Here is a 124,140-nt window from a genome sequence, read left to right on the forward strand (position 1 = left end):
TACGACTGCGGTGCAGTGTGCATTTCTTTTCCTTTTCAATATTGAACCTCCAACGAGGAAAATCATTTGTCGTTGGAATCGCCAATTTGAGTAAGCAGGCTGTCTATGTAAAGACATCATCTTCGGGTGTGGAACGAATTCTGCTACCGTCTAGATGTTACCCGTCTTGCCGAAGGAGAGCACATTGAACATTTGTATTTATTACGAGTATAGTAAAATGTAATTTGAAACTTCAGAACCACCTCTTTCAAATGTTATGTAGATCATTCACATACTCTACATAGTTCAAGATATATAGTAGTAGGAAATTGAGTTTATTTTTTGAATCACATTGTACTGTATCAGGAAATACAAGTAGGACAATATTTTTAAGTGTAACTTTATAATTTAAGTAAGGTGTCCCCAAACTTTTTCGTTTCACGACACTCTTGGTCTTTCAAGTCAGAATGTACGCCTATCGAACACTTTAAACGCTCTGTTTGTGTGGTCAGGTTGATTGCCTTAAGTAAGAAAATAAACATATAAGTATGTATAATTCAGAAAACTTTTACGTGTAAAAAGTACTAAATAAGTACATAGTTGGAACAATAATATCATTGATTCAATTTCAGTGAAAATGTTGGAACATTTAGCGGCGCCCCTGTTCGACAACCACTGCGCCCACTTTGGGAAACGCCGATTTAAGTAATGGAAATAAATTTCACTTCATCGCCAGAATGTTTGTGTTTGTCTGTGGGGAGAGGAGGGGTGGGTTTGGATGTACGTGTGTCATTGCAGACTCCATATATACGTTTCATGTAGGAATTTTGACATGGATTGCTGTCGATTAGAGCATTGGATTTACCAGTACATTATATATACACACACTGCCTTCCAAAAGTTAAGCACGCAATGCAAATTTTCGAAAGCGTATTTGAATTTGAGTGGCTGAAAATCACTGCGGATGTAGATGTCAGTTTTTATGTGTAGCTTCCTCTTTGTAAGTAGAGAGTGAATCATCTGTACCTTACCTAGGTGCTTAATCTGTGCTCTTGAAATAGCATAAAAGCGAGGATTTCGTGCAAGAATCATCACACTTTCGTTGAAGACGCCAGCATTCTGAAGGGTTTGAGGTGCATTTAAAAGCTGATACGAAGTGTTTATAACTTTTGTAGGATTGTTTTTGATAATATTCGTGTTTCCATGGCTGATAGAAGGCGATGACATATATTGAGCGCTGGGGTGCTGTCGGACGCATTGAAGCAGGACAATCAATCAAAGATGTCGCTATTTTCTTTGGCGTTGGTCATTCGGTAATTTCTCCATTATGGAAACAATTCTAAACAAGTCAAACAGTTGTCCGGAGACCTGTGCCCGGTTGTCCAAGGGTTACCGAAACCTCTGATGATCGATATATTGCTATAGTAGCCAAGTAGTGTAATTGGCTATATTATAAACCCGAGAAAGGATGAGCCCCTCTCAGGCAGATTTGGCTACACTTAAAACAGGCTCAACATGCCCATATGAGCTTTTTGCTCAAGTGTGGAACCCCGTCTAATCCAAGATTTTTGTGAAAATGCCCTCGGGAAGTTCCCGTGAAATGATGAGCCCTCTCAGATTGATTTGCCTACACTTATAAAAGGCACTTCTGTGAGATTGTTGTCCATAAATTTGTTAAAAATATGCCCCTCTAGATATTTTTTTTGCCCACACCTAAAACTAGGCCAAACGTATTAACACACACACACACACACACACACCCACCCATATTCACACATATTTATTTCCGGTTTAAGTTCAATTGGATACCAGGTTCAATTTGTTTATCTATTATTAAAACAATGTATTGTGCAGAGCTCTTCTAGAATTGTTCTGTGACTCTCTCATTTCTTACATCATAAACATATGATTTTTCCCCTATGAGAATAACACTACATATGGTGTCATCAGGTAATACCTCATGGAATTCACAGATAATTTTAATATTTGTCCTGTCATTAACCACAACTTGTTTCCTTTTTGAAGTGTTGATTACAAACATGGGTCTCTGTGCTTTGAATTCATCTGGTGTGTAATACATGTCAGTATTGCCAGTAGTGACCCTTTTGTATGCTGTAAATGCTTCATATAATTTAAGGAAATCATCCTTGGAAATGTCTAAATTATAATTTTCTCTAGGGAATACCTCATTTCTGCCATTTTTAAGATATATGTTCTTGATGTTGCAGTTATCAAATCTACTTGAATTTTTTTCCTGATTATTGTGTCTTCCAGTCTGAAACAGAACCACCACAAAATCCGGCATGTCGTATTGTATACTGGAGAATGAATTTGTAGCATCAAACTCATAATAAGTACCAGTTGCGGGCTTCTGTACACATTGATATGTATAAAATTGTAAAGGAATCTGTGGATTTTTTATTATATCTGCTTTGTATTTAAGAGCATAACTGGCCTCATATTCAACAACTGGGATTCTTAGCTCCATAGTCTGAATAATGCATTTGCCTTCATCAGGTAGGGTATTGGGCAGAGCTTCCCCTGTAGAGTTTAATGTGCTGTACCTCATCAAAGCATTATTATCATTGGCAGCTCTTCTAAATGTGATTCTTAAACCACCCTTCCACATAATATCTTTGTAATCTGAGAAGAATCCTGGCAACAGGTGCATGGGGAACAGCACTGTGTGATTTTTAGATAATATTTTCTCACCAGCCTCAAATCCACCTATTTTGTAGTAAGAAGCCTCGGTTTTGGATAATTTTAGTGTGGCCAAAGCTGTGGAGGTAATGCCGGGATAATCCACTCTGTTTATAACAACACCATGCTTTCTGATCTCAATTTCAGAGAACAGATGCGGCACAAAATTATCTACCAATCTTATATTTGAATTTGCCGGATAATCTGTTCCATCGAGCTTTACAACATCAAATTTGATGTATAGATCTGCTCTGTGGGGGTGTATAAAGCCATCCCCTACATCAAGATCAACCTCAATTTCTGTGTTGGGTTGATTTAAATTTGCAAAGGTCCTCCTGTTTGGAGGGAATGATTGTAGCTCATAACTCTCAATATTTTCCATTTTTTTTGTATGTATTTTTATTTAAATATTAATCTCTATGATTGCAGTTGTTGTGGCTCCAGCAAAATCAACTAATTCTTCTTTTTCATTAGTGACCATCAATTCAATATTATCTATTCTGTTATGGCACACAGGAAAATATAATGTTGGGGATGGAGTGTAGATGATGGGCTCCATAAATTCAGAATTAGGCTTAAATGTTGCAATGATGCCAGTTTGTTTGTGAGTGCCTATGCCATTTGATTTGGTAATCATACCCTCAGCCACATTACAGTGAATATTCAGAGTCTCTATGGCTAAGAATTTAGGTATATTAATAGCAGTGTGTTTGATGGCTGGTTCAAGATTTGTGTTGTTCTCAAAGCCTAACAGCTCTCCTATAGTACCCAGATCCACTGTTTCTGTAGCAGATACAATCTCTACTCTGTGAGTGACAGAATTTTGACTTAACACTACACCTCTGGGTAATTGAGCATTTAGAGTGGATAGATTATACTGCCCTGGAGTGATGACAATTTTTTGATCCCCTACTGCAATTGTATTGTTGTGGTGTGTAATATTAGGGATCAAGTACATGCCATAAAATGCTCTGAGAGCTATTGTTTTGGGATACACTATGTCATCATGTAATTTGAGTTTCAATATTGAATTTTGGCTGGTGAGATGGAATACCCCCATGATACCACAGGGCCTTTTGAAAATTTTCAATTGATGGTTTATTTATTTGAGACATATATCTAAGAACAGATAAACACAAATGTCCGCAATTAACATCTTTGAAATTTTGAACGCGGGCATTATTGTAATAAATATTAGCTGAATTTAGATATTTTATTAAATTTTCAGGTGGAACACCTCCAAATGAATCAAACACAAATGCCTCATTTTTTAAATATTTAAGATAACAGATCCAGTGAGTGCCCTGATTTTTGTACTTATCCAAATTAACAATGCCACACTCTTTGTTGAGTGGTTGTTCTGGTAAAGAATCAGACATGTACACTCCTCTAAAATTTTTGATGCCCAGTGGCTTGATTAAAGCTTCAATATCTTGGTTTGTAAGCGGCTCTTGTTTTTTTTAAACTTATTCATGGCTCTCTTAACACCTTTGCCTTGTTTCTCCATGGCCAGGTTATGGCGCTTCTGCTCATCTAATTCTGCCTTATTTTTTTTGGCATCTATTACTGTTTTTGCTATGGCAGCTGATCCCCCAGCCAAGCTCCCAACAGCCCCGAGAGCAGCTAAGATGGCAGGGATGGTAAATATAAATCCCCCCACATGTGATTTTTTTCTTGATTGCTGTAATTTTTTTAATTGGGGGGTACTAAGCAACAATTTCATACCATGTCCCTTTGCAATACAAGAATTTTTTTTCTTGCGCTGCTTTTTGGTCAAAAGGCTATCAATAGGCCCAAGAGATTTGAGACCTGTATAAGGTATTTGATACATAACACCCTTGGCCTTCATTGTAGGTTTATTATATACATATTCACAACCCCCACCCCAGTTTTTGTTTGGTGTTCATAGCTATGGTGGTTCCCAATGCTGCTATTTTTTCACTTAAAGAAGCATCTTTGCTTACAAATCTACCAAATGCAGCCTCTTCTAATTTCTTGTCTGCAACATGTCTCTTGTCAAGATCAGAATGTGTGTTGTATGCTATGTCATGGTCTCTACAAGCAGCATCTAGGGGATTAACACCAGGATCACCTCTGTTTAATCTATGATCCAGTTTTGTGCCTGGACCACAATACTGATAGCCTGGAATATGTAGTTCAAATGGCAGCTTGTTTATAATGTCATTAACCAGGCCCCGACCCTCAGAAATATTTCAAAATTTAGGTGGTAGAGTATTAATAATTTTTATAAGATATCCAATCCCCTTAGTGTCATTCACTATAAAATTAGACAATTTTGTGCTTATCATGTCCATAATTCCAACCTTTTCATTGTAAAAATTGTGGTTCCCAGCATTTTCCTCCCCAGCTATCACCAATAACCTATCTACAAGTTTCCTGACATCATCAACCCACACAAATTCTTTAGGCAGGGTGTTGTATTGTTTGATTCCACTACCAGTCTTGATCTGTGACCATATGGGCTTGATTAAATTATTGTATTTTGCCCCACTGCTAGACTTGACTCTTTTTTGTGTGGGATCATTGTTCTGGTATAGAGCATCTGATTTTATTAATATTTCTTTGTAATATTCATAATCTTGATCTGTATAGCTGCCAGGCCTCTTCCTAGTCATCAGTTCCCACAACCCAGGTGTGCCGGGATATTTAACAAAACCACCTCTTTGTCCAAGATGAGATTCTGAATAAACAATTATATCATCTCCCATAAATGTTACTCTGAAATTGCCAATTCTATGTATGATGCTACCATCACGCTCTGTGTCAGCATATAAGCCAAAGACCTCATCTTTGTTGTCTTTAGGTGTGCTTAAATATTTTTGAGCAAGAAGACCCAATTCAATAGGATCCTGAGTAGCTTCAATTCTTCGAGGAGCAATAGGACTAGGTGTATGAATACTGGAAAGTGGGGTGATTGGATAATCTAATATGTTCCTTGCAGCTACAGGTACAAGCTCTGTGATCAAATTTTGATTTTGCTCTGTAACAGTTTTGATATTTTTACCTAATTCACTAATAGCATCAATGAAAGGCTGTTCTGTTTGTTTGTGTTGTTCATAAATTCCTCGGTTCTGTGATTTCCATCCCTTAAATCTTTTTACAAGATAATCTCTTAATTTAAGATCATCAATGATTGGCCTTTTCATGGTTATTTATATATGTTTCAATGTCTAGAAAATTGTTAATTTTATTTCTGTATTTGCCACTATTGGGTTTTCTTGTCATATCAATTGTGACAAATCCATAACTGTTTTGATTCCAGCACCTACTGCAAAACTTGGAAAAATCATTGTAGCTCAAGTCCCCACCTACATATTCATCATGTATGTGTTTGAGGTTGGTATGATCTTGATGAAACACACATATAAAATTGCTGTTGTCTCGGATCAGCTGCTTCGGTATTTTTGAAAAAGTCTGTGCCAGGTAGAAGCAATCAATGTTTTTGTGTCGGCCCTGTGTAAAGAAATTTCTAACCTTGTTTTGATTATCCAATATAATGTCATCAAACACAACAACAGAATTATCGAGACATTCATGGAGTGGCTTAACATCTGGTTCAAAAGTGGCAATATCCAATCCATCATATAGCTTCATCAGCTGCTGATATTTTAATTGTTCCAAGCTCTTAGAGAAGACATACAAGTGCCTGTTTTTCCAGTCTAACCAGTTGGGTGCCAATAAAAAATTATCAACCATTAGTGTAGTTTTACCACAAGCGGATGGCCCAACAATAAGACACCTAATATTATCAGGCAGCAAGTTGCCATTTATCTTATTCTGTTGTTCAGGTTCTGGCAGCCTTTTTATAACATCCCAGGTGCTCATATTATTATTTTGTTTGCATCGATCCAGCTGTGTTCCGGAAGTCCTAGCCATTTGACAAGTAACTTGTTGCCTTTTCTGCGGATGATTTTTTCTATGAGATATGTGTCAGGCTGTTTAGTTTTGTTGAGTTCTTCTTCATAAAACCTGCCTTTGAGAATTTCTCCTCGATGATCCTTTATTATATATGTGTTAAGGGTCCCGGGTTTAACTTGAACCACTGTAAATAATTCAGTGCTCCAGTTTCTTGTAAAGCCTCTTTTGAATAAGTGCTTATATTTGCTGATTCTTACTTGATCACCCACCCTGTATTTGGCCTTTCTTGTTGTTGGCTGGTATCTAGGATAATAAACAGTCCTGATCAATTTTTGCTCATCAGATGAAGTTACTTCAGAGGGTTTCATGTTGATTGTGGAATGGACCGAGTTGTTATATTTATGTAGAAGTTCTGGAAGAATATTAATCCATTTATAATTACCTTGGAGGGTAAATTGTTTATACATAAGATTTTTTAGGGTTCTGTTGAATCTCTCTACAATTGAGGCCTTGAGATCACTGTAACTCGAATAATGTTGTATTGCCTGGCTTTTAATAAATTGTTGAAACACTGAATTATAAAATTCTTTGCCATTATCTGTTTGCAAATAGCGCGGTGATCTTCCACTCTGATTGATGATTGTTCTGATGGCTTCTGTAACACATGTTCCAGTCTTGGATTTGAGTGGCACAGCCCAGGCAAATTTTGAAAATGTATCTATTACAGTGAGTAGATACTTGTAGCCCTTGTTGATTTTGTCTAAGTTTTTCAACTGTCCACTTGCCATTTCAATCAAGTCGCTCTGCCATAAATCATCTATGCCCTTTGTGACTACTGGGAGTCTCTTAAAATTATGTCTGGCCTGTCTGTGTAATTCATCAACAATAATTTTTCTAGACATAATATGTAAACAAGAATATTGCAACTATGGGGTGTTCAGCAGCTGATACTGCAGGATTTTCTTAATATAATTTGTCTCCTATTTGTATTTTAAATTCCAGAGAGCCATCATCTTCAACATATGCTGTTTCTAATGTATTGGGATCTGTAAAATCCTCCAATTCTACACTAGTGATTTTTGCTTTGTTATCAGCATTTGTTATTGATAAGGTGGGGTAGTGGTGTGCCTGTGGTTGAAGCCAATATTTGATCTTGATTGGTCTCAATGTGCCCCCAACAAAAAACTGGTAATAAAATTGTGCAGGGGACAGCATATATATTTTGCCACCTGGTGTAAATGGTGAATCATATTCTTTGTTGGGGATGCTGTACAATTCAAGAATTACTGAATGTTTTGGATTCTCGATTATGCCTGTTATTTCCTTTTCTGCTGTGAGCAATCTGCTTGTTACAGATTCAAGGTGCTCATTGATGGTCCTAACAACATCATCATGGCCTGGCTTGATTTTTATGTCCACAATAAGTTTCTTGTATTGTTGCACAATCTCTTGAAGCTGGGTGGCAAAAACAGACAGAGCATTTGCTTGATTGGATTCCATGGTTCCTAGCTGTTGCTTGATAGTAGCTACAATTTGTTGCAAATTTTCAACAACTGCCAATTTTGAATTTTGAGCAGTAAGATCATGGACCTGTCTTCTGATATCCTCAAACAGGGCATGCAGTTCATTAATATGTTGATTGGTTGGTAGAGTGGCCACTGTCTGAGTGAGATGTTTGATCTCTGCTTGGATATTCTTGATATCTTCTGATTTCAATATCCTATTCACTGCCCTCTTAATATTTTTAAGTTCCTGTGATGTGGGAAGATTTGATACTGTATTTTGCAAAAATTCAAGTGCCAATTTTACATTGTTTAATTCAGAAGCATCAGCCACATTTTGCATAGCATTTTGGAGCAGGGCTATATCTGCCTGAGTGGGTGTGGATTGTTGTAAAATTTCAAGTTTTGTTTGGATATCATCGATCAAGTGATGAAAATGAGATAGTTCAGATTCAGTGTTGAGGTTTTCAAGCTTTGTGATTTGGTGCTGGACACTAACAAGAGTATCTACAATACCGGGCAGGCGAGATTCTAGAGTTTCTTGTACATTTGCCAAATCACTTTGCACTGCTGCTATTGTACCTTCAAGATGGGTTATGGTACTTTGAATTTTTCCAAAATCTTCATATGTTTCAAGTTGCAGCTTAATATTTGCTACACTCCGAGTTATTGCACTCAAAGCATCAGAAGATGGCAAATTGTTCATAAAATTTTCAAGTGTCTCAATTTTTTCTTTAACCTTGGCTATGGCATTGTGCAGAGGATCCAGATTAGGTATTTGGAGTGATTGAATCTGTTCTTTTAGAGTGGAAATCACTAGATCAAAATCTTCTTGTGATTTTATGCTTTTAACAATTGTTTGGAGCTGTGCCTGGACATTATTTATCTGCTCTTCCAATTGCTGTTTCGATTGCTCAGAGTTGGTGGCCTGGGTCTTAAATTTGGCTTGAAGAGCTGCTACAGCTTCTTCTAAACTTTGAAAATTAACTAATGTTGCCAGATCAGTATATTTCTTGAAGCAGCACTTTGAGTTCAGAATCAATTTTAAGAAGAGGGTCCATGCATTGTGATTGTAAATTTGTAATTTCTAATTGAAGACTGGCATTGAGTGTGGTTTGTAAAGCTTGTAAATCACTTCTTAATTTCTTGACTCTGACATCAAGCATCAGAATCTCATCACTGTGATCTTCATGCCTTGTATGGCCAAATATATCATTAGGCATTTTTGTTTTAGTGGTTATTTATTATAGAGTATCTGATTCTTAATTCTATAAAAAAGGGTATAAGCTTGTCATATGATCCAGGGACCTCAATATATAAGCAGTCACCAGCAGAAACAGTATATACAGTGCCAGAAATCATGTTTGAGTGCTTAATTCTATAAATATTTCCCCCTATTGAAATCTTGACATTGCCCTCAGGGGTTGTAATAAATTGCAATTGCCCACCTACAGGTAATTGGTAATGATTTAAATTATTGTTAAATATGTACAATGTTTTGCCCGTTTCATCATCAACATCTGTAAGTATGCTGTTCAGATGAATAATTAAGAAACCACTCAGTTTAGATATCATATCAGAAGAGGGTTGTGGTGTCGGCAGGTCCATAATACCTTGTTTTTTGAACCCAAATAAGTTCATAGGCATGTTTATTTATTTCAAATCATGCTCTGTAATTGGGCATTGATTGCCATTTTTCAAATCACAATGCCCCCATGGTAGAGTATGTATGCTACATGATAAAATGCATCTCTTATCATCATGTGGGTCCAGAGCCACTTTTCTTACAATATTGCTAGTCAATAAGTGATCCACACTCTGAATTCTGGATTCTGATGTTTTGATTGTGCTACATGATTTGAGACAATTTTTATAATCTTCAAATTGGAGCTCTTTTTCAACAGTTACTCTGCCAATGCCCTTGGCTTTCTTGGCAACAGCACCACTACATGTTTCAAAACTGTACATCTTGGCTCTTAACCCAGCAAATGCCACAATAACATCACCAAGTGTCTCATCTTTTAACTTGCCAGGCACCTTTTTGTTGTGGTGTTGAATCTCTGTATGTTCACTGGTATCAAAATATTCAAACAATTCAGGCTGTGCCATATCTTGATAAACATCTTCTGTTTGAATATCAAGAACAAAACTATCCGTGTCCATGTACATCAGTTTTACACAATCACCATAAAAAGGTTTCAACACATCATAATACAATTTTAACATGTGTAATTTGGCCAATTCCAATATCACAGCCCCTACATAAATAGGTTTATCAAACTTAATTTTTGTTTTTTTCATGTTGAAAAGTGCCATATTTTCATCATAAATTCTTCTATAATTGAAATTAGGCTTTGCAACCAATTTTTTGCTCAGGCTGGGGTCAGTAATTATTTTAACATCGGTATGTTTTCTGACATTTTCAATAGTTTTGCCATATACAGAATTGACCATCAATTTAAACAAGGCCTTATCAAATTGGCTCATTGCAGATGTTCGAAGCTCTGTATTTGTATCAATATATGGCTTCAACCATTTTTAATGGCTTAACCTCAAAACTTTTCCAACTTTGGTCACTTGAACACCATGATGCATCAGGAACTGGAGGTTCTTGTAATATATAACATAACCCTGTTTTGGCTCCAGTGTCATCATGAGCTTCTTCTGTTTAGAGCCAGGTGAGCACTGAACCTCGGGAATTGGGGGCAGATCAGAAAATTTGTTGTGTAAATTATCTGGAATTGTCAGATCAACCTCTAAGAAGAGGCCATAGTCACTGTCATCAAAATCCTTAAGATTCTCAATATTAAAATCTTCAACCCATTCAAGCCCTGAATATGGCAGTTTATCCATCATGGCATAACCATACAGGCTGTTTGCATCTACATACAGTATATAATTTGATGGCAGTGCTGGATCATAATCAGAAATATATTTGTTATTTGCTCTGGCATATCTCTGAGAACATTGCACCATGCCTCCTCTTATACATTGTTCCATAAACAGATACATATCTTGATCCTGGATCAGATCCAATTGCATTTTAGTGTTTAAAAACATTGCAGACCATGCTAGGCCCGGAGCACTGTAAAAATACATTGGATCCAGCTTATAATTTTGCATGGAAGATTTTCTGAATGCCTGCAATATATCAGCTAAGAGGGTCACATCAAGTTTTAAATATGCCCTGTGATAATCACCAAATGTCTTGCATTTTAAATTGTTCCACATCAATTGGGCATGGTGATAATCATCATCAGTGATTCCAGATGCTCTGATTTTGCTGTAAAACTCTTGTTGTGGTGGCAGAGAACACTCATCAAATTTAGAAAAATCTGTAACATAATCATATGGATATACACCCTTCCGCCTAATTAATTTCAGGTCCTGATTTGGAAACAAAGCACATGTGATTTTGAATTGATCATCAGATAATTGAGTGGCCAGTGTAGCCAGGCTAGCTGATAAAATTCTGTATGAATCAAGAAATCTTATGTGAATAGGAACACCATTAACTTTAATTATTTTGCTAATAGATATATATTTTTCATCATTTTCAGCTAAAATATTTAAATTATGCTTCTCAAACCGCTCGTACCTGATCAAATGATGAAAATCATAATTGGATGCTCCATGGCAAAATATGGGGACAAATTTTGGTCTCTGGATCTTAATATTACAGCTATTACACAGGGCCATTAAGAATTTACCATCTGTATGAGAATGGTGTTTCACCTTGATATTTATATCTGAAAATTCAGAATCACATACCGGGCATTTTTCTGCATTGTTGAAATCTTCAATCTGTTTCTCTGTTAAAGGCAACATGGGTTTTGATTTTAATAAAATATTAGATGCTATGTCATGGCACTCATTTTCTATTCTAAGTGCAAATTCTTTGATGGCATCTGCTCCCATGTATAAATTTTCTTTACTAACAACACCATCCTGTACAACCACATAATAAAAGCTGGAAGGTTCATGTAGCTGGTATGGTGTAATTGAAGATTCTTCAGGATCTGGATTGCAGAATGCAAGAGGTTTGAGGTTTGATTCAAAATCACAGACAATATATGCTGGGTGTTCCAACAAGGCTTCAAACTTTTTGAATTTTGCTTTTTCACTTGGATAAGGCATCACCATATGAACAGGTTTATAATTGCCACAGTATTTCAGATGCTCAATTAACTTGTTTTTAGCAATTTCTGCATTCACTTCCCGAACCCCATTCACCATTTTTCTACCATCAAATACACTTAAACATCTTCTGCACAACTTGAATACTGTATTGGATTTGTCTAGTTGTGTTCTCACTAAAGCTTCAAGATTATGTATCAGAGTGTAATGATATGTGCCATCCCCTTCAATTAAGAGCAGATCAATCGGAACAGCAGATTCCTCATCAAGTGTACTGATTCTGAGAGGATCTATCAAGCAATTGTCACGGCCACTAGAACAAGTAAATACATTAATAGATAATTGTTTGCCATTGATGTGCCTGGCCTTTTTTTCAAATTTATCAATATTCTGAACAGGCATTGGATATTCTAAACCCTCCATTGCCTCATCGAAATTGTGTTCATGTTGCTTATAATAAGTTATTCTCTCAGGATTCCTTGAAACTGGAAACAAAGCAGCTAAAATACACCACAAAAAGCATTTCTCATCATTATTTTCAATATTGACCACGGCTCTTTTGTTTTTAATATTGGTAGGTAATGGCACATAAGTGGAACCTTGTAATGGGTTGAATTCAGAAATATTAACATATAACTTGTGTGGAGATCCGCATAGGCTCCATCCAGACTCTTTTGCTGCAAATTCAGAGTGTTTAATATTTAATTGATCTATCAAACTGCTTATTATTTTGTCTGAATTTGCATTTGAATATACCGGTATAGTTTCTGTTATGTGGGGCTGTGTAAATTTTGTGCCATTTGGCTTCTTATATTGTGAAAACAATTTGAGGGACAGCTTATAAGAGCCATTTTGTGCATTTAGAATTGCCTGCACATGAGGATTTACACTGTTCAAAAAATTCTTAATACCACATTTTTGCTTTGATACAAACCGGTAATCCCTTAATTGGCCTTTAAAACTGCTATGGATGGGTTCAGAGCGTGGCTGCTTTGCCGGTGAAGCATTAACAGGTGTTTCATGCTTCCTTTTCAGACCAGATGTAAATGGTTGAGGGGGCAATGTTGATAACTGTGCAGAGCAAGTACCTTTATGTTTATATGTGAAGTATTGCATGCTATATTCTCTATGGCATTTAGGGCATATTTTTATGGGAGTTCTGCATTTGTCTGGATTACAATTCCTTTGATGCCTGGCCCAATTGGGGCTGGATATATTCTTTTTGCATTGATTACAATATTTTTGATTTGGCATTTTTGTTGTTGTTTATTATATACAATTTCCTGGGGTCCAAATCAAAATTCTATGCTTAATAAAAAATATCAGTTGGGTTCAGCAGTGTGATTTGTATATTTTGTGTGTGTGTGTATGTGTGTATGTGTGTGAATATTTTTGGCTTTGGTATTGATATAAAATTTCTTGGGGTCCAAATCAAAACTCTATACTTAATAAACCTATGACAGGTTGTCAAAAATTCTGTATATTAAATCAAATAGATTTGTAATTCAATTTATACAAATCTGCAATATTTTTGTGTTTAAAAAATATGAGCAGCACTGCAACAACACATCTGTACTCTTCAACAACTTTTTCAATACTGGCTGATATGCAATGCAAAATCTCTTTATATACCCTAAGCACGGACCGCATTGAAAACATCTGAAACAATAAGCCAATCAGAATTTAACACGTCATTACTTTATGTCATAACCAACCAATCAGAAAACAACACGTGTCTAATGCATAATATTGGGTAATAATTTGTTGCAAAAACATGATGCAATATAAATAAACCAGAAATAGGCCACAAGTGGACCGGAAGTGGACCGGAAGTAGGCAAACCGGAAGTGGACCGGAAGTGGACAGGAAGTGAACAGGAAGTGGACCGGAAGTGAACCGGAAGTGGACCGGAAGTGGTCCGGAAGTGGACCGGAAGTGAACCGGAAGTGGACAAAAAGTAAATATGTGTGGGTGTTGGTGGGTGTGTGTGTGTGTGTGTGTGTGTGTGTGTGTGTGTGTGTGTTAATACGTTTGGCCTAATTTTAAGTGTAGCCAAAAAAAAAAATATCAAGAGGGGCATATTTTTAACAAATTTATGGACAACAATCTCACAGAAGTGCCTTTTATAAGTGTAGGCAAATCAATCTGAGAGGGCTCATCATTTCACGGGAACTTCCCGAGGGCATTTTCACAAAAATCTTGGATTAGACGGGGTTCCACACTTGAGCAAAAAGCTCATATGGGCATGTTGAGCCTGTTTTAAGTGTAGCCAAATCTGCCTGAGAGGGGCTCATCCTTTCTCGGGTTTCTAATATAGCCAATTACACTACTCGGAATCGACGAGCAACCTCCACAACTGTTACATCCATGGTTTACAGCGGCACTTGGTAAGACAATATATGCCAGTACTGTACGCCGAAGGCTCCATATGAAGGGATTGTACGCCCGAGTACCATGTGTTTGTGTTGCATAACCGTCCAAGCCAGAAGGGCAAGATTAAAGCGATGTCGTCAACATGTCAATCGGACTGTCTCAAATTGGTGTAACAACCTGTTCACGGACGAGTCCAGATTAGGGATGGCCAAACGGATTTGGATCCGAAAATTCCGGAATCGGATCCGGATCCAGATCCGAGAGTTTCGTATCTCAATCCCATTATAATATTACCACACCTTAAAAGGTATTATGATCTTCGATTACAAATAATTTTTCCATTAGTTAGTCCTAGAAGATTTTTTTTCAAGTGTTGTTCCTAAAACACTTTGCTACGCATCGGCTAACATACTCATGCACAAAAATAATCTTACTTGTTTAACATAAAATGCCCGAGGTAATTTTGTAAATGCCATTGAAACGAATATGTATTCATCCGAATGTGTCGGAAATGGAAACACACATAAATGTGAGACATTCCATTCCAGGATGAAACCTTTAACACATTTAACAAGACAGAAATGTTATACAAAAATTATACAAATGTTCTACAGTTAGTTTTAAAAATTAAAATAAAACATTATAATATATGTAGTGTTAAATAATTACAAAGTGTAAGACTAACAAGGGAGGTTATCTAAGTGTCCCCCTCCGATTTCCATGAAACTTGGCAGGTGTATATAGGTAGAGCGGCCCAAAGGAAGAAATACGTGTTTCTTTTGTTTCGGCTAAAAAACTGTTCTAGGGGGCAACCCCCACCTCAAATGTGAAGATGAGGACAAATTGAAGTGGGCATTTGAACCCTGTGTCCCCCTCCGATTTCCATGACACTTTTCAGGTGTATAGAGGGGCCCGAAGGAAGAAATATGTATTTCTTTGTTTCGGCTAAAAAATTGTTTTAGTGAGCAAAACCCGCCTCAAATGTCAAGATGAGAACAAATTGACATGGGGATCTGACCCCTGTGTCCCCCTCCGATTTCCATGAAATTTGGCAGGTGTATAGAGGGGTCTATGCCCCCCGTTTCTTCCTATGCCATATTTACGTGGTTTCGGGGTCAGATCCCCACTTCAATTTCTTCTCATCTTGATATTTGAGGGGGGTGACCCCTAAAACAGATTTTTAACTGAAACAAAAGAACACGTATTTCATCCTTTGGGCCCCTCTATACACATGCCAAGTTTCATCGAAATCGGAGGAGGACACGGAGGAGGATAACCTCCCTTGTTAGTAATTTAGCTGCGTTTTTTGCAATATCTTGGCGATTGTTGCCATTTTATTATGGTTCGGTAAGTGCGACGTAGTAAATTGTTCACCTTGAATGTTAGTTGTACAGAAAAAAATCGACAGTATTTCACTGTTAGGTTTTGACGTGACAGGATCAGGCCTAATTTCGTCTTAATCCGGCCCTGGTCGTAGGTTCGATTCTTTTCAATCAGCAAAATAAATTTCACCTGAAGATGAGAGAAAGGTGCTTTCTCGAAACGTAGTATTAGATTAAGTATAGTTTAAAACACTAGGCAATGGATAATGTCCATTTAATTTTACATGCTAGCACTGGCGTACGCAGAGGGGGGACTGAAGGGGCTACAGCCCCCCACGAAATTTTGAAACATCTACATTTTCAAATAGATACTCGGGGAAAAGGAAATTGTAAATAAAATCGCCCATAAACATGACCCGAGTTTAGATTTTTGAGAGTGGAACGTTCTAAATATTTGGAGTATCTTATCATGTATGCCGTCAACTAGAAAGCAGCGAGGTTCGCCAACTTTTGAAAAACATTGGGTTCTTATTAGTTCAATAAATCTAAAAAATATCCCTTCCATGTATGATGATATTAATGCACACCATACTCGATAATTGAAATCTGTAATTTACTGATTTCAATACGCAACTATATAAGAATAACAAATAACACGACAAGTGTGCTATGTCCCCACGGAACCCTATAAGTTGGCGCCACTGAAAAGCACTATACAATTCCAGCCCCTCCCGAAAAAAAAAAAACCCTGCGTACTCCAGCGCATGCTATAGCTCTTTTCAGTTCTTACGGCGGGCGCTCTAGAAGCTGGTAGGGGAAGTGGGGAGAGGCGAAGCGACCAATCCAGCACGATAAGAAACGTAGCGGCCAGTAGAACGAGTTTCACGTAGTACTTTTTCCGGCCGCGCCGTGTCTCTCGGCGCCACTGCTGTTGTCTGGTTGGTCTGTTGCGTAATTCCCGCACCCCACTTCTTCCGCCAGCTTCTAGAGCGTCCGCCGTAAGAACTGAAAAGAGCTATTGTACTTTTCTATGTTTAAATGGGAGCAGAAGTTGGTTGTAACAAAACTCAAAGCGACTGCCACAAGATGAAGTTTATTTTCAAAATTAGCTTCCAGGCATGCACAACTGATGCATTTTAATTCACATGAAACACAAGAAGTATCATTATACCAGTGGCATATACTCATTACTTTTGTTGTTTTATTAATCCACGCGTTCTACCACCTCTAAATCATACTGGAAACAATACACCTGTTCACCGTACTCGTAAAAAATTCCTTTCAAACTATACGGTTTACCAACATATTGGTCAAAACCCTGTTGCATTTTCTCCAGAGAAAATCCAGATCCTTCACCTGTGCATTTCTTACCCTGCAAAAAAGAGGACAAGAAAATGTCAGTAGCCTGTTATTGTGACTCTGAAATTATGGTTTTAATGTTAAACCCGTCGAAAGTAGATTTTAATTGTTTTCAAGTTGCGAATATATTCAGTGTCGTTAAAGGTACAGGAATACATAAATTCTAATAGGTTCCGACCGCGACCCTTTTTCTCGCACAATTAAAATTCGATCCAAGTTACGTATTGTTCCATTGGAAAAATGTTCCTTGACCGCATTTTAAATTCATCTGGAAAAAAGATCCATGGACCGTATGTAAATTTACCGCAGAGAAGGTTCCTGAAATTGATACGGAACTAAAAGTTTCCGGGACCGAATTGAAATGCTTTAAACAAACATAAAAAGGTTCTTCATGGTGCAAGAACCCATTTACACTTGTTGATTTTCTCTCCCGGAAGGGAATTACATTTATTTGGAATTTCTGGATATTTAACCCCCAACCCTGGGATTGTTGAAGATCCAGGAAACGGACCGGAACCTTTTTCTCTTGCAATTTAAATTCGGTCCAAGTTCCGTATTGTTTGATTTCAATACGGAACTTGGACGTTACGTATTTAAACTGATCCGGAAAGAAATGTTCCTGGGCCGTATTCAAATTCATCCGGGAAAAAAGTTTCCTGGACCGAATTGAAATACTTTACAGATAAAAAGATTCTCTATAGTCCAGAACTCATTTACGCTTACTGATTTTCTATCCTGGACCGGAATTGACTTATAATTCCTTGACCTTTAACAACCTTGAATATATTGAAGGGATGCGGAATTCCCCACCCAAGGGTGCCGATCTCCGTGGTGGAGTGGCTAACACAGCGCAACGACGCCAAAGCCTTGGGCTCGAATCCCTTCCTGGGGATGGGTGTAGTGCAGGTGCGTTAGGCTGATGCATGGAAATTGCGTTCAACCAAGTAGGCGCTGTACACAAGAATAGAGATGCAGATTGAACAAATGCCTGTCTGCTGGTTTAATCATACGTTTCATTCCGCTCTTTCCAGATTTCACCAGCGTGCATCAGACTGGTGCATCAAAAATGACGTCTTATTCGGTGAAGAAAAAGCTTCATACTGAAACAAATGAAAGTTAGCTTCGGAATGCGCACGCATATCCACGTTTATCAGGAAAAATTCACCATCAGTGACTAAATCACAGAAGATATTTCTATTTTCACATAACGACATCTCATTTTGCATGTGGAGTACGAATTTAAGTGGTATTCTTTTGTAAATATATCGAAACCACCACCAATTATTACATGTAATTATATTTTCAAAACAATTTCAAACATTATTGTATTTATTGTTATCTGGCGTCCCTTTTCTGCCACATTTGGCTAATCGCAACGATGATGATCAGTGATGAAATGGTGTAATTGAAGGGACCTCACAAAGAACATCACGCCCAGGCCGGGATTCGAACCTGAGGCCTGATTCGATTATTCAATGAATGCAAACTCTTTGTTCAACCAGTGGGAGACATTTGAATTCGTTAAATCCTTCTCTCATATACGGCTATGGTGGTGCCATATGGCAGCCATATTTTTTTAAAAGAAATTTTAGAAAACAAATGGAAACAGATATTATAATTAGATAACATAACATAATTTCAAAACTGGATCTTCTATATGGTAGCGAATGTTGGAATATTCGCCAACATGATAAAGCAACTTGTTCTGAGCATGTCAGATAGCCGTTTGCCTCGAAAAATTATTAAATTACAGGTCAAAAAGAAATATAAAGTTTGACCATATCACCGATCAAATCATCAATTTTTTGTAGTCTTAGAACGGGCTTTGGTTACCCAGACCTGCAAGAGGAAGAAGAAGAAAAGAAAGAAGAAGAACAAGAGGAGGAGGACAAGTGGGTCCCCTGTAACTACTTACTTGATGATTTACTTTTGTTAGAACAGCTCATGAAAGAACTCAAACGTACCGGTTGTATTGGGCATTTCATATCATTCGGCAGTTCCTTTTCACCGTCATATTTCTTGAATATCTCTTCCAGTTCACCGCACATCTCATCTTTGGTTCCTTGCATAATTTTGTTATCCTCGTTGTCCCTTTCGAAAACGTCGTATTCAATCTGATAAGGAAAGAGAACAAGATGGCATTACATTTCAAAGCGTTAATGATAGTACATGTGTTTGCAATGTGATAGCTTATTCATAAGAAGTTGACATTTAAAGCTGTTAGGGAGAGAGTAGAGTTGAAAATCTATTTATTTATTTATTTATTCAAAGTTTCAGATACAGCACTTTTAAGGCCATTTTGCACTGAAAAATCTAACAAATAACAAGAACAAGTCAAGATGGTTTACGGTAAAAACAAGAAAAGCTAAATATAAACATAAGGCATAAACAAGGAAGCAAACAAAAGATTTACATATTCATTTTAGGGAAGATCGGAAAATGCTTTCAGGGGCAAAAATGTCTATGTTTGTGGGTAGTTTATTGTAGAACTGGGGCAGCCTGTGGAATAGAGCGCGCTGTATAAGGGAAAGCCTAGCTGTGGAGGTGTGGAACAATTCAGTGTTTCGGGTCGATCGAGAGGGAACTCTGAAGTTGAATTCTGTAAGAAGAAATTCAGATCTTAATTTCCCATTGATGATTTTATAGAAAAATTTCATATCGGCCATATCGCGTCGGGTCTGCAGTAACTGAATGTTCAAAGTAGTCAGGATGTCAGGTTTCTGAAGATGCCGCAAAGAAGGAATTCTATGACGAACAATGGCGGTAAAGAAGCTGAGGACGGAATCCATGCTAGAAAGATTTGTATTGGAAGCCATGGTCCAGACTGGAGAACAGTATTCGAGAATCGGAGAAATGAATGACTTGAAAAACAGGCTAAGAGAAGTTGGAGTATCAATTTCTGTGAATCTGTAGAGGAGGCCTAAGAGGCGCATTGCACTTTTAGTTGTAGCTGCGATGCGTTCCTTGAAGTTCAGTTTTTCATCTATGATAACACCTAGATCTTTTTGGGTCGCAACTGTAGTAATATAATTGTTTTCAAGAACATAATGAGAATGTATTTTATTCTTTTTTAAAGAGACTGTGAGGGAGGAACATTTCTGTGGGTTAAGTTGTAGATTCCACTGCTTACACCATGTGACAAGTTCGGAAAGAGCATTCTGGAGAATCACAGCATCTTGCGTGGTTGAGATTTCTTTGAAAAGTTTACAGTCGTCAGCAAACATGAGTATATTGACAGGAAGTGAGGAAAGTCTTTGAGGGAGATCGTCCATGTATAGGATGAACAAGAGAGGGCCCAAGACGCTCCCTTGTGGTACCCCAGACAAGACAGGAAGAAAATCAGAAGAGGCGCCTGAAAGGGTGACACGCTGTGTCCGTTAGTGTAGATAATCCTGGATTAAGGAGAGAAATTTGCCATGCATGTTAAATCTAGTTTGTAATTTGTGAATAAGAAGAGCATGGTTTATTTTGTCAAAGGCTTTTGAAATATCCAAGTATATCACATCTAGCTGGGAATTTTTGGAAATAGCCCTAGTGGCATGTGAAAGGAGAACTGAAAGATTAGTCAAACAAGAGCTACCTGGAAGAAACCCGTGTTGGGCAGTACTGATATGCGGAGATGTAAATCTGAATAATCTGTCCTTAATTATTTTTTCACATATTATAGACAGAGGTGACAGGAGTGATATTGGTCTGTATGATGTAGCACTATTTTTGTCTCCAGATTTGTGAATGGGTACAACGTTGGCTTTCTTGAACATCTGAGGAAACACGCCTTCAGAGAAGCACCTATTTAGCAAGAGAGAGAGAGGATGAGCCAAGAAGTCGGCAGTGTTACGGAGGAAAATTGTGGGAATTTCATCTGGTCCTAAAGAGCGGTGTATGGGTAATGAGGCAAGGAGAGATTTAACTTCTTGAGAAGAGGTTTTGATAGTGGAGAGAGAGTGTGAACAGACCGACTGCACGTCGGGGAGTGGGTTGGTTGAAGCATGCGAGGTGAAGTTATCGGGAAAGAAACTGTTGAATAAGTGCACTCTTTTATCTCCACAGGCTGATTTGTACTTGATTTCCATGGGGACGCGTGGTTTCTGATTTCTTGAATTTAACAAAGTAAAGAATTTCTTTGGATTGGTAAGGGACTGTGCTGTTACGTTGTTCTACATAGTCCTTATATTTTTTAAAGTAAATATTTGGAGTGACGTCTAATACTAGAGAAGGTTTGGTGTGTATGCACATTGGGGCTTTGTTTCCACAGATTCCAGGCTTCTTTTTTGTTTTTTAACACCAGGAGAACTTCATTGTCAAACCACACCGGATATTTTGTCGATTTCGGTTTCCTGGCCGGCACGAAGTCATCAATCACGGCGTGCAGTACGTCCACAAACATCTCCACTGATTTGTTTACGTCATCATCCTGCACCAGACACCAGGGGTAGAAATGAAGAGCTCGGTGAATGTCCTCCCAGGGTGCATTCCGCCACAGGCGATAAGGCTGCTTTTGCGGTCGAGACTTTCTCTTCTCCACGGGGGGCAGGTACACAAGGACATCTAGCGAGTCGTGGTCCGATGGTAAAATGTTTCTTTCCGGGGTTATTTCTGGATCAGGCAAGGTTGCCAGGACGTAATCTAAGTTGCTATCACCGCGTGTCTTATGCATGTTGAATTGCTTCAGACCAATACCATTCACGAATGTGTCCATGAACCATTGATCAGCCGGGCAGTTTGGAGTACCAGCCGTGGGGGTGTTCCAATCGATGGAAAGGTTAAAATCACCAAAAAGCATTACGTCACCAAACATTAAGGCTGCCAAGACGGAATCCCTGCAGGCTTCCAGAATTTGCACGGGAGAGTTTCTGTTCGGTCGATAATACGAACCAATTAAAACTTTTCTACCTTTCTCAATGTTAAGTTCAACCCACACGATTTCACAGTCACGGTTCAGATCCTTTCGAATCTTGCTTTTCCACTTCACATTCACGCACCCCTTCCTCTTCCAACTGACCGATCATTTCGAAAAATATTGAAATGACTCACAAAAGGCAATTCATTGTCTGGAACAGTGTCGTTCAGCCAGGTCTCGGTAAACACCAAGCAATCGTAGTTCAAGAGCTCCGTGAGGTGAGTAGTACAGTTGGTGAGTTTATTTTTTATGCTTTGAGCATTTTGGTAATAAACTGAGAGGGAGTTAGAGTTCCGTTGGAGGGGCCTGGGGTTCAGATGAACGTCACCACACAGGAGCGCGAGGCACAGGAAGTGACGGTAGCTGGCGAGGGTTGTTGACTTACCTCGAGGTTGCGGGTCTCGTTGTACCGGCGGCCGAGACATGGCTGCGGAGAGCTCGGGAACAATTTGAATAGCAGGAACAAAGTAACTTCTATAACCAAGTATCCAGTTCGTGATTACAGGATCCCTAGCCCACATTGACGAGCCTGGGTGTAACTTCACAGTCTCATGACGTTGGAAGTCTCATGACGTTGAAAAACACAAATGGCACAAAACACTACAAGAACACAGGCTGAACTTGAGAAGCGAAGAAACGTACTCCGTCTACCATCCGCCATCTTGACTCATAAAATAATCTATTTCGAGGGGACTCTAATGAATATATATATATATATATATATATATATATATATATATATATATACCGCGTGAGGCACCTAAAAGTACCACCTGAAATAACGAAGAAACCAGAAACAGTAGCGATGTGAGGTTTGCGGGAAACAATAATATCAAATGGGGTTCGTAAATCGGAGGTATGGGGTGGGTCGAAAAATATCGACAAATGGGACATCTGGAGCAAAGTCATATTTTTTTTAATGGAACGATATACAATAACATGCATAATATAAAAGAGCACACGCAGAGAAACACAACGCCGTTGGTCTCATGCATCTACTGCACATAGGAACGAAGATATGGCCATGTGAAAATATGTAAACAAACTAACAAGTGGCCCACTTGACCGTCAGTACCACGGCATGTACAAGTATGGGATGTCGGAAGCCATTGGACAAGATGAAGACAGAACGTGTTAAAGGAAGAAAAAATACAGTAGACATCGTCAGCACCATGTATTTGACAGTGTTACAGCATAATGAAAATGACCATGACAGTATGTCGAAGAACCACTGCGTAAGAAGCGAAAACCTGTCAAAGTGTGTGTTCAAAGTGGTGGCCGTCAGCGGCGATACAGGCAACGAGGTGCCCACGCAAAGATCGTTGCACAGAATGTAGCATCTCGTAGGGAATGTCCCTACAGGCCGCAGTCATGCGGTGTTGCATACCCTCTGGAGTTGTTGGCACATCCCGGTAGACAATGTCCTTCAGCTTTCCCCACAGGAAAAAGTCTAACGGTGTCAAATCTGGGGAACGAGCCGGCCATTTGACAGGCCCTCCACGTCCAATCCAACGATTTGGAAATGTATTTTCCACACATGCTGTAGCGCGTCTTGCACTGTGAGCTGGGCACCCGTCATGTTGGTACCACATGTCCCTCCTTGTCTGAAGTGGTATGTCCTCCAATAGTACAGGCAGTTCATGTTGTAAAAACTGTATGTATCGGTCAGTATTCAGTGTCCCTTGTATAAAAAAAGGGCCAATGAGATGTTCACCGACTATACCACACCACACATTCACACTCCATGGGCGCTGGCGTTCCACTTGGCGAAGCCAATGTGGATTTGTCACCGACCAATAGTGCATGTTCCTTAGGTTGACATTTCCATGATTGGTAAAAGTTGCCTCATCAGTGAAGAGGATACGTGACAAATCGGGTGTGTCGTGTCGTAACAACCATGTACAAAACCAAACACGGTCCACAAAATCATTCACGTGAAGTTCATGATGGAGGGAGATATGATATGGGTGAAACTTGTGTGTGTGCAGAATGCGCAATACACTTCGCTGACTCATCCCAGCATCCCTGGCAATTTCACGGGAGCTAACGTGCGGATTCACAGCAACAGCGGCGAGAACATTTGTTGCACCTGCCTCACCTGTAGTTGGCTTGTTCCGCACACGTGCTCGTGGTGTTACACTTCCGGTGTCTCTTAATTTAATAAATAACTTACCAAACAGACGTCGAGATGGCTGTCGTCTGTCCAGATATCTATCTGCGTACACACGGTAGGCTTCTGAGGCATTCTTTCGGCATTCCCCATAAATCAGGATCATGTCCGCTTTTTCTATGTTTGTGAACACCATAATCTTCGCTCTTACCACTACGACTGCTTGCTATGAACTAACACGATCTCGTGGACCTGCTATCAAAACTTGCTCTGCCTAAAGGCAATTTTGTCAGGCACCTGAGAAGTCTTACATGCCGTGGTACTGACGATCAAGTGGGCCACTTGTTAGTTTGTTTACATATTTTTACATGGCCATATCTTCGTTCCTATGTGCAGTAGATGCATGAGACCAACGGCGTTGTGTTTCTCTGCGTGTGCTCTTTTATATTATGCATGTTATTGTATATCGTTCCATTAAAAAAAATATGACTTTGCTCCAGATGCCCTATTTGTCGATATTTTTCGACCCACCCAATACCTACGATTTACGAACCCCATTTGATATTATTGTTTCCCGCAAACCTCACATCGCTACTGTTTCTGGTTTCTTCGTTATTTCAGGTGGTACTTTTAGGTGCCTGACGTACAATAATTGTTTCTTGTTTTTTATTAATATTAGTAATTTTTGTAATTGTTATAATTAACAGAACCTATATTACCAACAACAGAAGCAGTGATTCCATAACACAATGGTTTTGAATGTTCGTGATAAAAGAAAGTGTGGGGCCTCTCTACGCGCCCGTCGTTGGGCTTGGCAGTGGTGTTGGTAGTGTCAGGGGGACACCAATCATGCTGCGTGACGCCCCGCTTCCTAGCGCTTCACGGGCCACCTGGCTGAGCCATCGGAGGTTGAAAAAAATAGCCCTCGTGTGTGTGTGTGTGAGTGTGTGTGTGTATGTAACCATGATATATATACACAATCCTCTGGACGTCCATGTGTGTGTGTGTGTGTGTGTGTGTGTGTGTGTGTGTGTGTGTGTGTGTGTGTATACACACACACACACACACACACACACACACATGGACGTCCAGAGGATTTTTTCCAGGGAGGAGCAACGATGGTATTTTTTTCCAGGGGGACAACATGGCATATTTTCCCCAATAATAGTGTTCATCCCTCAAAAAAACATTGCTTAAATTTGAATTTATCATGTTCGTGCAATAATTAACACACCTTTTTGTGTCTGAAATTAAATTATATGTGTGAAATATGTAATTTTTGGTTGACTTTCGTTTTCCAGGGGGCGCCACGGCCCCCCTTGCCCCCCTTCCGGACGCCCATGTAACACATACACACACACACACGAGGGCTATTTTTTCAACCTCCGATGGCTCAGCCAGGTGCCCCGTGAAGCGCTAGGAAGCGGGACGTCACGCAGCATGATTGGTGTCCCCCTGACACTACCAACACCACTGCCAAGCCCAACGACGGGCGCGTAGAGAGGCCCCACACTTTCTTTTATCACGAAAATTCAAAACCATTGTGTTATGGAATCACTGCTTCTGTTGTTGGTAATATAGGTTCTGTTAATTATAACAATTACAAAAATTACTAATATTAATAAAAAACAAGAAACAATTATTGTACAGTATACGTGTCATACACATATTTTATCATTCGCTATACCTCAAGAAAACCATATTAATTTTTTATCAATCTTTTTTCGGTTGTGTGTGTCCAGTTATATAGCAATCATAATAATTACAAAGGGTAACATCATACCAAACCAATTGTACACTGTCAATGACATTAGTGTCATGTCGGAACACACATCCAGAGGGGAAGCTGGCAGCCCCATTCGTGAATTGTGACTACTATGTACGTTACGTTTAGAATTTTACGAACGAAATAATACAGGAAGAAAGTTTGAGAGCACTATAGGGAACACATGTAATTTAATTTTGAATTTGTATAAAGAATCTGACAGTTGAAACATTGAAAAACATGATACCCCCCCCCCCCCAACCTTTGGGTAAGTTAGAATAACTTGAAAAATTAACATTTGTAAGCCCATAGTGTAATATTACTCATGAATGACATATTGAGACTCAATAGACAGGTGACTCAGGAAGGCTATGCCATTGGCTGGGCTTCTGCGCTGGGCGAGCGAGAAGTTTAGCTTGCAGATCCTTACCGACTGAGAGAGACTTTGGACGGACTGGACACAGGCTGGACAGGCTGAGTATACTGCATTACCGTCTATCACCCTTTTGGGGCCTGCATGGCCGGGTGTAATTTACCTAAAGTTAAGGGAGTTATTTTGAGTTCTTAAAAGAGCAAGAAAAGGAATTTGTTTTTGTTTTAATTTTTTAGGTGGATTGCTCCGGGTCATGTTGGCTGTGGGGGTTTTGGGCGGGACTGCGGTTGGCTCTGACTCGTGTAGCCGTTACTTACTGACTGGTGACAATCAAATGGGACGAACTGTACTAGTTTAACGGGGATATAATCCATAAAAATTTCTGTTGAGTTAACTAAATTTGGAAAGCATAAGTAATAATATTATTTGTAATAAAGATTATGTGTTAAAGAATATTAAGTTTAAATTGAATAATTTAAGTACCTAATATATGATCATTACGTTCCACTGCGCCGATTAGACAATCCTCGTCTCACTTCTTTAGTATTAAAGGGGAAACAAGAGACGTAGAGGATTATAACTAAACTACACGTTTCAAAAAATTCAGACAGTAATAGTTATGTTGAGTTTTGTTTAATTTCAATTCATGCACAGATAGGCCATTCTGTCTGGATTCGGAACTTTGAAGTATGGATTAGGTGGGTATTTTCCCATCACTGTCTCTGCATGAAGCTGCATTGGGGTTCACAAGACCTCCAGTGAATGGATATCTGGAGCAACTCTGGGAAATAACTAAAGGCGGCCAGAGCATGGCGCTAATCACACCACCCCTACAAGTGCTTATGAGAGTTTTAATGTGTGTGACCATACCTCCACATTCCCTCATGTGCCTTAACGGCTAGTTTCAATGTGCAGTGCATTTCCATTTTACTTACAAGTACTAAAGCACTAAAATACTCGCTCTACATATAAAGGACAATAGGTGTTGTGTACATTTTTGTTTATCATTATGCACTTAAAGATGCAAAGATAATAATAATAGTAATAAATTTCTTTATTAAGCGGCCGAGGTTCAGTCTATAGGCTGCTCTGCCACCTAACCCTTGTCAATGTAATGTTACATATACAGGGTGGCTCAAAAAGTCTCATGTTCTGTTTATGAACTTCCTTATGAACATAAACATTAGCCTTGTCACTGTGAAGGACTTTTGATTCAATGGAAGCGTCATACTGTAAATTGTTCGCGACAACCATTCATAATGCGCAGCTCTTCGTGGATGTATCCGATTAAAATCTTGTGCAATGGTATGCGAACTTCTCTCCCTAGACATCACTTTGATCTCGATGCATTACCGATGCGCTAAACAAATTTTAAGGCATTTGTCTAACACCTCGAAAAGGAGCAAATTGGTACAAGAATTCAGTCATAACATTTTACTGGTTAAAGATACGTCTAAAAAACCTTCACCAATGCATTTCTTGTGAACTTCTAACCTGATCTGATATATCATATCACCCCCTTCCCATTTAATATTCTGAAGTTGAATTCAAGATGTCGGACATCAAGATGGCCGCCGACCACGGGGGTGGCATCAATGTGGTTCCCCTTTGGCCTGATAGCGATTGGTCATCACCATTTCCATTTTGCGCGCTGTAGTGGCCTTGTACCGGGGGTGTTAAGTGACTTTTTGAGCCACGCTGTATAATAAACTGCCTGTGGAGCAGTGCGTTAACTAAAATAATACACATATACTTGTAAGAGAGACACAAAATTAAATGAATACACAAAGTGATTAACTACAAATACAAAAGACAAAATAATAAGTAATAACAAAAGACAAGAGTAATACATAATATTAAAAATACAATTTCATGTAGTAACTTGATACCTTCAATATGTGCCGCGACTCTGCAATTGTTCCATTAACAGCATATCTTTTACTTTACCTCTGAAATTTACGGGGTTGTTTATGCATGCAATGCATTCCATGCTTTGGGAGCCGAAAAGGAGAAAGATGATTTGTAGGACGTGGTAGAATGACATACAAAGATAATGAAAAACTTACTGTGAATTCAAAAATATTCTATACAAACAGTATAAACGAAGGTTGTTGTTGGCATCATCCAGAATTATTTATCCCTGAGCTCAAAATCAAATTAATTATATCTTCTGCACTGCCTATCATCATTGTTTTAATAGTTATTTTGTGGAATTTAAGAGAGAGAATAATTTAGTGGGCATCGGAAAAAAAAATACTCATACCTTAACTTAATGAGATTTTTTACTATACGAAGACATGATTTTGAAAAATGAAACTTGCACATACATTGTTTTTTCATTTGTTCCGTATTTCTCTCTATCCATTAGAAAAATTCTTAATTGAGAATGATTTGGGGGGGGCGGTAGTACTAACCGCGTGGAGTTACTTTGGGGAATGGAGGAGCAGAAAGTCGACGCTTGTGCACTGAAGTACAAAATAAACTGTTAACTTACATTCAGATTGCCGTCTGGTTGGCCAGTTACATTTTTAAAATCGAAGCATCCTTTCATGAAAACATTGCAAGCATCCATTTCAAATGTGATCTCTGACGTAGCTGCTCTCAATTCTTCATCGTCTATTTCACAGTCCATGAAATTGCTGATATCAATTTTATATCCACCACACTGAAATTATAAATATGCATATAAAATACAAATGTGCAACCACATGAAAATGAACAAGTGTGTTGGACCTCTTAGTAGCAACTTTTAAGATATATATTTGAAATTGTCCACTGAGAAAATAAATATTTCCTTGGGTCACAGGTTTTCCCGTTGAATTTTGTTATATTTGAATATATTGTGCAACCACAGCTGTGAAGATTATTTTAATATTAATAATTCAGAGTAACACAAACTAACCCAATCGAGCCGTTTGTCTGGCTGTTAGAGACAACAATTGAGTTTTAAGTAACGTGTCGAGATCGGAGAAACTAGACATTCCGAGAAAAAATCTAAAGTGAAAATTTTAGCAAATATTAATGTAAAGAGAGCTAAGCCAAGCTACGTACTTATTTTAAAAAATTAAAGCCAGGTGGTAATATCAGAATTCAAGGTAAGGGTGTTTTTGAGGTGAATTTTAATTTTTCACTTCATTCAACGATGCATAACATAATATTAGAACTATTTTGCTACAAACTATATATTTTTTTCATTTTTAAGAGGTGGATACAATGCAATATCTTACTTTCAAGATGTACACTGGGATTCATGAGTATTACCGTGCAAATTGTCCATCACCATGTTCGTGCACTTTATAGAATTAAATGAAAACTCAAAACAAGCTGTTGACAACTTCTGCACCAGCATACATAAGAATCCATCTCTTAAAATCACACAGGATGTAAGAGAAAATTTAATGAAAATAGTCATGGACTATTTGACGAGCAATACTAGTGGATCCCACTGCGCAATTTTGCTATTACTGCAAGAGACTATCAGCAATAATTATGTATTAAAAATACGTGACAGAAGTTCACTTCCTTGTTTTATATCCTACCGTTTCCTAAGTCTGTCCTGTAATTCTGCCATTTTGCTATAAACGTTAACACTTTCATGAATCTTTGCCATTTCCAACAACAAATCGTCCATCGAGAATGTAAATGTTCAATCTCCAAATTGTAAGCAAATCAAGATATTTTGGCTGTCTTCTATTTAGGATGCAATTATTTCATCTCTGCAATTGTGATGCCTGCATACTACGAATATTGATATATTGAGTGTCTTCTTGGTCCATGTGCAGAATTTGGAAGCAGCCGCAAGTGTGCAAACTCCAACATCCAATGAGACCTTTTGACAATTTCCTCAACCAACCAACCACAATGGTAGCAGTCTTCGGTTCGTACTTTTGTTGTTAACAGACAAAAATTTTGAATAAAGCGGAATCAGAGTAGTTGATTGTTTTCCCAAAAATATGAATTATTTATTTTACTTTGCTACCGAATGACAAATTTATAATGAAATTGTTTCATCTCCATCTCTTTTCCAGAATGTAGTGTTATATCTGGTAGATAGAACTGTGGCATTCTGAAATCAAAACTAGTGTTGAGTGCAATTGTTCTATATGAAATGTCAATAATTAATTACAGCAGAAGTACCTAACGAAACAACTACTGCTTTTTATAGAGGATTCAACATATCAACCCTTTGCAATGATACAAACTTTCAGCACATTGGTGACAAAGGTTCAAAAAATATATCCTATCAAACTTTAAAATGCTCTTCTGAAAAAATGAAAAATTGAACATAGTTCATTTACATACTCAGTGGATGAAATGGTACACGTTATTAATACATAACTATAGTTATTTCTTATTCTAATATGAATAAAGAAGGTATTCTAAGTAAAGTTTTAGTAATTGAATAATCATTAGTTACCAATGTTAGGCAATATATTCATTGGGACTGAGCCGATGTCGATGTATCGGTATCAGAAAGTATCCGTTGTAATTTATTTGCCGATACCAGTCGATATTTCTCCAGCAATTTGCTCTTTCGAGGGTAAGCAAAATTGTTGCGCAACACATTCGCGAAGTGTAATTATCTTCGAAATTATGCAAAATTCAAACTTTTCTATTTTTATTTTGCACCAATTTTACATAACATGTATTTGAATCTTTTGGTGCAATTCTTGAATACTTTAAAGCAAATTTCTTAGTAAATCTTACACGCTAATATTGATCAATACAGGGTGTCCGGGCTATGGGTATACAAAAATAATTGCTTATAATGCAAAACGTGCTCTTTCTATTGTCTCGTAGTGACGCTAGTAGTATGATTTGTACTACAACCAGTGCACTTATAGCGTAGAAAAGAAGAGGTCATTTGATTAAACAGCCTGATTTGCCCACACTTAAAATTATGCCAAGATGCCCTTATTCCCCAATTCTTCAAGTGTGATATGCTCTTAATTCTAAGAATTTTGAATCCTAGTGTAGAAAAGAAGAGTTCATATGCCCCGATTTGCCCACACTTAAAATTATGTCAAGAGGGGGCATATAGCCCAATCGGCCATGTGTGTACATATTTAAATCTAAAGAATTTTGAATTCTAGTGTAGAAAAGAAGAACTCCCCTCAGACAGATTTGCCCATGTGTGTAAAAGCTACATCTCTTAGTTTGTTGTCTATAAACTTGTCAAAAATATGCCCCCCCTTGATATTGTTTTGGCTACACTTAAAAACTAAGGCAAAAAGCTTATATTTTTATCCTCTACAACTTACAGATCAATACAATAGGACAAGGTCAGGCTGCAAATTGTTTCATGTTTTTTCTAATCTTTGATCAGTTTCATGTCTCGGCCAGCAATAAATTATGCACGCCTGGGAGATTTAATATGCTTGCATGCATGAGATAAAATCTACACTGTGCTCTTTCAGGGAAAATTCCCCATACATTCCATCATGTTATTGACTCCAAGGGAAATTCTTAGTAAAAAGAACATTGGCCTCTTGCATGTTGTCATATAAGCCTGAATTGGATTCAGGTTTTGCCTCGTTCTGATAATATATACACGAGTGGGACTTACAGATTATTCATTGCACATTTCAAAGTCCAACTTTGAATTGTATTTAGCTGATATATAGCTCTCCTGGGTTCTGATGCTCAATAGAATATGGACATAGTCCCATGCCTTATATGCTTTATAATCAAAGGCTTCTGGGTTTAAGACCTCTCTATGGAGAAGTGCTAGTCTTGGTGCCTTGTAATCAAGAGGCCCCCAGGTCTGAAACCTGGTAGTGTGTGTGGGCCTCCCCTGATGGCAAAGTGTTGGTATTATTGCCTTGTAATCAAGAGGCTCTGGGTTTGAGTCCTGATAAAATATGTAAGATTGAAATACATGTGGCAAAATAATATCTCCACACATGAGATTTTGAGAATATTCACTGCTAGCTGATATACAGCTGAGGTTTGAAACCTGGTAAAGTGTGTTGTACAACAGCATAAAAGAGCAAAACTATTTTATATTGGGGATCACCAGAGCCTAGTTATTGCTGTTGTTTGGGTATAAAAGCACCAGCTCAGCCACTAGCTGCTGTTATAATTGTTTTGGCATATTGTCCATATATAAACAAACAACAAAAATGCCAAATCAAAAATATTGCAATCAATGCAAAAAAAAAATATATCTAGTTCTAATTGGTCTAGACACCGGCATATTTGTGACCCTAAGAAATGCAGAAAGGCCACAAAAATGTGTCCAAGATGCCATAAAATATTAAGCAAGGCTTATTACAAATGGTATAAGTGTATTTGTTATGAACAGTCATCAACATTGCCCCCACAACCATCTGCATCTGGTCTGAAAAGGAAGCATGAAACACCTGTTAATGCTGGACCGGCAAAGCAGCCACGCTATGAACCCATCCATAGCAGTTTTAATGGCCAACTTAGGGATCACCGGTTTGTATCAGAGCCAAGATGTGACATTAAGAATTTTTTGAACAGTATAAATCCTGATGTGCAGGCAATTCTAAATGCACAAAATGGCTCTTATAAGCTGTCCCTCAAATTGTTTACACAATATAAGAAGCCAAATGGCACAAAATTTACACAGCCCCACATAACAGAAACTGTACCGGTATATTCAAATGCAAATTCAGACAAAATAATAAGCAGTTTGATAGATCAATTGAATATTAAACACTCTGAATTTGCAGCAAAAGAGTCTGGATGGAGCCTATGCGGATCTCCACACAAGTTATATGTTAATATTTCTGAATTCAGCCCATTACAAGGATCTACATATTTGCCATTACCTGCCAATATTAAAAACAAACAAGCCGTGGTTAATATAAAAAATAAAGATGGGAAATGCTTTTTGTGGTGTATTTTAGCTGCTTTGTATCCAGTTTCAAGGAGTCCTGAGAGAATAACTTATTATAAACAACATGAACATGATTTTGATGAGGCAATGGAGGGTGTAGAATATCCAATGTCTGTTCAGAATATTGATAAATTTGAAAAAACGGCCCGGGATATTAATGGTAAACAATTATCTATTAATGTATTTATTTGTTCTACTGGCCGTGGCAATTGCTTGATAGCACCTCTCAGAATCAGTACATTTGATGATGATTCTGCTGTTCCGATTGATCTGCTCTTAATTGAAGGGGATGATACACGCCATTATACTCTGATACAAAATCTTGAAGCTTTAGTCAGAACACAACTAGGCAAATCCAATACAATATTCAAGTTGTGCAGAAGATGTTTAATTGTATTTGATGGTAGAAAAATGGTGAATGGTGTTTGTGAAAAGAATGCAGAAATTGCTAAAAACAAGTTAATTGAGCATCTGAAATACTGTGGCAACCATAAACCTGTTCATATGGTGATGCCTAATCCAAGTGAAAATGCCAAATTCAAAAAATTTGAAGCCTTGTTGGAACACCCAGCATATATATAGTCTGTGATTTTGAATCAAATCTCAAACCTCTTGCATTCTGTATCCCAGATCCTGATGAACCTTCAATTACATCATACCAGTTACATGAACCTTCTAGTTTTTATTATGTTGTTGTACAGGATGGTGTTGTTAATAAAGAATATTTATACATGGGAGCAGATGCCATCAAAGAATTTGCACATGGAATAGAAAATGAGTGACATGACATAGCATCTAATATTTTATTAAAATCAAAACCCATGTTGCCTTTAACAGAGAAACAGATTGAAGATTTCAAAAATGCAGAAAAATGCCCGGTATGTGCTTCTGAATTTTCAGATACAAATATCAAGGTACATCACCATTATCATACAGATGGTAAATTCTTAATGGCCCTGTGTAATAGCTGTAATATTAAGGTCCAGAGACCAAAATTTATCCCTATATTTTGCCATGGTGCATCCAATTATGATTTTCATCATTTGATCAGGTACGAGGGGTTTGACAAGCAGAATTTAAATATTTTAGCTGAAAATAATGAGAAATATATTGCCATTAGCAAAATAATTAAAGTTAATGGTGTTCCTATTCACTTAAGATTTCTTGATTCATACAGAATTCTGTCTGCTAGCCTGGCTATACTGGCCACTCAATTATCTGATGATCAATTCAAAATCACATGTGATTTGTTTCCAAATCAGGAGCTGAAATTAATTAGGCGGAAGGGTGTATATCCATATGATTATGTTACAGATTTTTCTAAATTTGATGAGTGTTCTCTGCCACCACAACAAGAGTTTTACAGCAAAATCAGAGCATCTGGAATTACTGATGATGATTATCACCATGCCCAGTTGATGTGGAACAATTTAAAATGCCAGACATTTGGTGATTATCACAAGGCATATTTAAAACTTGATGTGACCCTCTTAGCTGATATACTTCAGGCATTTAGAAAATCTTCCATGCAAAATTATAAGCTTGATCCAATGTATTTTTACAGTGCTCCGGGCCTAGCATGGTCTGCAATGTTTTTAAACACTAAGATGCAATTGGATCTGATCCAGGATCAAGATATGTATCTGTTTATGGAACAATGTATAAGAGGAGGCATGATGCAATTTTCTCAGAGATATGCCAGAGCAAATAACAAATATATTGCTGATTATGATCCAGCACTGCCATCAAATTATATACTGTATGTAGATGCCAATAGCCTCTATGGTTATGCTATGATGAAAAAACTGCCATATGTAGGGCTTGAGTGGGTTGAAGATTTCAATATTGAAGATCTTAAGGATTTTGATGACAGTAACTATGGCCTGTTCTTAGAGGTTGATCTGACAATTCCTGATGATTTACACAACACATTTTCTGATCTGCCCCCAATTCCTGAGGTTAAGTGTTCACCTGGCTCTAAACAGAAGAAATTGAGGATGACTCTAGAGCCGAAACAAGATTATGTCATATATTACAAAAACCTCCAGTTCCTGATGAATCATGGTGTCCAAGTGACCAAAGTTGGAAAAGTTTTGAGGTTCAGGCACTCAAGATGGTTGAAACCATATATTGATACAAACACAGAGCTTCGAACATCTGCAATGAGCCAATTTGATAAGACCTTGTTTAAATTGATGGTCAATTCAGTGTATGGCAAAACAATTGAAAATGTCAGAAAACATATTGATGTTAAAATAATTACTGACCCCAGCCGGAGCAAAAAATTGGTTGCAAAGCCTAATTTCAATTATAGAAGAATTTATGATGAAAATATGGCACTTTTCAACATGAAAAAAACAAAAATTAAGTTTGATAAACCTATTTATGTAGGGGCTGTGATATTGGAATTGGCCAAATTACACATGTTAAAATTGTATTATGATGTGTTGAAACCTTTTTATGGTGATTGTGTAAAACTGATGTACATGGACACGGATAGTTTTGTTCTTGATATTCAAACAGAAGATGTTTATCAAGATATGGCACAGCCTGAATTGTTTGAATATTTTGATACCAGTGAACATACAGAGATTCAACACCACAACAAAAAGGTGCCTGGCAAGTTAAAAGATGAGACACTTGGTGATGTTATTGTGGCATTTGCTGGGTTAAGAGCCAAGATGTACAGTTTTGAAACATGTAGTGGTGCTGTTGCCAAAAAAGCCAAGGGCATTGGCAGAGTAACTGTTGAAAAAGAGCTCCAATTTGAAGATTATAAAAATTGTCTCAAATCATGTAGCACAATCAAAACATCAGAATCCAGAATTCAGAGTGTGGATCACTTATTGACTAGCAATATTGTAAGAAAAGTGGCTCTGGACCCACATGATGGTAAGAGATGCATTTTATCATGTAGCATACATACTCTACCATGGGGGCATTGTGATTTGAAAAATGGCAATCAATGCCCAATTACAGAGCATGATTTGAAATAAATAAACATGCCTATGAACTTATTTGGGTTCAAAAAACAAGGTATTATGGACCTGCCGACACCACAACCCTCTTCTGATATGATATCTAAACTGAGTGGTTTCTTAATTATTCATCTGAACAGCATACTTACAGATGTTGATGATGAAACGGGCAAAACATTGTACATATTTAACAATAATTTAAATCATTACCAATTACCTGTAGGTGGGCAATTGCAATTTATTACAACCCCTGAGGGCAATGTCAAGATTTCAATAGGGGGAAATATTTATAGAATTAAGCACTCAAACATGATTTCTGGCACTGTATATACTGTTTCTGCTGGTGACTGCTTATATATTGAGGTCCCTGGATCATATGACAAGCTTATACCCTTTTTTATAGAATTAAGAATCAGATACTCTATAATAAATAACCACTAAAACAAAAATGCCTAATGATATATTTGGCCATACAAGGCATGAAGATCACAGTGATGAGATTCTGATGCTTGATGTCAGAGTCAAGAAATTAAGAAGTGATTTACAAGCTTTACAAACCACACTCAATGCCAGTCTTCAACTAGAAATTACAAATTTACAATCACAATGCATGGACCCTCTTCTTAAAATTGACTCAGAACTCAAAGTGCTGCTTCAGAAATATACTGATTTGGCCACATTAGATAATTTTCAAAGTTTAGAAGAGGCTGTAGCAGCTCTTCAAGCCAAATTTAAGACCCAGGCCACCAACTCTGAGCAATTGAAACAGCAATTGGAAGAGCAGATAAATAATGTCCAGGCACAGCTCCAAACAATTGTCAAAAGCATAAAATCACAAGAAGATTTTGATCTAGTAATTTCCAATCTAAAATAACAGATTCAATCACTCCAAATACCTAATCTGGACCCTCTGAACAATGCCATAGCCGAGGTTAAAGAAAAAATTGAGACACTTGAAAATTTTATGAACAACTTGCCATCTTCTGATGCTTTGAGTGCAATAACTCGGAGTGTTGCCAACATTAAGCTGCAACTTGAAACATATGAAGATTTTGGAAAAATTCAAAGTACCATAACCCATCTTGAGGGTACAATAGCAGCAGTGCAAAGTGATTTGACAAATGTACAAGAATCTCTAGAATCCCGCCTGCCTGGTATTGTAGACACACTTGTCTGTCCAGCAACAGATCACAAAGCTTGAAAACCTCAACACTGAATCTGAGCTATCTCATTTTCATCACTTGATCGATGATATCCAAACAAAACTTGAAATTTTACAACAATCAACACCCACTCAGGCAGATATAGCCCTGCTCCAAAATGCTATGCAAAATGTGGCTGATGCTTCTGAATTAAATAATGTGAAATTGGCACTTGAATCTTTGCAAAATACTGTAACAAATCTGCCTACATCACAGGAACTTAAAAATATTAAGAGAGCAGTGAATCGCATATTGAAATCAGAAGATATCAAGAATATCCAGACAGAGATCAAACAACTTTTTCAGACAGTGGCCACTCTACCAACTAATAAACATATTAATGAACTGCATGCCCTGTTTGAGGATATCAGAAGACAGGTCCATGATCTTACTGCTCAAAATTCAAAACTGGCAGTTATTGAAAATTTGCAACAAATTGTAGCTAATGTGAGGCAACAGCTAGGGACCATGGAATCCAATCAAGCAAATGCCCTGTCTGTTTTTGCCACCCAGCTTCAAGAGATTGTGCAACAATACAAGAAACTTGTTGTGGACATAAAAATCAAGCCAGGCCATGATGATGTTGTTAGGACCATCAATGAGCACCTTGAATCTGTAACAAGCAGATTGCTTACAGCAGAAAAAGAAATAACCGGCATAATTGAGAATCCAAAACATACAGTAATTCTTGAATTGTACAGCATCCCCAACAAAGAATATGATTCACCATTTACACCAGGTGGCAAAATATATATGCTGTCCCCTGCACAATTTTATTACCAATTTTTTGTTGGGGGCACACTGAGACCAATCAAGATCAAATATTGGCTTCAACCACAGGCACACCACTACCCCACCTTATCAATAACAAATGCTGACAACAAACCAAAAATCACCAGTGTAGAGTTAGAGGATTTTACAGATCCCAATACATTAGAAACATCTTATGCTGAAGATGAAGGCTCTCTGGAATTCATATACAAACAGGAGACAAATTATATTTAGAAAATCCTGTAGTATCAGCTGCTGAACACCCCATAGTTGCAATATTCTTGTTTACATATTATGTCTAGACAAATTATTGTTGATGAATTACACAGACAAGCCAGACATAATTATAAGAGACTGCCAGTAGTCACAAAAGGCATAGATGATTTATGGCAGAGCGACTTGATTGAGATGGCAAGTGGACAGCTGAAAAACTTAGACAAAATCAACAAGGGCTACAAGTATCTACTTACTGTAATAGACACATTTTCAAAATTTGCCTGGGCTGTGCCACTCAAATCCAAGACTGGAAAATGTGTTACAGAAGCCTTCAGGACAATCATCAATCAGAGTGGAAGATCACCGCGCTATTTGCAAACAGATAATGGCAAAGAATTTTATAATTCTGTGTTCCAACAATTTATTAAAAGCCAGTCAATAAAACATTATTCGAGTTACAGTGATCTCAAAGCCTCAATTGTAGAGAGATTCAACAAAACCCTGAAAAATCTTATGTATAAACAATTTACACTTCAAGGTAATTATAAATGGCTTAATATTCTTCCAGAACTTCTACATAAATATAACAACTCGGTTCTTTCCACAATCAACATGAAACCCTCTGAAGTAACTTCATCTGATGAGCAAAAATTGATCAGGACTGTTTATTATCCTAGATACCAGCCACCAACAAGAAAGGCCAAATACAAGGTAAGTGATCAAGTAAGAATCTTCAAATATAAGCACTTATTCAAAAGAGGCTTTACAAGAAACTGGAGCACTGAATTATTTACAGTGGTTCAAATTAAACCTGGGACCCTTAACACATATATAATAAAAGACCACCGAGGAGAAATTCTCAAAGGCAGATTCTATGAAGAAGAACTCAACAAAACTAAACAGCCTGACACATATCTCATAGAAAAAATCATCCGCAGAAAAGGCAACAAGTTATTTGTCAAATGGCTAAGACTTCCAGAACACAGCTGGATCGATGCAGACAAAGTGATAATATGAGCACCTGGGATGTTATAAAAAGGCTGCCAGAACCTGAACAGCAGATTAAGAGAAATGGCAAGTTGCTGCCTGAAAATATTAGATGTCTTATTGTTGGGCCATCGGCATGTGGTAAAACTACACTAATGATTGATAATTTTTTATTGGCACCCAACTGGTTAGACTGGAAAAATAGGCACTTGTATGTTTTCTCTAAGAGCTTGGAACAATTAAAATATCAGCAGTTGATGAAGCTATATGATGAATTGGATATTGCCACTTTTGAATCAGATGTTAAGCCACTCCATGAATGTCTCGATAATTCTGTTGTTGTGTTTGATGACATTATACTGGATAATCAAAACAAGGTTAGAAATTTCTTTACACAGGGCCGACACAAAAACATTGATTGCTTCTACCTGGCACAGACTTTTTCAAAAATACCGAAGCAGCTGATCCGAGACAACAGCAATTTTATATGTGTGTTTCATCAAGATCATACCAAAATCAAACACATACAAGATGAATATGTAGGTGGGGACTTGAGCTACAATGATTTTTCCAAGTTTTGCAGTAGGTGCTGGAATCAAAACAGTTATGGGTTTGTCACAATTGATATGACAAGAAAACCCAATAGTGGTAAATATAGAAATAAAATTAACAATTTTCTAGACATTGAAACATATATAAATAACCATGAAAAGGCCAATCATTGATGATCTTAAATTAAGAGATTATCTTGTAAAAAGATTTAAGGGATGGAAATCAGAGAACCGAGGAATTTATGAACAACACAAACAAACAGAACAGCCTATTATTGATGCTATTAGTGAATTAGGTAAAAATATCAAAAGTGTTACAGAGCAAAATCAAAATTTGATCACAGAGCTTGTACCTGTAGCTGCAAGGAACATATTAGATTATCCAATCACCCCACTTTCCAGTATTCATACACCTAGTCCTGTTGCTCCTCGAAGAATTGAAGCTACTCTGGATCCTATTGAATTGGGTCTTCTTGCTCAAAAATATTTAAGCACACCTAAAGACAACAAAGATGAGGTCTTTGGCTTATATGCTGACACAGAGCGTGATGGTAGCATCATACATAGAATTGGCAATTTCAGAGTAACATTTATGGGAGATGATATAATTGTATATTCAGAATCTCATCTTGGAGAAAAAGGTGGTTTTGTTAAATATCCCGGCACACCTAAATTGTGGGAACTGATGACTAGGAAAAGGCCTGGCAACTATACAGATCAAGATTATGAGCACTACAAAGAAATATTAATAAAATCAGATGCTCTATACCAGAACAATGATCCCACACAAAAAAGAGTCAAGTCTAGCAGTGGAGCAAAATACAACAATTTAATCAAGCCCATATGGTCACAAATTAAGACAGGCAGTGGAATCAAACAATACAACACCCTGCCTAAAGAATTTGTGTGGGTTGATGATGTCAGGAAACTTGTAGATAGGTTATTGGTGATAGCTGGGGAGGAAAATGCTGGGAACCACAATTTTTACAATGAAAAGGTTGGAATTATGGACATGATAAGCACCAAATTATCTAATTTTATAGTGAATGACACTAAGGGGATTGGATATCTTATAAAAATTATTAATACTCTACCACCTAAATTTTGGAATATTTCTGAGGGCCGGGGGTTGGTTAATGACATTATAAACAAGCTGCCATTTGAACTACACATTCCAGGCTATCAGTATTGTGGTCCAGGCACAAAATTGGAGCATAGATTAAACAGAGGTGATCCTGGTGTTAATCCCCTAGATGCTGCTTGTAGAGACCATGACATAGCATACAACACACATTCTGATCTTGACAAGAGACATGTTGCAGACAGGAAATTAGAAGAGGCTGCATTTGGTAGATTTGTAAGCAAAGATGCTTCTTTAAGTGAAAAAATAGCAGCATTGGGGACCACCATAGCTATGAACACCAAACAAAAACTGGGGTGGGGGCTGTGAATATGTATATAATAAACCTAGAATGAAGGCCAAGGGTGTTATGTATCAAATACCTTATGCAGGTCTTAAATCTCTTAAAACTATTAATAGTCTTTTAACTAAAAAGCAGCGCAAGAAAAAAAATTCTTGTCTTGCAAAGGGCCATGGTATGAAATTGTTGCTTAGCTCCCCCCAATTAAAAAAAATACAACAATCTAGAAAAAAATCACATGTGGGGGGTTTCATATTTACTATCCCGGCCATCTTAGCAGCACTTGGGGCTGTTGGGAGCTTGGCTGGGGGATCAGCTGCCATAGCAAAAACAGTAATAGATGCCAAGAAAAATAAGGCAGAATTAGATGAATTGAAGCGCCATAACCTGGCCATTAAGAAACAAGGCAAAGGTGTTAAGAGAGCCATGAATAAGTTTAAAAAAAACAAGAGCCGCTTACAAACCAAGATATTGAAGCTTTAATCAAGCCACTGGGCATCAAAAATTTTAGAGGAGTGTACATGTCTGATTCTTTACCAGAACAACCACTCAACAAAGAGTGTGGAATTGTTAATTTGGATAAGTACAAAAATCAGGGCACTCACTGGATTTGTTATCTTAAATATTTAAAAGATGAGGCATTTGTGTTTGATTCATTTGGAGGTGTTCCACCTGAAAATTTAGTAAAATATTTAAAATCAGTTAATCTTTATTACAATAATGCCCGTGTTCAAAACTTCAAAGATGTTAATTGTGGACATTTGTGTTTATCTGTTCTCAGATATATGTCTGAAATAAATAAACCATCAATTGAAAATTTTCAAAAGGCCCTGTGGTATTTAAAACATCATGGGGGTATTCCATCTCACCAGCCAAAATTCAATATTGAAACTCAAATTACATGATGATATAGTGTATCCCAAAACAATAGCTCTCAGAGCATTTTATGGCATGTACTTGATCCCTAATATTAATTGTCATCACTCCAGGGCAATATAATCTGTCCACTCTAAATGCTCAATTACCCAGAGGTATAGTATTAACTCAAAATTCTGTCACTCACAGAGTAGAGATTGTATCTGCTACAGAAACAGTGGATCTGGGTACTATAGGAGAGCTGTTAGGCTTTGAGAACAACACAAAACTTGAACCAGCCATCAAACACATTGCTATTAATATACCTAAATTCTTAGCCATAGAGACTCTGAATATTCACTGTAATGTGGCTGAGGGTATGATCACCAAATCAAATGGCATAGGCAATCACAAACAAACTGGCATCATTGCAACATTTAAACCTAATTCTGAATTTATGGAGCCAATCATCTACACTCCATCCCCAACATTATATTTTCCTGTGTGCCATAATAGAATAGATTATATTGAATTGATGGTCACTAATGAAAAAGAAGAATTAGTTGATTTTGCTGGAGCCACAACAACTGCAATCATAGAGATTAAAACATCAAATTTGATGTTGTAAAGCTCGATGGTACAGATTATCGGGCAAATTCAAATATAAGATTGGTGGACAATTTTGTGCCACATCTGTTCTCTGAAATTGAGATCAGAAAGCATGGTGTTGTTATAAACAGAGTGGATTATCCCGGCATTACCTCCACAGCTTTGGCCACACTAAAATTATCCAAAACCGAGGCTTCTTACTACAAAATAGGTGGATTTGAGGCTGGTGATAAAATTATATCTAAGAGCCACACAGTGCTGTTCCCTATGCGCCTGTTGCCAGGATTCTTCTCAGATTACAAAGATATTATGTGGAAGGGTGGTTTAAGAATCACATTTAGAAGAGCTGCCAATGATAATAATGCTTTGATGAGGTACAGCACATTAAAATCTACAGGGGAAGCTTTGCCTAATACCCTACCTGATGAAGGCAAATGCATTATTCAGACTATGGAGCTAAGAATCCCAGTTGTTGAATATGAAGCCAGTTATGCTCTTAAATACAAAGCAGATATAATAAAAAATCCACAGATTCCTTTACAATTTTATACATATCAATGTGTACAGAAGCCTGCCGCTGGTACTTATTATGAGTTTGATGCTACAAATTCATTCTCCAGTATACAATATGACATGCCGGATTTTGTGGTGGTACTGTTTCAGACTGGAAGACACAATAATCAGGAAAAAAATTCATGTAGATTTGATAACTGCTACATCAAGAACATATATCTTAAAAATGGCAGAAATGAGGTATTCCCTAGAGAAAATTATAATTTAGACATGTCCAAGGATGATTTCCTTAAATTATATGAAGCATTTACAGCATACAAAAGGGTCACTACTGGCAATACTGACATGTATTACACACCAGATGAATTCAAAGCACAGAGACCCATGTTTGTCATCAACACTTCAAAAAGAAAACAAGTTGTGGTTAATGACAGGACAAACATTAAAATTATCTGTGAATTCCACGATACACTCCCTGATGACACCATATGTAGTGTTATTCTCATAGGTGAAAAATCATATGTTTATGATGTAAGAAATGAGAGAGTCACAGAACAATTCTAGAAGAGCTCTGCTTATTACCGGACCGGAAGTAAATATAAATGGGTGTGGGTGGGTGAGAGTGACTTTTTGCCTTAGTTTTTAAGTGTAGCCAAAACAATATCAAGGGGGGGCATATTTTTGACAAGTTTATAGACAACAAACTGAGAGATGTAGCTTTTACACACATGGGCAAATCTGTCTGAGGGGAGTTCTTCTTTTCTACACTAGAATTCAAAATTCTTTAGATTTAAATATGTACACACTTGGCCGATTGGGCTATATGCCCCCTCTTGACATAATTTTAAGTGTGGGCAAATCGGGGCATATGAACTCTTCTTTTCTACACTAGGATTCAAAATTCTTAGAATTAAGAGCATATCACACTTGAAGAATTGGGGAATAAGGGCATCTTGGCATAATTTTAAGTGTGGGTATATCAGGCTGTTTAATCAAATGACCTCTTCTTTCCTACGCTATAAGTGCACTGGTTGTAGTACAAATCATACTACTGACGCTCAGTCGATTGACCATCGATCCAATATTTCAGTAGTCCACTTGGACTATTAATCGTGCTGTTGAGTCACGAATCCGCAGAAACTGCCTGGCCACTCAGATCCCCAGATTTGAAACCATTAGACTATTTTACATGAAGCTTCATTAAAGATGTTGTGCACAACGGAAAGATCACGGAAAGTGATTTGAGACAGCGTATCGTTGCACTAATAACGCTTCAAATTCTGGTCAACACTTGGCACAACTTGACTATTCGTTTGGATACGTGTCAAGCTACAAATTATGCTAACATTGAGGTGTACCAACGTACGTAAAAACCTTCTGACATACTTTGTACATAACCAGGACAAGAAAGTTAATAAACTTAACAGATGCTAAAATATATGTGTGTATTTTTGTATACCTCTAGCCCGGTCATCCTGTATTTTGAACAACTTTTAATTTTAAAAAAATCAAGTATGGGTATCGTTATCGGTGGGAATCGGTTCCAAGTGGTATCGGCAATATCATGCAATTTCAAATGTTAGCATTGAAAACCCCGTAAAATTACTTGGTCATACGGCGAACGTATGACTTTTGGTATAGTGGTATAAGTTTGAAAACCCCTGGTATAGACTTACCACTGCAGATGCAGCCCTTGATCCTTCTATGATGAAGGCGATGATGAAGATCCCGGTAAAGAATGCTATGCGAAACATATTTTTCTTTGGAGTGACAAATCAAACGTTAGGCCTTACTTTTTGAAAAATTAATGTTTTTGTTGTGCGCATGATTGCAAAACATTCACGGTGGCATGGCATTCTGAATTATTCTTTATTTTATCCACACGTACAGCATGTATCCTGGGGAACGCAGGATGTTCACAATCTCTTCAATCGTCAGGAAGCAGCGTCAGGAAGTTCTTCAATGGCGCGGCAGAGAAGATAATACCATTTGTGAAGGTTATTTCATGGGATATATGTCTCGTGACTAGGGCTAGGGTTTTGATGACCTTAAAATCGTGAAAAAATGACCTTTAAAAAATGCATTTATGACCTAATACATCCAAGAAAATGCCCTATAAACTTAGAAAGATTTGTAAAACAAATTTATAAACTACCAAGAGAAATCCACATGTTCATTGCGTATGGTAGTACAAGTAAGAAAGTTCACTTTTTGTCATCTTTTGCACTTTAAGTACTGAGTTACAATGAAAATCATATGCACATTTTCAAAAGTGAATGCTTGTCGGTTGTTCGACAAGAGAGCCATGGAAAAACTTCTCGCGACTTCCACCAACACAAGAAGAGCGTAGGGTCAAGTGCCCATATTTCGGATAGGTTCCTAATTTCGGATACCAAGAAATTTCCATGTTAGAACAGTAGCGCCGAAGTGCAGATAGTGCCAACTAACACGCTACTTCGTCCCAAAGTTTCACCCTTGTGCGTGACCTTCAGCAATGTTTCTTTAGTGTGTGGCTGATATTTCTGACTTTTCCGGAGTTTTGATGTAATATTTAACCATCCAAACTTAAGGCCTACAACTGGAAGGTTAATATTTACTCACTTCTGTCTAAATTTTATATAATCTTGAGAGATTCAGCAAACATTATTACGTAGTTTCAGTCACATTATTTCAGAGGGGGAACGCACAGAATCGCCATATTGAATATGCGACTGGGTTTCCTAATTTCGGATGCTGCACGGGTACATAATTTCGACTATCCGAAATTGTGCACCCTTTTCAAACACTCATTAGTAACCCTATCCGAAATTAGGAAATACCCTATCCGACATTAGGCAACCTTTTTGTCAGACTAAAAATATGCATACAATTCTGTGTTTCATAAAATATACCAAGTATTTCTTATAAATGTTAATATAACTTTCAGAAACATTAATAAATATATGTTCAATGTTTATCAACACATTTATGGCTTATTTTGTTTACATTTAGGTACTGAAAATCTAATTTGAAATTAAGTATCCGAAATATGGGCACTTGACCCTACTTCAAATGAACAATATCACTTGCTGTTAAGTCACTTTGAATTCCATGGAGTGCTAATTGCTTCCGTGACGAAATGTCCGATACAGAGCACAAAACTTTATACCCCTTGTTTTTTAACAGTAATCCATCTGACGACAATATATTTATTAATAGAGTGGGAAATCACATTGTTTGAGCTGAATTGTTACACTCCAGCTTGTATCAACAATTGTGCACATAATTTCAAAACTGCGCTGAAGGCAATGAGACGAGAGTCTAAACCTCTCTCCTTCAAAGGGTTACATTTGCATGTAAAATGCCCCTTCTTTCACCAAAATGTAGAAAAATGCATAAGATGACTTTTAAAAGGCCGAAAAATGACTTAAAAGGTTTAAAAAGTTTAAAAAACGACCATTAATCCAAAAAGGGTAAAAAAATGCAAAAAAAATGCCCTAACAAAGGCATCCCAATTTATTCACTTACGTGTAAAACACGTTCCTATCTACTTATGCAATGTTTCTGTCTTACCCAAAAAGAAGATGCATTTGCATCAAAATCCTAGCCCTACTCATGACAGTATTTGAATGATAGTTATATTGTATAGCTCGACCACAAGGAAAAAAACCTTCCGTCCAAAGCGTTCGCGCAACTCCCCTGCCGTTATCGGTGTTCGGGGCAGTGTTGCCAGGTCAGATTTGAAAAATTCGGGAGATTGTTCCTTGGGAAACAAGAAGATCTGCTACAAAATCCGATGATCTAATAGTAGCGGATGAACGACGTTCTTGGGGGCGGAGGGGCGGCATAGTCGTGCGAACTGGGGAAGAGGGGCAATGGGAGTGGCGCGCATTGTTTACGGTGTAAATGTCACAGATACTTTTGTAACAATGGTGCTAAACTAGTGTTGCCCACGAGACGAGACTTTGGCCTGTCTCGTCTCGTGGAGTATCGTGGAAATGCTGTCTCGTCTCGAAAATATTCGTTTGTCTTATGACACATGGTCAATCTCGTCTCGTCTCGAATTTTTTAAAAGCCTGTCCCGTCTCGTCCCGTGGGCAACACTATGCTAAACCCAGCATCCTGCACCATAATGAGAAAATGCATTACGTATGTGAAATATATTTGGTGAATTAGACAGCATGTCTTCCTCAATAATTCAAGATAGCAATGCTTATGGCCCAACCCTGTGGCCGAGTGGTTAGCACATCGCGCTGCGACGCCAAGGGTCCCGGGTTCGAATCCTGGTCGGGCTTGGTTGTTTGTGAATGTCCATTCATCAATTTCATCATTTCATCACTCATCCCCATCTTCGCAAATTAGCCAAGAGGCACAAAACGCGAAGTAAAATAAACTAAATCAAATCAAAAATCAAAAAGCAATGCTTATGCTAGGGTGCCACCCATCCTCCCCATCTGCTAGAAATACACCCACACACCCACAAACACATACATGTATAACATAATTTGCCCACGCTACGAAGTCAGTGTTTCTACCTCGTAAGGCAAGGACGTTTCACTGTGTTTGTGTCACATCATCCATTTCATCAGTTTTTCATTCATCCATATTGTCGTACTTACCCGTAGAGGCACAAAAGCGACGTAAAATAACTAAAATAGAAATAGAGTTTAGGGTGGGATAAAATACAGCCATCTAAAAATAGTAATGTAGTAAAAGTAATAAAATAATGTCCTAGCACAATTGAGTAGCGTTTGACATAATTTCACAGTTCAAACAGCACTTTTCATGGCTGAGTGGAGTTCCACTCCACATCTCCCCTCCATGCTCAAGTAAGATGAGCAGGAAACGTGTTTTTAAGCTCGCCGTTGGAGGTTCTATAGCAATAGTTTATTAAGGAATACTCCCGAGAAATCAATATGCCTGGCAACGCTGACGTGAGCCAGCGGGTTGCTTCCCCCTGCCCTTTCCCGCAACCGCCCGCGCGATGTGCTTCTGCGCAAGTTTTTTTTGCTTGTGGTTCCACTATACCGAGTAAATCCATCACTTTCGAAATATTTCGTCTGTGTATAGTAAGGAATGTTTTAAATATCAACCCATTAAATTTTAAAGTCTCTTTCGGAAAGGACATATTTGGATTTCCTGAACGAGTCCGAATACGCAATGCAGGCGCCACACTGTTATTTATTATACTTTTCTCAGCCTCTAAATTATATAAATAACAACTGCCTAACAAACAGTATACAGTGGACTCTTCGTAATTCGTACTCCAAGGGGACACGAATAAAGTTCGAACCAAAATTCGAATTACCGAAAAACATTTATTTATTTTCTTGTGTTGGATGGTGAAGTTGAGGCACAAGCCTCTTCTTCCACTTAACCATTTCTACTTTTGATTATTCAAATTTATTATAGTAAATAAGAGTTTGCTATATTGTACAGGGTGTCTCATAAGTAATAGCGCAAACTGACACAGGTCAAAGTACACGATAATAGAAGCAAAAAAATCTCGGTAAACATTGGTCTGCAAACGAGCCGTTTTCGAGATAATTGCGAATATGTGATTACAAGCCGCCACTGAATTCATTGCTTGTAAACGTCATCCTAGTTGGTAAAATGATAATGATGTGTGCAAATGTGTCACTGATTGCATTTTGTAAACACCGAGTGCTTTACTCCTTGGGCGTTCCGAGGTTTGCTCTGTGTTTACAAAACAGAACATTTTCGAGAGGTGGCGTTGTAATCCAACATGATGGATACAATCAGTACACAGTTAGAGTAGAATGTTCAATAAAAGCGATGAGATCTCCAATGACTTTTCTTACTGTATTATTAGAATTTTACCAACTAGGACAACGTTTACAAACAACGAAGACAGTGGCGGCTTATAATCACACATTCGCAATTATCTCGAAAACGGCTCATTTGCAGACCCATGCTTACGGAGACTTTTTTGCTTCTATTATCGTGTACTTTCACCTGTGTCAGTTTGCGATATTACTTTTGAGACACCGTGTATTGATGGATTTGGTTTATTTTAATCTACTTTTCTGCCACTTTTGGCTAATCGCGAAGATGAGAATGAGTGATAACATGATGAACTTGACGAAAGGATATTCGCAAATAACATCCATGCCCAGGTCTCGATTCGATTCCGGGACCCCTGGCTTTGTAGCGCGCTGGGATAACCACTCCGCCATGACGGTGGGAATGTTTTAATCTATCTATCTGTCTGTCTGTCTGTAACAGAAATGAAGATACATAAATGAAAATAAAAAAAATATGAAAAAAATTAAAAACGTGTAACATTGAAGATGATTTCAAGGCAAATATAATACTTCTGTTCGAATTAAAGTTCGGTTTGAAATAAATCCATTATAGTAATAAAAATGGTGGCGTGTAAGGAATGGCTTTCTCATAAGCATCAAAATATCAACTTCTCTTCCATGCACTGGCGTACTCGGTGCAGGGGGTACAGCTACTCGCGATATTTTGACACACTAACATTTTCAAATCAGAGCAGTAAATATGAGGGTAGTTTGAAAACTAAGGTAAACGAAGCAGAGATGGCAGCACCATAATCGAAGTCGATGCACGGTCGTTATGTTTGATCTTTCAAACGAGCCCTTCCAGAGTTTCAGCCCAGAGTACGTTGTGAGATTATTGTTTGATCACGCGAAGTAGGTAAACGTGCAAGCCATTTCAAAATTGGACAAAAAAAACAACAGGACACTGCGCCTGTTCACACGTCAATGGTCTCTATGGCTAAAATCCATGAACATAATTAAGTTCAAGTTGTTGGATTATCCGCCCCATTAGCCAGATCTAGCTCCCTCTGACTTCCATTTGTTCCCTAACCTCAAAGATGGCTCGGAGGGCAACGATTTTCAGATAACGATGATGTGATTCAAGCTGTGAGCAGTTATTTTGTAGACCAGGAGAAATCATTTTATAAACAATAACCTCACAATGCTCGTTCTAAGAATCCAACTTAACGACCGTGCATCAATTTCGATTATGGTGGGCATCTCTTCTTCGTTTACCTTACTTTTCAAACTACCCTAGTAACTCGGGAAATACCAAAGATGTAAATGCAGCCCCTCTTCAAATGACCATGGCGATTCTTTTTGTCTTGGAATTACTTTTAAAACAATGGTAATACTGCATTGTGCATTTCTCTCCTAACATGCAGCCATATAATATCACTCATTTCAAGTTACCAAAAAATAGTGAATTGTTATTTTCACTGTTAATAACATAAATATAGTTCAGTTAGTTAGAATTCGAACATAATAACCAAAGGAAGAACCTCTCTAGATTCAGTGCTCGAAGTAATGGGGTTTGCGGGGGGAATGGTACCCCACTCCAAAGCTAGCAAACATGTTAGACAGTATGATCATCCCTCCCCTAACCCCTAAGGCTAAAAACATCCCCTAAGCTAACATCTTCCACTTGTGCTGGTTAAATCTAATAGAATGTATCGGAACATTCAGAAAACAGAAACCAACGAATGTTATATTGTACCATTTTATCAGAAGAATAAATGGTTTCACAGTTTTCAAAATTCTAAACAATAGAGTTTTATGAAAGGTTACATAACATACACTTTGACTAAAATTTCCCCCCGTGCATTTGTGTGTAAAGGTTAGTAAAAAAATGGAAGTTGTGCATTTTAGTGCAGTAATTTTATGAAATCTTTAAAAGGTGAAAAACAATTGAGTTAGATGTTCACTCATTTTATCCCAAAGGATAAAATAATAATAATAGTAATTAATAATAACAACAATAATAATATCAATAAATAATTTGTAATCAGTTGTTTTAGTTCTATTATATTGTAATAGTTATTAAAGTATAATAACAATCATAACCATGATGATAGTAGTAGTAGTTGGTTGATTTGGTGTTTTAAGTCCACTTTATGCACAGTAAGGCTAATCGGGACTGGACCTAAGTTTAAAGTGGGGTCCGAACCACGATGTGCCTCCATCGGGTATCGATCCCGGGACACCTTGATTACAAGGCGACGCGCCATCGGGGAGGCCCTAGTAGTAATAATAATAATAATAATAATAATAATAATTGTTATTTTGTACTATTCAACTGTTACCAATGGTCTAACCCACCGCTTCCCAAAATTTCCTGGCGACTCAGAGCTCCTCAAAAAACAAATTCTGCGTAGCCTGGTGCTTCCATCTAGTACACCGTGGACTGGATTTTGCAGACTTAACAGAAAATCCCAACATTAAATGCAGGGTATTTAAAACTCCAGAAAACAGTCACTATGAACTGTTGTGGAACAGTGAGAAAGTTTCTAGCTATAGAACTTCAAAGTGCTCTGTATTGTGTATCAGTATACTTCACACGATGCAATAATCGGTGTGCTATGTTTCAATGTGTATATTTGCAGACACATGTGTGCAGTAAATTGAAATTAGAACTATAACGTGTGCTTTGTTTTATGTCCACGGGCTACTACAGAGTCTGAAATCAAGCGGTGTGTTCGTGTATGAACTGACCAACTTTCCATGGCAGACTGATTGCCAGACTTGCCTCTGCTGCCTCAGCATGGGAAACTTCTACGCATGCGCACCTGCGTTCCGACAGGGTTGCCAAATAATATTGGTCGATGTGAATGGAGAGTTTATCTTCTAATGAGGGGTGCAACTTTATAGAAATTAAAAATAGTTCACATTTTAGTTTGAGTTTTTGTTTTGTGTCCACTTTATGCACAGATAGGCTAACCAGGATTGGATCTACAGTTTGAAGTGAGATGTGCTTCCACCGGTCATCGAACCCTGGATCCACTGATTATAGGGTGACGGCCAGTGGCCGAATTGGAAATATATTACTACCGATATGCTCGTATGCACAGACCTGTCTTATACAATTCTTTTTTGTGTGATTTCTTAAATAAAATATCGATTCTCATTCTCTCTCTTTTATCACAACAAAGAGAGAGAGAGAGAGAGAGAGAGTGAGAGAGAGAGAGAGAGAGAGAGAGAGACAGAGAGATAAATGAGTGAGTACATTATTGACCATTGCGTAGCTACTTGTGCGATCAGCTCCAATCAATAAGTGCCAATTTTAAATTTTTACTGTCGGTATGCTTTTTGACATCTTAATTCACTACCGGTATGCCATACCGGTTCATACCGGCCCAATTCAATGACTGGTGAAGACGTTACCACTACGCCATCGGGGAGGCCACACTAGTTCCTATTTATTCAGATTGGTAGAGATTTATTCATGTATTGTTAGTTGTTCTTGTTTGCAGTAACACGTTTGATAATATTTTTCAATTTTCATCTTTTATGAGTATATGTAATAACTTTTCCTTACACAAGGGGCCGGCTCCATGGCAGAGTGGGGGTCCCGGGTTCGAATCCCGGCCTGAGAATGGATGTTTTTCCATCAATTTCATCATGTCATCACTCATCCCTATCTTCGCAAATTAGCCAAAAGTGGCACAAAAAGCGAAGTAAAATATAGCAAATCAATCAATCAATCAACCTTACACAAAGAAAAAGTTTGATGTTATATTCTGAGGAGGATTTAAAAGAAAAAGTTGGACCCGATTATTGTAGTTCAATAATTTTTTTATTGATGCATGCAGGATACTACAAAGGAAAACAGTTTTCGAATCATATTTCATTTTATCCCATTGTGATTTCTTTCCTGCCCACAGCGTAGCTCTGAAGATAGTGGTGTGATGGTGTCTGCTCCAATACACAGCGTTATACGATTGTTGGCCCCTCAGGCATAGCTGAAGGGAGCTTTTACCCCCTTCATGTCAAATTTGATTGAGTGTGTCTCACAGGACTGGCTCTGTTGAACATCCCTTTGATATTACTGCAAGTGCTGACAAAACAACACGCAGTATTTTCAAAGTACAAGAGGAGTATATTAAACTTACTTCCCTACACTGTGTCTCGAGCAGGGGTGTCCACCCCTCTTCAAGACACCCCCATAGATAGAATAAAATTTGAAACAGTTATTCTCACCATTGTTCCTAAAGAATAGAAAACCTTTTATTATATAGCACCATTGTGGAACACATCTAAACCATAAGTTATACCATAATATTATGGTGATCTCATCAAATTTTATGCAATGAGGCTTGGACTAGTTGACAGTGGCGTAACAACAAATCACAAGGCCCTGGGCGAGATTAGAATGCCTCCCCCATCCGTTCTTTAAATATAAAATTTCAATGTGAATCGATACAAAATCTTCAGGGATACGTGAGCAGATTATCGTGTTTAAATAATAATAATACATTACTAACAAAAATGACACACTTGTAACACACTGCTGGAATTTTCTTTAACCAAAGTAGTAGAAATAGTATGTTTCTAACGATTTTCTTCAAGCACTAAGACATAACTGAAAATTACTTAAATACGCGTATCCTAAAACTTTTTCTAAAATCAGAAGTGCAAAGTAAAAATCTTTAAATATAACCTATATTATTTTTAATGAGTTTTTCTTGGTTTCCTCATTTCAAAATTTGTAGGAAGTAAATATCACAAACCATGGGATGAGAAGAAAATATCGAAGGACGCACATAAATTGTTGGTGTTTAGCAGAGCGCGGGAAAGGGAGAACTAAACCACTATCCTTCGTAGGGCGCCAAAATATCTAGCTTCGAGACTGGCACTTCAACACAATCTGTTTCAATATCAACAAATCTTAAAACGATCATCATTTGCTCCATACGTGTAAAATCTTTGGTATAGTCAACTGGTACAGCTAATTTGACTTTCTAAATAATATAGCAATTTTCACTTTGTTGCACATTAATTGTACAACTTAAATTTGAATTTCTGGACTTAGGTGATAATTGTGAATCTCGTTTTGTTGAATACGCCTGAAATGTTCTTGTAGAATAAAATATTTGACGCAGTGCCGTAACAAAATTTGGGGCCCTATGTACTGTTAGATTCTTTCAAGAATTTCAAGTAATCGCTTTTAATGGCTGGTTGGGGTTACACTTACATTAATAATTATACAAACCTCTTCTACCTGTGAATTTTCATGTTTAACAACTTGTCTATCTTTGTCATTTATGTATTCAAAAGAAGACAAATACCCAGGTCTCCTTGAGTTCAAAACAACCGCAAGGATTGAAATGCCCCACATCTTGCTTCTTGTCAGTTGGAGGTTCTATATTGTTAATAGGCTATATTAAAATCGTGAGTGGAAGGTTAAGAGAAAGAAGAAAAGATAAGACAAAGTGCTTTTTATTCAAGAAAATAATAGATGTATAAAAATATCCAAGCTAGTTATCGTCAATTTTTGAGTAAATGTTTCACATGAGAAATAAGAAAAAGGTAAAGTGCCCCACTGTGCTTTGCACCACGCCATGAAGGCGTACAGCGGATGTGTTAGGGCCCCACACTTTCTTGATCACGGCCGAAGGTATACAACAATAATTTTTACTTTTTCCCGGGACCGCTTAGGCTTAGGTCCCGCCCGCCTGTACGTTACGTTTCTCATTTGACGCATTCACTCAAATTATAAAGTTAAATTAAAATTTAAAACCAGATAAAAACAGAATGTTTTAATTTTATTGTCCATAAAGATTTGCCATTTCAGCTATTTTTCTCACTTCTATTTATTATATTTTTTGTATCAACCCCATGGGATCCGAGGCCCCTCCAAGCGCGAGACCCCGGGTGGTCCCCCACTTCGACCACCTCTTGCCACGCCACTGTTAGTTGCACCTTCTTTTTACATAGCAACATGCATATTATTGTCCTAACAATTAAAAGAAGGCAATTCAACTGAGTTCCATGCAGAAATTTCAGTTCAAGGTCAGTAGGGTACAGTACCTTTATAATTATAATTTATAATTAAAGGAGGTTATAATGAATACATACGAAGTCAGTTATGCTAGGAACACCAGTTTATTCATTGTTATTCAAACATTCCAGGAAAGAATGGAATATACAAAAACAAGGTGAAGAAATTAACACGCCTCGTCCGGATTTGTGACCTCTTTTGCAGACCTGCAAACTTTCATCCCCAAAGTGTAGCAAGCTATTGCCACCTCCTTTTCGATAATCTGTGCTGTGAAAGTGTACATTCTTCCCAGGACCATACCAAATTTGTCGTGGAATTTGCGAATCGAATATGGTTTCTTCCCATCTGCACATTTTAAAACCTGCAAGACAAATATAATTTATTTTAACAACAGTAAGCCTTGTTTCCATGATATGAAAAACTCAATATGCTGACCAACGCAGAAATTACAGAGTGGGATGAGGCTAAGCAGATAGGAAGGGAGAAGAGAATACTAGTGAGAAAAAGGAGGGAGGTCAAGGTAATAGTGAAGAAAGATGAAGAAGACACAATGAACTGGAATGGGTGACTGAAGATATACAAAGAATGGAATAAGTTGTTAGAAAGAGTGGAAAGGACAAGAGAGAAAGAGGAGAGAAGAAGGAAGAAGAATGAAGGAAAAAGAGCGTGATATAAAGAGTCCAACCACATTCTAGATGGAAGAAAATATGTTTAACCTTTTAGGTGAAAATACAGTTGACAAGGTAAAGCCACCTGCTAGAATGTTCCAGAACAACTTTCTAATAGTCTGAAGGGGAGTAATGTTTGTGTATATATATATATCGTCCTGTTTTTACCTTGTTACATTTGTACTTGGTTCAGAGTCTGAAGAAGACCTTGCTAGAAGGTTGAAACGTTATGTTTAGTTTATGTTTTATAATAAAATAAATTTCTGTCTTGGTCAGCATATCGAGTTTTTCATATAAGTTATTCTTCTTAATTGAACTCAATTAATGTGTTTTTATTGTAATGTACAGTCTTTTTCTCCTTATCGTATCATTTTCTACGTGCATACGTATTTATATTTTACATTGGCCTGTGTCGTTGTTCGTTCCTACTGTCGGTTGGGGAACGCGTTCTCGTCACCCTTGTTGGGCTTCAGGAATGAGTTTTATTTCGGAGTAGTAGGAAACGGGGGTCGAGCGGCCACCCCCCGAAAATCTAACAATTTCATATTGAGCTCTCTTAGTGTAATTTAACTGAAAATCATGATTTTAGCTGATTTCCCAAGTGTAAAAAACTGAAAATTTGTTTTACGCAAGAGCTTAAATTTCAATTTTATTGTATAAAAATTCTAAGATTTAGATAATTTCCCCTATAACACCCAATTTTTTTAAAATTTCCAGTTTTTCGAATAATTAAACCGAAATCTATTACTTTTTTAACTGTAAAAAATAATTGTCTCTCATGAGTCAATTTAAAAAAAAATTGCAAAATACCCCAGTATACATTCGGTCCATTTATATCTAAACCAAAGATACCGTACTTGCATATTCTCATATCCTCCAGTTGTTAAAACTTTAAAACAGATTTTTGATCAAAGTAAACAGAGAAGAGGTTTGTTTATTACCAAAAAATATATAGTTTTGTATACTAACATTTAAAAAAAACAAATATTTTTATATTTTTTGTTTTTTAAATAACATATATTTTTTAATTATTTTAATTATAAATATGTCATCTTAAAAAATGTTTTTTGTATATATAAGACCAATCTCAAATTTTATAAATTTTTAAATTAATTTAAGAAACCACAAAAAAATTGTATATTTAAAACTAATTCCAAAACTTAATTATAAAAAAATGAATAATCAACATTTTTTAGATCATATTATATATGATACAACTGATATAAATAATGAAGCATTAGATATTCCCCATTTTCTAACTAAACTTAAACCCCAAATAATAAATAAAATAAATAGTCAACTTACAATATATTCTCTCAAAATAAATTTTATTTTATCATCAAACTATAGAAATTCTTCTAATAATCAAGAAGATATTTTTATCATTATACTCTTACAAAAATTCTACACTATAGTAACAAACATCAATTAGATGATATTTATGATAGCTTTTGTGAAGAACTTAAGTTAAAACATGAAAATTTTGATAAAAGAAACTCAGGATGGCCACTTTGTGATACAGACCATAAGCTTGAATTGAAAATAGCAAAATATCACTCCCTTGGAGGGAGAAGTGGATCTAGTTATTTTAGATTACCAGAAAAGATCAGAAACAAAAAAGGTGTATCGAATATTCAAAATGATGACAATAAATGTTTTCTTTGGTGCATCATAGCACATTTTCATCCAGCTAAAGATCATAAATATCGTATTTCCCAATATAAAAAATTTGAAATAGAATTTAGAAAGGAATAAAATATTCAGTAGACATTTTAGCTATCGAGCAATTTGAAAAACAATACAAAGAACACAATAATCGATCGATAGCTGTTCATGTTTATAGTTATAATGAAAAAATGATGATATTTATGTACTCAAACAGAATCATTCATTACCACATGATATACACACTATAAATTTATTATATGTTAAAAAAATAAAAAAAACACTACTGTCTCATACAGGATCTCCAAAAATTGACAAAAATTCAAGTAACACCACATCGTGGTAAAATTACTATATGTGATAGATGTCTGAAAATATTTTATGGAAGGGGTAAAATATCAAGCGGACAAGAATTAGAGCAACATATTAGAAATTGTAATACTCATCCTCATGTAACTTACAAATTTTCAAAGAAAAGTATAAAATTTTCTATGTTTAGGGCACTGCTAAAACATCCATTTATAATCTCTGCTGATTTGGAAACAGTACAAAAGCTAATAGCAAACAATTTTAACCAAGATTCAAGTACATCACATACAAGACATATAAAAAGCATGAAGCTTGTAGTTTTGGACTAAAATTAATAAATACTTACGGGATCCAGATACCAGATAACTTAAGAGAACCGTTTATATATCGAGGTGAAGATGCAGCCAAAAAAAATATTGAAACACTTCGAGAGTGGGTAAAAATTCTTGCTCCATTCTTACATACAGAAAAACCAATGAAGAAACTTACACCAGAACAACAACGGGAATATAATAATGCCATACAATGTATATACTGTAAAAGTAATTTTGATTTAGATAATGAAAAAATTCTACACCACAACCATTTTAATAGAAAATATATCCATATGATTTGTAATTCATGTAACTTGAAAATAGAAAAACAATTTTTTATTCCAGTAATTATGATAATTTTGATACACCTTTATTTATTAAAGAATTAGATTATGATGCAGAGAATATTAATATTATATCACAGACTTAAGAAAAATATATTATTGTAGAGAAAACTATCAGATTAGAAAATAAAAGAACAGTTGTTCTTAAATTTTTGGATTCATATCTGTTTCTTTCCAGTAGTTTAGCTACTCTGCTCAAACAATTAACCGAAGACAAATTTATTTATACAAAAAAGGAATTTGGGGAATGTGATATAAATTTGCTAATGAGAAAAGGAGTCTACCCCTATCAATACATGGATGATTTTGAAAAAATTGAAGAGAGACAGTTACCACCGAGAGAAGCATTTTATAACCATCTTCAAGATAAAGAATGTAGCGAGGAGGATTATCAACTTGCACACACAATTTGGGACATGCTAGGTTGCGAAACAATGGGAGATTATCATGATTATTATTTGAAATTAGATGTTCTCTTGTTGACTGCTGTGTTCGATACTTTTCGAGAAAATTGTTTTGAAAAATATAATTTGGATCCTGTTTTTATATGTACAACACCTGGTTTATCTTGGAAAGCTATACTTTTAAATACTGGAGTTAAAATTGGTCTTCTCGAAGATAGTGAGCAGTTTACATTTGTTGAATCTGCTATACGTGTCCTTTGAGATATATAAAAGCAAACAATAAATATTTATCTGATTATGATACTAATAAAAAATCTAAATATATTCACTATATTGATATGAACAATATATATATATATACTGTATATGGGTATGTTATGACTCAATCACTCCCCATTGGTAATTACGAATGGATGACCCAGAAAGAACTTGAAGACAGGGATTTCTTTAAATGGCCTGAAGATCATCCAAAAGGTTGTCTATTGGAAGTTGATATACAATACCCACCATTGCGTCATGAGAAACACCATGGAATAGCTATGGCACCAGTATCTCAAAAGGTTCCAGGTACAGAAGAAACAAAATTAATGTTAACATTCGAAAACAAAAATAATTATGTACTTCATTATCGAATGTTACAATATTACGAAAAGCAAGGTATGTTAATAACAAGAATCCGTAGGGGTTTAAAAATTGATCAAACAAAATGGTTAGCTCAATATATTGTGAAAAATACAAACAATCGAATACAAACAAATTCTAAAGTTTTGAAAGATCTTTATAAATTAATAATTAATGCCATATATGGAAAATTTTTAGAGAACAAAAAAATCGATTGAGGTGTAGTTTGGTGACCAATTGGAAAAAAAATTTGAAACTTATTGCTGATCCTACATACAAAAGATTTAGAGAAATTACTGAAAATATGACTCTTATTGAAAGAAGTAACACCGATGTAGTGTGTGATGTGCCAATAGCTGCAGGTGTTACAATTCTTGAATTATCTAAATTAGAAATGTATAAATTTCATTATGATGTGATGCAAGCTAGATACGAAAACATAAAAGTAGCATACATGGATACTGATAGTTTTATATATGAAATAGAAACAGAGGATTTGTACAAAGATTTACTAGATATGAAAGAAAATTTTGATTATAGTAACTATCCAAAAGATTGTCCATTATATAATTTATTATACAGTGTTGATAACAAGATGATCCCTGGGAAAATGAAAGATGAAGCAGCAGGATCTATGATATCAGAATTTGCTGGACTCAGAGCAAAAATATATTGTATCAAAATAGATGAAAAAAGAAGAAATTATAAAATCTAAGGGTATAAAATGACCAAATATAGAAAGACTGACAATGGATGATTTTAAAAATTGTTTATTTGAAAATAAAAATGAAAAAATTAATGTCTGCATATTATCTTACCAACAAAAATCATACTGTTTATACTACAATAAAAAATAAAATAGCTCTCGATGGCCATGACAATAAATTAGAAATATTATATTGTAACATCCATACTAGAGAATATGCACACTATGAAAATGTGAAGTCAAAACATTGTAATAAATGTAAATTAAAAAGTTGATAAAAATATTAATATATAATTTTTTAATGTTATATATAATTATTCATATATTTTTATCGAGCCTAAGGCTCTGAAGTAAATAATAAAATAATAACATTTTATATTCTATTCTAGTCTATTTAAAATTATTCTATCACTCTCTCATTCTTTACATCATATACATATGATTTCTCTACTATTAATATAGCACTACATGTAGTATTTTCCGGTAGAGTTTCATGAAATTCACATATCAATTTTATATTAGTTCGATCATTTATAACTACCAATTTTCTTTTTGACGCATTTATTAAAAACATTGGTCTGTGAACTATGAACTCATCTGGATTATAATACATATTTATGTTTCCTTCAGTTACTCTTTTAAATGCACTATAAGCTTCATATAACTTCAAATAATCTTATTCTGCAATATTTAAATTGTAATTTTCACGAGGGAACACCTCATTTCTGCCATTCTTGAGATACACATTTTTAACTTTACAATTATCAAACTGGCTGCTATCTTTTTGCTGATTGTCATCTCTCCCTGTCTGAAACAGCACAGCTACAAACTCTGGCATGTCATATGCAAAGATTGGAACTGATTAGTAAGGTCAAATTCAAACAATTTACCCTCCACAGGCTTCTGAATGAATTGATAAGTATAAAATTGAATCGGAATTTGAGGATTTTTCAAAAAGGTTGGCTTTGTATTTGAGAGCATAATTCGATTCATATTCAACTATAGGCATTCGCAACTCCATAGACTGGATCACATATTCGCAGCTTCGGGTAAACTAGCCTCATTAGCTGTTCCATCTGCATTTAAAGTTTTGTATCTCATGATAGCATTATGATCATTGGGTGCTCTGCGAAATATGACACTCAAACCACCTTTCCACATAATTTCTTTATAATCAGAGAAAAATCCAAATAGCAATCTTATGGGGAACAGTACTGTGTAACTTTTTGCTTGAATTTTTGTTCCAGCTTCGAACCCACCAACTTTATAATATGCACTCTCTGATTTGGACAGTTTCAATGTCCCCACTGTAGTGGATGTAATTCCAGGACAATCAATTCTGTCAATCACTGTACCATGCTTTCTGACTTCAATTTGAGAGAGCAAGAATGGAACAAAATTATCTATAAGTTTTACATTAGCAGTAGCTGGATATTCTTCACCATTACTATGTTTTACAATATCATATTTTATATACAGATCTGATCTATGTGGATGACCCCCACCGTGATGTCATACTGTATCTCTTTATTGGGCAGATTCAAATTTGCAAATGTCCTCCTGTTTGGAGGGAAGGACTGTAATTCATAACTCTCGATATTTTCCATTTGGTATTTATTTGTATATTTTAAATATTAATTTATATTATTGCAGTGCTATTAGCACCAGCAAAATCGATGATCTCATTTTTCTCATTTGTAATTGTTATCTCTATGTAATAAACTTTAGCAATAGAAACAGTGAAATAGACTGGTGGGATTGGAGAATAGAAGATAGGTTCCATAAATTACGAATTCGGTTTAAATGTAGCAATAATACCTGTCTCCTTGTGACTGCCAATCGAATTTTCTTCTGCTTTGATAATCATACCTTTGGCAATGTTACAGTGAATATTTAATGTCTCAATAGCTAAGAATTTTGGTATAAATTTACCTATGTGCCTAATACCTGGTTCTAATTTGCTATTGTTCTTGAATCCTAAAAGTTCTCCCATGGTAGATAAGTCCACTGTTTCATTGGTAGTGACAATCTCTACTCTGTGTGTTACAGAATTTTGAGAAAGCAAGACAGTGGTTGGAAGTTCAAATTGTAAAGTAGATAAGTTATACTGTCCAGGAGGAATAATTATTTTTTCATTACCTACTAATATAGTATTGTTGTAGGTAGTTACATTCGGTATCAGATACATGCTGTAGAATGCTCTTAGAGGTATGGATTTTGGATAGATAATATCATTGTGAAGATGTAGTTTCAAAACCGAAGTCTCGCTGGAGAGATGAAAAATTTCCATATTTAATATATAATAGAGCTTTTTGAAAATCTTTTAATTTGATGTTTGTTATTTTATTTAAAATTCTGAGCATCGTAATGCAAACATGAATACATATAATTTGATCGAAATCTTGAATACGATCGTCATTGAAATAAATTTTAACATGTTTCAAGTAACGAATTAATTCTGTACGGGATACCCCTCCGAAAGAATCGAAAATAAAAGCATTGTCATTTTGTTTATAATAGCATATCCAGTGAGTACCAATGTTTTCGGACTTGTCCAAATTCAGCACGCCACATTCTCGAGAGTGAGGACTACCTTTAGGGAGAGAATCAGACATGAAAACCCCCTGAAGTGTTTAATTTTAAATATTTTAATTAAAGATTCAATGTCTTGGTTGGTAAGGGCTTCTTCTTTTTTTTAATTTTCTGAGTGCTCTAGACTCTACACCTTTGCCTATTTTTTTCTCTATGGCAAGATTATGACGCTTTTGCTCTTCTAGTTCTGCCTTATTTTTTTTCGAATCAATTACAGTTTTGGCAATAGCAGCACTGCCCAGCTAAGCTCCCAACTGCCCCCAATGCAGCCAGGATAGCTGGAATGCTGAATATGAATCCTCCACTGTGTGTTTTCTTTCTTGTATTTTGCAATCGTTTTAATTGTGGCGTACTGAGTAATAATTTCATTCCATTTCCTTTCGCTATACATTGTCTCTTCTTTTCTTGTTGTTTTTTAATTAAAATCGAATTAAGTTTTAAATTTTTAAGATCATGATATGGTATTTGGTACACAACTCCTTTTGGTTTCATGTTGTTTTGTTGTTATTATTATTTTTCAGGGTATTTATATTACAAACCCCAAACTAATTTTTGTTTTGTATTCATAGCAATGGTTGTACCCAATGCTGTTATTTTTTCACCCAATGATGCATCTCTGCTTGTTAATCTTCCAAAAGCTGCCTCTTTCAGTTTTTGATCAACCACATGACGATCATTCAGATCTTCGTGTGTTGTGTAAACAATATCATGTTCTTTACAAGCTGCATCCAGAGGATTAATACCCCTGTCCCCTCATTCTATTCGTTTCTCAAGTTTTGTACCAGGACCACAATATTGGTAACCAGGTACGTGTAACTCGAACGGAAGTTTATTAATAATATCATTCACCAAACCTCGACCCTCTGATATATTCCAGAATTTAGGAGGTAAAGTATTGATAATTTTAATTAAGTATCCTATACCTTTAGGATAATTTACAATAAAATTAGCTAATTTGTCACTAATCATGTTTACAATACCCATTTTTTCATTATGGAAATTATTGTTCCCAGTAAGTTCCTCTCGTGCTATAACCAGCAATCTATCTATAAGTTATCTCCCAGCGTTTATCCATACAAATTCCTTAGGTAGAGTATTGTATTGTTTTATACCACTACCGGTTTTTAGTTGATTGTATTTATCCCCGCTGCTCGATTTCACACATTTTTGACGGGCATCGTTATTTTGGTACAAAGCATCAGAGAGTGTCAAAATTTCAGAGTAACTTTGATAATCATCTTCTGTAAAATTTTTTGGTTGTTTTTTGGTAATGAGCTCCCATAGCCCTACGGTACCAGGATATCTGGGCCAGCTGTTTCTCCCACCCAAATTAATTTTTATCTTATCCCCTTCGAATGTAACATTAGATTTGCCAATTTTCCATACTACACCTTCAATTCCCCCATAGTTGGATACAATCCAAATACTTCATCTTTTTCGAATTTTCCAGTACTCAGGTAATCCCTTGCCAGGGGACCTAACTCGATTTTCTCTGATTCTTCTATAGCTGTTTTAGCAGGTGGTTCTTTAAGTACCAGGGGTGTGTGGATACTAGATAAAGGGGTAGGAGGGAAATCTGCATACTTTTTAGCAGTAAGAGGTACCAATTCATTGATGAGGTTTTTATTTTGTTCTGTCACACTCTTAATCTCTTTACCAAGACCACTGATTGCATCGATAATAGGTTGGTCTTGACGCTTGTGTTGTTCGTAAAAACCTCGATTATCTGATTTCCAACCTTTGAAACGTTTAGACAAGTACTCTCAAAATTTCGAATTATCTTCAATTTTATGTTTCGTCATATTTATTTTTTTGATTATTGATTATTTTATATCGTTTCAATGTTTAAAAAGTCGTTGATTTTATTTCTGAATTTATCATTGTTAGGTTTACGAGTCATGTCGATAGTAACAAATCCAAAATCGTAGCTGTTCCAACAAGATGAACAGAATTTTGAAAATTGGTTGTAATTTAAGTCTCCTCCCACATAATAATCGTATACATCTTTCAAATTAGTATGATCTTGACGAAACAAACAGATTAAGTTTGTATTATCTCGTAGTAATTGTTTGGTAATTTTGGAATAAGTTTGAGGTAAATAAAAGCAGTCTATTTCTTTGTGACGACTCTGTGTAAAAAGAATTCTAATTTCATTCTGATTTTCCAGAATAACATCATCGAACACCACAACAGAATTTTTCAAACATTGGTCGAGAGGTTTTATTGTTGATGAAAATGTAGCTATGCCCAATCCCTCGTACAGCTTCATGAGTTGTTGGTATTTCGGTTGTTCTAAACTTTTAGAGAATACATACAAGTGTCTATTTTTCCCATCTAGCCAATTGGGGGCAAGCAAGAAATTATCAACCAGCAAATTGGTTTTTCCATTACCTGATGGGCGTGCAATGAAGCATCTTATGTTATCAGGTAACAACTCTCCATTTTTCTTATTAGTTTCCACTACATCTGGTAAACGCTGTACCACATTCCATGTTGGTGTCAAAGAATCACCTAGTTTGCTTCTATCCAACTTTTGTGTGGCAGACCTAACCATTTCACATACAATTTATTATTTTTCTTCAATATTTTCTCGATTAGATATGTATCTCGATATTTTGTTTTACTAAGTTCCTCTCCCTTTCAATATTTTGTTATGATTATCTTTTATGATATATGTATTTCTATTCCCTGGTAAAACCTGAACCACTGAGAATAACTCCGTACTCCAATTTTTAGTAAAACCCTTCTCGAATAATTGTTTATATTTACTGACCCTTACCTAATCCCCTATTTTAAACTTTGGCTTCTTGCTAGTGTATTTATACTTTTTACAATAAACAGTAGAAATCAATTGTTGCTCATCAGATTTGGTTACCTCAGCAGGTTTCATGTGAATAGTACTGTGTACTGAATTGTTATAATCATGGACTAGCTCGGGTAAAATTTGCACCCACTTATAATTGCCTTGTAAAGTAAATTGTCTCCACATGCGATTTTTTAATGTTCTGTTGAATCGTTCCACTATACTAGCTTTCAGATCACTGTATGCAGAATAATGTTTAATATTATCTTGTTGCATTAACTTAGCAATTGTAGAATTGTAAAATTCTTTCCCTCTATCTGTCTGTAAATATTTTGGTATCCTTCCCTCACTAAATATCGACTTAAAAGCCTCGGTAACACAAGTACCAGTCTTGGATTTTAAGGTAACAGCACATGCATATTTGCTAAAGGTATGAATAACTGTAAGCATATATTTGTAACCATGATTTATCTTATCCAAATTTTTTTAAAGTCCCCCTTGGAGGGGCCATCTCGATCAGATCAGCCTGGAAGAATTCATTTATACCTTTCGTTACTACACTTTATCGCTTGTAATTGCGACGGGTTGGTTTGTGTAATTCATGAACTATATCTTGTCTTCACATCGAGTTCGAAGTGAGAATATCACATAAAATGGATTGTTCTCAGGGTATAACCGCTTTATGTCAAATACTAGCTTGTCACCAATTTCAATATCAAAAACTGATAATTGTTCGTCGTCATGTACTTTATATTTATTGGTAGACTCATCCCAGTATGCAATGGGTATTTGAACTGCCTTGTGTATACCATCTTTTCGCACTATAGTAAACTGAGGAACTTCAATATGTTTTCCATGTTTTAGAAAACTAAACTTCAGAAATCGTAAACTACCATCAACAAAAAATTCATGTACCTGAGTGTACGGATATAATTTGTAAACATTGCCAGCATTGACGTACGTCCAGTGCCCTCGAGCATTTGGAACACTTTGTAACCTAACAATTTGCATAGAATAAAATTGACGAGTATCTACGTCATCTAGTCTGATTAATACCGGTTCCAAGTGTTCGTTGATAGTACGAACCAACTCATCATAGCTAGGTTTGATTTTTACATCAACATAAAGTTGTTTATATTCCTCTTTGAGATCGTGAAGTTGAGTAGCAAAACCTGATAAAGCAGATTCTTGACTTTCTTGAGGAGTAGTAATTTGTAACGTAATATTAAAAATAATCTCCTGTAAATTTTCTACAAGTTTCAATTTAGAACTCTGGGTAGCAAGATCGTGTACTTGACTTCTGATTTCTGTAAATAATGCATGTAGTTCGTTAATTATCTGATTGTTGGGGAGACTAGCAAAAGTTTCTCTGATTTACGCAATTTCTGCTTGAATGTTTTTGATATCCTCAGATTTTAAAATACTGCTCTCCTCATAGCTCTGATTTCCTGAGAAGTAGGCAAAGCAGCTACAGTATTCTGAAGTGTGGTAAGAGTTAATTTTATAGCATCGAGTTCTGTTGCATCAGCTGCATTTTTCAAAATTTCTTGCAGTTGCGTTATGTCATCCTGCGTAGGTGTAGACTGTTGCAGTGTCTCTAATTTACTCTGAATGTCGTCAATAAGATGATGGAAATACGATAATTCTGATTCAGTTTTCAAGCTTTCAAGCTTAGTAACTTTCTGTTGAACTATAGCTAGAATATCAGTAATGCCAGGCAGTTTCGATTGAAGAGTTTCCTGTACACTTGTTAGCTCATTTCTCATAGTTGCCATAGTATCTTCCATGTGAGCTATGGTACCTTGTATCTTTCCAAAATCTTCATAAGTCTCCAACTGTAATTTGATGCCGGCAACGCTCCGAGCAATAGCATTTAATTCAGAAGATGAAGGTAAATTATTGATAAAATCTTCCAATGTCTGTAGTTTCGATTGAACTTCTGTTATAGCTGTATGCAGTTCATCTGTCTGTAATTCAGATTTGATACTTTGCAATGTAATAACTTCGAAAGATTGAAACTGTTCTTGCAATTTAGCAATACTAGCCTTTACCTGCTCATATTCTTCTTGAGTTTTGATATTCTGGATGATGGTTTGCAGTTTGGTACGAATACTATTTGCCTGGTCATTTAATTGCTGTTTCAGCTGTTTGGTATTCGTTCTCTGGATTTGTCTAAATTTATCAAGTTCTTTTTTCAAGTTGGCAATATTCTCTTCTAATTTCTAAAGATTATCTATTGAAGCTAAATTAGTATATTTCTCAAGCAAAGATTTAAGTTCTCCATCAATTTTTACTATAGGATCAATCAGTTGAGTTTGAAGATTTGTAATCTCTGCTTGAATATTTAGATTTAGCAAATTCTGTAATATGAGTAAATCTGATTTCAGTTTCTTTAGACGTACATCTCAACTAGCAATCTCGCTTGAATTATCTGGAATCTCCTGTCGCCTTCTATTACCAAATATATCCATGTTTTTTTGTTTTTAGGTATTTTATATATTAATAAGAGGATAGATTATTCTTATTTCGACAAACAGAGGAATCAATTTATCATACTCTCCAATTATCTCAGCATACAAAAATTCACCAGCTTCCACATCATAAGACGTATCAGGAAGTAATGTACTATGTCTAATTCTATACAAATTTCGACCTATGTGCAAACCTGCCGCATTGGGTGGAGAAACGTTTATTTGAATTTTCCCACTAACAGGTAACTTATTTGATGATAAGTTATTATTAAATACAAATAAGTGCTTTCCAGTATCCTCGTCAACATGAGACCAAATACTGTTCAAGTGAACAAGAAGTAACCTTTTCAATTGATGATAAATTTCTCTAAATACATCCATGTTTCCTGGAATTCTCTCTACATGCTGATTATGTTGTTGCTTCTTAAACCCAAAAATATTCATGACGTTTTATTTTATATTAGCTATTTTTTATTATATATAAAATATATATTTGTACTAAGTATAAACAAATTAATAAATACACCAAAACTCAATCTGATCGAAATTGCTATGAAAACAAATCACTTGACACACTTTTTTTAAACTTAAAAATAATAAAATAGTATGTAGCTTTAAAATAAATTAAATGCTTAACTTTTAACACTACAACAACACATCCGTACTCTTCGAACACTCCCACGATACTGACTGATCTGTAGTGCGAAAACCCTTTAAGTAACCTAAGCGCGGATGAAAACGTCAGAAACAGTAAGTCAATCAGAAGACACCCATCACGTCATAACCAACAAGACGCTAGATACGGGTCTGCGTAATAACTTGTTGCGTAAACATTGCGTAATAACTTGTTGCATAACGTGGGTGTGCGTGGGTGGGTATAGGTGTGCGTGGGTGTAGGTGTAGGTGTGCGTGGGTGTAGGTGAAGTTATGCGTAGGTGTAAATGTGGGTATGCGTAGGTGTAAATGTGGGTATGCGTAGGTGTGCGTGTGTGTGCGTGGGTGTTACATACTTTAACTCGAAAGAAATTATGACACTCGTACCAAGTGTGAGGTGAAAAAAAACAGATTTGCAATAGTATAAAATCAACAATAACATCATCATAATAGGTTTTCCATTGTAGTTAAATTATGAAAATCATAGGCCTCGTACCAAGTGCTACTTTGAACCCTTAAAATATATGTACTTGTATACTTAAAAAAAAAACTGGAAAAACTCACAGGTGTCTGTCAAGTGGACCGGAAGTAGACGGGACGTAAATAGGTGTAGGTGGGTGTGGGTGTGGGTGAGTGTGGGTGGGTGGGTGTAGGTGTGCGTGGATGTAGGCGTTACGTACTTTAACTCGAAAGAAATTATGACACTCGTACGAAATACGAGATGAAAAATCACAGATTTGCAATAGTACAAAATCAACAAAAACATCATCAAAATAGGTTTTCCATTGTGCTTAAATTAATGGAAATAATAGGCCTCGTACCAAGTACTATTTTGAACGTATATGATTACACTACTTGTGTTAAATTACAAAACAATCTTCGAGTTCAGCGCATCCAATGTTTTTCATAACTTGGCACCACTGCTTGTATTAAGGGCACGTACCGTATGTTAAGAGGATTCTAATATAAAGCCATATTACAGCATAGGTCCAAATTCCTTTGGACAACCGTGCAGTGCAACTAATATAGATTCGGTGAGGAAGAAATTTTCGGATATCGAAGATTGTTTTATTCACTACACTTTGGAATACTTATAAATAATTTTGTTACGATTAAATGTATTTAAGTAAATAACAAAAATGCCAGGTGTTTCAGAAATAATTGAGGGGTTACAAAAATGTATTGCAAGTAAAGTAGTCAACTTACGTTAATTAAACCAGTCCAGAACGATCCAGGAACGAAAACTGTTCGTGCATGTTTTGTTAAGCTGAGAGTTCACATCCCTGCCGTTAGGCGACACTCAAATCACCCATATCACTCACATCACTCGCAGTGTTTTGTGCCAAGTTTTGGTCTCCAAGATTACCAAACCTTACACCGTGGGCTTCTTTTTGTGGGGTTTCATCAAAGGCAGGGTATTCGCTTCACCAATGCCGAGTGATATAGCAGCCTTATGGGAGCGTATCATCGCGATAGACACTACCCGTGGTGCACATATAAACATTTTAATATGTTAAGAAAAGATCGTTCTGGACTGGTTTCATTATCGTCGGTTCAATTCTTTACTTGCAATAAATTTTTGTAATCCCTCTATTATTTCTGAAACATCCGGTATATAACGTCTCCATCATGTTCAAACTGCCGCTTACAGATGGCGCTGAAGTAGTTGTCCTTCCCAAGACCGGTGCATTTCCTTTGCACGTAGATCTGGCAACATGATAACGGTGCTACCATCTGTTATCGAAATATTACCTCGAAATTGCCCTTAGTACAGCCTTAACTCCATTTTTGGGCTACTTCAAAGAAAATAACTTACCGGATCCTGAGGGCATTTCATATCTTTCGCTCCCATGGCCTCTATCACAACGTTTTCGTCTCCCTGATCTTTGGATACCTGCTCCCCCATGTGCCTGCATCCGTCCTCTTGCAGTCCGCTCATTATTGTGATGTCTCCCATAAAGCCTGCATTCTGTTTGACGTTATATTCAGCCTATTAAAATAAAAGTGTATAGAATAAGTTACTATCAGAGCTAGAGACTTCTACGCTCTAAAGCCCGACCGACAAGGGAATAAATTTCAGATTAACGAAGCTGGGAATCTCCCGCGTGGCAGTCAGAAGCTCTACCGACCACGATCCAATTAACCAGTACACCCACATGAAAACGATTAGATCAAAGTTAAGCGCATTCAATTTTGTGTAAAGCTATGGTAGTGACTGCCACGGTTCAACGGACATCGCTGTGTGCGGTGTTGCCACGTTCAACATACATATTTACTCCGTTGAATAAAAATATGTATAAAATCGGTTTCGCAATGTGAATTGAAAATGATGATAAGTTTTAAAAACAGCTGGAAAGAGCTTCAAAGCAAAACCAAGATCAAATTTGTAGAACTACGCAATACTAAGATAGAGTTGTCTCACAAAATTGATAAGAACTTTTCTTGGCATCAAAAGACATGTCTGTGCATACGAGCATACTGGCACTAATTTCTTTCCAATTCGACCACTGATTCTACCTCAAATTCTTAATGAAGAAACAATTGCAAAACAAGAGAATACATATTTACTATATTCCATAATATTTTGCAGTTGTACAAAACGTTATACTTACTTCAAGCGTGTCACCGTCTTCACCAAACGTCTTTAAGACTTCAACGCATCCTAGGATGTAAGCGTTACATCCGTCCATCCGAAAGGTCACGTTTATTGCCAATGACCTGTCCTCATCTACTTCGCAATTTTCGAAATCACCAATGTAAACTTCGTAGCCTTCACACTGCAAAGAAAAATTAGCCATAGTTTGTGCACGATTGTAAACAATTCACGTAATAAAATTTGTGGCAACATAAAAATCAAGCAATGTCTCTTTATGTAACTCTTCAACGCTTTTATCGACATTCATATTTAGCGTCGCTTTCTTGCTACTTTAGACTAATAGCGACGATGAGGATGACTGATGAATAGATGAAATTGATGAAAACATAGAAAAATAAATGATCAAGTGAGGAAGTATGTTCGGGAAAAGGCATATTAAAAGAGAACAAAATATCGAAAACTAGAAAAAAGTTACAATCATAGAGAAAAGATACCAATGATATGAATAAGGAAGGAATAAGCGGGGTATTCCTTTTTCCAAAAGGAGAGTCAGAAGATCCGCTTGACATACTGGGCGCAAATGAAGAACGTTTATCAATAGGACCCGGAAGTATAAAAAAGGGACCTACTAAATGACCTTAAAATAATTTAAAAAATACCTAAATATTTTAAAGAAGGACCTAAAACAATATTCGCCCTTAAAATGAAAGCCTGATTTTTTAAATAAATTACAAGAGACTAGTTGAATAATTTGATAAAATGTGTTTGCTGGTTTAAACTATCGAAGCAAAAGGGAAATGCCAATTAAGTGTTTGCAGTTTTCTGCAATTTTAATTCAAGGTTACTTAAAATACTCCGCAAGGATTTTCTGTGCAAATCATTTGCCTCCTTTGAGAGTGCGCCTTGCACGATGCAGTACTCGGCCAACATCTGAAAATAGAGTTTTGTTTCTTGTGAACGAGATTATATATATTAGGTTAGTCAAAAAGTAAATGCAATTTTTTCTTTTCTTCCGTAGGTTGGCTGTACAGCTTTCTGCGCTCGCAAGCCGATAGATAGTATCGTTGTCTTCGCCTATGGCAGGTTACAGCGTCATCACTTCAGTTCGCTCTGCAGTGTTGCCTTGTAAACATGGCTGCGCCACTGTTCGTGTGCACCACAGAAGAACAGGGTTCTGTAATCCGTTTTTATGATCTGAAGGTGTACCAGGAGCTGAAATCCATAGAAGACTTTCAGCACAATACGGTGACTATGTTGTACCGCTGCGAAGTGTTTACCAGTGGATTGAAAAGTTCAAAAGCGGTCGAACAAGTGTGAAGGACGAGGAAAGAGCATGTCGTCCAGCCACATCCACTGCTGATGACAACATTGAGCAAGTCCGTGAGCTGGTTCTGAATAACCGACGAGTGACTGTTGATGAAGTGGCAAACCATATGCACGTTAGTCTTGGTTCTGCATATGAAATTATCCATAACAAGCTCAATCTTCATAAAGTCTGTGCGAGATGGGTCCCTAAAGAACTCACTGACGAGAAAAAGCGAAATCGTGTCAGAATCTGTCAGCAATTATTGGACAGACATGCTAACGAAGGTGAAGCCTTTTTGAAACGAATCATCACTGGAGATGAAACATGGATCCATCACTTTGAACCTGAGAGCAAGCGCCCGAGCATGGAATGGAGACACCCTGAATCTCCAGTGAAACAAAAGTCAAGCGTCAACACTCTGCAGGGAAAGTGATGCTCACACTTTTTTGGGACTCAGAAGGGGTAATTATGGAACAATAGGGGACAACAATAAACAGTGAACGATACAGTGATATGCTTTCGAACAAGTTGAAGCCTGCAATTCGAAGCAAACGACGAAGTCGATTGTCGGAAGGCATTCTTTTGTTGCATGACAACGCGCGTCCCCATACAGCCGCCAGCACCGCTCAAACTCTTCAGAATCTGGGCTTCGAGGTGTTAGAGCATCCTGCATACAGTCCCGATCTCGCCCCGTCGGATTACCATCTGTTCGGTCCACTTAAAGATGCCTTAAGAGGCTGTCGATTTGACACAGATCAACAGGTGAAGCAAGCGGTGCAGACGTGGCTTGCTGCTCAACCGAAAACATTTTTTACTCAGGGTATCGGAAAGCTTGTGGAACGTTGGACCAAGTGTATTGAAGTGCAGGAGGACTATGTTGGAAAATGATATCATTGTAAGTGTAATGACCCCGAGTTTGCCATTACTTCGTGCTTGTATATTATTATGGTGGCCGCGGTGGCTCAGTCGGTAACGCGTCTGACTACCATGCTCAAGGTCCCGGGTTCGATCCCCGGACGGTTCAAATCCGGGAACTTTTCTAACGGTGGAAGCGGCCCCGGCGCCTACCCAGCGTCGAATAACATGGGTACCTGGGGGAAACCCTGGGGGGTAAAGGCGGTCAGGGGCGTGATGCTGATCACATCACCCCCACTCACGACCGGATCAAGAAAGTGTGGGGCGTTATCCCCACACCCCCTATACGCCTTCATGGCGTGGTGCTATGCACAGGGGAACACTTTACCTTTACCTTTTTTTCCTTTATATTATTATTATTATATCTTATATTATTATTCATGCTTATTATAGTTGGTATTATACAGTTAATAATTTATATATATATTCATAAATATATTTGACTTTAAATGTTCTAAAGATTGTTGTAAGTTTCATTTTAATCAAGTTAGTGAAGCCTAAGTTAATAGTTTCTGAGTTAAATTCTTTATATCTATTTGTTGTTTCATGTTTCTGGCAAACGCCGTTCGTTACTCTTATATTTTGAAAGTCATTGTTGATTTCTTTAAACTCTTGTGGTGTGAGAAGATCACGCGCTTTTCATTGCATTGTTGCCACCACATACAAAAATTCACTGTGCCAGATTACTGTACATTTTTAATATATTACTGTTTGCTTTTATCAACTTCCTAGTATTAAAATTTATCGTGTCTGGTAACACTGTGTAACTGGAGAGGTGTTATCGCCTTCCAGAGAAAAACGGTTAGTAGTCGCGCGGAAAGATTTGAAGTAGCAAGAGGTGATTCGCTTTACGGGAAAGATAGGCTTACGCATCTCGTGCTGTACCGTTCGAAAGTATTTTTAATTGTAATTTTAGTCTTACATGATATACGTGCGTGTCTATAATAAACGTAAAGTTGAACATATTGCGTTTTTTTATTTGGAAAGTGTATTTCGTACTTGTGGAGACCTGCATCAGGAGGACAACCTCGTGGGTTGTCATTGGACTTCACCTGTGGATCCAAGGGGAAGGAACGCAGTAATGCAACCCAAACCCTGGGATTATCCAGCATGCTCTGCTGAGCTTATAAGGTAAGTGTACTTGTGAAGTGCACCGCTACGCGGGACGTAGCACGTTTTCGGCGCCCAACGTGGGGCTCGTGAAGAGTGAAGATTGTCCTTTCTCCCATTGTGTGAAGTGTTTCCCAGTGGTCCCGAGTGTTTTGTGTCCTCCCAAAATTTATACCACTTTCCCAGAAGATGGATAGGAAGAACCTATGGAGCCAATCACGCAGCGGAGTACAGGGGATGACAGCGGCGTGTTGCAGCATTACCTGGACAGAAGAATCTGGATACCGATGTCAAAATTGTGACAGGTTATTCCACACTGGGTGTTGGCACGGGCAGATACTGTGGTCGGCGAGAATGACAAGGAGTTGCTGTGTCAAACGTGCTTTGAACAGAGGATGAACCTGGTGGAACCGGTGCTAGGCACCGTGTCAGTTATCCCGTGATGGAGAGACAGGATCAGATGATTGCTGCCATTGCTGAAAAGGAACGTGAGAGTTTAGCCCAGGAACGTGAGCGGGAAGAGAGAGCGTCAACGACAAGAACAGTTCTTCACCGCATTATCGGAAAAACAAAGGGAGAGTAATGACAAGATAGCGGGAAAGCTTGGTGACATTATGCAACAACTGAGTGCTCTTCCTGTTCAAATACAGCTTACATCTGAACGTATTGGCCAAGTTGAAGAAGCACAACAGGGTCTAGTGTCCAAGCAGACTGTCCTTGAGTCCGATGTAGGCGTGTTGAAGGATCAAGTGACCGAACTTTCGCAGGACATTTCTGGTCTGCGGACCCAACTACAAGAAACTGTAACGGAGACCCACACGAACCTACAAAACGACATTGCAGACCTTCGGCAGCGTGTGACAAATTTAGTTGTTCGAGAGGAGACTGTTACCTCTCCAGTACGCGAAAACATGGGCCACCACATCCTCGTCGCCCCTTGACACTGCAGGAATGTACGTACAACAGCAGTCCTTGCACATTGAGAGAGATCATCGACCTTCTTTGCGCGAGTCCGTTGTACCTGCTCGAGAGACAGTTCGTGTTGGACAGTACGACGTTGACGAACGGCGAGTAAGTGATGGAATGTCCGATTGGGATAGTGCTCCTTTAAGAGAGTGGAATCTTCGTTTACCACGCATGACAGACATAAACCAGTTACCAAAATTTGACGGAAACATTGAAGCGTACTCAGCGGAAAAATATCTGACAGACCTAAACCTTAGCTTTCGCCTAATGCATGTACCTTAAGAGTGTCGAGTAGGTTTTCTGTCACGAATCTTTGTGGGAACGGCTGAACATTGGCTTTCCGCGAACCGTGACCAGTTCCGTAACTACGAGGACTTTTGTAAACTGTTCCGGGAACAGTTTGCTTCCCCGGAAGGTAAACGACGACAACTTGCTGCTCTGCGACGGCGTCGTTATTCTAGGCAAACTAATTCGTCCATGGAAAGCTACGCCTGGAGTACCTACGCTGCTTTCAAGAACCTGTCTGACAGTTTACGGGAAAATGAAGTGGTGACTTTGATAATCGAACAGCTCCCTTTTCGAGTGCGACATCTGTGCCTTGCCAACGCTCCTAGGAACATTCGTGACCTGACAACATTTCTTAAAAGTTACGAAGTGTGTGAAGAACCGATGGGTTGGCAAACGTACGACAACACGGCTGGCGTACGACGTCAGGAAAACTCTAACTTTCGTCGTACACAAAATAACCGAACTCCACAAGTAAGGATGGTAAGACAAAAGAACCGTCGTAACAACCAAAACCAGAATTCATTTCATCCGTACAATACTTCTCGACGGCAGAATCAACAGAATCGGACGTCTCAAGCAGATGAGCGGTCAGAAAGAACGAGGCAATGGACACCACCTGCTCGTCGACGACAGCGATACAGGCCGAGCTACCAACGGTCAAGATCGGACTCTCCGCGTCATAACCCGATGGTGAACGCTGAAACAAACACTGATGAGCCGCCGTTAAGTCACGAACAGCAACAGGCCATAAATGACACTCGAAACTACTACTGGAACATGAATCAGGTAGGTGGGAATTCTGCTGAAAATTCTCACCTTGCTTAATTGATCAGCTCCGTGTTGGGCAAGGGAATCTTGAGGAGCTATCCCACGTTAGTGATTCGAGATCTTTTGGAGTGACCACGACGAAAGATTTAACTGAAACTGAAAGGGCTGTGATCCGAGGTGACGTATTTAAAATTCAAAGTTATGTTCAAATAGCACCACTCCGATCGTGCATAGTAACATCGCTGGACTTCCGGTATCTTGTGTCATCGACACCGGAAGCGAGGTATCATTGTTGAATTATGAAATTTTGGAACGTTTAGTGCAGAAATTCAGTGGCATGACACTTACAAGGGAACCACAAGTTAGGCTGACAGACTTTACAGGAAAACAGCACGTACGTATGTGTGGAAAACGAAAACTTACAATATCATTTGATGGACAGGAAGTTCAAGTGGACATTTTTGTGATTAAAAACATTCCGGCAGATATGTTTTTAGGAGTTCCGTTCCTGCGTGACTACAAGGCTAATGTGGACTTTCAAACCAATCAGCTGATACTTCGCCTCGATGATGAATCATCCTTGCCTGAGAATATAGTTTTTAACGTGGGTGCAAATGAGCAAAGGAAGGCTGTGCACCACGTTCAGTATGACAAGTGGATGGCTAGTGAGGAGGATTTGAAGTGCAAGGTCGATGAAAGTATTTCTTTGAGTATTTCAGAACGAACGGAACTGTTAGATTTAATTTTAAAATATCAACCGACGTTTTCTGACAGACCAGGAACGGTCAAAGGAATGGAATGTGAAATAAATTTAATTGATCAAATTCCTGTATTTCGGAAGCCTTATCCGATTCCCATCTCTAAACGTGCTGCACTCAACAAGGAATTAGAACAGTTGAAGGAATGGAGAGTTATTCAAGAAATGTTTTATTGCGCCTTTATTGTCGACACGAATCACCGATTGTGGTCTAATTTCATCATGGATATTGTTTTGGCTCCCAAACATTCGATCCCACAAGCCATCCGACCCTTGCCCGACAACTCACCAATGGATGCATTTTGACTGAAGGAAGGAATCCCGTAAGTGCAAATGAACTTATAGATTAAATTGTTGTTTTGTTCTTTTCATTACTCAATACTGTCAAACAAAAGAATCCATTGTTCTGTTAAATCTTAGGTTGAAATGCAAGACAAATAGGAGAACTGAGAGTATAAGAAAGATATCTGTTTATTTCTCTTCAAAGCAAGAACGCGCTTTTTCTGTAAAAGCCTCTAACAATGAATGAAGCTTGCGACTGTAATTTCCTGTAAATATTTGAATGTTTTCTTTTGGTTTTGTTTTCTTTTGTAAAGAAGCATGACTGTAACAATGCTTAGATTGGTAACTTTTTCTCATATTCGGCGATGGTTGTCAAAGTGCCGACAACTTTTCCTTTTTTAATTGCTTTCTGTGATTGTTGAACAGCTAGCTTGTATTTACGAATCGTATATGTTTCTAATGTAAGTTAAAATGGTAGAATATTTTGACTGTCAAAGAAAAACACGAATTACGTATTGCAAGCTAAATATTAAGCACACATGTAAATTCTTTTGGAAGCTTATTCTGTAACAATGCTTTGAGTGAAACAAGATATTTCAAGACGGATTTTTTTTGTGTACAAGAATGGAATAGTACACTAACTTTGGTTTGTTATATCCATAATCTTTTTATTGTGAATACGTTGCAAAACATTTGTGTAATCAATGTTTAAGATACTTCGTTGTTAGTATGTTTTATGGCACAGACAAGTTTTATATTTGTTTTATATAAAAAAAAATACTTCGCTTTTCTCTTTTCTCATTAAAGATTTTTTTATTTGGAAGAGGGGGATATTGTAATGACCCCGAGTTTGCCATTACTTCGTGCTTGTATATTATTATTATTATTATATCTTATATTATTATTTCATGCTTTTTATAGTTGGTATTATACAGTTAATAATTCATATATATATTCATAAATATATTTGCCTTTAAATGTTCTAAAGATTGTTGTAAGTTTCATTTTAATCAAGTTAGTGAAGCCTAAGTTAATAATTTCTGAGTTAAATTCTTTATATATATTTGTTGTTTCATGTTTCTGGCAAACGCCGTTCGTTTCTCTTATATTTTGAAATCCATTGTTGATTTATTTAAACTCTTGTGGTGTGAGAAGATCACGCGCTTTTCATTGCATTGTTGCCACCACATACAAAAATTCTCTGTGCCAGATTACTGTACATTTCTAATATATTACTGTTTGCTTTTATCAACTTCCTAGTATTAAAAGATTATTGTGTCTGGTAACACTGTGTAACTGGAGAGGTGTTATCGCCTTCCAGAGAAAAACGGTTAGTAGTCGCGCGGAGAGATTTGAAGTAGCAAGAAGTGATTCGCGTTACGGGAAAGATAGGTTTACGCATCTCGTGGTGTACCGTTCGAAAGTATTTTTAATTGTTTTTTAGTCTTACATGATATACGTGTATGTTAGTTATGGTAGCATTTAAAATTGATGGAACAACTGGGAAGGAGAAGAAAGAATTATCAAAAATTATTTTAAAAAAGCGATAAAGACGGCAAAAAACACTGAAAAATGACCAAAGAGCCAAAAAGGTCGGAAAATGAAAACAAATAAATAAATAATAATAATGCAAAATAAAAATAATATTTTCTGATTCTCAGTAACATTAAACGGACTAGTGTAAGGTTTAGCATTGTGTTCAATGCCAAGAAAAAGATGATGATTTGTCATCAACTTCATATCCCTATACCCTATCCCAGCTAACTGTAGAGCAGGGCCGCACATAGCAGAGGAGGAGGAGGAAAATCGCGTGGTGAAAGCGCAGTGTAGTAGTGCAATCAGCCCGTTTCTGCGCCCTCAAGTGAGGAGCTGAAGTGAGGAGCTCCTTATGGATTTCTGTCGTAAGGCATGATCTTCACTTGATGGCGCAGTGTTGCCAGCTCCTCACTCGAAAAAATCACCAAGGTTTTTGGGGTAACCTAACCTAAAGCAAGGAGCTGGCAACCTTTTTCTCGCAGTGTTGCTAGCTTCTTACTCGAAAAAATCACCAAGGTTTTTGGTTTAACCTAACCTAAAGCAAGGGGCTGGCAACTTTTTTCTCGCAGTGTTGGCAACACTACACCCGAAAGTAAAGCTTGGTGGGGCTTGTTTTGATAGTTTGCTCTTGTAAGGCATAAACCCCCCCCCTATTTTCGGACACAGTATTACTAACATCTTACTCGAAAAAATCACCAAGGTTTTTGGTCTAACCTAACCTAAAGCAAGAGGCTGGCAACCTTGCTTGAGGCTTGGCTTACAGTGCATAAAGCAAGGTTGCCAACCCTACTGGTACTTTTGCCATAGCTTTTTACAAAAAAGAGAGAGAAGAGAGAGAGGGAAGAGTTAAACAGCCGACAGCCTACCTACAGCTTTTCTTGTCTAACCTAGCCTAATGCAAGGGGCTGGCAATTTTGCTTGAGGTTTGCTTTACAGTGCATAAAGCAATTTTTGCCAACCTACATATACTAAACAAAGAGAGCCGGCACTGCCGTAAAAGAGAGAGATGGATGGATGGGAACACTGCACGGGTTCAACGTCATCAAATAAAAATCGCCTTAATGGTTTTTTCTTGTAAGGCATGATCTCTATTTTCTCGCAGTGTTACCAACTCCTACCTACACTTTTTTTTAGTTGGCAAGGGGCTAGAGAGAGAGAAAAACTTATAGCTGGGAACAGTAATGAACGAATGCGCCATATCGTAATTTTCCAACTCCCGGGGGGCCAATGTTTGTATATCGTAACCTTTGTAAACCTCTCTCTCTCTCGGGGGAACGATGTGCCACACACGCACACACACACACACGCACACGCACACGCGCACGCGCGCGCGCGCGTATGTATTGTAACACAAACAAACAAACAAAATAATAATTGTTGTTTTTTAGGATGCCTGGCCCCTATAACCTCGCCAGGGTGCGTGGTGCCCAGCCAAAAAGTAAAGGTTTTCTAACGGCTGCGGTTATAGATTACCGCACCTCTGTAGAGTTTCACGTGTTTTTTTTTTTTCCCCAAACTTCCATGAAACCCTACAGAGGACCTCCGTAATGCATGCAACGTGTACTAACGACGCTAGTGTTATTTGATGTTGTGATATTTTTGGATATAGAGTTTTATTGTGAGATATAGATAAAAATAATTATGTTTATTATAATATTTTCCTGATGAAGATGGAGAATGTATGTGTGTGTTACAAATAAAGTTGCATGCTTATTTTTTTAGTGTGTGTGTATGTGTTTTTGATGTTTCGACAGCATCTGAAACGATAAAAAAAAAATTATTGTTAATTTTCACGTGTAAAAACAACAACAAATTTTTTTGTGCAAATTTTCTGATTGTCTCGTGCTATAGTGCAAAAAAGATATTGTAACTGATAACTAATGAAATTGACATTTGTAACTGATCTGAACTAGTGAAATTCGTATTGTGCCATTGTAACTGATTGTGCTAGTGCAGAAAATTTCTTATTGTGCAAGAAAAGATGTTAAAAAACTTGTTAAAACTGCTCTGTGACCCTCTCGTTCTTCACGTCGTAGGCGAAGGACTTCTCTGCAATCAGGATGACACTGCATAGGGTATCCTCGGGCAAGGCATCGTGGAACTCGCAGACGACCTTGATGTTGGTTCGATCGTTGACCACAACCTTCTTTCTCTTAGATGTGTTGATGACGGTCATGGGTCTCCGTGCTTTGAACTCGCTGGGCGTGTAGTACATGTCAACGCTTCCCTCGGTCACGCGTTTGTAAGCCGAAAACGCTTCGTAAAGTTTGAGGTAATCGTTTTTTGTCACGTCGAGGTTGTAATTCTCGCGCGGGAACACTTCGTTGCGTCCATTCTTCAGATAAACGTTCTTGATCTTGCAGTCGTCGAACTTGCTGGAATCTTTTTCCTGATTGTTATCGCGCCCGGTCTGAAAGAGCACTACGACGAAATCTGGCATGTCGAACTGTATGTTGTTGAACTGCGTCGTCACGTCGAATTCTATGTGACTTCCCGATGCCACCTTCTGTACGCACTGGTAACCGTGAAAGTGAATCGGCACCTGCGGACTTTTCAAGATCTCCGCTTTGTACTTGAGGGCGTAGTTCGTTTCGTATTCCACCACCGGCATTCTCAATTCCATGCTTTGGATGACGCACTTGGCTGCTTCGGGTAGAGTGTTGGCTATCGGCGTGGTGCCGTCCGGACCCAAAGTAGCGTATCGCATTAGTGCGTCGTTGTCGTTGGCCGCTCTTCGAAACGTGACCCTCAGTCCCCCCTTCCACATGATCTCCTTGTAGTCCGAGAAGAAACCAGGCAGCAGACGCATGGGAAAGAGCACCGTGTGACTTCTCGTCGATATTTTGGTCCCGGCTTCGAATCCCCCGGCCTGGTAGTACGCTGCGTCCGTTTTGGATAATTTCAACGTTCCCACTGCCGTCGACGTGATGCCTGGATAATCTATTCTGTCGATGACGGTGTTGTGTTTCCTCACCTCCACCTGCGAGAACAGGTGAGGCACGAAGTTGTCCACGAGTATCAAGTTTGCTGCTGCGGGAAACGCGTCTCCGCTTTCCTTCTTCACCACGTCGAATTGAAGGTAGAGGTCCGCTCTGTGAGGATGAACGAACCCATCGCCTACGTCCACGTCGTATTCGATCTCCCTGTTCGCCTCGTTGAGATTGGCGAATGTGCGACGGTTGGGAGGGAAAGATTGCAATTCGTAACTTTCGATTTGCTCCATTTTACATGTATGGTTATTTATTATACGTTGATCTCCACGATGGCCGTCGTAGTGGCACCTGCGAAATCCACCACGTCTCCTTTCTCGTTCGTCACCACCAACTCTATGTCGTCTATGCGGTTGCGACATACTGGAAAATAGATCGGCGAAGAGGGCGTGTAGATGATCGGTTCCATGAACTCGGAACTTGGTTTGAAAGTGGCTATGATTCCCGTCTGCTTGTGACTTCCTAACAATCCGTCCGAAGATTTCGTGATCATGCCTTCGGCCACGTTGCAGTGTGCGTTCAGAGTCTCTATGGCCAAGAATTTAGGAATGTTGGTTGCTACGTGCTTGATGCCAGCTTCGAGTTTGGTGTCGTTCTCGAAACCTAAAAGTTCTCCCATGGTGCCCAGGTCCACGGTCTCCGTCGCGGATAGGATTTCCACTCTGTGCGTGACCGAATTTTGAGAAAGGTATGTGCCTTTGGGTAACTGAGCTTGCAAAGTGGAAAGATTGTATTGTCCTGGCGTGACGACGATGTGTTCGCTTCCGACGCTAATTTTGTTGTTGTGCTGCGTAACATTGGGTATGAGGTACATGCTGTAGAATGCACGCAGAGCCACGGATTTAGGATAGACGATGTCGTCGTGCAGCGTGAGTTTCAAGATCGAAGATTCGCTCGTGAGATGAAACACGCCCATCCTAGTGATGCTGTTTGAGGTTCCACAATACTTTCTGGAAATCTTCGATCGTAGGGTTATTTATTTTAGAGAGAAACGCGAGCACGGAGAGGCAGAGATGACCGCAGTTCACGTCTCCGAAATCTTGAATGCGTTCGTCGTTGTAGTATATGGAGGTTTTGTTCGTTTTCAGATAATAGACTAAATTTGTAGGTGGAACACCTCCGAAAGAATCGAAAACGAATGCTTTATCATCGTTTTTGTGGTAACATATCCAATGCGTGCCTGGATTTTCTTGACCGTCCAAGTTGACTACTCCGCATTCTCTTCTTTTAACGCTTGAAGGTAGCGAGTCGGACATGAAAACTCCTCTGAAGTGTTTGATTTGTAACGGTTCGATCAGAGATTCAATGTCTCGGTTGGTGAGTGCTTCTGTTTCTTTTTTTTAAACTTTCTCATCACGCCCTTGCCTCCTTTCTTCTCCATGGCCAGGTTGTGACGTTTCTGTTCTTCCAATTCCGCCTTGTTCTTCTTCGAGTCGATGACGGTTTTCGCGATGGCGGCGCTTCCGCCGGCCAAACTTCCAACGGCCCCCAATGCTGCCAGGATGGCCGGGATGCTGAATATGAAACCTCCGACCTTTTGCTGTTTCCGCGAACGCTGCAAGCGTCTCAATTGAGGTGTGCTGAGAAGTAATTTCATTCCGTGTCCTTTGCTCAAGCAAGAACGTTTCTTCTCGCGTTGTTTCTTGGTGAGTAACCCATCGAGGGCACCTAGATTTTTTAGATTCGAATATGGTATCTGGTACACGACACCCTTGGGCTTCATGTTGATGCTCTATGTGTTATTTTCACGGTATGTTATTTATATATATATTCTGATATTTTTTCTTGTGTAGTTTTTTTACGGTATGTTATTTATATATTTTCAAGGCCTCGCAGTCGTTACACAAATTCTATTACATGCTTCGTTTTCTTGCCAAGAAGTTCTTTTGTCCCCTTGTACACAATTCGAGTTTTGTTCTCGATTAAAATAGATAGCTTCTCGTCAGATAACATGTTAGCGTATCGATCTGGTAAAAATAGACTGTATTGTGCGTTGAGCAACAGGCGTACCTTGGGACCATACTGGGTAGAAACGATTGAACCGGAAGTTATCGTGTAAGGTTTGTCGACTTCCAATTCCTGAATTTTTACATACTCGACTGACAAATTTAGCATTTGTTTTAATGCTTGGAGATCACTTATTTTTTCAGTCGTCATATCAAAAAAAATTTCAAAGTGTTAGAGAGAAATTTAATTGTTTTTTTTTTCACGATGTGTGTTATTTATATATCAAGTTTTTTTTGACACGTATATATATTATTATTTTTTTTAACAGAGGAAGAAAGTCCGTGCTTCGGAAAACGCGATGATGTGCGTAATAATATCTTCCGTCTCCTGCTTAGACTTGCACCAATCTACTGTGTACCGCCTCCTTCCTTGCCTTGCCTCGTGCAATTCATCTAACCTATTGTTTAATTTCTCCCCTGCGGCCGAAAGCAGAATGTTGAGATCACCGCACCTCAGGCCGCCGATCTCCCGAAGACGGTCCTTGAGAACCATTTCACAAGGGATGCGAAATTCCGGCGTTGTTCTTGCTATGATTACAAGTTTTCCTACATCCTCACAATCGCTGTTTACTGCATGTTTGAATATTTTACATAGTAGCTCAGGGGGCAAATCGGTTATACGAGACATGTTGTTATTATTATTATTTTTTATTCTATGTTATTTATATACCCCACCCCAATTTTTGTTTCGTGTTCATGGCGATGGTGGTACCCAGTGCGGCGACCCGTTCACCCAGCGATGCGTCTCTGCTCACGAACCTTTCGAAAGCTGCGTGCTCTAATTTTCTGTCTGCTTCGTGACGTTCATCCAGATCCGTCTGCGTGGTGTTGTAAGCGATGTCGTGATCTTTGCATGCGGCGTCCAACGGATTCACACCCTTGTCTCCTCTCTCCAATCTTTTCTCGAGTTTGGTACCCGGTCCGCAGTACTGGTAGCCAGGTAGATGCATCTCGAAAGGTAACTTGTTGATGATGTCGTTCACGAGTCCCTTTCCTTCGGCCACGTTCCAAAATTTCGGAGGCAGCGTGTTGATGATTTTGATCAGGTAACCTATGCCCTTGTCGTCGTTCACGATGAAGTTGGAAAGTTTCGTGCTGATCATGTCCACGATGCCAACCTTCTCGTTGTAGAAATTACGGTTGCCTGCATTCTCTTCGCCGGCTATCACCAACAATCGGTCCACGAGTTTCCTAACGTCGTCCACCCAAACGAAATCTTTGGGTAGCGTGTTGTAGCGTTTGACGCCGCTGCCTGTTTTCACCTGGTTCCAAATCGGTTTGATGAGATTCCTGTACTTCTCGCCGCTGCTCGATTTCACCCTATTCTGCGAGGCGTCGTTGTTCTGGTACAAGGCATCCGTCATGATCAGAATTTCCTTGTAACTCTGGTAATCTTCGTCGGTGTAATCTTTCGGCTGCTTTTTGGCGACGAGTTCCCACAGTCCCACCGTACCCGGATACCTAGTCCAACTATCCTTGTCGCCTAAATTGATTTTAATGTCGTTGCCTTCGAAGGTCACCTTCGATTTCCCAATCTTCCACACCACACCACCGCCTTCGTTGGTTTCCATGCTAGGATACAATCCGAACACTTCATCCTTGTCGAATTCCCCCGTACTCAGGTAGTCTCGTGCCAAAGGTCCCAACTCAATTTTATCCGAAGACGTGCTACCAATAGCTCGACGTCGTGCCGGTGCATCCTTCAGTTCGAACGGTGTCGAAGGAATGCTCGAAATGGGCGTGGGTACGGCGTAACTTTTAGCTGCGAGCGGTACGAGTTCATTAATCAAATTTTTATTTTGTTCCGTGACACTTTTAATTTCTTTACCTAGACCGCTGATGGCGTCGATCACAGGTTGATCCTGACGTTTCTTCTCTTCGTAGAATCCGCGATTCTCGGATTTCCAACCTTTGAAGCGTTTCGCGAGGTAATCGCGAAGCTTGAGATTTTCGTCCTCGATTTTTCGTTTCGTCATGACGTTATTTATATACGTCGTTTCTCACAACGTTGCAACGTTTAGAAAGTCGTTGATTTTGTTTCTGTATTTTCCGTCGTTGGGTTTCCTCGTCATGTCGATCGTCGCGAATCCGAAATCGTCACCGTTCCAGCAAGTAGAGCAGCAGCGTTCCGAAAATTGATTGTAGTTCATGTCTCCGCCTACGTAGTCATCGTACGCGTGCTTGAGGTTGGTGTGATCTTGACGAAACAAACATATGAAATTAGCGTTGTCGCGCACTAACTGTTTTGGAATTTTGGAAAACGTTTGAGCTAGGTAAAAACAATCCATTCCTTTGTGACGACCTTGCGTGAAAAAGTTGCGAATTTCATTTTGATTTTCCAGGATGGCGTCGTCGAACACAACGACTGAATTTTCACGACAATCGTCGAGTGGATTTATTTCCGAGGCGAACGTTGCAATGTCCAGACCATCGTACAGTTTCATCAGTTGCTGGTATTTGGATTGCTCCAAACTTTTCGAGAACACGTACAGGTGCCTGTTCTTCCAATCTAACCAATTCGGTGCGAGGAGAAAATTGTCCACGAGCAGTGTTGTTTTCCCACACCCCGAAGGACCTACGATCAGACAGCGGATGCTGTCGGGAAGCAACTCGCCGTTTTTTTTCTTCGTTTGACTTTCCGGATCCGGTAGACGCTTCACCACGTTCCACGTACTCACAAGATCACTTCGTCCGCGTCGATCCAACTCTTTTCCGGAAGTCCCAGCCATTTGACAAACAGTTTGTCACCTTTCCTACGCAATACTTTCTCGATGAGGTACGTGTCGGGGTGTTTTGTTTTAGAGAGTTCCTCTTCGTAAAATCTTCCTTTCAAAATCTCGCCGCTACTATCTTTTATTATATACGTGTGTCGGTTTCCGGGTAGAACTCGAACCACCGTAAAAAGTTCCGTCCTCCAATTTTTTGTGAATCCCTTCTCGAAGGTGCGTTTGAATTTGCTGATCCTCACCTGGTCTCCAATTTTGTATTTAGCTTTTTTTGTCGTGGGTGTGTACTTTGGACAGTAAACTGTAGAAATTAAACGCTGCTCGTCGGATTTCGTAACGTCGGCTGGCTTCATGCCTATCGTTCTGTGTACCGTATCATTATAGGTGTCGACGAGTTCCGGCAGGATGTCGACCCATTTGTAATTTCCCCGAAGCGTGAATCGTTTCCACATGTGTGTTTTCAAGGTTCGATTGAATCTTTCCACGATGCTGGCTTTGATGTGACTGAAAGTCGAATAATGTCGAATCTTGTGTTTTTGAATAAACTTTTGGAATACGGCGTTGTAAAATTCTTTACCCTTGTCCGTTTGCAGAAACCGTGGTCGTCTGCCGCCGCTTTCGCGAAAAATTGTCTTGAATGCTTCCGTGACGCACGTTCCCGTTTTGGCTTTCAAAGGCAGAGCCCATGCGAATTTCGAAAACGTGTCTATGACGGTGAGAAGGTACTTGTTGCCCTTGTTCCATTTATGTATGTTTTTCAAATTGCCGCTACTCATCTCCACGAGGTCGCTTTGCCAGAGGTCGTCGATGCCCTTGGTTACCACAGCCAAACGTTCGTAGTTACGGCGTGCAGGTTTATGCAGTTCTTCGACGATGGCTTGCCTAGACATTTTTTGTTTAGAGATTACGTTTCAAGAGAAGCAGAAGCGTGATGGGATTGAAAGAGGGCGGCACTTCGCTCGTGTTTTGAATGATCAGCTTATCGCCGGCACTCACGTCGAAAACGGTGAGATCTTCGTCTTCGTGTATTTCATATATGTTGCGCGTTTCGTTCCAACGTGCCAGAGGAATGTTTCCCGCTTTCTGGACACCACGATTCGATATCAAGGTCATGGTGGGAACGCTAGCTTTTCTGCCGTGAGACCAGTACGAAAATTCGTTTATCTGAATCGTGCCATCGAGGAGAAACTTGTAGTACGGATGATAAGGATGCAACATGTACAGTTTGTTACCTTCGACGAACGTGGAGATTCTCTGTTGATTGGGTACGCTGTTGATTTCGATGGCTTGCAGAGAATGCAGTTTAGCGAATTTAGTGTCGACGCCGAGCAGATTACTGTGAACTTGTCCGAGTTTATTTTCGATGGGCAGCAAATGCTCGACTATGGTATCCGTTACGGCAGAAAACGATGGTTTGATTTTCACTTCCACGTTCAACTGCTTGTAGTTTTCGTTGAGTTCTTGCAACTTGGCACCGAAAGAGGCCAGCGTCGATTCCTGCGTGGATTCCAGCACTCCAACTTGATCTTTGATGTTGACGACGATGTTCTGAAGGTTCTCAACTTGATTCAATTTCGAGCTCTTCTCGGTAAGATCGTTCACGATGCTTCGCATCTCTGTAAACTGCGTGTGAAGGTCGGCGACGCTCTGCGAAGTGGGCAGCGTCGACACCAGCGAACTAATTTCGTCTCGAATCTGTTCCACGTTCGCCGTTTCCGTTTCTAATCGTTTCAGCATTCGAGATATGTTTCTTTTCAAAGCGTGCAATTCTTTGGAGGTGGGGAGATTGGCCACTTTACTCTCGAGATCGCTCAATGAACTTTTGATGTCGCTCGAATCGGATAGTGCCGTCACCGCCGTTTTCAATTTTTCCAAATCTTCGCTCGAAGGCACGCTCGTCCGTAACGATTCCAAGTCACCCTGTATGTTGTCCAGTACGTGATGAAAATGAGCGAGATTCGTTTCGACGTTCAAATTTTCTAAATATTCGATCTTCTGCTGAACCGTGCTCAACGTGTCTTGAATGCTCGTCAACGCTCTCGCTTCAGCGTGAATATTTTTAATTTCTTCGTTGATCAATTCCAAGGACGCCTGAAGCGTAGCGATGGTGGTTTGAATGTGTTCGAAATCTTGATAGGCCTCCAATTGAATTTTTATGTTCGCGACGCTTTTACCGATGACCTGCAGTTCGTCCGACGATGGTAGGTTCGTCATTGTATCTTCCAAAGTCTGCAACTTGGATTTAATTTCTTCCAACGTGCTGGTGAATTCTTCTTGTAATTTGGAAACGACGACATGTAAGCGTTCTGCGTCTATATCGTTCACGGCGGTTTGAAGTTCGGAGAAATTCTTTTCTATTGCGGAAGTTCGTTCTTCGATTTCGAGTTTCAATTTTTCCAAATCTTCATTTTTCGATTGAAATTGCTGTAATTTGGCCAAATCATTTTGAAGCGAATCCACGCTCAACTGTATATTTTGAACGCTGTCGTAAGAAGGTACGTCGACATAATTTTTTATCAGCGTCTTCAGTTCGGAATCGATTTTCAGAATGGGGTCGAGACATTGCGTTTGGAGCGTAGCGATTTCCGACTCTAAACTTTTGTTTAAGGTTTCCTGCAAAGCGATCAAATCGGTCCTCAACTTCTTAACTCGAATGTCCAACATGAGAATCTCTTCTGCGTGGTCTACACGCTTGGTGTTGCCGAAAATGTCGTTAGGCATTTTTGGTTAACGGTTATTTATAATAGGATAGACGATTCGTAATTCTACGAAGAGAGGAATAAGTTTGTCGTAATCTCCGAGGAGTTCCATGTAAAAATAATCTCCTGCAGACACATCGTACGTAATGTTAGAAAGCATCTTGTCGTACTTGATTCGAAAAATGTTCTTGCCGGTAGAAATTTTGATTTCGCCTGCGTTTTCCGGATTCACGGTGATTTGAAGTTTCCCGTCGATCGGAATTTCGTAGAAATGTAAATTGTTATTAAAAACATAAAACATCTTGCCCACATCGTCATTCAGTTTCGTCCAAATGCTGTTGAGGTGAATGATCAACAGACCGTTGAGTTTAGGTAACACGGAAGGTAAGACTTCATGATCTGGTATGGTTTCCATAATGATCTGTTTTTTGAAACCGAACAAATTCATAGGCATGCTGGTTATTTAAGAATACGGTCAAAGTTTTTTGTAATGACAGTCAATGTTTTTTTTGTAATAACAGTCAGTGTTTTTTTTTTGTAATGACAGTGAAAATGTTTTTTTTTGTTTTGTTTTGTTTTTATGAATCTTCTGTTGAAGATGGACATATGTTGCAGGTTTTGCTTTCTGCTAAGCGATAGTGCCCCCACGGCAATGTGTGAATACCACACTCGAGGACGCACCTCTTATCGTCATTGGGATCCAGCGCAATTTTTCTAACTTTATTTGTGGTCAACACATGGTCGACGCCCTGGATGCGCTGTTCTGCTCTTAGAACCGACGACCTGGTCTTGAGGCAATCGACGAAATCCTCGAATGTGAGATGCTCCCGAACCACCTGTCTGCCGACACCCTTGGCCTTCTTGGTAACGCTGCCCTCGGCTTTGATGGCATAGGCCTTGGCGCGAAGACCTGCAAACTCGAGAATTACATCACCGTCCTTCTCGTCTTTGAGTTTGCCAGGCACTTTTTTGTTGCGAGCCCGGATGCCGAATCGGTTCGGCTGGGGATAGTTTGAGGTGTCGAAGTGGTCAACCAAAGATGGAACCGTGGCCATATCCTTGTACGCGTCGGCTGTGCGAACCTGATATATTAAACTGTCCGTGTCCATGTAGAGTAGGCTAATATTGTCGTTATAGTGCTGGCGTAGTATCCCATAATATGTTTGAAACATGTGCAGCTTGCTCAGGTCTAATACTGAGGCGCCAACATAAATTGGCTTGTTGAGCTTCACCTCGCTCTTCCTCATATGCACCAGAGCAAGCTGTTCGTTATAAATGGTCCTCGATTTGAATAACGGGTTTGCTACGAGCCTGCGACATTGTGCTTTGTTTGATATTAGCCTCACATCTACACGATTCCGTACATTCTCCATGGTTTTCGCGAACACCGCATTGTTCATAAGCTTGAAGAAATCCTTATCGAGCTCGGACGTGGCTGCGGTGCGGTGTTTGGTGTTGACTTCAATATATGGACGCAACCACGGAGAATGCTCGAACTTGAGGATGCGGTGAACTGCGTGGACGGTAACCCCTTGCTGCATCAACCACCGGAGATTCTGGTAGTGTAGGACGTAATTCTTCTTGGGCTCGAAATCCATGACGAGCTTCTTCTGGTTGGAATCGGGTGGACACTTGAACTCGGGTGCAGGGGGGAGATCGCTGAACAAATCCTGCAGCTTCTCGGAGAACTCAAGGTCCACCTCGGCGAAGAACCCATGTTCCGAATCGTCGAAGCTTTCGATGTCGAAGTTGGAAGGGTCAGCCCACTCGAAGCCTCTAAAAGGGAGTGGCTGCATCATGGAGTGTCCGTAGAGGTTATTGACGTCCGTGTGCATGATGTAGCTGGACGGTTGCGAAGGGTCGTAACCGGTGGCCATGTGATGGTTGTTGGCGCGCGCGTACCGTTGCGACACCTGGACCATGCCACCCCGCACGGCACGTTCCACAAACAGCACCATGTCCACGTCCGAAAGAAGCTCCAGCTCGATCTTCGTCACCAGAAACATGGCTGACCACGCCAGTCCGGGGAGACTGTAGAAGTAGGCTGGGTCCAGCTGGTAGATCTTCATGGCGGTCGCACGGAACGTCTGGAATACGTCGGCGAGGAGCGTCACATCAAGTCTGAGGTAGGCGTCGTGGTAGTCCCCGAGAGTTCGACAGCCCAGCTCGCGCCACATGGACTGGGCATGGTGATATTCTTCGTCGGTGATGTTCGAGCCGCGTAGCTGACTGTAGAACTTCGCCTGGGGAGGTAGCGACGTCTCTGCAAACTTGGAAGGGTCTGTAATATATTCGTAGGGATAGACCCCCTTACGCTTGAAGAGGCCGGCGTCCAAGTTCGGAAAATTTCCGGAGGTGATGAGCATTTGCTCGTCGCTAAGCTTCCCTGCGAGAGCATCGAGGCTGGCCGGGAGGAACCTCAGGGAGTCGAGGAAGCGAAGTTCGACGGTAGAGTGTGATCCTGGGATTCGCACCCACTTGCTCAAGCTAATGTAACGCTCCTCGTTCTGCGCCAGGACGTTGATTCGCATGTCGTCGTACCCAAGATGCTTGACGAGGTGGTGGAAGTCGTATCCCGAGCCGTTGTGGAAGAAGATCGGGATAAATCGCGGGTCCCGGGCCATGAGGTTGCATCCGTTGCACCATGGACCAACATACCTACCGGTAAAGTGATCGTGGTGTTGGACTTTACGGTTGTTGGCGGTGTACTCCTTGACGCAGACAGGGCAAGCGATGGCCTCGTCGTGTCTACGTTGATCGTCGGGGGACAGTGGGAGCATAGACTTGGGGGCCAACAGTACCTTCCCTATCTCGCTGGCTTCCACAACCATCCTCTCGAGGAAGTGTTTGGCTGCGTCGGGACCGCGATACACGTAGGGCTCGGGGGCGATGTGCTGGTCACGTCGCACCACAACGTATGCGAAGCTGGATGCCTCGTGGAGTTGGTAAGGGGTGGTGGAGGAAACTTCGGGGTCTGGATCGCAAGTGGACAGGGGTTTGAGGAAGGCCTCGAAATCCGCGATGATGATAGCGGGATGCTCTACCATGGCACCGTGCATGTGGAAACGCTCCACGGTGCCAGGTTTGGGCAAAACTGCCACACCCGGCTCGTTGGCATTGCAGTAGATCTTGTGGCTGGCAAGCTTCTCTGCAGCGATGTTGGAGCCTCGAACATGTTGGTAATTGTGTTGATCCCGTCCGTCGAACATTGACAAGCACCTGCGACACACCTCGACGTGGTGACTATCACTGCTCCGCTGGCTCGAAACAAGTCTAGAGAGCGAGCGAATAAGAGTGTAGTGGTGATGGGTCTCGTCCTTGATAAGTAGGAGATGGATTTCTCGAGCATCATTGTTGTTTACGTCACTCACCCGGATGGGGTACACCGCATTTTCGTCAGTGAGACCGTAAACGTTGATAGCCAACCGCGTGCGAGCCTCGAACTTTCGAATGTCCGGGACCTCTACCGGGTAGTCGATCCCAGCCATGGCAACTTCCAGCTCTGCCTCATAGGGTAGGTAGTGGTTAACACGGTGTGGATGGTTTTTTTGGCTCAACTGGGTGCAACGCTGCCAGAACACACCATACGAAGCACTTGGCGTCACTGTTCTGAATGTTCAGGACGGCCTTCTTTGCCACAATGGTAGGTGGTAAGGGGACGTAGCTGGAGGCGGAGAGAGGCACGAACTTGCAAAGTTTGACGCACAGTTCGTGAGGCTCGCCGCACAGCGAACCCCCCGAGCCCTTAGCTTGATGTTCCTCTTGTTTGGTCACCAGCTCCTCAGCAAACTTGTTGTAGATAACCTCGAGGTTGTCGACATCCGCCAGATGCAGCGTCTTCGCCTTGGTGTTGTGGCAGAAGCTGTAAATTTCATCAGACGGCTTCTTGTACTGGCAACGTAGCGATGCGTAGAATTTGGTGGAGTGCGTTGCAAGCGCATCGCCGAGGATGGAAATGATTTTGGCTTGCACGTTCTCCAAAAAGCTACGCACGTCGCATGAGCCCTCCGAAGTGATGACAAAGTCCTCTAACAAACGCTGGAAAGCAGACTGGTTCGCTTTCGCCACAGGCTTTACGCGTTTGGCGGATGGTGGCGAGTCAGCTTCCGCTTTCCTCTTGGTCGAGCTGGTCGACGGTTGTGGAACAGGTGTTCCGACGACAATTTTGCATGATGTTATATGCCTCTTTAAATTATTAATAGTAATATGTATACCGCACCTGGGACATGGTTCGGTGGCAGCCAAATGCTTGCCCGGCACGCAGGTGCGACAATGTCTTGCAAAATTTCTGCTTGATATGCTTATTTTGCACACAGGGCAACTTTTCATGGAGCGCATTTTTTTGGGGGGTATGTTTATTTATATGTGATCTGTTGGTGGTAGAGTGTTTACAAAAAATGCCTTACGAGAAAAATTTTGTAGGATAATTCTAATTAGTGTTAGTTTGAGGGGTTTATTTATATATGGGTGGCGTTGTTTTCCTCAAATATGTGCTTTAATAAACCCTGTAAAAAAAATTTAAAAAATATATAAGAAAAATATGATTGTTCCACGATGCCTTGCCCGAGGATACCCTATGCAGTGTCATCCTGATTGCAGAGAAGTCCTTCGCCTACGACGTGAAGAACGAGAGGGTCACAGAGCAGTTTTAACAAGTTTTTTAACATCTTTTCTTGCACAATAAGAAATTTTCTGCACTAGCACAATCAGTTACAATGGCACAATACGAATTTCACTAGTTCAGATCAGTTACAAATGTCAATTTCATTAGTTATCAGTTACAATATCTTTTTTGCACTATAGCACGAGATAATCAGAAAATTTGCACAAAAAAATTTGTTGTTGTTTTTACACGTGAAAATTAACAATAAAATTTTTTTTATCGTTTCAGATGCTGTCGAAACATCAAAAACACATACACACACACTAAAAAAATAAGCATGCAACTTTATTTGTAACACACACATACATTCTCCATCTTCATCAGGAAAATATTATAATAAACATAATTATTTTTATCTATATCTCACAATAAAACTCTATATCCAAAAATATCACAACATCAAATAACACTAGCGTCGTTAGTACACGTTGCATGCATTACGGAGGTCCTCTGTAGGGTTTCATGGAAGTTTGGGGGAAAAAAAAAAACACGTGAAACTCTACAGAGGTGCGGTAATCTATAACCGCAGCCGTTAGAAAACCTTTACTTTTTGGCTGGGCACCACGCACCCTGGCGAGGTTATAGGGGCCAGGCATCCTAAAAAACAACAATTATTATTTTGTTTGTTTGTTTGTGTTACAATACATACGCGCGCGCGCGCGTGCGCGTGTGCGTGTGCGTGTGTGTGTGTGTGCGTGTGTGGCACATCGTTCCCCCGAGAGAGAGAGAGGTTTACAAAGGTTACGATATACAAACATTGGCCCCCCGGGAGTTGGAAAATTACGATATGGCGCATTCGTTCATTACTGTTCCCAGCTATAAGTTTTTCTCTCTCTCTAGCCCCTTGCCAACTAAAAAAAAGTGTAGGTAGGAGTTGGTAACACTGCGAGAAAATAGAGATCATGCCTTACAAGAAAAAACCATTAAGGCGATTTTTATTTGATGACGTTGAACCCGTGCAGTGTTCCCATCCATCCATCTCTCTCTTTTACGGCAGTGCCGGCTCTCTTTGTTTAGTATATGTAGGTTGGTAAAAATTGCTTTATGCACTGTAAAGCAAACCTCAAGCAAAATTGCCAGCCCCTTGCATTAGGCTAGGTTAGACAAGAAAAGCTGTAGGTAGGCTGTCGGCTGTTTAACTCTTCCCTCTCTCTCTTCTCTCTCTTTTTTGTAAAAAGCTATGGCAAAAGTACCAGTAGGGTTGGCAACCTTGCTTTATGCACTGTATGCCAAGCCTCAAGCAAGGTTGCCAGCCTCTTGCTTTAGGTTAGGTTAGACCAAAAACCTTGGTGATTTTTTCGAGTAAGATGTTAGTAATACTGTGTCCGAAAATAGGGGGGGGTTTATGCCTTACAAGAGCAAACTATCAAAACAAGCCCCACCAAGCTTTACTTTCGGGTGTAGTGTTGCCAACACTGCGAGAAAAAAGTTGCCAGCCCCTTGCTTTAGGTTAGGTTAAACCAAAAACCTTGGTGATTTTTTCGAGTAAGAAGCTAGCAACACTGCGAGAAAAAGGTTGCCAGCTCCTTGCTTTAGGTTAGGTTACCCCAAAAACCTTGGTGATTTTTTCGAGTGAGGAGCTGGCAACACTGCGCCATCAAGTGAAGATCATGCCTTACGACAGAAATCCATAAGGAGCTCCTCACTTCAGCTCCTCACTTGAGGGCGCAGAAACGGGCTGATTGCACTACTCAGTGTTGCCAACCGTACGGTCCTGACCGTACATGTACGAACGTACGGTCCAGACCTTAGTCTGGCTTGTCAAAATTTACTCTTGCAGTTTCATCCCTAATATTTCCCTAAGAAATTCTTAAACCAATCGTACGGACCTGGAGACAAAAATACGGTCCGTTTGCCATGTGCGTTCGGTATTATCCTTTTCAAGAGTTTGCAACGCTTACAGAGAAATCGGGTAACTCCCGTCGCCCATTACACAATCACGTTTATCTCACTGTTCATTGGTGGAGCCGTCTCGCGTCACTACTTGCGCAGGGACTTGTTCTCGATCGCCTGGTCTACAGTTAGCTGGTACGGAGTTTAGTTATCATTGTGCACAAACTTGCATCGTTCAACGGATTAAGAAGTTTTCTTTTAACCAACGAACCGCACGGGATGTTATCCTAATTGCGAACAGTTCTAATGTCGAACATTTGCTGCCTGAACACGAATAACACACTCGAAGGGTTTGGCTCTAATAAATAATAGCGAACACATTTTCTGCCTTGGGAGTTACCACTTATCACACTTCCTAACACACATTTTTTCTTATATATATATATAAGATTCAGTTCTACACTTCAGACTAATTAGTGCCTTATGGGTCACTGGTGGTGACTTGGAACACTTGGAACACTAAATTTGGCACGATTAAAATCGTCTTCGACGTATAGCCTATAGGCTAATTTAATTTTTTCTGGTATTTGGTCTTTTACGGAGTCCGCAAAAATACTGCGAGACAATTTGACGGAGTCGAATTATTCTGGAAATTATGCAAAAATCCAAGTTTCCATTAATTTTGGGCGAATATTGTGTGGGAAATCTGAATTTTGTGATTTACATAAGAGGTAATCTTAATAATTTGATGTAATTTGAATATTTTAAAGAAAAATTCTAATGTAATTGTAAATAGTTACTTACAAATATTAATCATCATTTCCAATATTTTATTTTTATTTTTACTTGGGCTGAACTGACACCACTTTGAACCGATACCGATACTTGAAAATTGCAATAATTAAAATTTGTTAAAAATATTGATCAATATTGATGTGCAAATATTCTTCTCCAATCATATGCATCAATTTACCAATAAATTTGCTTTAGAATATTCAAGAATTACATTAAAATATTAAAAATACATTTTATGTAATAAAAAGTACAGTTTATCTTTCAAAATTTGTGCAAAATAAAACGAGAATTTGAATTTTGATTTTCATGATAATTAGACTCCTCTAAAATGTCGAGCGACATTTTTGCGGGCCCCTTGAAAGACCAGTATGCCGCAAAAGAATAGGCTTGTATCGGTAGATGAATTTCAACCGATACTTCTCGATACGGATACCGATTCAGCCCTTATTATAACAATTATCAGTCATCCATGGGGCTGTAACAGTATCGACATTAGTGCGGGTATCGGCTCAACACTAGTAATTATGAAATATTTCATTGTGCATTCCCCCTCCTTCCCACACCAGAATGCAATTATGTAATATCCACCTTTACAATTCCAGTCCCCTCCGAAATAAAATTTTGCTTACGCCAGTGATTTAGGCATTGTTCGCAATAACCCCGCAATAGCATTGTCCAAATGAACAAGCACACCTTTATGTTCTTTCCTGTAGCGAGACAAGCCGAGGCCTCCAAGATGCGTATACTTCGTGAATACTCCGTATACGGGCCGCAACCCAAGGTAACTTAATATATAAGGTAGCGCCATCCGAAAATTGCCGATCATGCACGAGCGCGTGACGTCATGTGGGAGGATCGGTTATGCTCTGTGCCCCTTCGGTTATGTTCGTTCGGGGCTTGGCCGAAGCAAACGGCCGCTATCATTTCTATGCGAGTTTCAGAGAGGAAAAGTGTTTCATTACTTTGAGGGGTAAATATTAATTTTCATACTTCGGGATGGTATTGAGGTATTCCTTTAATGATTAGTAACATAATTAAAACATGCTACTTTTAAAAGAGGGAAAATTGAGCATACAAAAGTATTGTAAAAATTCATGTTTCTGAGACCTGATCGATATATTACAAAGAAGGTTGTCCGTGTTCTCATTAGCATTTCATATTTCATCATTTCATAAATCGTATTATGATTTTAATAAAAAAGCATTGCATGCTAAAGAAGAATTGCATAGTGAAAGAGTTACAAAGAAAGAATTGAGTGACAGATTTGGTTTATTTTTGCTTTTCTGTCTTTTTTTAAATATGAAAGGAAAACCCATAAGAGGTAGTCTCCCCCCCCCCCGTCTGAATAAACTGAATTTTGATGTAACTCGTTTTTATGTGGTTCTACTGGTTAACTTTTAACAGACCAAACTTGAATATCCCTAATTTTTAATCCGATAGTAGTCCGCTATAATCAATTTACATTTAACAGAACGCAGTACAAAAGCCTAATATTTAGTTTTCTGACTGAATCGTTCCTTCTTATTCATTCAGAACGTTGCAATCATTTCCAAGAACATTTCAAATTTTACATAACATCAGAAAGTATTAACATTATCCTGATATACTTAAAATCAAATCTTTACCGTTCTCCATAATGTAACTTTATTTTTCAAATTATCAAGTGAAGGATGCAATATACAATCTAGATAAAATTTTACTCTACATTTGAAACTTACTTTGAATTCGAAAGAATCCCCAACCTTCTTCATATATTTATTTATTGTACAATAATTTACGGATCAAAGTTCCACATGCAAAATGTTTTTGGAAAGTTTTATGTGGAGGAAGAATGACGAAATAGTTTGTAAGATAGTAGTTTCAGACTTTGAAAACGCAACTCCAGTTTGTAATTTGCAGATATTTTAAATTTCTCTGGTTCAAACTTAGCTGCAAGTTATCGTTGTTAGTTCTGAAAAGTATTGTTTCGTATTAAGAACTTTACATACAAACGCGTGCAGAAGACGAGCCAAAGTGTACAAGTACTAATTTAACTAACTTAACCTACTCTAAATACTTGATTAGTGCTAGGAACATCAAACTTAAATGTCTTAACCTACTAAATTCAAGCCTATAGAAATAGATTTATGATCACACGGTAAATGAAACGCTTTGAGAATATCGATGAAAATACCTTAGTTGTTAGTTTAATTAAACAATAAAGGAGAAAAGTTACATGAACTCACAATGATTGACTGTGCAAGTGTACGAATTATTATTCGTTAAAGGACTTTGTCCGCAGATTTTTCATTTCCATTTCCATGTCTGTGTGAGTTGTATAACCGGAAAATATACTCCAAGGCTGATATGCGACACACATTTGTACATTAACGAAGTAACTTGCATTACACTAATGTTAGATCTTGCTCTTTTTGACAGAAATGTACTACAAAGAAATAATGTAACATCCATTGGTTTATATTGAGTACAAGGGTACAAAATTATTTACAATGTATTTATGAAATACCAAAATTGAACAAAGTTGCAAAAATTTCATTGATGGGTGTAATATTCACTCATGCAATATTTACCATCGTGCATACAACTCTATGTAACTCGAATTGAAGATGTACTAAGTGAATTTAATTTCCAATAGCGTGTAAGTTGATACGCGATCTTGGAAATGCACATTTTTGACAACGTTTTTCACAATGTGAACATACAAATCACAATCAACATCGGTTTGTGTTAAATAAATGAATTTGTTAGTAATTATAAATCCGACTTACATAAAATGTACATAACAAATTAGTTATGCTCACTACGTACTTCGCACTAGTTGAACACATTTTCAAGATATTGATTACTTTTCTTGTGGTACTGTCGGTTAGGTTACGTTTTAGATTTTGAACTTCTTTAAAGCAGGTTGATAGAAGTTCTTTGTAATCTTTAATTTATTTGCTTCTGAATGCAAACTTGTGTTTCTCCTTTGTAAACGATCGAATATGTTTTCCAACTACGAAACATTGCTTGCAGTTTGTGTATATACCTTCGTCTATATATTTTTCTCTTTTCTGGCAGCATAGTCTTTAGCTTGTTTAGGGCACGTCTTCCTCGATTTTTTGGTACTAAAGTAGGTAAATTTCTTAAATTGGGTGTAATTTTAGCGATGGCACTGCAGTTGGCTTCAGCACGTTCTTTGGTGGAAAGTACAGAAGTTCTGCTTTCAGATCTCGCACATAGTCTTCTTCACAATAATTGGCACTGCACACTTGCATTTTTTACATTTCGTCTACAAGCATGAATCCACTGTTTACTTACGCAATTATCGACTGGAAATCTATGAAATTTTATGTCAGTTCCTTTAGTTTTCTGGTTATAGTTTTCATAGCTTGCTACAGCACAATTAGACATGATTGCAGTCTACAAGTACAAAAATACAATAAAAATAAATCGAACGCTACAAAATCAACAACCTGCTTGTTCCGATTTTTGCGACGTGTTAGTAGCTAAATGTACCCCCGCACCAAACTTACTGCACATAGCAACGAGCCCCGCCAAACCCGATCCTCCCAGATGACGTAATGCATACGTACTTCACATAGCAACGAGCACCCCCTGGCCGCAACCTCATTACGTCAAAAGATTAATCGTGTGTTTTGGCGAAAACATGTATTTGAATGAGCGAGTTGTTCTAAAATTTGCTCCTGTAAATGTATTTATTTCACAGTAAGAATTATAATTATTATAGAAAATTAAACATAGTTATGTCCTGATCAGTTACAAGTAAAGGCATGCGTTTATATGTAATACAACATTTAATTGCACGTCAGTTAAAAAAAGTGTGTTCAACCAGCGAGAAATACATTTAAGAATTTGTGTATGGTAATATTATTTACACAGATGCCGAACTTCTAACTACTAATTATATATTTTCTTTAACACGAAAAAATGTTGATAGTTATTCATATGTCCGTATTATTGCTCATAAGTTGTCTGAAATTGTGTAGTTCAAAGTTCAAAAGTCACGTCTTAAACATCTAATTTACTAAGCCACAGTAGATGAGTATTCACTTACTTCTTCAAGGTTTACAAAAATTACGATCTTGATGATATACATCACTTGAAACTTGAAAGAAATGTAATGTACTACGTACATCAATGGAATTTTACGACTTCGTTAAATAAACCTATTTCACAAATACATTGTAGACAATTTTTTACATTTGTACTCAGTAATGGACGTTATATTTCCTTTTTGTCGGTTATTTCTGTCAAGGACAGAAATAAATCTTTATGATTATTGCGATGTAGTTAGTGAACTATTAAAAAAAGGTGTACTTGCGTCTCCAGCATTTAAGGTAATAAATGTAGAAAGAAAATCTATAGACAAGTTGCTAAAGTGAAAATTGACTAGTTTAATAAGAATATGAATAAAGATTCTTTTCGTACACTTGCACAGTCAGTCATTGTGATTTCATGGAACCTATTTGCTTTATTTAAATTTATACTCTGTATAAAAATAGGAAAGCGAGATTTTATCTCAACATCACAAGTACAAGGGGCAATATAAATATATGAACTTATATGTCAGCATGGTACGATTTCAATACATGTCCAAGTACAGTTGCAAGTAAATTGTCCTTGTTAGGGATGAATGAAATATACGCTGATATTCCTAAAACTTACGCCGTATCCTGGAAAACAACTTGTCTCTTGATATTTACCATATCTAGCTTGTCTACCGAAAAGAGATATAATTATACGGATTTTAGAATACGAATTTCTTCTAATAATATCTTATCATTACGTATCATGTGTTAACTTGCATCATCTCAACCTAGACTCCTCCTACTTTTATGCGTGCCACTCCACTTTACCTCTGCAATAACTGGAAAATGCATTATGCTGAAGTTAACAGATTCTTTAATGTTTCCTGCCTGCTACAAGGCTAAAGCGTAACTCGAAAATGAGAGGTAAGTTACGATATTCTCATGATAGATCATGAGGTTTATTTTCTTCTCTTGCTTTTTGCTTTGACTTCTTAATTAAAGTAAGTCGCTTACATTAATATTCCAATTTTCCGTGTGATCGTAAACCATAGGCTTTAATTACTGTTAGATCATTTAAGGTTAGTGTTCTTAGCATCCAGGTATTTCGAATAGGTTAGATTAGTACGTTTGCTGCATTAGTATGTGTACACTTTCTGTCTTTGCTTGATTTAAAATTTTAATACGAAACATGATTTTTTTTAAAAATGTAAGCTTAAACTTCAACCAAACCAGTCAAACTTGTGCAACCAAATATTTATTGGATTTCTAGAAAATTAAAAATGTATTCAAGTTACACAGGAATTCAGTTTCCAAAGTTGGAAAGTTTATTTAATACCAAATTCCAATTTTACAAGCTCTTTCCTCAACCTAACTTTTACAATATTATCTTACTGCATAAGTTGAATCGTAAGTGTCGATTCCACAGCAATTCAATAACAATTATATATTAACGATGATAATTCTTCATGAATTTAGAGTAAGTTTCAATGTAGGATCATATTTTATCTCTATCGAATTTTTTGTCCTTGGTAATTTGAAAAATGAAGGTACATTATGCAGAACGGCAAAGATTGGATTTTACTTTTATCAACATTATTCACGTATTTTGTAATGCCGTATAACCACAGATTAGTATAACATTTGAAATGTTCTTGATGTGAAAGCAACGTTCTGAATGAATAGGAAAGGACGATTCAGTCAGAAAAAATAAATGCTATAAATTGACTATAGTTGACAAGTCCTGTGACGTCACGGAAGCTGGTGTGTGGCCCGTATATAAGTATCTCGGAGGCCCCGGACAAGCGCCCGAATTGAAAAGCACCATAAAAACACGGTTCCTACTGACGGTAATTATATTGCTATTTGTTCAGCAGGAATAGTTACAATCAGCGAACGTATTTATATGTAAATATATATTTATGTATGAAGCTGAAATCAGTTGCATTTTCTATTATATTTTCGCATCATGGTACATAGACTCGAAAAATTCAGCTTTTATTTTCCATATTTGTACATATATTAGATTTTGGCTCATATTTTATATATTTTAGTTATTTTTACATATTATTTGCATATTTCAGATCATTTCTCAATATATACTACTCCATATTCGTGCAATAATTATACATGTCCCTGAGTGACCGATAGAGTTGGGTGAATTTCTGCGAAATAACTGACAAATCCGAAATACACTCCCATTACTTTTTGCGAAGTTGAGAGCAGTTTTAGTCAATATAAATCCATCTTAAGAGACAACAGAAGGAAATTCGCGTTCAGATCCTTACCATATATTTTTTATACATTGCTTTGGAAACAGAAAATGAAAACACTTTTGTGTTGTTAAGCAATTAATGTCAATTCTGTATTTTATGTACCTCGTGTAGTGTCTTTTATTATTAAAAAGGTAAATTTTTGCAATTTTAAATGAATAATTAACTCCATATTTTGGTGAAAATAACTAAATATATATATCTATACATTTAGCACATTTTTGCTACATACGAAATCCGTTACATGGTTATAATATATGTGTCGGGGAGACGTCACCAGAAGAAAATAATAATCTGTGGTAAAAATAGACCAATTATTACAACACTATAAACAGCAACATAATTAGTAGTTAACAGTATTATTATTGGTCATTTGCATTGTATTATAATCTAAACGCACTATATTATGTTAAACGGTATTCGTGTATCATTTTTATTCAATCCTTCTCTATATTCGAGTGACTATGATTTATTGTGTTGAACAATTCGATCACTGTTTTGTTATCACAGCTTACTATGATTCCTATGGATTAATATGTTGTTATTACTGCAAGAAGAAGAGGAGGTTCCTATCAGCCCTGGCCCATATCCATGGTAACGGTTGAAGTTTTTGCTTGCGATGACGTGTAACCGGCCAAGTGAATGAATCACTTCAACGTAAATTCACGTGAAATGACAGAACGACAGTGTTGCAGTATGCAGACATTAAAGACCAGAACAAGAACGAAGTCTAGATGAGGATGTGTACTACAGGCTGTGGAAAAGGAGATGCGATAGCCACTAACACCGTCAAACGGTTGGGCGGGAACTTTACAACACATATGTATGTATAAAGAAACAAACTGCCGGAGAACTAAGTGAGGTTAGTGTACAATTTGATATTACTATTATAGTGGAACCACAAGCAAAGAAACCTGCGCAGACTCGCGAATCCTGTGCACCGTACTTCAGTGTGGAGGGGAGGGGGAGAGTGAAACATGCTCTCTTATAGCCCGAGTTGAACGGAAGAGGAGGAAGGTCCGCAAGGACTTTTTGACGAAGGTTATTTTTCTTGTGGTCGCTCTTATAAGTAAGGGGAACTGTGATTGCTCTTTCATCTATTTTATCACTTCTTCATCATCTCAATTGACTTAAATGGCCGGAAGAGCAAGGAAATTTATCAAATATAAATACAAACAGGTACCGTTTAATAAATGACCACAATAGAATGAAAAATTAGCACTTTGTATTCTTATTGCTTTATGTGAATATGTAGGGGAAAGCGAGAGAAAATTGTACACCAATGGCAAAAGAAATGATAGGCGAATTGCCTATCACCATTTTCCTCCAGTCTGTTTTCCCCAATCTGGTGATCACAAATAGAAATAAGCAGAGGACAACATCTGCTTTCCATTGTTTGAAACAACACAGGATGTAGATTTAAAAAAATGAAAATAGCGATGGACAATTTGCCTACTATTATCTACTTCTTCAAGAATAAAAATACATCTAAATTTAGAACCACAGTAAAGAGCTTGCTAATGTAACATTTGTTTTTTAGAAGATTATTTGGATCACATTTTCCATTAAGGAACGTTAACTTTAAAACTTTTTCTTATTATTACAAAATACACTACGAGGGTCACTATTTATATTTTGAGCCTAAAAATGAAAAAACAGGAATTTGGCATTGAAAACTGCTTTATTGTTTTTCGAAGTATTCTCCTTTATGGTCAATACACTTTTGCATTCGTTCGAACCATTTGTCAAAGCAGTTTTGCCAATCTTCTTGAGACACCTCCATAATATGGTTTTTGAACGCATCAACGGCGTCTTCCGCCGACGAAAATCGTTGTCCACGCAATTTATTCTTGACATTCGGGAACAAGAAGAAGTCATTGGGTGCCAAATCAGGACTGTACGGCGGATGACCCATCAATTCGATTCTTTGACTGTTCATAAAGTCGGTTGTTAGACGAGATGTGTGACAGCTGGCATTGTCTTGATGAAGAATGATCCGACGGCGTTTGTTTGTTTTCCGTATTTGACCGAAGACCTCTGGCAAACAAATTGTTGTGTACCATTCAGAGTTGACCGTTCTACGTTCCTCTAAAGGCACAGTTGCCACATGACCAGTTTTCCGGAAAATACAGGCGACCATTTGTTTCGATGTGCTTCGAGCGCGAACAACTTTTGTTGGATTGGGTTCATCTTGAAACACCCATACAGTCGACTGCTGTTTACGTTCCGGCTCATATGCATATATCCATGGTTCGTCACCTGTTACAATCTTATATACGTCTTTTGAAGCACCACGATTGTATTTATTGAGCATTTGTTTGCACCAATTGACGCGAGCGTCTTTTTGAGTTTTTGTCAAATTGTGTGGGATCCAACGAGAACATACCTTTCTCACAGCTAAATAATCATGTAATATTTTATATATGCGGGTGGAACTAATGCCTATGGTTACCTCAATCTCACAGTATGTCACATGACGATCTTGCAGTATTAGGTTTTGCACAGCATCAATGTTTTCTTGAACAACAACTGATTTTGGACGACCTTCGCGAATCTCGTCGGTGAGCGATTGGCGGCCACGATTAAATTCGTTATACCAGCATTTCACAGTGGCAAAGGATGGGGCTTCATCACCAAATGTGGAAGTAAGTTGATCGATGCACTCTTGTCTTGATAATCCACGTCGAAACGTAAAAAATCATCGCACGAAAATGTTCACGATTTAATTCCATTTTATTGTTGTCGCGCAATCTCCAAGGCAACATAAACAACACAAATGAAGCTATTGACAAAACATTTGAAGTACGTTATGGTCAATAATGCCAGACGATTCCGTGCAAACGTCAAATCACGCCTAACTTCTATCAGTGTTGCCAAGGCTCAAAATATAAATAGTGACCCTCGTACATTAACTTCTTAACTTTCATAAAGTATTATTGTTTTTACTAATTTAATAGATATAACTAGAGTATAGATTAATTTCCTTGTATTGAAAATTAGACATTAATATTATTGACAAATCCCATATCATAATGAAATGTATACTTGTATGATCAAGTGAATGGAAATCAATGAATTAATATTTGTAGTAGGCTGTACGCCTTTAATTTTGTTTTAAATTAATGTTTCAAGAAAACTATATTTCTGCCCTGAAGAAAAAGTATTGACGGATAGAAAGTATTCCAGTCGAAATTTATGTGTCTTACAATTCTTTTAACTCCATTACATCCCCGGCCATGAATAATTATCCTTAGGAGCGCACAATTCCTCCACCTTTCTCCAATACGTATTTCATTTGATTGTTAAGGACCACTGCTGCGAGGCTTCATATCGCAAATTATTCATGCTATCTATTGTCACGATTAATACTACTGTTCATTTTCATTCATTTCTACATAATTCCAACATAGGTATGAGGATGAGTTTAAATAGATACACCTTGTATCATCTAAAACTTAACTTCTGACATGCAAATGAATGATACTATCATCAAATTTATTGCTTATTTGCACGGCATAAATATATGATTAGCGGATGAAAATGTGAATATATTTTACATTTTATAACAATTAACAGTTTGTCAGAAACATAAGTGGAATGCAAGTATCATGATTTGTTAAAATAAAAACAATCAAACATGCACAGTGAATTTGTCTTTGCTGTGAAATGTATTTAATCAAATCATCGTTCATCCTCATCGTCGAGCGTAAACTACAGAAGGGATAGCCCTTCCACATGGTACACCCAATTCTCAACCTCACGTCCACGTAGTACACCCTGGACTGCATTTTGCAGATTAACGAGGCTCTGGTGTCTTGACCTACGGCCAGTATAATCCTCGTAGGACTGTGTGTGCTGTCTTGTGTTTTGCCCTTAGGCTATGTGATGCACACAAAATTTTAGAATCGCTCACTCACTCTAAACTAAAGAAATATCACAACGTAAAATAACATAACAACACAACTTCAGCAAATTACTTCTCTACTTTTCTGGATCCCGAGCAGTCGGTATTATTTCTTGACTTTTCTACATTGCAAGTGTCTGGAACTTATCGGAAATTGTTAGTTTTCATTCCAGAAATGCAAAGACAATCACTTAAGGTGAAAATGACGTGTAGAATTTGAGATTTCCAGAGCCTCGGGAAATTTCGGAAATTTCCCGTCCTGAAAGTTTCCCGACTAGTCGAGAAATTGCGAATATTTCCCGTCCCAAATGTCTGGATTTAAAAAAAATTCCCGTTCCGATCAATAATATTGGGTCCCGCATAGCAAGAAGTACATATCGATATTTATTTTCAATTTGTCTGAAGCCACAAAATGTAAATGGGTGGAATTGCTCATTTGTGTACTCGATTTCGTGTTTCTGGCATGGTTTCCTACCTGCATAGTGCATCACTAGCGCATAGATTTGGAATTCATTTCATGGATAAATTCACCTCTTACCGTCGTTTCGTCATCACGAGTACACAATGGATTGGCTCAACCTTTACTTCTAATAACCTTGGGTTCCTGTGGTCCTTACACTTAAATGCTTTACGCTAGAATATTCAATTTTTCGTTCATCTGCATCCTTTCAGGATTCAGTCGATCAGAAAAATCAGCGTTGTCTCTTGATGTGTTTTAGCCGGACCCCGTGGCTGAGTCAACAACTACATAAAAAAACAACAACAACAATAATAATAATAGTAATAATAAAGTTTGTAGCTAAAGTTTTACTTAAAAGTACTTCTTCCTTAGTGATTAGAGAATTTTTTTAAATAAAAAACAAAACTCAAAGTTAAAAATTAATAAATATAAGATACAAAAGGCAATAAATAGAAAAATTAATAAAAATGTTCAAAAAATATCTTTGCGAGTCTAAACTGCAATAAAAAATGTAGCCTGAATAGATGAAATTGTGATATTAGAGTAAAAATAAGCCTAAACTTGTAAATAATACTCCTCTGTCCCATAATTATTGTCCGGTATGCCAAAATGGTGACTTTTTGTTCATGTTCTTTTGGATACTTGATCGGCCAATTTGTACTGATCCTTGAGTAATAACGTTGTATGACACATTCCCGTGTTTCATTTACTTCTTCTGTATATACCAATGTCACAGTTTGAATATCGTACAATTATTATGGGACAATAAACAAAAGTGTACCGGACAATAATTATGGGACAGAGGGAGTAAGTTAAAAGTTGAAAAAAATCTCTTTTTTAAGTTGTTGTTAAGGTTTATTGACTTACACTAAGCTATTTTTGGTTTGCTTCGTAGGAAAGTTTATTTATTTCAGGGTTTCCTCGGTATTTTCTTACTGTTAGGGTAGGTAAAGTTTCCTAAATATATGAGTAGGGTTCCATATATTCTTGTTCTCGCATGTTTTTTATATGATGTAATCAGCACTACTCTCCAAGTGTTTTTACTCTATGTTTCCATTTTATTGAGGCTTAGTGTTTCGTAGAGCCACTTTATGCATGAGAGAAAGCTTGAAAATTTCGATCTCAGATAACCGTCAACCTTATGTCAGAGTATTTTCGAGTATATTTTAGACTTATTATGTGCCACTAGAATATCACTGCTTGCTTAATTTTTAAGTATGTTGCGGAGTTATTGTATTTTTGATTTTGCTTACTAGATAAACTGTACGAAATGTTTAATAATTGTACTTTTTTGCATTTATAAGAGGCCAAACTTTTACTGTAACTAAAATTATTATGTGTCTAAGGACTGAAACCCCTTTACCAAGAGGAGTATAACTGGACATTTATTAATATTGTTTATTTTTCCCCCTTAAATATAACAATATAATGACAAATCACAGGACAAGTCGATGTTAGCAGATGACTACGTGGCTTTTTTAAGTCCACCGGCCAAACTTTTTTTTACCATGCTATTTAGTCTTATAGTATTTTATTCAGCGTAATTTTCAAGTATTACTGACTTTTTGGAGTGATAGACTTAATATCAGGGGTTATTTGTATCTGGTATATCATGCGAGTCTTATTTTTACTACATTCATGACTAAATTCCACTGACTGAAGCTTAAAGCTTAGGCTCTATAGCATGTTGAATGGTTAATCACAGGACAATATGAACTTTACAGAGGATTGTAGGAGGCATAGGAACACAAGCCAGAGCCTTATTAGACTGCAAGAAGCACTTTCAGGGAGTACTACGAGGAAACGAAGTTGATTTTTTTGAGTTCTTTACGAGTAGCACAGCCAATATTTGCTATTTCAAGTAACTACATGTACCAGAACATCTTACAGCCCAACACTAACTTGACTTCAATTTATACTATATTAGGTGCTAAATGTAGCAAGAACACTGATTGTATATATTTTGAGAATCCATCTATATCAGGATTTTTCTATGCAAGTATATTTTTATTGATTACTAACTTTAGAAGACCAATCAGGAAGACGGCAAAATTCACTAAACATAATATTATAGTGTGGGTGATTGCATGAAAAGTAGAAATTATGACAACCACAAGATTTCGCTTTTTGCTTTTGTGACTAATCGCGACGCTGAGGATGAATGGATGGTCAAAAATCTTAAGGACTGGATATATTTTACCACTACAGACGCCTATGTAGAAACACTAGAGTACTGTTATCTTTCAAAATTGAGGTTATACTTTACTGTTTTCTAAATATTTTTTGTTTGGCACGCTTAACAAGTTACATTTATATCCATTTCAGGACAAATATTGCTAAAACTCTCAAATTTACTTTGTACGCACCAACTACTAGCTAATTTATAATAACATTTTATTTGACTATATCACAAGGAATAAGTACATTTTATTTATAACTTGACAAAGGTACTAGGAATTAATCGACAAAGTTAGGTAAAAACAGTATTTTTTAAAAAATATATCTTGTTACTTCATTCAAATGTTATGTTTTTTATGTTATTTAGTCACTTTTTAAGCTCTATACATGATTAACAATTAATTAAATTAGTAATATAACAACTGGTTTACACTATCTGGCATCCTTTTGATAACGAATAAAAGGAAAAATCTATCAATATTTCTTATTATGTTATGCTTATTTTGAAGAACCAAGGTAATTTCTTTTACAGTTTAACTTAATTTTTAAGACTTAATACTAATTGATGTGTCCAAGTTAGCTTATTTAGAATGTATGAAGTATAAAGTTGATATTTGTGCTATCAGAGGAATTAACAACCATATTTTACAAACAAAATGTATTGTTTACACTTTATTTACTTCAATCAGACTAATATTTTACAGTAATTGAATCATTCAGTCCTAGTCAATACTTTACTGCATCAGAAAGTTTGTTATTAATCTAATAAGTATGCTATTTTGTGCTATTCTAAGGTAAACTTTGTTTAATTTAATGGTTATAATGCAAAGTATTGCACAATTTTTCGATATATTCACTAGCTTCAAACCAAACAATTGTACTTATTTAGTGCATTTAATTTATATTTCTTGTAATTAACTTATGTTTCTTATAATTAACAAACTAAACTAGTTAGTTTGACATGTTAAAAACCTTATTTTATACTATTTCCTATTCTATCAGGTTCTATATTGCTGTTTTTATCAATTTATGTAAGATCACACTCTGGTAAATACACACATATTATATTTTTTACATACACACTTACACGCTTATACAAACATATATCTGACGTTTTTCAATATTTTACTATGAAGTTTGCACCGTCGCTATTCAAACAAGGGCAGACAATGTAGTATTTATGAGTATTAGTAAGCCCAAAGTGCTGTTTTTGGTGTCCAAGTTCAGATGAGAACTGAGCTGAGAGTCTGCTATGTGCCTTTTTCATGGGATTGCATGTGAAGTGTATGCATATTGAGCACTAGTGAGTGTGTATGCTTCCAAGTTTTGCTGTTATTTTCCTATAATTCTGCGACACTGTAGAGAGTTCTTCCTTTTCAACCAGTTTTCTTTCATTGATTGGATACTTTTTGGGAACTTAGCAGTTTTTTATGTTATGAAGCAGATTGTTGTAGAATATTTTGCATGGACTTTTGAGATATTGAGTGTCTGATGTAAGGGTAGTAATTATCTATTCTTCTTGTGTTGGTTTCCTATTTTCGGTCAAGTAGCAGTACTTAGAATAATCGCTATTGACTTATTGATCTCTGAAGCTCCCCTGAATAATCATTTGCATGATGCCCTATACTTCAGGCTGTACTTTGTTTTGAGTGCTTTCTCCTGAAGCCTTAGTATTCTGGAAGTACAGTATTATTATCGTAGAGATAAATTAGTTCGTGAAAATATGTATTTTTCTGATTAACTATAGCCGCTTAGATGTTTTAGCAGGTATAAGTAGTTACTGCTGATGTTGTTAATTTCATATTGTCATGTGCTATGTATGATGTAGCTTATTTGGGTAATTTGAATTCTGTACTGTAATTAGCCTTGGCTGTCCCTTTTATTCCTATGTTGTTGAGTTTCTCCATAAGCATGCCCTGTTTTACTCTATCCTATGCCTTGTTGCTGCTTGCATAAAGCGAACATAGGCTAACGCCATATATTGAGTTATAATATATTCTACCCCAGATCCCTTCGGGGCCGGTTGAATCCGAATAAATCCAGATCCTTAATTATACCTAATATGATCCAGCACCGATGACAAAATGGCCGGTCATGACGTCATCGGTGACTGCAAACCTCGCCTGACGCCATCAATTGGCTTAGAATAGGCCGGAAGTGGGTTCCGTGGGTTAGAATAGGCCGGAACCGGGTACCATAATAGTATCTATTATACACTAATGGAAAACCCTTAAAACCAAGCTCCACGTCTGTATAAATCATCCGTGACTCATATTCGGCTGAAACACATATAAGAAAAGCATAAATGGGAGATGCAAAAGGCCGAAAACGGACTCTGTAATAGTATCTTTTGTGCACTAATAGAAAATCATTAATTCCAAGCTCCCACGTCAGCCTGAATCGTCCATGAGTCATATCCGGCTGTAACGCGTATATAAAGTACAACAATAGGGTTAGGTTAGGGTAAAAACGGAGTCCATATTAGTGTATTTTGTACATGAATGGAAAACCATTGATTCCAAACTCCCACGTGTGCATGAGGCACCCATGACTCATATCCGGTTGTAACGCATATATAAAGTACATGTACAACAATAGGGTTAGGTTAGGGTAAAAACGGGATACATAATAGTATCTTATGTGCACTAATGGAAAACCATTAATTCCAAACTCCCACGTGTGCATGAGTCATCGATGACTCATCTCCTCCCCCACCCCGACACATGCCTCTTGATTAATTAACAATAGCGTCACCCCTCGATAATGAATAAAAAAAACCATTAATCATAATTAAAAATGACAGAAAATTGATGAAAAAGCTCTAATCTAAGATATCCTCTACTGATAAACTTATGGATTAAAGGTTTTATCAAGATATCATTTCAACCCACCATGAATTGTAAAAGACAGATCACCTAAAATTGCAACTTACTGAACACCTATACAATCAACTATTTGTGAAACATATGTGCTATTCAAGGAATATAAGGGTAAATTAGATCGACTGTAATAAAGAGATTCGGTTTTTCATAGGATCATCAAATCTAAAATTAGAAGTCACTGAACACACAAAGTGTTAAATCGTCATATCTGAATGGAAATATCGTTCAAAGTGTACAGATGTAACTAAATCAAGTGTGATCAGATGAAATAGAAGATAGTATTTCAAGAAAGATTAAGTTATATATTCATCTTTTCCAAAAGGAATTCCAACACTTTGAACACCTGTAAAGACACTCACCACATCTGTAAGAAGTTGCTATTAAAAATGTGCAAGGGCATAAGTGGGTCAATTATGTGAGGAAAAATGTATGGGACTTACTATTGCCTTTGCTGCGAAAGTCGAAGGAAGAATAAAGGTAAAACTGAAACATCCAAGAAGAAATACAGTGGGCGTCATTTTCCTCCAAAGTCTCTTCTCCTGCAGGTGGAATAAAGTTGCAAGGGCGTTATTTTTAGTTTATATATCGTACTCGAAACCGATTGTGACACACAATAATAGAGGCAGCACGGAACCACACATGGTATCCTAACCATTGTTTGTTGTGAAACACGTGATCATATATTTATTGCACATCCAATACACAGTCTTCCTGCGTGTGTGCATAATGTAAGGTTTCAGACTGCAGCCAAACAAAGTCCCGGTAAAGTTGATGAAGCATTTTGGAGGTCGTTCCATAAGGGAAGTTGTGTGGCGTTTTTTGAGGAAATTTAATTGTTGTTTAATAAACACGCTTCCAAAAGTTAAGCACGCAATGGTAATGGAAAAGTAAAGCTTTGATTAACACAAAATTGCACATGAAGGTAGCAAATGTCTTTATGCATTAAACAAAACAAGAATTGTGTACAGAGATAAGAAAATATTTACTTTTCCTAAGTTATTAGATTTACAACGATTTTCCATGCTTTCAATGAGGTGATCAACCATCGCAGATGCGAGCAATGGCCATTTCTCCATTAGGGCAGTTTCCAACTCTCTGAGACTGGCTGGAGGAAGTAAACGTGCAGAGACAGCACGCCCGAGGGCATCCCAAAGGTTTTCAATGTGAATATTTGGCTGGGGAATACGGCGGCCACCCCATACGAGAAATGCCCTCACTTTCCAAGTACTCGTCAACGATGTTGGCTCGATGAGGACGGCATTATCGTCCATAAGGAGGAAATCAGGACCAACTGCTGCCGCGTAGTCTCTTACAATGGAGTCTAGGAATTCATCTCGATACCAGGCAGCCGTCACAGAACCGCCTTTAAAGATGACCAAGATGTTCTTGGCCTGATTGCGTGTGCCTCGTTCTCTCCACACCCTTACACGCTTATCATCTGATTCCAGGTAATATCTGGACTAGGCATAGCTAGATCCGGATCCTGTCGGATCCGGTTGGTTCCGGATCTTTGGGATCCGGATCCCTTTGACCATCCCACATGAGCGCATCTTTGGAAAGTAAGAATGTATTTATAACATATTGTTACCTGCTAATATACATATATATATACAGGATGATTGGGTAAATCTATTTATTTCTGGAAAGGGGTAATACTAGAGTACATTTGGAACAAATTTGACCCTATGCACCGGGGGTCGGAAATCAATGGGTTTCGAGTTATTGCAGTTTGTAGATTTTAGTGACATATTCCGACTTACGACCAAAAAACTACCAATTGTGAAAAAACTACTACACCCTGTGCTCTTAATCGACATGTTGCTAACAGCTGACGAATGAGTGACTACTGGAAAAAAAAATCATGCCCAAAATTCCCATACCCACAGAAATAAACAGTCATTGGAGCACACGTTATGAAGAAATTTGGAAATTATCGTTTAAATCGAAGAGGATTACTCAAAAACATGGTAACACACTTAGCGTAAAAATTACGGAAAAAACTTCCTTGTTTCATAAGCTCTCCAAAACGATACAAATGTTGTCAACTGGCACACGGGTTATATATATATATATATATATATATATATATATATATATATATATATATATATATATATATATTGTTGTAATCCCTCTTTTACCAGTGATCTGAGGTCACAGGGATGCTTCAATAATACATTAGGTAGATCTTAAATATACTTGTGGTTGAACCTGCTCCGACTAAGAGAAAGGAGATATGGATGATTGAATTTAGGTTATTCACGCTTGTTCATTCCTGGTAGACGAATGATGTTTCTTGTCCAGATGCTTCTTGCGTACCATATTGTGACTGATGCCAAGGTTCCATACCGTGCCCCTTGGTTCACTATTCCGAGCAATCCCGCACGAAAGGCTACAAGGCTTATGCAGCCGTAAACTTCGTACACCGTTGTTGTAGTTCAGTTCGTTGTAAAGTGTTTGAGTAAATAAGAGAAATGAGAACGAGCTCTGTGGCGAGCTTGTTTTTATAATCTTTTGCCTCGAAAGGTTATTACACCTCTCGAACACGCTGGATCATGTTAGATCCACGTATTTACCTCTTAGTCAAAGCTCTGAGGATATAACGATGCGTGCACATTCTTGAGATTACTCGGCGGTCGGACATGTCCAGTGAATGAACAAGCATAAAATAATCTCCTGACGAGGTTTTCTCGTACTTTTAATCACCATGTCTCTACAATATATATATATATATATATATATATATATATATATATATATATATATATATATATAGTGTGTGCACGCGTGCGCGATTTGTAAATAATACACTTACAAGGAAGGTTATCTAAGCGTCCCATTCCGATTTCCATGAAACTTGGCAGGTATATAGAGGGGCCCAAAGGAAGAAATACGTGTTTCCTTGTTTCGGCTAAAAACTGTTTTAGGGGCAAACCCCCCCCCCCCCCTCAAATGTCAAGATGAGGACAAATTGAAGTGGGGATCTGACACCTGTGTTCCCCTCCGATTTCCATGAAACTTGGCAGGTATATAGAGGGGCACAAAGGAAGAAATACATGTTCTTGTGTTTCAGCTAAAAGACGGTTTTAATTGTATAATTTTTGTATAACATTTCTATCTTGTTAAATGTGTTAAAGGTTTCATCCTGGAATGGAATGTCTCACATTTATGTATGTTTCAATATCCGATACATTCGAATGAATACATTTTATTTTTAATGCCATTTACAAAATCACCTCTGACATTTTATGTTAAACAAGTAAGATCCGATTCCGGAATTTTCAAATGTACCGGATCATGGTATATAGACTCAAAAAACTCAGCTTTTATTTTCCATATTTGTACATATATTAGGTTTTGGATATATTTTATATATTTTAGTAATTTTTACATATTATTTGCATATTTCAGATCATTTCTCAATATATACTACTCCATATTCGTGCAATAACTACATGTTTTCGTGGGACCGATAGAGTTGGGTGAATTTCTGTGAAATAACTGACAAATCTGAAATACACTCCCATTACTTTTTGCGAAGTTGAGAGCAGTTTTAGTCAATATAAATCCATCTTAAGAGACAACAGAAGGAAATTCGCGTTCAGATCCTTACCATATATTTTTTTTAAACATTGCTTTGGAAACAGAAAATGAAAACACATTTTGTGTTGTTAAGCAATTAATGTCAATTCTGTATTTTATGTACCTCGTGTAGTATATTTTATTATTAAAAAGGTAAATTTGTGAAATTTTAAATGAATATTTAACTCCATATTTTGGTGAAAATAACTAAAGATGTATTTATATATTTAACACATTTTTGCTGCATACGAAATCCGTTACCTGGTTATAATATATGTGTCGGAAAGACGTCACAAGAAGAAAATTATAATCTGTGGTAAAAGTAGTCCGTAATTTGCATTGTATTAAAATCTGTCTTATTATATTCAACGGTGTTCGTCTATCATTTATATTCAATCCTTCTTCATATTCGAGTGACTATACGTTTATTTTTTAAACATGAATGTGATTTATTGTGTTGAACTGCTTTGTTTTCACAGGTTACTATTATTCCTATGGATTAATATGTGGTTATTACTGCAAGAAGAAAAGGAAGAAGAAGTTGTTCCTATGGTCCTAACACTTAAATGCTGATCTATGGGGATAGCCTGTGGTTGATGTAAACTGAGCTGTTTGTGTAATATTGTGGTAATATTAATAGTTGTTAATTCAGTGAGTACTGTTTATAAAGAGATAATTTTGTGACTGGAATTAAGTTAAATCCATATACTTATTTAAGTTGAAGTTAAACTTCGGAAAAAGGAAATATACACATTAATGTGATTTGTGTAAGGCAGTTCTTGTTAACGTCATGCCAGATGCCATAGGTTATTTGGAACTTAATAATCAAGTAGAAATGATAACGAACTTGGTAGAAGACAATGAAATTGTTATAGAAGATAATATTATAGAAGAAACATCTAGGAAACAACTAAAAGAGTCAGATCTCCTGAAGATGATCAAGTTCCATCGAAAGCGGTAAGAATGGACAGGTTAGATAATAGAGATAAAGTAAACAAGTTTGGAGAAGGTCGAAGAGAAAATAATGTAGACAAGTGTAAAATGTATTATGATACACATAATGGGCCATATTTAGTAATAATGACTAGTAAAAGGTGCAGAAAATAAATGAATTGCGAGAGAAAGATATAAGGGTCAGATATATCCAACCAAGTGGTTTATATAGAGCAAAGATTTACACCAGGAATAAGGCTAACAATTTAATGAAAAATATGCATTTTCATAAAGAAAATAATATGATGTGTTCATCCCAGAATTCTTATTGATGAGGGAAGGATTGATATATGGTGTGCCCACTGAATTTGAAGAGGAGGAAATTAAGGAAAGTATTGAAGACCCGACAGTAATATCAGTGGAAAGAATGAAAAAGAGAATTCGAAAAGATAATGGTTAATATTATTTTGTTCCTACCAAGCTAATATCAATCACGTTTAGATCTCAAGAAATGCCTAAACAGATTATAGTGGTTAGTCACATTTTCGATGTTACTCCTAAAGTTAGAAATGTGATGCAATGTAAGAAATGTTAGAGATTTGCACATTCAGCAGCCATATGCAAGGATAAAGCTAAGTGTGCTAGATGTGGAATAGAGGAACATGAAAATTGTAATGAAACTCCGAAGTGTTTAAATTGCGGAGGAGAACATGTTGCTACCGATAAGTCATCTGTAAAATGGGAAATGGAAAGAGAAATCAGGAGAGTTATGGCATATGATAATATATCCTGGCAAGAAGCAAGAGAGAAAGTAATAACAGGTAATGTTCCAAGCAATTATGTTGTTCAAGGCAACTCATATGCTTATCAAATAAAAAATCATATAAACAAAAGTCAAGTAAGTGAAATTAACAAAAGAAAGACTGGTGTTGTAGGAAATAGCATAACAATACAAAACAGATTTGAAGGCTTAAGTGATTGGGGTGAAAGAAAATCAGATACATACTTGGAAAATGTTTCATGGAAATGAGTTCCTCCAGAATATCATGGAGGAGTCATTTCATGCCAAATCAACACAGATACGTGCAATTTCCAACCTGACCATCTCCGATTTTCATGAAATTTTGGGAGTTGAAACTATGCATTGAACTTAGTAACTATGAACATTTTTAGTCTCTTGTAATTGTTAAATTATTCAAGGCCAAAGTTCGCATAAATTGCCCTTTTTGAGCCCGCTTAGCTATACTAAATGTGCTGTAACTCCGCCACTATTTCGCCTAGGAAGCTCAAATAAAGCTTATTGTACAGGAAATTGAACAAGCTTTCCAGTGATATATAACAAGCCTACCTTTGGATAAAAATATAATTTTGTCACGTGACCTTGACCTTTGACCTTGAATATCTCAAAACATGTCATCACAAAAAATCGTGAAAGAAATATATTTGGTCCCTCATACCATACTCTAAAACATATCAAAAAATGATTCTGGGACTGCAATGGTATCAGAAGATACAAAATAACTATGTGAATGATAAAAGCCTCATTACATGAACTATGACGAGTCAAAAGTCATTTAACACCCCCTACAAAATGTAAAGGAGTTATCCTGGTCATGAAAGAAATCGGTTAGGCACAAGATCTCTAGCTGTGTGTGTGTCAAGCCCAAAGTGGGCGCAGCGGGTGTCGAACAAGGACGCCACGAAATGTTCCAATATTTTCACTGAAATTCAATCAATGATATTGTTGTTCCAAGTATGTACTTATTTAGTACTTTTTACATGTAAAAGTTTTCTGAATTATACATGCTTATATGTTTATTTTCTTACTTAAGGCAATCAACCTGACCACACTAACAGAGCGTTGCAAGTGTTACATAGGCCTACCTTCTGACTTGAAAGACCAAGAGTGTCGTGAAACGAAAAAGTTTGGGAACACCTTACTTAAATTATAAACTTACACTTAAAAATCTTGTCTTAATTGTATTTCCTGATACAGTACAGTGTGATTAAAAAAATAGACTCAATTTCCTACGGCTATATATCTTGAACTATGTAGTGTATGTGAATGATCTACATAACATTTTAAAGAGGAGGTCCTGAAGTTTCAAATTACATTTTACAATACTCGTAATAAAGTTTACAAATGTTCAATGTGCTCTCCTTCGGCAAGACGGGTAACATCTAGATGGTAGCAGAATTCGTTCCACACCCGAAGATGATGTCTTTAGATAGACAGCCTGCTTACTCAAATGATTTTCCTCGTTGGAGGTTCAATATTGAAAAGGGGAAGAAATGCACACTGCACCGCAGTCGTAGACTCAGTTTCAATGAGCCGACCTCTGTTGCGGAGTGGTTAGCACATCGCGCTACGAAGCTAGCGGCTCCCGGGTTTGAATTCCGGTCTGGGAAATGGTGTTCTTTGTGAGTGTCTCTTCGTTAATTTCATCATATTATCACTCATCTTCGCGATTGGCCAAAAGTGGCAGAAAAGATAAGTAAAATAAACCCATGGATCTTTCGTGCACTTGTTTGTCTGTGAACTGGGGCGCTCGTCCCCTCCCGTACTATGATTCCATCACTGGCTCCGGCCCACATAGACCAGCTTATGCCATGAGAATACATTTGGCGCGTGACGTGATATTGTTATACCTCCCCAGCTCCTATTTATAGCGCCCTGGCTGACGTGAAGATGACATAACAATGTTATCCAAGAATCCTTTATTTCCGATTTCATACGATCATCGGTGGATTTTCGAGATAGGTGATGCCGCCACATCTAGACGGTGAAAACTAAGAATAAATTGTCATAACTAAACTTAACGATAATAGCAGCGTCCTTACACATTTGACACCTAAAATTACCCTAGGATGCACTTTATCCAGCCTTCCTAAATCTAGCTCCTTGAAAGGCATTTAAGGTGAAATGTAGCTCTTTATGCGCATCAGGTTTGGCAACACTCCCAGGATGGCCATACGAAGCAAGGAGAAATGCATTGGGCTTATGGGAGCATTATTTTATTTGTTCTTTCGGGAATATCTAACATCCAATGCCGCAGAAAGTACATGAATGGAAAGTGGACACGCTGAACAATTTTTTGCTCTTAGGAAAAGTCGAAACTCGTATTTGATTACCCGGTGGAGGCACAAGTGGTTCGGATCCCAGTTCAAACTGTAGGTTCGGTCCCGATTAGAATTTCTGTGCATAAAGTGGACTTAAAGCAACAAATCAATCAATCAATCAATTCTATTTGATTAGCCGTAACTTGAAGTTGATATCCCAAAAGGAATACATGGGATTCTGTAAATACTTATTGATCATATTTTTCAAACATCGTGTCTAGCTTAATAATCAACTTTAAAAAATAGCTTCCACTTGAAACATGGAGAGAAATTCATACTCTCTTTTCCAACGGTTTTTTTAGTAGCAGTGTCAATTCCGACGATTTTGAAATAAATACCAAGTGGTGCTCTGAATTTTGACCTCGTGCACCACGGCGTTTAGGTGGCTCTACAAATCCAAATTAGGAGGGAGTGATTATCTATGATCCTTCAAGGCAACTTCATTCAACCTCCACGTATTGTCCAATATGCGAGAAACTGTGTGTTAAGGCAATGTCTCACTGTAAGCACGTAATGAGGAGGGGCACCATCCTGTTGAAAGTTCCTATGGGTCCAGACTTGGGGACAGCCTCTGATTGTGTGTGTGTGTGTCAGAGAGAGAGAGAGAGAGAGAGAGAGATAGAGAGAGAGTGAGGAAACACGACAATTCTCCATGCATTTCCTAAAACTACGAAAGTATGTGTGCGGATATTTTGACGTCGCCACTTTTCCGTATCTGGCAATTCTATCACTTGTATTATATTCTAGCTTTTCACTTTTGACAACGTGGTTTAGCGCTTCCGTCGAGTACATATATATTTTCGTAGTTTTAGAAACTACATGGAGAATTTTTCGTGTATCCTGATCCATAGGTACTTTTGTGAATCATACAATTACAAGGAAACCAGACTTCCTACAAAATAAAAGGTTTGCAATTCTAGGAAGTTGCATGATGGCACATATAGATCGACCACAAGGAAAAAACCTTGGGACGAGAAGTCCCCGCACAGCTTTCCCTTCTTCCCTCCACCTCGGGCCATAAGGAAGCATGATCCACTCTCCCCCTCCCCTACTCGCGGGGGTACGGTGCACAGAGTCGCGGGTCTGCGCAGGTTGTTTTGCTCGTGGTTCCACTATAGCAGTAATAAAGTACAAAAAATAGAGTTGGAAGGATGGCAAAATTATTTATTTATTTATTTGCTTTTAATGTATTTCTTGTTAGTTAGTCCCATATTTGCTATTTTTCCTGTATTTCACGTTTTACGGAATACTCAGGGTGGCTACTCACCGGGAATTCCTGGAATTCCGGGAATTATGCGTGAATTCTTGGCTCTGGGAATTATGTATGAATTCTGCTTATTTTTTTTTACGTAGCGGTGAAATAATACAATTTTTATTGATCTAAATCCCATTGAATTTATACATATTTATTGATGCCCTGAGGGAAGTTTTCCACAGTTTAGCTTTTAATTTTATCGAAGAAGAAAAGGAAAGCTACTTGGAAAATAAAACTATTTTTCTCAATCCGTTTACTTTGTTAGTTTCCTTTGCTCCGAACAATCTGTCTTCGAGAGAGAGAGTATTATTGCAACAAAAAATCTTGAAGTTGATTAGGTAAATTTGTGTTTCAAATTCTTCTACAATTAACAATTTTTCTTTAATTATTAAATCTCGTAACTTTTGTGACTTGTGTTTGAAGATGTATTTCGAATCGGAGTATAAAATGGCAAATATAGACTCCTCACCTTAAATTAAACATTTCATATGTATACCGTTTAATTTAATTGAATTAGAATTTTTGGATACATTGGAATCACACAGACCCTCTATATTGTTTATATATTTGTGTGGGTGATGAGACGCGGTAATACTTAAGGCTGAAATAGAGAAAGCATCTGCTTGTATCCCTGAATTTTTAGAAAGTTCGCCTTGAAAACCGGGAATTATACTTGAATTTTATCAAGGTCCTAAAGTGGCCACCCTGATACTGAGGAGTAAGCCCTTCATCAACCCCCTCGTCAGGGCTGGATCTACAAGCCGCAGAACCCCGCAATTCGGCGGAGGCAGAGACAAGCAAGCCTTTAGGGGGTCCTCAGCCATTGATATAGTTGAGGGTTCTTGCGTATTGATTGATTGTACACTTTATGCACAGTAAGGCTAATCGGGACAGAACCTACAGTTTAAAGTGGGACCTCCACCGGGTATCCAACCCGGGACCCCCATCGAACCACGCTGCGGCTGCCTTTACCCCAGAATTGTAATTATGATCAGAATTGTCTTTATGAGTGAAATTTATGGGATCAGGGCATGGACTTGTAAGAAATAAATTTACTGGGCTGTGGTCTCGCAATGGTTGAGAACCACAGCAACAAACTTCCAAAATGCATCACTAGTAGGTCCGTGACCAGGTTTAGCAGTGATTTAACAACCAAATTATACATGATGTACTGGAAAGCCAGAATACAAATATATATTACTAGACGCAAATTTAATGTAAAGAGATTTGATACATTTTCAAAAGATAAAGCAGTATTTTCTTTTTTGCTGCATGGTCATGTTCGTTATAACAAATTCAATCGTTTAAAATCATATCCTACTATTAGGTTGTATTAAAACACATACAAAACTACTCTAGTTACGTGAATATGTTTATACTACATTGATATATTCAAAAAGCCTACTGAAATATGAAGATTACACTCGGAGAGAATAATATGCCTCTGAAATATGAAGATAGCACTCGGAAAGAAACGCTCATTCAAAAAAGCCAGCTTTTTTTTGTAAAACACTGATTACATATAGCTACGAATTTCATATTGTAAATTGTAATTTATATTTAGAAATTAGTGTATTTCATAGTAGGGAGATAAATGAAAACCATGGAACGGGAAAAATACTGCCAACTCCTGTATTTTCATTGATTTGAAACACTTTTGTGAAAAAGCAGATAAAAGCCCAACCAAAAAAGCCGTGGAAAAAAACTCCGCTTTTTTCCCGACCACTTCCAACTCTGGTTAGCATTGAGTCGGCCACTTCTCTGCCATCCCACACAACTCTTCATGGAGCGCACCAAGAGTCAGTCGTCATATCTGATCAGATCAGAGACCAAGACTTTTCTGTGCGTGTTATTGTGGTTTGAATTGTGTTAAGTCTTACATTATGCCCGAATAGGCTAATCAAGACTAGACCTACAGCTTTAGATGGGCTATAGACCACTATGCAATGTGCTTTCACCAGATATCGAACCCTGAATTCCTTGATTACTGTGAAATAACCCTTTTGGACAAAGTCAACATCTTCCTTTTGAGATACCTTGACTTTCAGACCAAACATATTATTTCCTGCACACTGGTGACATTAAACTATTTCCTATTAAGTACTTCATGCAATGGTAGAAAACAATTGAATCATAAATAACATTCTTAAAGAGAAAACAAATGTAATAAGTCCAGTTTTATAGAAGAGAAGTACTGAAAAACATAATGTAAAAGGTGTTTCCGTGAGTTCCGCACTTGGAAAATGGGGCGGGCAAATAACGTAAACTTTCTCGCTCCTCTAGCGCCGTAACGGTGATTCCTAGAAGCAAAATGAACAGAACCTATTTTGTAGATAATTTTATCTAGATTATGTTTTATTCTAACCTCTTTTGCTGTAAAATGGTTTCCAAGCGAGATATTTGCAAAAAAACTGATATTGGGCGCCATTTTTCAAAGATTGCTGCCAAGTGCTGGGTGGAACGCAGGTGCAAAATTAATATGTTGTTACGAACACTTTTAGGAAGATAACAAAATTTGTTTTAGCTTTCCCTGATTTTTTTCTTGTTCAACCCCCTTATTGACTGGCCGAATATGCAAAGAAATACGTAG

The 124,140-nt window shown here is 37.8% G+C and overlaps 2 protein-coding genes across 2 annotated transcripts; both read right to left on the reverse strand.

Annotated features, from left to right (window-relative positions):
- Nucleotides 1-16,976: 16,976 nt before the first annotated feature.
- LOC145994211 (uncharacterized) lies at nt 16,977-45,219 on the reverse strand. The gene is made up of 4 exons (XM_083130306.1): nt 45,044-45,219; nt 28,894-29,064; nt 19,216-19,365; nt 16,977-17,264 (listed from the first exon to the last, which is right to left on the reverse strand). The coding sequence occupies exons 1-4, from the start codon at nt 45,119-45,121 to the stop codon at nt 17,097-17,099; spliced, it is 567 nt and encodes a 188-aa protein (XP_082986432.1). The 5' UTR covers nt 45,122-45,219; the 3' UTR covers nt 16,977-17,096.
- A 10,016-nt stretch (nt 45,220-55,235) lies between these two features.
- LOC145994212 (uncharacterized) lies at nt 55,236-113,238 on the reverse strand. Its single transcript, XM_083130307.1, has 4 exons — nt 113,101-113,238; nt 71,312-71,476; nt 70,516-70,689; nt 55,236-55,509 (listed from the first exon to the last, which is right to left on the reverse strand). Exons 1-4 carry the CDS (start codon nt 113,176-113,178, stop codon nt 55,315-55,317), a joined length of 612 nt encoding a protein of 203 aa, XP_082986433.1. The 5' UTR covers nt 113,179-113,238; the 3' UTR covers nt 55,236-55,314.
- Between the last annotated feature and the right edge of the window lie 10,902 nt (nt 113,239-124,140).

This window comes from Lepisma saccharinum, chromosome 10, assembly GCF_977018435.1.
Source record: "Lepisma saccharinum chromosome 10, izLepSacc3.1, whole genome shotgun sequence".
NCBI lineage: Eukaryota > Metazoa > Arthropoda > Insecta > Zygentoma > Lepismatidae > Lepisma > Lepisma saccharinum.

Bases quoted from the DNA above. Each gene is read 5' to 3' on its own strand.
- LOC145994211 (XM_083130306.1), bottom strand. From the start codon at position 45,121: ATGTTTCGCATAGCATTCTTTACCGGGATCTTCATCATCGCCTTCATC. The intron at 29,065-45,043 runs GTAAGTCTATAC...TTATAATTTCAG, and splicing joins CAAGGGCTGCATCTGCAGTG to TGTGGTGGATATAAAATTGA. The intron at 19,366-28,893 runs GTAAGTTAACAG...TTTCCTTATCAG, and splicing joins AACCAGACGGCAATCTGAAT to ATTGAATACGACGTTTTCGA.
- LOC145994212 (XM_083130307.1), bottom strand. From the start codon at position 113,178: ATGACGCCCACTGTATTTCTTCTTGGATGTTTCAGTTTTACCTTTATT. The intron at 71,477-113,100 runs GTAAGTCCCATA...TTTTCTTTGCAG, and splicing joins CTTTCGCAGCAAAGGCAATA to TGTGAAGGCTACGAAGTTTA. The intron at 55,510-70,515 runs GTAAGTTATTTT...TTTGTCTTGCAG, and splicing joins TGAAATGCCCTCAGGATCCG to GTTTTAAAATGTGCAGATGG.